This window comes from Carcharodon carcharias, chromosome 16 (genome assembly GCF_017639515.1).
Source record: "Carcharodon carcharias isolate sCarCar2 chromosome 16, sCarCar2.pri, whole genome shotgun sequence".
NCBI classification, from domain to species: Eukaryota; Metazoa; Chordata; class Chondrichthyes; order Lamniformes; family Lamnidae; genus Carcharodon; species Carcharodon carcharias.
The window spans coordinates 44640873-44785051 of record NC_054482.1 but is presented as its reverse complement, the minus strand read 5'-3'; the positions used below and the strand labels follow the sequence as shown (position 1 = coordinate 44785051).

General features: G+C 44.1%; 1 protein-coding gene and 1 long non-coding RNA gene across 6 annotated transcripts; one reads left to right on the top strand and one right to left on the bottom strand.

Annotated features, from left to right (window-relative positions):
- Window positions 1-29813: 29813 nt before the first annotated feature.
- On the bottom strand, window positions 29814-118690 carry LOC121288796. Of its 2 annotated transcripts, XR_005945453.1 has the most exons (5): window positions 118420-118690; window positions 116619-116841; window positions 105406-105552; window positions 42439-42576; window positions 29814-29896 (listed from the first exon to the last, which is right to left on the bottom strand). It is a non-coding gene; the product is annotated as an uncharacterized LOC121288796 (long non-coding RNA). The 2 variants fall into 2 exon arrangements; XR_005945454.1 differs by lacking the exon at window positions 116619-116841.
- Window positions 118691-118800: 110 nt separating this feature from the next.
- On the top strand, window positions 118801-143940 carry ivns1abpa (influenza virus NS1A binding protein a). 4 transcript variants are annotated; one of them, XM_041208276.1, is made up of 16 exons: window positions 118821-118997; window positions 124966-125019; window positions 127227-127489; window positions 129883-130018; window positions 130712-130881; window positions 131786-131861; window positions 132714-132887; window positions 133153-133278; window positions 134827-134934; window positions 135765-135885; window positions 136177-136401; window positions 140409-140530; window positions 140853-140979; window positions 141063-141194; window positions 141451-141624; window positions 142738-143940. In XM_041208276.1, the coding sequence occupies exons 4-16, from the start codon at window positions 129908-129910 to the stop codon at window positions 142995-142997; spliced, it is 1926 nt and encodes a 641-aa protein (XP_041064210.1). In that variant the 5' UTR covers window positions 118821-118997; window positions 124966-125019; window positions 127227-127489; window positions 129883-129907; the 3' UTR covers window positions 142998-143940. The 4 variants fall into 4 exon arrangements, with proteins under 4 accessions (XP_041064208.1, XP_041064211.1, XP_041064210.1 ...); XM_041208274.1 differs by lacking the exon at window positions 124966-125019 and having other exon boundaries at window positions 118801-118997; XM_041208275.1 differs by lacking the exons at window positions 118821-118997; window positions 124966-125019 and adding an exon at window positions 119251-119430.
- The last annotated feature ends 239 nt before the right edge of the window (window positions 143941-144179 follow it).

The following is a 144179-nucleotide window of genomic DNA, read 5'->3' as shown; positions in this document are numbered from 1 at the left end:
TGGTCTTATTACTATTGAATTCAAGGCATGCATCTCGAATTAAACACAAATTGTAAAATAGTTGTGACAGTTATTTCAAGTTTCCCTCTGGGATTTGAACAGCTCAGCATTTACTATCCACTGTGCCATAACAATGCTCTTCACAGTCAAATAGGTTCAATGCAAAGAAGACTAAAATTATATAGTGCCTTTGACAATCTCAGGACATTCCAATCTGTTTCATAGTAAAAGGAGTAATTTTCAATGGCACTCACTACTTAATATAGAGACGTATAGACCAGAATTTTCCCGTTGACGATTTGGGGGCAGGGCTTGCTCGCCAAGGAACCCCCGACGTCATCCCAGTCCCTTTAAATTTTTAGGAAGGCAGGTGGACAGCCAAATCAACTGTCCACCTGCAGACCTGTCAATTGAGGCCATTGACAGGGGCATTAAGATAATTAAAGACCCTGCCCGTCCAACCTTAAGGCTGGCGGGCAGGCCAGGAGCCCCAGCGGGCTTCTGAAAATACATGAAAACTCATCCACTGGCGGGATGAGGTTTCATCTCCGTTTTTAAAAACTTTAATAAAGTTTATGTCCTTTTTATTAACGTTTCCCATCTTGTGTGACATTGTCACATGAGGGGGACATGTTAATAATTTTTATATTTTCAATATTTTGACAATGCCAGTAATCTCCCTGAGACAGCACTTAGTCTCAGGGAGATGTGCGCTCTTTCGCGCGCGTGCATGAAAGAGCACACTTTGACAGATGAGGAATCCCCTCCACCGCCCGCACAGGAAGTGCATAGCGCTTCCTGAAGGGCAGACCGCTGGGCGGGCCTTAATTGGCCTGCTCACTCAAAATGGCGGCGGGCCCCGTTTCGGCGGCGGAGTTCAGCGGAGTTCGGCTGCCCGCCCGCCGCCAAGCTGGTGGGGCCCGCCCGCCAACCGAGGGAAAAATTCTGCCCAAAGAATATGCAGCATTCACTTAGAACAAAAGTGTCAGCTTAGATTACACGTCAAGAATTCAGGCTTAAACATGACAAATAATTGTTTGAGTGAAGGCTACTGCAGTCAGTTGAACCATGACCCAGCAGGAGATCATTTTATCTCAGTCCATCCATTTGGAACATGACAGCTAGGGCCTAAACAAAGTATGAAAATCAACTTTTTTTAAAGATATTCATTCACGGGATCTGAGTTTCGCTGGCTAGGTTAGCATTTATCACCCATCCCTAATTACCCTTGAGAAGATGGTGGTGAGCTACCTGCTGCAGGCTATATGGCATAGGTACAACCACAGTGCTGTTAGGCAGGGAGTTCCAGAATTTTGACCCTGTGACAGTGAAGGAACGGCGATGTAGTTCTAAGTCAGGATAATGGGCGGACTTATATGGCAGCGAGATTTTGCTTTCCTGCCGAAGTCAGTGGAGTTTAGAATGGCTTGCCACATTTTACAATCTCGTCCCCGCCATAACAGGGTCGTAAAATTCCAGCTGGTGTGTGGCTTGGAGGGGAACTTACAAGTGGTGGTGTTCCCATGCATCTGCTGACCTAGTCCTTCTAGGTGGTCGATGCCACATGCTTGGAAGCTGTCAAAGGAACCCTGGTGATTTGCTGTAGTGCATCTTTTGGATGGAATTCACTACTGCCAAGGTGGGTCTGTGGTGGAGGGAGAGGATGTCTAAGATGGTGGATCGAGTGCCAATTAAGTGGACTGCTTTGTCCTGGATGGTGTCAGGCTTCTTGAGTGTTGTTGGAGCTACACTCATTCAGGCTTCTTGAGTGTTGTTGGAGCTGCACTCATTTCAGTCAGTGAGCATGTGCGGGAGTCAGCAGCAAACCCGCTGACAATTAACAGGGCCATTAAAGTTATAATTGAATTAAATTTTTCGCTGCCTGCCAAACATTACAATTGGCAGGCAGGCGAAAAGGCCAAGCAGCCTTCGGATTTTTTAGGAAACCTTATCCACGGGCGGGATGAGGTTTCCAACAGCAATTAAAAGTTAAATTAAAATTTTAATAATTTATTCATAACATTTTCCTGCTTATGTGACAGAGTCACATAGGGGGCATATTTTTAACATTGCTAACTTTTTTATTTTTTAGTTCATAAATCTTCAGCTCCCTGAGGCAGCTCTGTGCATGCACAAACTTCCACGCTCCCCGCCCCCACCCAGCAGCACTAGCGCTGCAGTGCGCATTTCATGTTGGCTGGCCTCTCACAGGCTATTAGGGATGGGCAATAAAGTCAGAGTCAACTTGTCAACTGATCAGCACCCTTTTCTCCTGCAGTATAAATTGTGATCATTCAAAATTTGGCATTCTTCCATTTGTCTTGGTGAGTGCAAGATAAAAACCTTCTGCAACATGTCTCTCTTTTGAGCAATGCATCTAACTTTTGACTTGTCAGGCCTGGAGAAACAGGACTGTCATTTCTCAGCACGCAAAAATAATTCTGGCACTGCTAACCCACCCACAGGCCCTCCCGCCATGCACAAACTATAATTGTCAGTTCGATCAATGTGGGAGCTGTTCATTGTTAACCTTCCCAGAACCAGTTAGCTGCAAAGCTCGCAGTTTGCTCGTCCTCCCCTAGTAGTTAAAATCAACACATTATTATGTTTTCGGGAAATAATAAAATAATGTTGAGTGGCAGAAAGAAATTGTCACACACTTTGTTCATCAAAATGATTTAAATTACAGAAGATGCATTCTGATCTACCTGAAGAAGTTTGAAAGGATTATCAAACTATTGCCATCTCATGGAGTTAAGCTCTAAATCATGTTTTAAACATAAGAAAATGGACTCAGAATTATTCATCCAGTCCGTGCCAGTGTCAGGAAAACAAGTCACTGATTATTGTGTACAGTACACCAAATCAATTTGGGGAGGGGTGCTAACAAACTACAGATCTAACCATTAAAATGTAACTCAATTCAATCATTGTGACTTGAAAGGGGATATGACAGTTGTGATCAGGGTCTGAGGGAGGGGCATTTTTTTAAAACTAAAAGTAGACTATGGAATCAATTTTAATATAGAGTAGTTTCTAGATGGGGCTATATTTCTGGGCCAGACTGTTATAACTTCTGGAGCTCATTTCATTGGCAGGTTTCCCACCAGATCACATTGGGAGTAAATGAAGGCCTCCAGAAGCCTGCTTAATGTGGTAATTTACCTCGTAAAGGCAGGTTGCACTCCTTTCTGGTACAATGCTCTGTGAGAAGAGTTTCTGCACAAAAGAGATGTAAGAGAGTACACAGTGTTCTGAAACTTGCATTGAGGTGCTGGTCACAGGAAGATGCAGGTGATGTCCCCTGTAACAGCCTAGATGAAGCCTGAGGGAACAAACCGTTAAGGGCATTGGTGATTAACAGTCATGGGCAAGCATGTTTCACCTGGGTTAGCAGGCACCAGGTCCTTTTGCTGAAAACTGCAGTAGTCCGAAAGCTTATCTGGTCAAACTCAGCCCTTAGCCATAATTTTTCAGTCTTCCCTAGGCTCAGGGGAGGTGCCAGAGGACTGGAGAATTTCACACATTATGCCCTTGTTCAAAAAGGTTGCAAGGTTAAGCCCCGCAATAACTTCAGTGGTGGGCAAGATTCTAGAAACAATTATTTGGGATAGAATTAGTAGTCACATGGAAAAATATGGGTTGATAAGGAAGATTCAGCATAGGTTTCTGAAAGGGAAATCTTGTTTAACTAACTTGCTGGAGTTTTTTGAATAGGTTACAGAAATGGGGGTAATGCTGTTCATGTGGCGTACATGGACTTTCAAAAGGCATTTGATACAGTGCCACACAACAGACTTGTGAGAAAAGTTATTGCTCATGGAATAAAAGGGACATTAGCAATGTGGCTACAAAATTGGCTGAAAAATAGGAAGCAGTAATGGTCAATGGATATTTTTCGGGCTGAAGGAAGGTTTGTAGTGGAGTTCCCCAGGGGTCAGTACTGGGATCCTTGCTTTTCCTGATATATATTAATGATCTAGATCTCAGTGTGCAGGGGACAATTTCAAAGTTTGCAGATGATATGAAACCTGGAAGTATTGTAAACTGTGAGAAAGACAATGTAGAACTTCAAAAGGACATATACAAGTTGGTGGGGTGGGCAGATAAGCGGCAGATGAAGTTCAATGTGGATAAATGTGAGGTAATGCATTTTGGTAGTAAAAACATGGACAGACAATATAAAATAAGGGGTGAAATTTTGAAGGGGGTGCAGGAGCAGAAAGAGCTAAGCATATATGTGCATAGATCACTGAAGGTGATCACTGAAGGACAGGTGGAGAGAGCCATTAATAAAGCACATAGTATCCTGAACATTATTAAGAGGGGCATAGAGTACAAGAGCAAGGAGGTTATGCTGAATTTATATAAGGCACTCGTTAGACCTCAGCTGGATATCGTGTACAGTTCTTGGCACCACATTATAGGAAGGATGTGAACACATTTGGAAAGAGTGCAGGAGTGGCTTTCAAAATAGTTCCAGGGATGAGAAACTTCAGTTATGATGATAGATTGCAGAGGTTGGGACTGTTCTCCTTGGTGTCAAGAAGATACAATAATGTCTATAATGTCTTTGAAAATTATTTTAAAATAGAGTTTACTGGTGTCTGTGTCTATGTGTGTATGTGTGTGTGTTTTAATTGAATTAAAGCCAGCTGCTCTGGAGGCTTTGATGTACAGAGGAGAAGTAGGTTTGGACTGGCAATTAGATAAACATAGGGAAATAGAAGGTGAGGTGTAAAAAGGGCAACTTGCATTTTTAAATAGGCCATTCAAAAGAGCGGGTGAAATATTACACCTAACCAGGTGAAGCTCAGAAACAATAGGTGGAATTTTCCAAGCCCAATGGCAGCGGGTATGATAGATGGCATGCGTGGAAAATATGGTGCAACCTGCTTCACAATGGCATGAAGGCAGGTCGCGATCTTTCGCTCAGCCCACCAATGGCAGGCCACATTACCCACCATTGGTCAGTGGGGACCCAATTGTAATACATCAGTATATAATTAAAAGGCCATCCCACCAGGCTCTTGGAACCCCGCTGTATCATCCGTCCGCTTTGGCGGGAAAGCATGCTGATGTGTTTCACAACAGCACGCAGGCGACATGCACTTGGCAGTCTTAGCTTTGGGGGGAACTGAGGTGAGTGAACAGCAGCATTCTCCACAGCCCGCCTATTGTTTACAGGCCTCAGGTTCGCCAAGGGGTGGGGGAAAGTGACGCCTGGCCTGGGAGGTGACTTTTGAGGGGGGGGGGTGGGTCCAGGGGCAAGTGCTGGCCAGCCTCACAGGCAACTGCTGAGGGTAGGGTGTCCAGGGCCAAGTGCTGGCCAGCCTCGGCAACTGCTGGGGGGTGGGTGGTGTCCGGGGCAAGTGCTTGCCAACCTCAGAGACGATTGCTGTGGAGGTAGGGTTGTCCGGGGGCAAGTGCTCACCAGTCTCGGAGGCAACCACAATGGGGGCGGGGGTGGCCAAGTGCTGCCCTGGCGCCGTATCCCGTGCAGAGGCAATTGAGGCAGGGGGCATGATAAGCAAGGGAAGTGGCCACACTGTATAAACTGACCATGCCTCTGCAAATTAGACAGATCAGGCACAGGTACAGTGATATGATTGGGGTCGGGCTCCTAGCCTGCCCGCTCATACAAGCAACGCAGAGGCACCAAAGGGCCGCCAAGCGGTCCATACCTTTCCCCCACCCACGGTACAGGCTTCGAGTCCGCCACCACTTAATTGACCAAGGACTGCACGTGTTTTACAATCTCCTCGCCAACACTGGCCATGTAGCAGTCACTGCTGGAGGTGCTCACAGCCCCTTGCAATCTCAGTATCCTGGTTTGAACCAGTGTCCCCCATGTCGCTGGTGGACAGGGCAGCCAAGCAGTGCACTCATCTCTGGCCGTCCAAGGGGTGACCAGCACTCTCCGGGAAGCATTAAGGGATGGTCACACAGGGCCAGGAAAGGTGCTAAGTGCAGCCATGATAACCACATCTCTCTTTCTCTTTCATGCTGCAGGAGGACCACATCAGAATCATGGATCCTGGTGACCTAGCTGTATGCCTGATGGCCTATAGAGACCAAAGGAGATGGAGGAGAGAGTGACTGGAGCTCCTGGCTGCGCAAAAGTAGGAACAGCAACCTCATGAAGAAGGGGCAGCAGCAGCTCCCGCACACGCTGCCCAGGAACGACAGTGCGCCATGGCTGGTCGGCACCTAGCGACACCCAGGGTCGATAGACACCACCTGCCATTCCTGCAGATGCCTGAGACCAGTGTCGCTAATGACTGCACATGTCTAGAGGCCTGGTGGTTCACATCTGCTACTTACTTCAGGACTTGGCACCAAAGGGCATCCACTGCCAGTGGCTGTCAAAGTGACTGTGCTGTTCAATTTCTATGCCAGTGGCTCCTCTCAGAGCTTCACAGGTGGCCTCTGTGGGATTTCCCTATAAGCTACCCACAAATGCATCCATGAGGTCATGGATGCCATCTTCTCCATGGCACACAACTTTGTGCATTTCTCTCGGGACCAGGACAACCAGGATACAAGGTCCAATGGTTCGATTGCAGGAGAATGATGGAGACATGCAGTAAGGACACTCCATTGATCTTCAGATAGCCTCTGAGAATGTCTGACTCCTGTCTGGCCAAAGGCAGCTTGCCTGCACTCCATGATCAGGGCCATCTCAGAGACGCAGTGAAACTTTAAACACATCAGATGCTGTGTCCGCCTTCAGCACCTCAGCTCTTCAGGAGTTGGTGCACAGCATTACTGGTCGCAGACGCTGGTGTGATGGAGGCCAGCCCCACTTTAAAGATGCTAAGACACACGGAGAGAATGAGAACACTCTGTGGCACCTGTCCACCACATTCTGGCAGCAATGACCAGCACCGCTGAGGTGCGGGCATCAGTAAAGTTTCCAGTGAGTGTGAGGATGGACCATTACTGTGGTCTGAAGGCTGCACAAGGACAGGGTAGAGGCCCTGGACTGAGACACCTGCCTTTTATCTTGTGCAGAAAGGTTTCACATCTGATGACAAGAACACTGCTCATCAGAACAAGGAGCCACAGGCAGGGAGACATTCGTCAGAGCTTACTGACATTAGTGAACAGTATGTAAAAGGTGATCAACACCCATGCCCAGACTGTGCAACTACTAGTACTTAACTTTCCTAACCCTGCCGCTACCCGGACATCCACAAGAGCGGTGTTGGCAGCCTGCTGGCTGTGATGACTTTGGCGGGCTCTAGAGAGCTAAGACTTGGTGGGCCCCAGCCTGCTTTCGGGGTCCTGCTGTGTGGCAGTGGCACCCTCCTCAGCCTGTGAAACTGGAGCTGCGAAGGTCCCAGGAAGAGGGGATTTAGATGGGCCGGTCACCCCCAAAGTCACCTGGCTGGATGGCCCCGGAGTGTGCACCTGTTGATGCTCCTCCCTATTCCTATGGGTGCGCGAGGGCCCCTGGCTGACTCCATGAGCGGAAGGGGTAGCTGGAGTGAGATCAAGCTGCCCAGCACCCCTCTTGATTACACACTGTTGGAGGCCAGCTACGTATGGCACTAGCGATGAAGTTAAGCCCGCACAGCAATGCAGGAGTGACATCCTGGACCAAGATCTCCATGGTAGCCGCCATCCTGCTAGTGTCGACCTCGGTGCGTTGCAATGTTGGCGCTATCACCTCAGCCTGAAGACAGACAGACTCCTCCATCGTGCCTTGCAATCTGAGGGGTGCAGCAGACATCCCTTCCTGATGTTCCCAAGCTTGTCTTTGCAGCTCCAGCAACTGTGTCATGAGTGAATCCAGATGCTCATCATCTAACTCGGACACAGCAACCTCTGGCCTCCAGCAGTCGTCCGAGGGCTGAGGACCTGGGAAGTCCCTGCCTCTGCCTGCTGTGGATAAGAAAGTGTGATGTGCTCACCAGATTGTGATCCCAAGGCTACTCTAAAGCTATTTCCCACCAAGGTAAGTGTCTCTGCGCTGGTGGAGGGTATGGGTGAGTGCTATGATGGGAGGATGCCTTCAGATTCCTCTTCAAAGGGTTCTTCGGGGCTTGATTGGAGGCCCCTGGTCATGGACTCTGTCGGCTGTTTGGCAGATGTGCCCGCGAAAGCAAGGGGAAATAATCTATATGGCAGTGGCCTGTGAAAGAGGACACATTACTCACGGCAAGGTTGTCTGATGGATGTTGCGCTGATTGATCCTTACTTGATAGAGCAGCGTCAACCTCACCGTCAGCACAGGACCAGTCCCAGTCATCGCCGGCCATCTGGATGGCTCTGTTTTTGAATTCTGTCAGAACTTTGATCTCCGGCATCCCTCCACCAGTCTGCGGCCTTTCCCTCCTGTTGTGTGCCAGTTTGTCCTGCACGCATAGGGACGGGGAGAGAGTATCAGGATGCCTGCCGGGCCAGATGATAAGTATGCCTGGCCTGTGTGGGTGGTGAGTGGTTCCATGTACAGGATGAGGACAATGACGGTGTGTGTGAAAGAGTGAATGGTAATGTCCCTTGCACTGGCAGTGAGTGAGGGCCCTGTTGGATGTGTGCTGGGTTTGTGAGTATGTGAGTTGGGAGTGATGAAAACCCTGGTGGAACATAGGAGATCATTCATGCTTTTGCGGCACTGGGTGGCTGTCCTCCTCTGCAGGGCATTTGCCCTGACCACTGCTGCCACCGCCTCCCAAGCCAGGTTGGTGACTTTGCTGCCCAGCCTGCGGTCAGAGCGGGAGCATCCTGCATCCCAGAGGGCCTCCACGGCATCCAGCAGTCGCTTGAGGGACCCGTTGAAGTGGGGTGCTGCAATCTTATTTCCTTTGCTAGTCATGTCTCCCAGGCAGCGATGTTGAGCTGGTGGTGATGAGTGCTTTGCTGGCGGCTGCCTTTTAAAGATGGTGGCTGGCGTGATGCAACAATGAGGTGATAGTAGGTAGGTGAATGAGAGCCCACTCACCATGGAAATGGCATGTTTCATGGGAATGGATAAATAATGAGGCGGGCTTGAGACGATACGGTGTGAAATCCCACTATTTTTATCGGCAGGTAGGACTCCATTTTACCCACCCGCTACCGCACTGAGTGCAGTTCTATGAAAACACTGCCCAATGCGTTTTTTTGTTTGAAGCTTACTAGTAAAGTGGGTATTATGGAAGGGTTTTACTGTTAGAAGGTTTAAAGTTAAAAAAAACCTAGTGACAATGAGAATTTGCATTCAAAGAGCAAACTGTGTATAAAGGAAGAGAAAACTTTTGGTAAAAGGAGGAGGGATTCTAAGATCTAAAGCCTCCAGCCTGTAAGCCTCAAATCTGTCTGCAAGGACCCAGAGCTGAAAGAGACTCATTTTGAATGCGACTGTCCAGGGTGTGCTTTGCCAGGGGTCCACTTAAATCTATGGGCAGAATTTTGCCATCGGCGAGCAGGGGGCAGGGCCTGCTTGCTGATGTGTAAAATGACGTGGGATGACGTCGGGCAGAACCCCCGACAACATCCCGCCCCATTTAAATTTTCAGGAAGGCGGGGATGCAGCAAAATCAGCTGCAGGCCCACCGACCTGTCAATAGCCAATTGAGGCTATTGACAGGATCATTTAACCAATTAAAGGACCTGCCAGTCCAACCTTAAGGTTGGCAGATCAGCCTGGAGCCCCGGCGGCAAATAGAGAAAACATGAAACCTCATCCACCGGCAGGATGAGGTTTCGTGCAGGGATTTAAAAATTTTAATAAAGTTATTCTGTAAATTCTGAACATGTCCCAACTCATGTGACAGTGTCACATGAGGGGAACATATAAGGGATTTTTTTTCTATTTTTAATATTTCTCAAAGTCCAGGCGATCTCCCTGAGGCTGCACTTAGCCTCAGGGAGATGTGCGCTCTTTCATGCACGTGCACTTTTAGGGATTCACCCCCTCCCCCACCTGCACAGGGAGCGCATAGCACTTCCCAGCGGACGTCACTGGCAGGGATCGGCTCCGCGCCCGCTGGAGATTGGGTCGGGCCCAAAAATTCTGCCCTATGTGTTTTACTGTTGCCTTATCAGGGATCTAGCTGACAGTCAGATTAATGAGGGGATTTTTGTAGTTATTATAGCAGTAATTTTGTAGACTTATGTATGTGCTTACAATCTTTCTTGTATTAATAAATGTTTAATTTAGTTTTATAAAAACCCTCTTGCGAATCAGTCATCTTATTACTACTGAATTCAAAGCCTGCATCTCGAAACATACAAACTGCAAAAATGGGTTATGACAGTTGTTTCAAGTTTCCCTCTGGGATTTGAATGACTCAGCCTTTACCATTGGCTGTGACATAACATTGGAGAGAAGAAGGCTAAGAGGAGATTTGATAGAGATGTTCAAAATCACGAGGGGGCTGGACAGGGTAGATAGGGAGAAGCTGTTCCTGCTCATAAAATGATCAAGAACGAGAGGGCACAGGTTTAAAGTGATTTGCAAAAGAAACAAATGTGAAATGAGAAAAAACTTTTTCACACAACGAGTGGTTCGGGTCTGGAATGCACTGCCTGGAAGTATGGTGGAGGCAGGTTTATTCGAGGCATTCAAGAGGGAATTAAGTGATTATTTGAATAGAAACAATAGGCAGAATTTTACAACAATAGGATTTTACGTTCCTGCTGTCGTCAGTGGGATTTATAACGACTCACCGCATTTTACGGCCCCGTCCCCGCCGAAACAGGGCTGTAAAAGTCTGCCCATGGTGCAGGGGTACAGGGAAAAGGCAGGGCAATGGCACTGGGTCATAATGATCATTTGGAGAGCCAGTGCAGACATGATGGGCCAAATGGCCTCCTTCTGTGCTGTTAAAATTCTGTGATGCACTGCTCCTGAGTCATATCCAGTAAAGTGACTCTTTGCCTATAGACCCTGTGGGCTGAGTACAGCCTTTTACAAGCAGCCCCCATCCACCCCACTCCGCCACCCCCCCACTGCCCACAGTTCTCATCTGCTGTCTTCTGATACAGTGTGATGCCACCAGGAATGGATCTCTCAGGTGTTCAGCATATGGGCGATAGTCTGACTTGGATAGCCACAGTCACAATTTGAGCTGTTCTTCATGTTCCACTTATAGAGCAAATAGCCACATCTTCACTGGCCTATCTCCAAGCAGTTGAGGATTGTCCAGATTTTCAGTGGAAGTTTGAAACCTGAAACTTCACCATTTGATTAGTTACCAAGTAGCAGTTGGTGATGCTTGTAGTCAACCAGAAGGTGCATCATCAAGGGGTGAGACTGTCATCAGTTTGTGCGGTGCAGAGTGTGTTCCAGTAGTGGGGGGAGATAAGAAACTTCACATGGTGCTCCTGTTAAAGCAAAGCTTTTAACTTGAAGGCCTGTGAACTAATGCTGTCAAAAAGGCAACCGAACCCCAGCCATGGGCTCCTGTCCCAAGCAGTAAAAAACCCACTCAAAAATTGCATCCATGATCAGGTGTGAATGAAATCAGGGTGAATAAGGCAAAAAAAAAATTAACAGAAGCAAGTAGTTCCCAAACTCAATGATCAATGGGAATTCATTCCACATGATAACACCTAGATCTTTATCATCTGAATATCTGCAGCTGAGGACCCTTAAATAGTGCTTCTAGTCAGTCAGTCCCTGAAGACAATCCTGTAAGATTTTACTCAGAAGGGCAGGACAGGGTGGGACAGGAATGGTCTTCAGTCTAGCTCAGTTAAAATAGCATTGAAGTTCTAATTACATCATAAGACCCTGAGTTGCATGTATTCATGAAGCTTCCACCTGCTTGCTCCAGGCACCTCAATCACAAATGAAACCAACAATAGAAATGGTGATCAGCAGAAGTACAGCCCTGATAGACCGAATGGTCTCCTTCTATGCTGTACTACACAATAGGTAGGATTTTACGTTACACAGGATTCCTGCCATCACCTCCAGCAAAACGACCATGGTTTGGCTGGTTGCCCCACAGTCATTTAATCCTCGCCCGTGCACTAATTGGCTCAGGGTGAAGCTTCTGCCCCAATCTGGGGAGGAAGTCTCATCTCCAAGCACTGTCGGCCAATCAAATGGCCGATGGTCTCTAGTCACAGCAGCACTGGCCAGGCTAGGAGGCCCCAGCAAGGGGACTGAGGTGGGTGAGGGCTGGGTTGCACAGGCCAGGGGGCCTTTGATGGGTTCACGGCCTGCCATTAGACCATGGTGTGAGACCTAGCCGGCTTCAGACTTGGCACCAGCCTCTGTCCACCATGGGAAAAATTGCAGAATTGAGAAAAGGTCCTTATGTAGCCATTAGTTGACCATTTAAGGGCCTCAACTGGTTCAAGGTTGGTAGGCCACCCGATGCCTTGTCACTGTGCATAAAATTGCAGTGGAGTTAGGGACAGGCAGGTAGGTGCCCATCGCAACAAACCAAATTTTATACCCCTGCTTGCCAGTCAATTTGATTGGGGGAATGCCAATCCATCCTAGCGGAGTGTAGAATTCTACCTTATGGTTTTATTACATTTGGAACAGGATAGTAAGTTGAATCAATCAATTCCAAAGTCCCTGTACCCTGCCTCCAAAAGTAAGAGTTGGCTAAAATGGACTCCTATGTTTTTGTGAAGGAAACTATAAGATTATAATTGCATTATGTACAATTATCCTAAAGTTTCCTTTTTGTATCTGTAGAACACATCCTAAAATGGAAGCAGTTCTTCCCCATGCACCTTAATGATTCTGCCAAATGTGCCAATAAGGACATAACATTAGCATTGCCATACAAATATAAAATATGTTTAGTTGGACCTTACATTTCTATCTTTAGCACAAAGCTCCCCACCCCACAATTTTCCATCCATTAAAATTAATTGCTTTATATGCAGAACCAAGAGGTCTTGAGGCATTAGTGGTATCCCTGCTTCTGAGCCATGAGCTCTGGGTTTGAGTTCCACCCCAGGACTTGATAGCCAAGGAAGATGTGTTCACAACATGACCTAACAGGTTGAGTATCAACCTGCAAATCCTTCCAACAAACCCCAATGGGCGGCGGTAAGAGCAGCAGAGATTCCTGATCCACCATGCAATGGAAAAAATGTTGGAGCCTCTACCATCACTATTCATTGTCCCAGACTACAACATGCATATAAAAGTCTATGTTGTCACAGCAACTCGGACTCCCTGAGGGAACTGTACCACACCACTACCACATGCACCCAGCTCATGCAGTTCCACCAGATGAACACTGTGCTGAATGTGCCAAAGTGAAAATATATCTACATAAGTTGACAAACAATTCTGTGCTTCTATGGAGCAATTTAAAAATCTTACTTGATAAGCACCCCAATTATTTAAATGTGCTGCCCTGTATAGAACATAGCCTTACAAATCAAGAAGGTTCATGGTACCTTCAGGAGATGTTGCAAAGGCACAACATTAGATGGCCCTTTAGAAGCAAAGGGCAGGATTATACATCCCACAAACGGGCGCATGCCTTACACGATCGGACATAAAACCACGCGCGATGGTGTCAGGCGAGCAGCCCGATGTCATTGTACACTCTCTCAATCTTTCGGTCGACAGGCAGCACAAGAATCGCAGCGCACCCTCCAACAATTAAGAGACTTACTAGCGTAAGCCCATTAAAGTTTCAATTAACTGCCATTTTCTGCTGCCCACTCAACCATTCGGTTGGTGGGTGGGTGAATAGTCCAAGTGGCCTTCGTATTTTTTACAAAACCTCATCCAAATAAAAAAGCAGAAAAAAATTTTCAACTTTGTTTCAAACATGTCCCTTTTCATGTGGCTGAGTCATCTTTTAAATCTTTATTTTTGTTCCTCCAATTCTTCAGCTCCCTGAGGCAGCTCTGGGCCCTCAGCGAGCTTTCAGCGTGCGCTCCTGTGTGTATGCATAGACTTCTGCGCTCGCCCTCCTCCCGCCCCCCACCCCAGCAGTGCTGAACGTTGCAGCGCGCGCTTCACGCTGGTTGGTTGTTCATTGGCTGGGCAGCATGAATTCGCAGTCAGGGGTCGATCACAGGTGGCAGAGTTTTTCCTAGCCGCACCCGTCTGACAAAGGGAAAATCCTGCCCAAAGGAATCAGAGTGACAAAAACCAAACTCACTTCATATATAATAGGATTAAGAAAAAAACAGAATATTTGGCATAGTCATAGAATCACATTTAATAAGAAATCCATTCAAAAGTGCCACTGAAAAATGGCAGAAAACCACAAATTAATGTATTGTAATAACATTTTCAAAAATATTGAACAGAATAAATAATGTTTGGTTTAGAATAAATAATGGCCCATTCCATAAAAATCTAAGGGAATGACATTTTACATTAATAAAATTTATTCTTCCAATTTTAATACTGAGCAAATAATAAAAAAAAATCCCCAACAGTGGCTTGCTTCCTCAGATTTGGTACATTAATCTTGTTTATATTGGTACTCTAAATCAGTGGCTATAATTTAGTGAATCCATGTTACAAATCAATGATTAAACCTGCAGGCAAGACAGTCATTTTTTAAAAACCAAAGAATTCCAAACAGAAAACAAAATTATGTTGTATACTTTATTGCAAGTTTTCATACGCATAGAACAAAATTTCTGACATTAAAAACGTAATTTATCGTGAAAGCTGGTTTAACATCTCCCATTTATCCTGTGTAGAAAATTAATAACAAAATTTTCGCTTTTAGTTTATTTAAAGAACTGAAGATTTAGTAATATTCGACTTATAAACATATACATCCTTCCTGAAAGATAGAGATAGTGCTCTCAGTTTAAGCATAGAAAAGTGATGTATTCCGAAGCCTAAATGGTTACCAGGCAAAGCAGTTCTCAAGAGTTAATAAACAGGGTTGTTAGGAACTGGATCTTGGGTCTGAATGCAGGTGCAGGAGTCCCATTGCTTCTGGGACGGTTTAGCATGAGGGCCTGAAATGTAGATTAGTTGCCTGAATTTCTGCATTTTGTATATGGTGCAAGGCAATTTAACAAATGGTAAAACAGAAGATGGATTTGTTAAAGCTTAGTACTCAATTAAGAGCTTGAACCCAGTCAAATTGCATTGAACCAATGAATTCCAATGACCCTCATTGGATCACGGTTAGTTGTAAATCTGCTGTACTTCCAAGCTGACCTACTTTGTAATCTATCTAAAACAGTTTACGTGTGAAATTCCTAAACCTGTTTCAAGCTTGTGATAAACTATTGGAAAAACGCAAAGGTCACCACCCAACGCACATGTGACAAGTAGTCCTTGAAGTGGCCTCTCTGTAACAGCTTGCACATCAAATCAAGAGGAATTAATTGCTGTGGAAAAATATTGTGACTGCTATTAAAATCTATCACTTTCACAGTTACAACTGACTCTCTAATATAATCAAACATTTTTCTGTTGCCATGATACTTCATACCAGCAATGACCTTGACAACCACTAATACTTATGTATAGTACTTCAGTCCATCATGGCAATACCATAGAGGTGTTTTGTTTCTTATTTTTATTCTTGATGCAAATTACAAAAATTAATACATCTTTACAACTGACCTGAAAGGGCGGTTTAAATTAATTTGCAGTTACAGCCTGTGCAAGTATTGTCTTCCATTGCTAATCCATTTCAGCAAATTCTTCAAAAGGAGGAGATTTAAAGGGAAAATGCAAGAACCTACCGAACTGCTCCAAAAATTCTAAATATTATGTGGTACAATCGGTACATTGGTGCCTCTTTATAGAAAAAGGGCATTAAAGCCATAGATAGCGTAGGGCTGATTCACAAGGATAATGCCAGGGATAAGAACAATGGTAAACAAAAACAGAATTACCTGGAAAAACTCAGCAGGTCTGGCAGCATCGGCGGAGAAGAAAAGAGTTGATGTTTCGAGTCCTCATGACCCTTCAACAGAACTAGATTCTAGTTCTGTTGAAGAGTCATGAGGACTTGAAACGTCAACTCTTCTCTTCTCCGCCGATGGTGCCAGACCTGCTGAGTTTTTCCAGGTAATTCTGTTTTTGTTTTGGATTTCTAGCATCTGCAGTTTTTTGTTTTTATAAGAACTATGGTTATGAGTTACTGTAACTACATACCTCCACTGGAACAGAGAAGGCAAAGAGGGGATTCAATAAAGGTTTTTAAAATTATAGAAATTACTACAATTAAGAGTTTGGATAGGATGAATAAGAACAAAATTCTCTACTTGGGGAGTTCATGAATATAAAACTGTCATTAAGAGAGTAAGGAGAAATTTATTTATGCAGAATTCTGTTCCCCAGGGGACGACTGCCCCGGGGGTAGTTGAAGCAGGGACCATTGCATAGTTAAGGAATAAATAGAAAAACATTTAAAGCAGAAGATACAGGGCTATTGGAAGAGAGATAGGAAGTGGGATTAGTTTTGGATTGCTCCAGCAAAGACCTGGACAGAAAAAATGCGCAAAGTGGCCTCCTTTTGTGCTGCAAACTTGAATGGTTTCCCATCCTAATGTTTAACCACTAATTGGGCAGAGTTGAGTGGAGTTTTCACAATCAAGTGAGCAAGCAAGCCAGCCAGCCCGGAGCTTCATTGTGCCCAAGCAGAGAACAAAATGGGAACTCGCAGCATTGGCAGCTTTTGGTAAAAGCAAAAACTGTGGATGCTGGAAATCCAAAACAAAAATAAAAATACTTGGAAAAAATCAGCAGGTCTGGCAGCATCTGCGGTGAGGAGCACAGTTAACGTTTCGAATCCGAATGACCTTTCAACAGAACCAAGTAAAAATAGAAGAGAGGTGAAATATAAGCTGGTTTAAGTGGGGGTGGGACAAGTAGAGCTGGATAGAGGGCCAGTGAGAGGTGGAGATAACCAAAAGATGTCGCAGACAAAAGGACAAAGAGGTGTTGAAGTTGGTGATATTATCTAAGGAATGTTCCCACCTACTTCCATTATTTTTAAATGTATTTCCATCCATTGTTTTATCTTTACCTTTTAGCCTTTTCTGATTCCTTCACCCCACCCCACCCCCACTAGGGCTATCTGTACCTTGCTTGTCCTGCTTTCTACCCTTAATTAGCACATTCCTTAGATAATATCACCAACTTCAACACCTCTTTGTCCTTTTGTCTGCGACATCTTTTGGTTATCTCCACCTATCACTGGCCCTCTATCCAGCTCTACTTGTCCCACCCCCCTTAAACCAGCTTATATTTCACCTCTCTTCTATTTTTACTTAGTTCTGTTAAAGGTCATTCGGACTCGAAACGTTAACTGTGCTCCTCTCCGCAGATGCTGCCAGACTTGCTGAGTTTTTCCAGGTATTTTTGTTTTTGTTATGTAGTATAAGTTCAGTACAGCAAGGGTTAATGTGGGACTGGAGAACAGTATTGCCCACAGTATGATGTAGAAAAACACAAGACAGTAGACAGGAGACACAGCTGAATGGAGTGACTTGAGTAGAAGTCAGCATGAAGTTAGCTCCTAGTCTGGGCTATATGCTTTGTACATTTGTATATAATTATCTGTTACCAATAAACACTACTGTTCAACCTTTCAAACCTCTGAACCTCTACGTGAGACCTATTTGAACAAGCCCTTACAACATGGTGGCAGCTAATGAACGAACCCGGAACTGAAGAAGCTGGTGAAGGACACCAGAATCTGAAAAACTAAAGGAACGGCATCCTGACCTGACTGAAATGCACCTGAACAGAATACACAGCAGGAGATTGCCTAAAAAGAAGTTACACTGCAGATGTGGAGACTGAAGTGTGGAACAAAAATCCACTGAACAGCTAAAGGACTCCACCAGAGCATTTGGAGGTCCATTGTGAATTCCCATTGATTACAGAGTCAAAGGACCTAGCAAGGGTGAGCAAAAATTCAGTTCTAAGGATGAACTAGCCTTTAAAAGTCTTCAGATCGCGAATCAGTCAGAGCAGTCCATTTGTTAGTCCAGCCTGTGTCGAGATTGAGATACCACACCAGGAAATGGCCCAACCGTGTTTCTTGGCTGAGATCAAGAATCCTGGATTCTCCTTTCGGAATGCTGACATCTTCGTAAATGGTCACCTCACCAATTTCAAATTAGACATGGAAGCCTGTGTGACGGTCTTCTCAGACAAGGAACTGTGGCTGAAAGACCTTTAGCTATGAACAACAGACACACCATTCTATAGCCCTGGAGGATCCGATTTCCAGTCATAGTTATGATCCTAGGACCACTCTGGTATGGCGACAAGCAAGTATTCAACATTTTGTACATCATCAAAAACCAAGCCTTTTCTCTCTTAAGCAGGGATGCATGTGCTGCCCTTAACCTCCTCAAAATGGCAGAAGATGTCAAAACAACCTCTGTCATTAACTACATGGAGCTGCAAGTTCCCAAGAGGTCCACCAGTGAAGAGAGTAAAGAGAGGTGCAAACTCGATGGGCCGGAGGGCCTCTTCTGCACTGCGATTCTGTGATTCTGTGAGTCTAAACTGGGACTTCAGCTCTGAATTGTCTACACTTTTGCAGAGCCGGTTTGTCTATGTCCCTTGCTGATGGCAGAAGTTCCTCTTTGGTCAGACCAGCCAAACCTTCAGATAAATACCACCATAGTTTCAGTGTAAGATACACATTGAAACAGCATGAGACCAGCGGAGCAGATAAAACAGCGCAAGACCGGCAGAGCAGATAAAACAGTGCAAGACTGGCAGAGCAGATAAAACAGTGCGGGACTGGCAGAGCAGATAAAACAGTGCGAGAGTTGGGAGCAGATAAAACAGCGCGAGAGGAGGGAACAGATAAAACAGCGTGAGAGGAGGGAGCAGATAAAACAGCCCGACAGCGGTGGAGCAGATAAAACAACACAGGGGCAATGGAGCAGATAAATCAGCTGGTGTAAAAAAATTAATTACAATAAAGTGTAAAGAGCAGGGGGTTCTTCAAGTGTAACAAGCAAGGAAACTAGAGTAATTAATTAATAAATTAAATTAAATATGATAGTGATGGCAGGACAGATGTTGTGTTTCTGCTGCAGCATGTGGGTCAAAGGCAGAAAAAATGATTTAAAAAAAGCAAAATTAATGGTTCTTTTTTTAAATGCACGTAGAGTTTGGAACAAAATAAATGAATTAACGGCACAAATAGAAGTTAATGGATATGACCATACAGCCATTACGGAGACATGGGAGAGAATTTTCTCCCCGTCGGGTGGGCCATTTGGGAGCCGGCGCAGGCAAGTGCGAAGCTGATCACCACCCACAATTGGTTGTGCGCCACCATTTTATGTGGGTGGGCCAATTAAGGCCCACTCAGAGTGATCCGCGCTCAGTAGCGCTCAAATGCTACCTGTGTGGGTGGGGACAAGAGGGAAAGTCAGAGCCTGTGCTCTTCTGTGGGTGTGCGCAAAAGAGCGCAGAAATCTCCCTGAGGCATGGAGCTGCCTCAGGAAGATAAACTTCAGCTTTAAAGTTTTAAATAAAGAAAGTTGAAAATCACTTACACATGTCCCCTCATGTGACAGCGTTTATGAAATGTTTAAAAAAATTTTATTAATGTAATAAACCCTTCATGAAACCTCATCCTTCCAAGGTTGGACGGGCAGCCCTATCAGATTGGTTAATTACTTTACTAACCTTCGACAGTTCGGCGGACGCGCAGCCAACTCCAGTGCGTGCCCGCTGAACGAAAGATCAGAATGACATGGGATGACGTCGGGACGCATGCCCGACAGCACCGCATGTCATTTTACATGTCTATGTGTGGGGCCTGCTCCCCCATGCTGAACAGAAGATTCTGCCCATCATTACAAAGAGATTAAAGCTGGGAACTAAATATTTAGGGGCATGTGACTTTTCCAGCGGACAGGCAGGAAGGAAAGGGTGATTAGTACGAGGTGAAATAAGTACGATAGCTAGAAATGATCTTGGTTCAGAAGATGTAGAATCCATATGGGTGGAGGTAAGAAATAACAAGGGGAAGAAGACATTGGTGGGAGTAGTTCATAGGCCCCCTAACAGTAGCTATACTGAAGGTCAGAGAATAAATCAGGAGATAATGGGGGCATGTAAAAATGGCAGTACCTTAATCATGGGTGACTTTAATCTTCATGTCGATTGGGAAAATCAAACTAGCAGAGGTAGCCATGAGCAAGAATTCATAGTGTGTATTCAGGACAGTTTCCTAGAACAATATATTGTGGATCCAACCAGGGATCAGGCTAATTTGGATTAGTAATGTATAATGAGGTAGATTTAATAAATGATCTCGGAGTAAAAGATCACCCAGGAAACAGTGATCATAACAATGTAGAATTTAGCATTCAATGTGAGAGTGAGAAACTTGGGTCAGAAACAACTGTGCTATAGTTAAATAAGGGTAGTTACAAAGGAATGAGGGCAGAGTTGGCTGGAGTGGACTGGGAGAGGAGTTTAGTAGTCAAGAAGGTTGATGAACAATGGAAGAAAATAGTTCATGACTCACAGCAAAGATATATCCCAGTAAGGAAGAAGGATTCTAGGAAGGGGATAAACCAACCATGGTTAACCAAGGAAGTTAAGGATAGTATCAAATTAAAAGAAAAAACATACAATGAATAGTATTAAATTGAAAGAAAAAACATACAATGTGGCAAAGATTAGTGGCAAGCCAGAGGATTGGGAAAGTTTTAAGAACCAACAAAAGGTGACTAAAAAAAAGAGGGAGAAAATAGAATTTGAGGGTAAACTAGCAAATAATATAAAAATGGACAGCATGACCTTCTTTAAATATATAAGGAAGAGAGAGGCCAAAGTGAACATAGGCCCCTTAGAGAATGTGGTTGGGAAAATAGTAACGGGGAGCCAGGAAATGGCAGAAGAGTTGAATGAATACTTTGTATCAGTCTTCACAGTAGAAGACACTAACAGATTCCAAAAATACTAAATAATCACAGGGCAAAAGTAGGGGGAGGAAATAAATAAAATAACTATCACTAGAGAAAATGTACTAGGGAAACTAATGGGGCTAAAGGCCAATAAGTCCCCTGGACCTGATGGGTTGCACCCTAGGGTATTAAAGGAAGTAGCTACAGAGATAGCGTATGTACTGGTAGTAATCTTCCAAGAATCCTTAGATTCTGGAGAAGTCCCAGAGGATTGGAGAATTGCCAATGTAACACCCTTATTCAAAAAGGGAAGGAAACAAAAAAACGGGTAACTATGGGCCAGTTAGCTTAACATCTGATATTGGGAAAATGTTAGAGTGTATTATAAAGGATGTAATAGCAGAGCATTTAGAAATACATAATCTAATCAATCAGAGTCAGCATGGCTTCATGAAGGGGAAATCATGCCAATAAATTTATTAGAATTCTTCGAGGAGGTACCAAGCAGGATAGAAAATATAATTTCAGTAGATGTAATATATTTGGATTTCCAAAAGGTGTTTGATAAGGTACCCCACATGAGGTTACTTAATAAGATGAGAGCCCTTGGTGTTGGGGATAGTATATTAGCATGGATAGAGGATTGGCTAACTAATAGAAGGCCGAGAGTTGGGATAAGGGGGCATTTTCAGGATAGCAACTTGTAACCTGTGGAGTGCCACAGGTATCAGTGCTGGGGCTCACAATTATTTAGAATATATAATAATGACTTGGATGAGGGAAATGAATGTACTATCGTCAAGTTTGCGGATGAGGCAAAAATCGGTGGGAAGGCGAGTGGTGAGGATAACACGAACGGTCTACAGAGGAATATAGACAGGTTAAGTGAGTGGGCATAAACTTGGCAGATGGAATATAACGTGCGAAAATTTGAAGTTATGCATTTTGCCAGGAAGAATAGAGGAGCTGAGTATTATTTAAATGGAGAAAGATTGCAGAAAGCTGCAGCACAGAAGGATTTGGGGATCTTCATGCATGAATCCCAAAAAGCTAACATACAAGTTCAGCAGGTAATAGAGAAGGCAAATGGAATGTTGGCCTTTATTTCAAAGGAAATGGAGTATAAAAATAGGGAAGTCTTGCTAAAACTATACAAGGCACTAGTTAGACCACACTGAGAATACTGTGAACAGTTTTGGTCCCCTTATCTAAGGAAAGATATGCTGGCATCGGAGGCAGTCCAGAGAAGGTTCACTAGGTTGATCCTGGGTATGGAGGGGTTTTCTTATGAGGATGGGTTGTGTAGGCTGGGCCTGTACTCACTGAGTTTAGAAGAATGAGAAGCGACCTTATTGAACCATATAAGATTCTTAGGGGGCTTGACAGGGTAGATGCTGAGAGGTTGTTACTCCTTGTGGGAGTCTAGGACCAGAGGGCATAATCTCAGAGTAAGTGGTCACCCATTTAATACAGAGATGAGGAGGAATTTCTTCTCTCAGAGGGTAGTGATTTTGTGAAATTCTTTACCACAGAGGACTGTAGAGGCTGGGTCGTTAAGTATATTCAAGGCTGAGATAGACAGAATTTTAATCAGTAAGGGAATCAAGGGTTATGGGGAAAAGACAGGAAAGTGGAATTGAGGATATCAGATCAGCCATGATCTCATTGAATAGCAGAGCAGACTCAGTGGGCCGAAAGCCGACTTCTGCTCCTATGTCTTATGGTTTTAAAATGACCAGCAACAGAATGATGAGCCCCAACCTCAGGCTCCAACAGTTGTTGTTACACAACCTGGGAACACCATGGCAACAAAACTCCAATTCCCAGCAGAAGGTCACAGCAGCAAGGTGATCCTGGAGCAGGACAGTAGAGGCCATCACAAGAGTAGAGCACACTTAAGTGAGGCACAAGGGCACAGGACAGAACATGATGTGGCGGTGAAAGCCAAACTGCAGGTTGAGCTCATGGATGAAGAACATTCAAACTGAATGGGGTAACATTGTCATCTCCCAGAAAGATCATGGCAGACTCCGTGGAAAGAAAACTTGTGTTCATACCATGAAGGAATAGAGTGAACGCACCCTCCAGAAGCAACAGGACAAGCCTATGGTGCCTGAACAAAGCAGATGGGTTGTTGATGAGAGATGTTCAACTCCAAGTAGCACAAAACGCAAATGAGCTAGAGACAACCAAGTGCCAGAAACACAAAATACTACGATTTCAACTCCAAGCCAACAAAGCTTGCCCAAAGCAACAGAGCCTACCACTCCTCTAAATGTGACCAGAACAAGATCTGGAAGAACGGTCAAGCCTCCAGACCATTTGAATTTATAAAGTCAGAGGCTTGGGGGTGGTGGGGGGGGGGGGGGGGAGAGAGAGAGAGAGAGAGAGAGAGAGAGAGAGAGAGAGAGTAGCTCGTAAAGAAAGGTTGTACTGTAAATGTGTTGGGTAAAGACTTTGGGGGAGATGTAGTTTAAGTATAAGCATAGCAAGGGTTAATGTGGGACTGGAGAACAGTGCCGCCCACAGTATGATCCAGAGAGCCACTTGACAGTAGATAGGAGACAGAGTTGTATGGAAAGACTAGAGTAGAAGTTGAATGAAGTTAGTTTCTAGTCTGGGCTATATTCTGTACATATGTATATAGTTGTGTTACCAATAAACACTATTGTTCAACCTTACAAGCCTCTGAACCTCTTTGCGAGACCTACTGAACAAACCCTTACAACAATACATTTTCTGGAGGAGTACAAAATTTAGAATAGTATGCATACTCAGTCAGTCCAACAGACAACAAATGTGGAAAGTCGCTATTTGAGACAGAATCTAAGGTACCCTGCCATACATACACAATCAATTTAAATAAGAAGCTGTAGACTGTGCAAGTCTAATTACCATGCCAAAGTTATGATGGGTTGAGGGGTCTAAAAAGATATTTCCAAAGCCATCTGAAAAATTGGAACACATGGATTGGGGGTGGGGGGGTAGCTGTTGGAGTATCAGAGAGCAGGAACCAAATCCTGTTGTTGCTATAAGAGGCAGCAGTGACAATGGAGTCAGACCTCTTGTAAGACATCATTAATGGAATGGTGTGATTTGTAGGCTTTGAAGAAAAGTTACCTCCTAGTTGCTCTTCCCCTTTAATGCAGTCTAATCCACGATGTCTCTCTCATTTCCTCATCCTCCTAATGCTGCCTTCATCATAATGACATAGGTGGGGATGCCCACAGTGAACCCCATGTTAAGGGATCTGTGAATTTGTCATCTGAAATTGCTGAAAGCCAAGTGCACAGAAACCTTTCATAGCAGCTGGTGAAATTTTTTTCTGATCACTTTAAACAGAGCTGATGTCACAAAGAAATTTAATGGAAATATAAAGGCTATGAACTTGGTTTGGGAAATCATATGAGTAACTTACATTCTTCTGCAACCTTTAGTTAAATAGTTGCAATTCAGGCTTAAATAGCAGTATTTGGATAATCAGATTTTTTCCTCATTGCCCTATTGCTTGCATCCTTTTCACTGCAGTTCCGTATTTTAGATGTGTAACTAAAGTATCTGATTTGCACTGCAAATTCTGACCCCCTACAATGAAAATTCACCTTTACTACCCAAAAAGTCCAGGCCACCTTTAGCCTAGCCTGGTTACTTTAATTTAGTTACCCTTGTCATTAAAATAGTAGGTGGAAGAATATACATGAATACATTAGAGTACTCATTTACAAACATTACCACGCTTATTTCAGAAGAAATTTCAAATTTTAAACAAGCTTTACTGCAGATTATCCTTACTAACTTTTCAAAAAATTGATAAGTTTACTTTCTGCAAAACTGAAGTCCATTTTTAGAAAAAATATTTAATATCAACATGAGGCATATTTTGTAATCATTTGATTTTCTATGTTTTGCTTGCACAGGAAGTGAATTTGAAATCATTAGTTCCTGGGGCCTCAAGAGTTGTTTCCTGCTTCAAACATTTAATAATAACACAGGTTGGTCACAATCATTCACAGCTCCATCAAGTGCACATGCTTAGGCGAGGATCACATCAGAAAGCAATAAAAATGTTCTGGGACACAGTGTTCTGAGCATTCTAAAAAGCTGTGTTTAATATATGATATTAACTGAAATTTGCTGGAATCTCAAAAATGCACATATTCTCCAAACTCACTCAGGTAGTTGGGAATTCAAGGAAAGGTAAATAGGGTGAAATTAGAATTTGATGGATAATTATAAGTTGTCTTCAAACGAAATAACTAATTGAAATCCATACTCTTCCTCTTCCTTACAACATAAAAGTAAAATCAATTCAGAGAAAACTAAAAGAAAATTCCATCTACTCCAATGTCTTATGGTCTTATATGGTTCCTAATAAGAACAAATCCAATTTTGAGGACTATGTTTTTGTGAAAAACTGTTCTCATTTATAATTTTTGATAAGGTCCCACGTAAGAGGCTGGTGGGCAAAACGAAAGCACATGGGATTGGGGGTGATATACTGGCATGGATTGAGAATTGGTTGACAGACCGGAAACAGAGAGTGGGAATAAATGGGTCTTTTCTGGGTGGCAGGCGGTGACTAGTGGTGTACCGCAGGGATCAGTGCTTGGGCCCCAGCTATTCACAATATATATAAATGACTTGGATGAGGGAACCAAATGCAATATTTCCAAGTTTGCTGATGACACAAAACTGGGCAGGGTTGTGAGTTGTGTGGAGGATGCAAGGAGGCCTCAGGGTGATTTAGACAAGTTGTGTGTGTGGGCAAACACATAGCAGATGCAGTGTAACATGCATAAATATGAAGTTATATGCTTCGGTGTGAAAAATAGAAAGGCAGAGTGTTATTTAAATGTTGATATATTGGGAAATGTGGATGTATAAAGGGATCTGGATGTCCTTGTACACCAGTCAATGAAAGTAAACAGGCAGGTGCAGCAAGCAATTAGGAAGGCAAATGGTATGTTGGCCTTGATTGCAAGAGGATTTGAGTTCAGAAGTACAGATGCCTTACTGCAGTGAAACAGAGCCTTGGTGAGACCACAACTGGAGTATTGCATGCAGTTTTGGCCCCCCTACCTAAGAAAGGGTATATTTGCCAGAGGGAGTGCAGCGAAGGTTCACTAGGCTGATACAGGGACGGCAGGACTATCGTATGAGGAAAGCTTGGTTCGACTGGGCCTGTACTCATTAGGGTTTAGAAGAATGGGAGGAGATCTGTTTGAAATGTATAACATTCTAACAGGGCTAGACAGGCTAGATGCAGGGAGGATGTTTCCCATGGTTGGGGAGTCTAGAACCAGGGGCCACTGTCTCAAGATACAAGGCAGGCCATATAGGACTGAGATGAAGAAAGATTTCTCCACTCAGAGGGTGGTCAACCTGTGGAATTCTCTACCACAGAAGGCTGTGGAGGCCGGGTCACTGACTATTTTCAAGAAATAAATTGGTAAATTTTTGGATATTAGGGGCATCAAGGAGTATGGAGAGAAAGCTAGAATATGGCATTGAGATAGAGGATCAGCCAAGATCATATTGAACGGTGAAGCAGGCTCAAAGGGCCAAATGGCCTACTCTTGCTCCTAGTTTCTATGTTTCAATTAACTTTTCGTTGTCACATTTTAATTTCAGAGATAATTGAAATATGATGCTTCTAACTCACATGCTTTTCAATGGAAAAACCTAGAAAGTCCAATAATCATCAATTTATTGGGAGATCCTTCCTTTCAGGTCTTTGCCAATGTGCTTTGAATAAACAAATTGCTTTTTATCTATACCAGGGATTTTGTCCAATTTAAATAAATGCTGAGAAATCAACACATGGAGTGGATTTGTTACTAGGATTGTTCTTAAATCTGGGCCTAACTACTATTTTATTCCAGCCAAAGTTATGTTTATCCACTGGAGCAGCATGATCCAACTTTCAGTTAACAACTTCAGAATTTAAAACATATTGGTTATTGAAATGCAGAAAGGCTAACCCCATTGTCTCATAAATCAGGAGACAAATGCTTAAAACTCAAGATATTTGGTATAAAAATCCTGTGTAGCTATATTTTTCAAACAGAAACCAATATAGGTTGACAGCTGGTTTATAAACCTCATTTGCGGTTTAATTAATCTCTATCCATCTTCCTTTGTGCTAGGAAGGACTCCAAACAGCAGAAAGTTTTCCCCCTGATTCCCATTGACTTCAGTTTTGCTAGGGCTCCTTGATGCCATGCTGCCTTCGTGTCAAGGACAGTCAATCTCATCTCACCTCTGTTCACCTCACACCTGGAGTTCAGTTCTTTTGTCCATGTTTGGGCCAAGTCTTTAATGAAGCCAGGAGATGGGTGGCCCTGGTGAAATCCAAACTGAGTGTCAGTGAACAGGTTACTGCTGAGTAAGTGCTGCTTGATAGCACTGTCAAAGACACTGCCCATCGCTTTGCTAATGATAGAGAGTAGTCTGAAAGGACAGTAATGGCTGGATTGGATTTGTCCTGCTTTTGTTGACAGGACATACCTAGGCAATTTTCTCCATTACCGGGCAGATGCCAGCATTGTTGCTGTACTGAAACAGCAGGAGCGCAGTTAGTTCTGGAGCATAAGTCTTCAGCGCTATTACTGGAATGTTGTCAGGACCCATAGTCTTTGCAGTATCTAGTGCCTTCAGCCATTCTTGATATCATATGGAGTGAATCAAATTGGCTGAAGACTGGCACCTGGAATGCTGGGGACCTCAGGAGGGAGCAGAGATGGATCATCCACTCGGCATTTCTGGCTGATGATGGCTGCAGATGCTTCAGCCATGTCTTTTGCACTGATGTGCTGGGCTCCCCCATCATTGAGGATATGGATACTTGTGCAGCTTCCTCCTCCAGTTAGTCGTTTAATGTGTGCTGTGCCTTTAATGATACTAGCATACTTACATATTTAAAAGTGATGAGTACTGTTTTATGGGATGTGGTCAGGGGCTGAACTCAATTTGAAAAAAGCAACAGTGAAGCTGTTTTCTTTAGCCAATTCTTGATCAGTAGTCAGAGAGTCAGCAACTCGATCCTCACCCGGCTCCCTGAGTTGCAATTGAAAGAAATGCTGGAAGGTGCAGAGTAGTAACTGGTTTCATTTTAATTCTAACTCGATGTAAGGATGCAGGAATTGGGTTGGTATCAGCCAACCAAACAAAGGATTTAACAACTGGTAACAAATTTTCCTGAATTTTTAATTTAAAGTGGTGCCTCCATAAGTTAAATAAGTCTCTACACCGAAAGTAATTATTTATATTTGTGCGGGTAAAAAGTGGTTTCTCCGAGGACGTAGCCATCTGCGAAAAATCCTTAAAAATCAGAGCCCTCTCACAGGATCATGAGAAGGGCTTAATTTTACTAAGGAACCGTTTAATGCCTGGTAACATGGCAGGAAATGCACAACAGAGTTGCTACTTTTTTGATAGCAGGGGTCCATTTGGTACTGTAGCTAACAGAACTGACCACAGCATGCTGTAATCAGGCTGTGATACCCACAAGGAACATACTCACCCTCGCAATTCTGGAGAACCCATTTCAATATTTACTGGCCATACTCACTGAAGACCAAGGTCCTCACCCTGCAACCCCCCCTTCGCCAATATTTAGCTGACATAGCTCTCTCTGCATTAATGTAGATTTTAATCCTCCCCATTCTGGTAAAGTGCAGTTCTCCATATAGCAGATGTCACTAGAGCACACTGAGTCAGCTTAATCCATGTGATATTCAGCACCTATCTGGAGCTGGAGAAATCTCAAAGATCAGAGGCCTATTTATGGAGACTTACTCTTCCTAAAAAAAACCTTCCCTGCTCTTCCCCCTATCCTAAACACCTAAACCACCTCCCAAAAGAAGAAATCAACCAATCAATAGGGACCAACCAGTAGGCAGGCAAGTATAACAACCCCAACTAAGAAGACTGCAAACAAACTAGTTCTCCTTATCCAACCACTGTTACATACCTAAAACAAATTGCTTCAGCCTTTAAACTTGCATGGTTTATATGCATACTCAAGACATCTTAATGAATTGGCTCTTCCACAAGCACTGTGTAATCAAAATGCATAGAACATACATGTAAATATAAACTCCTGATAATGCAACAAAAGTACTTACCAGTAAAATCTTGATCATGTCTTTGGGATTTATAACACCATGATGCATCTGCATTTTCCGGCTTCCTTCACAGCTATGAACAAATTGAAATGCTCATTTGGTCATAAGGCCCATCTAAGATAAGGCTTGTCCCTGATCTTACTAATGCTCAGACTCACTCATTCCAGTATAAGCATGCTGCTGATCACTTTTTTGACAGCTGCAAGAGGAACCGGTGCCACTGCATCATATTTGTGACGGTAGGGTAGCCTAATGTGCATTGCCAGGCTAAAGCTAGGGTGAGGCCAAAAGCTATTAACACCATTCATTGGTATAGATACATTTTACTTTGATTGTTCTTGCTCTGCACGTTGTCCTCGAGGTGGCTGTGGCGGGGAAGAGACCGTTGTTCACCTCCTTGTAGATTGTGCCTTTGCAAAAAAGGTCTGGAGAGAGATGCAGTGGTTTCTGTCGAGGTTCATCCTGAGTAGTTCTGTGACACAGGACTCTGTGCTCTACGGGCTGTTCCCCGAGACAAACATCAACTGCAGCTGGAGGATCATCAACTCGGTGAAAGACGCTCTTTGGTCTGCCCGAAACTTGTTGGTCTTCCAGCGCAAAGAGTTGTCCCCGACCGAGTGTTGTAGACTGGCACATTCCAAGGTCCAGGGCTACGTGCTGTGGGACATAGTTAAGCTTGGGGCAGCCGCCGCAAAGGCGCAATGGGGAAGGGTCGCTGTCTAAGACCTTTCTGCTACAGTGCACTGAGGGACTGGGAACTGTTTAGAGCCCCTCGGATGTACAGCTCAAAATGAATGTCTGCCAATGATTGTAATATTCATTGTTTGTACCGATACATGTTGTAAAAGTTGAACCTGATTGTACTGTTGTGATGGAGATTTTGAAATGGTTCGAAATGTTTTTGAAGATTTATGAATAAAGTATATTTTTGCAAAAAAAAAAGTTCTTGCTCTGTTCTTCAGGTACATAGTAAAATTCTGTGCTGCCTGTAATAGGATACAGGAATTTTGGAATAGTGACAACATTCTTCAAGCACCACATAAACCACATTATTGTGAAAATGCTAGAATTCTGCCCATGAGTCTCTTTGCTTAGCTCTAACATAAGGACATTTAGCAAGACACAAGACTGTAAATGTCCTTGAAGGCACATCTTTATCATAGATTCCTAAATTTAAAGTATCCAACATTGCTTCTGATCTTTCTGAAGTCACGTAGTGCAACATTTAATCACATGGTGAAGGAAGGAATAAATCTTAGTGAGATGAGCTTCTGCTCCAGCCAATAATGCAATTCACTAAATGCAAGTTATCACTGTAAAATATTTTATCATTGCATAGAAGAAAGAATTTGCATTTATGTAGCATATTTCATAACCTCAGGATTTCCCAAAGCACTTCACAGTACTTCCAAAATGTAGTCACTGTTTAATGTAAATACTAATAGCAATAATTAGTACAAGTCACAGAGTCATAGAGGTCTGCAGCACAGAAAAAGTCCCATCGCTTCTGCACCAGTCAAACAAGTACCTAACTCTTCTAATCCCATTTTCCAGTACTAGGCTCATAGCCTTGTATGCCATGGCATCAAAAGTGCACATCCAAATACTTCTTCAATGTTATGAGGGTTTCTGCCTCTACCACCCTTTCAGGCAGTGAGTTCCAGATTCCCACCACCCTCTGGGTGAAAAAATTCTTCTGCACATCCCCTCTAAACCCTCTGTCCCTTACCTTAAATCTATGCCCCCTGGTTATTGATCCCTCCACCAAGGGGAAAAGTTCCTTCCTGTCTACCCTATTTGTGCCCCTCATAATTTTATATGCCTCAATCATGTCTCCCCTCAATCTCCTCTGCTGCAGGGAATTTAACCCGAGTCTATCCAATCTCTCCTCATAACTAAAACTCTCCAGCCCAGCAACATCTTGGTAAATCTCCACTGCACTCTAGTGAAATCACATCCTTCCTAGAATGCGGATTCCAGAACTGCACGCAATACTCCAGCTATGGCCTAACTAGTGTTTTATATAGTTCCGCCATAACCTCCCTGCTCTTATATCCTATGCCTCGGCTAATAAAGGCAAGTATCCCATATGCCTTCTTAACCACTTTATCTACCTGTCCCTCTACCTTAAGGGATCGGTGGACATGCATACCAAGGTCCCTCTGATCCTCGGTACTTCCCAGGGTCCTACCATTCACCGTGCATTCCCGTGCCTTGTTTGTCCTGCCCAAATGCATCATTTCACACTTAACTGGATTAAATTCCATTTGCCACTGGTCAGCCCATCTGACCAGCCCGTTTATATCCCCCTGTAATCTAAGGCTATCCTCCTCACTATTTATCACCCCACCAATTTTCATGTCATCTGTGAATTTACTGATCAACCCTCCTACATTCAAGCCTAAATCATTTATGGAAATGGAACAAGCTGAAAAAGTACTGAAACAATAATCTTGATTTTAACTTTCCCCACCCCTGCACCGCCCTCCATCCTGGTCTAGGTGAAGGGGCAATTAAAATATTGCAGGGACTTGACGACTCCTTTCTCACCCTGGTCTGGCTGATTGCAGTGTTGAGGTCCTCCTTAAATATGCAAATCAAGCTCCAATAATATATCAGGTCCCAAACTGCTACTTTAACCTGAGGCCAGAGCAAGGAAGCAGGAATGGATTCCCTGTGGGAACAGCAGCCAGGGCTAGAAAAGATGCAGCAAGGTAAGTTTTTTTAAAAATTGTATTTGTGGCCCCACAAGGAAATTTTTAGCATTTCTCTCCCAGGTTTCAACACCCCCAAATTCTGTCTCTTGTCAAACCTCGGTCCATTTATCTTGTGCGAAGGACTGCTCCTCTGAATCCCAGTGGCAGTCTCTTGCCACCTGATTTTAGCGACCAGGCTGATCTTCCTGCCGACATCCTGGTTGCAAATGGTATGTTAATAAGGCCCAGCCCTTAACACTGGTTGAGCCTGCCTAATGCTGCTCATTTGCTGCATTTCTGGACAGAAATTAAAATCAATCCAAATGTTGCTGCCTTTTTGTCATTGACCTGCTATATTTGTTTCGGTCATTCATGCATATATGCTGCAGGAAGAATTGATTCATTCAGAAAGTTGTTCAGGTGCTGATGCCAGATCACACTAACATCCTTACAGACTGTATTGATTATGGTCTTATGAATCCCATAGCCAGAGAACTGAATTTTCATATTAATATAACAATAGGGTTGGGGGTTTAATTCTCTAAGATTTCTGCAGGTTGGACAAGCCTTAATCAGATTTATTCCACTATGAATTTAGCAATATAACCAGGTTAGTTGGGACTCCTGCAGTATAATGGCAGCATTTAATGCTCTTTTAGCTATTTTTGCATCTTATGTTTCTCCTCTGCAAATGCCTCAATGAAATGCTCTGTCAAGTAGCCCAGCTAGGGATTGATTAAATCTTCTGGTAATCAGGGCGGGTAGAGTCAAGAGACATGTAACCTTGTGACAAAGGTTTGTTTAGAGGAAGGCAAGAGTGTGCCATGAGGTTTCCTTATTGTGATATTATTATGCACAGACTTCTCAGAGTTGAAAATATGGAATTTGAGATGACCAGGCAGTAATGGAAGTCTGTTTCAATCGGAAAAGACCTCATCTTCTTTCACTCAACTTGATTCTCTCTCAGTTTTCCAGAGTAAAGGACAGAAAGGCCATCCATATTGCAATTAGCTGCAAACATTTACGATTACATGGATAAATTAGTAGAACCCTGAAGAGCACTACAGGCGAACAGTTTTCTTGTGTTGCATCAACAACGTACAGAGAACGAGAAAAGCCAAAAATGTTGGAAATCTCAAATAAAAGTGAAAAATGCTGGAAGTACAGAACTGGTCAATTAGTGTTTGAAAGGATAAGTTGGTTAACGTTTTGGATATGACCCTTCATTAGAGTTCTCATAATTTCTTAAGAATGTACACCTTGTTTATATTTTCTACACCTATTAACTACCCTAAACATTGGAATGCGTCTCTGTTGTTCATATGTCTGAAAGGCTGAACTTGCTGCCAGGCCAGGGTTGCTAACAGAGGTAAACACTGTAGTGATCTTGATACCTTATTCTGGATTGGGGAGTTCACTAACTATGTAAGGCGGGCACCCAATGGATCCCAGACAATACAGAGGGAGCCCATCACCATGTTGAGGGAAATCAGGTAGCAGTACAGCACCCTTAAGAGGAACAGGAAGATGTAAAGAGAAGAAAAGAGACTTGCAGAATTATGGGAAGAGACCAAGTGAGCTATTGGCCTATCAGGCAAGATAGGGAGGCTGAAGAGTGTGAGAGGTAGCTATTGCCAGGTCCTCTCCCTCCAAAACTTCAAAGAATTGGATGATCACAGTGTCTACTGCCATCCCTCTCATGGAGATCCCTGGAGTTGGGGTAGTAAAAATGTGAAGCAGGGATTTGGGCCTGAACCAGGACCCCACAACCCTGTCATTATTTAAGTAAGCAGGTAGTCAAGGGGGAGTTGGCAAACGTTCCTGCTGGGGGCAGGGGAGAGGAGTAGCAAGACTCCTGGCAGTAACAACAGAGGCAAGGACATAGTGGTAGGCCTCACTACCCCATTTCTTATCAATTTTTGCCAATATGGTGGGAACATCCAGCCCATAGTGTCCTGACTTACCAAGTAACATATCTAATAACTGAGGCCACACAGAATAGCAGATACTGAAGCATCCATGTTCAAATGCAGCAAGGCCAGGACAATATTCAAGCTCGGGCTGACCATTTGCAAGTAACATTCACGCCACACAATTGCCAGGCAATGACCATCTCCAACAAGAGAGAATCTAACCAGAGCCCTTTGACATTCAATGGCATTACCATCACTGAATCCCCCATTATCAACATCCTGGGGGTTACCATTGACCAGAAACTGAACTGGACTAGCCATATAAATACTGTGGCTACAAGAGCAGGTCAGAAGCTAGGAACCCTGCGGCGAGTAACTCACCTCCTGACTCCCCAAAGATTGTCCACCATCTACAAGGCACAAGTCAGGAGTGTGATGGAATACTCTCCATTGGCCTAGATTAGTGCAGCTCCAACAACACTCAAGAAGCTTGACACCATCCAGGACAAAGCAGCCCACTTGATTGGCACCCCATCCACAAACATACACTCCATCCACCACCGGTGCACAGTGGCAGCAGTGGGCGGAATCGTCCCAGTTTTAACTGCCGGCCGCAATGGCTGCTTTTCTAGCTGCCTCATTAATCATACATTCCCAGGAAACACGCCGTTTCAATGGCGGACAGGCTCTCATTTGCCTACCATGCCATCACCTCGCCACTTCGTCACGCCGGGCACCATACTTGAAGTGCAGCCGTGCACACACCTCTCAGTGCATCCGGCCAGGATTGCTGCAAAGGAGACATGGCCCCAAAAGGTAAGGAGACTGCAGCTTCTGGTTTAAGATTCAACCCTCGAGTGCCTTTTGGACGCCGTGGAGACTCGCCAAGATATCTTCTACCCCCACTCTGGGGGAAGACCAGCAAGGAAGGTCACCAATCTGGCTTGGGAGGCGATGGCAACGGTGGTCAGCACCAATGCCCTGCAAAAGAAGACAGCCATCCAGTGCCGCAAGAGGATGAATGATCTCATCCGTTCCGCCAGGTTAAGTCACTCTTCTCATCACTCTCAACTCACACACTCACAAACCCATCACACATCCACAAGCATCTCACATCTCAAGCGGCAGCATCACTCTCAAACACCCTCCATCTCCATCAGGCTCATATCCTCTGGAGCTCGCATCCTCATCCCATCCATGGCTCTGCTCACCACATAAACATTCCATACAGTCCCACGTGTCACACTCTCTCCATACTTTTTTTGCAGGAGAATCTGGCTCAAAGCAGCAGGGAGAGGTCCCAGACCGGGGGTGGAATGGCCCGCATTAGGCCCCTCACTCGCTTTGAGAAGCAGACCATCGCGCTGACTGGTGAGGATGTAGACCATGCCTGCAGCAATGGTGAGGTCAGCAGCACACATCCATGTGAGGTTCCTGCACCACATCATCCCTCTCTCAATGCAAATGAGTGCTCACTCTGCTGCCATGCACTAATTGTCTCTTTGGTTCACAGGGAGCTCTGCCAAGTGACTGACACCCTTAGCCAGCCAGTTCCCTCAGCTCCATCCACGTCCTTATCTCCAGCCAAGAGGCCGCCTCCCCCATTGAAGAGCTGGAAATAAGCAGCCTGGAAGAGTCATAGAGTTATAGTCATAGAGTTATACAGCACAGAAACAGGCCCTTCGGTCATCATGTCTGTGCCAGCCATCAAGCACCTATCTATTCTAATCCCATTTTCCAGTACTAGGTCCATAGCCCTGAATGCTATGGCGTTTCAAGTGCTCATCTAAATAATTCTTAATGTTGTGAGGAGAAGCGCTGTCACAGTGCTTATGCAGACCCTTCACCAGCGCAGAAACACACATCTCGATGGAACCTAAATCTAGAGCAGGCTCGGGTTCGTAATTGTGTGGTCACCACATGGACCTATGTTCACAGCAGGAGGAGACAAGTTCAGCTGAGCTCCCTGGCACTTTGAGGACTGCTGGGAAAGAGGCACTTGCGAGATCCGAATCAGGTGACGGGTCTCTGGATTCAATCTTGAACTCATCGTGAGGAGTCAGCAGAAGGCGGGGGAACATCACACAGAGCTGCTAGAAGCCCACAACAGAGTGGCACACAAGTCAGAGGAGTGCATCCGCCTGCTCTCTGATGAAGTGGTGCCCACATGTGCGCATATGAAGGTCTCCATTAGAAGGATGGTGGACGCCATGGAGACCCTGGTCCAGCAGAAGGTGCTCCTTCCTCTCAAAGAGTCAGGCTGGAGCCCTCAGGCACCCGATGGGAAGAGGAGTGACAGCTGGACACCACTCAGGAATCTCAGAGGCTGTCCTCACCCTCAGAGTCTCCTTTGCCTGTAACCTCATCCTCTGTCACTACAGAGGGAGCAATTGGCTCACAGGAGGACAACCAAAGCAAGCCGGGACCCCTAAGGCTTTGGCTGTCCAGAGGACCCATGCCAAAGTCATCAGAGGCCACAGGGCCAACCTTGCACAGGCTGTCTCCACCCCTGCTGCGGATGTCAGGGCATAACTGAAAAGTCTAAGACATTGAAAAGTTAAGAAATTCTGATCACAATTCGTTGCATGGCTGAACACATTTTGCCACTTTACAATCTGAAAATATGTTCACTTTTATTGAATAATGTGTAATGGTGCTTCAGCTTCATTTACAGCCATCGTGAGTCAGCCGCCTGTATCCCATCCCACACAGTCGGACCATGAGTGATTCTGGAGGGAGAAGTATGTATGTAGCAGAGCTTCGTGCAAGCATTCTCTCATGCATGCGGATCCGTCCCACATCACACGCATCCCACTGTCCTGAACATTTTCAATGCTGCCTGCTGGGGTTCACTTTCAGTTGTCCATCTGAGCTGACCTGTATCTCCGCCCACACACTGATCACACTCCCATGCAGCACCTGTTCTCGCCCACCACGAGTCTCATTTCACTTTTGACTTAACAAGCATGGTAGTGGTATAGTTTTACTTCAGGACCCCGCCCTTTCCCCTCCCCCAGTGACCCATTTCCTTTCCCCCATCACAGTTGACACTCTGGCCACCTGCCCACCATCACCTACCAGTCACAACCCTTTTTCTCAGGGATGTCCAGATGAACATGCACTTCCTACCTTCCCGAAAATCCCACCCCCATCCATAATAACCTCCCCAACCTCCTCCTTCTCACACACAGGGTCCGTGTCTACCTCTGAGTCACCAGCATCAATCGCCATCCCCTCTATTGATACTGTTGCACCCTCACCCTCCCATCCTACTGCCTCACTCTGCCCTTGGTCATTCTCACCATTCCCTCAGACCATGCCCACCTTCAGCTCGCTCCTCAGGAGGCATTCATCGACTCCACAGACCCCTCCCTTCCCTCCTTGGAACTTCTTCCCCTCTCAGGACTCCTTCTTCCCTCTGAACTCCTTCCCCTCCCAGGACTCCTTCCCCCTCCAACTCCTTCCCTTACACCATCCCTGCCCCCTTACACCTACATCCCCAGTTGCCGTATTCTCCCCCGTTACACCTTCCTCCCTCTATACACCCTCCCTCCCAACCTCATCTCCCGATACCTTTGTTTTCCCACCTCACAAACCCCTCCCCGACACATCTTCCTCTTCCAGTCGAACCTAGACCTTCCTCTCCCACCCCTTGGTACATCATCCTCTCCCAAACACAGCTGGACCTTCTTCTCCACCCCCTCATGGTTGCAGACAATGGCCAAGACACTGAGCAGAACCTCAACGGTGACTTCTGTGAGCTGCTTCGCGGCGGAGCCATGTCCATTAGAATCCACCCAGTATGTGATGGACATTCCTCCAGGGTTCTGTTGTTGTCAGGCTCCAACATCTTCTGCTCCTCAGATGCCCATGATGTGAGCAAGGCCCTGACGTAAGTCCCAACTTCTGCAGGTCACGCTTGTCAAGACGTGTTGTGCGTCAGAGTGTCTTCCCGCTGCCTTGGGTGGTAAATTTGACGTGGTGGGGTGATTTTGGCGAGCTGGGTTTATAATGTCATGCAGACGTATTATAATTAAGTTTCCGACGTCCAACGGCGTAAAACGCGGCCCGCCATTGATGGGCAGAGCAGACAATTACAAACTGGTTTCACAATATTGTGAAACCGATTTTTGGCTGGCTTCTTGCCATGTTGTCCGCACACACCGCCAAACATGCCCGCCGCCAATGGGCACAGAAAACATCCACCCATGGATAGGATGCACTGCAGGAACTCAACAAGGCTCCTTAGACAGCACCTTCCAAACCCACAACCACTACCATCTAGAAGAACAAGGACAGCAGACATATGGGAACACCACCACCTGGAAGTTTCACTCCAAGCCACTCACCATCCTGACTTGGAAATATATCACCATTCCTTCACTGCCGCTGGGTCGAAATCCTGGAACTCCCTCCCTAATAGCACTGTATGTGTACCTACACCACATGGACTGTAGCAGTTCAAGAAGGCAGCTTACCTCCACCTTCTCAAAGGCAATTAGGGATAATAAATATTGGCCTAGCCAGTGACACCCACATCCCATAAACAAATAAAAAAAATCCTGCTGACGGTGCATTTTACCAAGGCAGGACTGGATGCAGAGAGGCTGCTTGCCCTAAGGAATCGGGCAGCCGATTTATTTTTATAAAGGGCCAACTTATGTTGCCATTGGCATTTTGCCGATAGTGGCGAGAAACCCCAGTCTGTGGGAATGCCACCATCTAAATGGAGACAGCCTCTCAGCAGCAGCCAGGAGGGAAGGTCTCCTGGGCTAAAGAAGGGTCCGCGGGAAGGGAAGGCAGAACCCAAAGGCCCAATAGCCTCCACGGAGGAGCTTGCCCTCTGTTACTCCACATGGTGATTTTAAAATTTTCCTTTTTTCTTACCTGGCCCACCTCCCAAGGTCTCCTGCATTCCTCAGCAGTGACCACTTGGCATTGCTGAGGCTTCAGAGCTGTCAGCCCTCTGATTTGGCCAGCGCTATCAAAAGCATGCCTGCCTTCCTAAATTGGACAGCGAACCCATAGGCAACCAATGAGGAGACTGCTTGTGGTAAAGTTGCTGAGCATGTCTCACTGCCAGTAATTCTGGGTTTGGGACCTGCATTTTATCCCTTGTAAAAGTCAGGATCCCTGGAAGAAAAATTGAACCAGGTCTTTGGGTGCTATGAGTGCAACAAGAGCTCCAAAATGCCTCCAGTGACACACGCACACATTTGGGATGAATCGCAATAGCAGCCATATTGATCACTCAGACAGTTACTCCTTAGCAGACATACTTTCAATTTGGGGGCAGAATTTTCTGGTTCTAGGATTAAATTCAAGGCAAAAAGTAGAGCACAAAAGTTCAAGGAAGTCACCTAGATTCCCATGTGTCTTGCTTTATGGAATTATTTTTATTAGTCATTTTTAGAGGTTGAGCTCTTAGAAACAAGCACATCATGACATCAATCAGTGTGCAACTGTGGCTTGGTGCCAGCTATGCCATTTTGGAGCTCAATGCTCCAGCGAATACCCTTTCTTAATCTTGCACAACTGAACAGCAGCAGGTTTGTTACTGGCTGATTTCTTTTGGCTGTTGCTTTGATTATGCTTGTGTTTTGTGCTGTCTATACTTGTTTCAGTTTGCAAAACTCTAAAAGGAGTGTTGTAAAGGGGTTTGGCTGATTTGAAGGCTTCTGAATAAATTGATTACTGAAGTGAAATTTTCAAAGCTCATCCGAGATTGGCTTGGAAATATTAACAAATAAATTTGAATTTGCTTGTTCTGAGTAAGACTTCCTTTTTCCAGTTTCCCGTAACAGCACACCCACTTGCTTCAGAATTCCCCCAGTGTGCTTGCTTGAATTTATTAGCACACTGTCTGCTGACAGTAGTTTTAACCCTAAGAAAAGGTGAGTTTAGGTCAGATGGGAAGTAAAACTTAGTTAAATTTCAAACCAAACCTCACCCCAATTCCAACCCACCCTCTTCCAGTTTTAACAGAGGGGTGTTGGGGCAGGCCAATCTCAGCAGTAGGGTCCATCACTGAAATATTTTAAGGAGGCATTCCTGCATTTTACTTTTAACTAATGTCAGCTGGGTTTCCCCAAGGTTCAGAAATGACTACAGGTAAAAGGAGGCAAGAAGAGTCCAATCTATAAGTTAATTGCATTTACACCATTACTTGTGGGCCAGGAGGAGCAAGTGTTTCATTCAGGCCTGACAGGCTTCCCTCTGATCTGTGACCTGTAATTGCCTCTCATGATCTCTTCAGCCCACCCCTGCCCCATTCTCCAAATTCCCTACAATCTCCAATCACCCCCCAACGACTTACCTGTCACCTGTGTTTCGGCTGCTTGTCCACACGACAAGCAGCCATTCTGCCATTCAGACTAGCTGTCAGGTGGGAAAGCTAATGAAAATATGCAAACAACATCCTGTAATTTAATCTTGCAGGATGTCCGGGAAACCCTTAATGCAGTATTCCCAGTCCGGAAATCCTCCCCATGAACCCTGCTCCCTTTGTGGCCCCAAGTAAATACCGCGCTCTCTGTGTAAATAAGCATTAATAGGATACCTGTTGCCTTGTTTGTTTTATTTTAAGTCATTGTATCCATTATCCAGACCAGGAAATGGATTTTGCCAGAACGGTTCAGTATTATGTCAGATGATGAGTTCTCTAAATAGAATAGATTGGATATGCAGAGGCAGCAATTTTCTTCACATTGTGTTTATTGGTGTGATGAATGATTCCCTAGCCATACTGCCTCCAGAGTGCTTGGGACTGCTTAAATTTGAATTCCCTTATCTGCCATTTGTGGAATTTATTTTCTTTTAAATCAGTTTTTCTCTGTAGCTTTCTTCTGTTATCTCCCTGCTCCCTATCTTGAAGCCATTGCCTCTCTCACTGCAGGTCCACGGTTCTAGCAGAACTATTTGACCTCTGATACCTCTTCCCTGGATGACCCTTAGCAGTGAATGCCAGCTGCCTTTCTGACTGTGCAGGATATTACAACGTCTCAGGCCTGTCTTCAGCTGTCCTCCACTTATAGCAATATGCTGTATCATGATTAGGAGCAGGGGCTCTGGCCTTTATTTTCATTTCCCTGACCCAGGGCATTATAACCAATAGTAGTATTGTTATCACAAGCCTGGTTTTGATCATCTACCTCCACACAGTTCAAACCTGGACAGAGTAGCTAAATCTAATTTAATTATAATTTAATTAACATTTTTAAAAAGTATTTTTTTATTTTGAATTTAACAGTAAAATGAGGTTTATCAAGTTGTATGCCTCACATTTTTGTATATCACTGTAAAATCATGAGACTTAACAGCCATGATCAGCAAAGTGAGTCATTATCTCAAGGGTCCTTCTGCACCAACCATATACTTTAGTTCGGTTTCCTACTTCTCAAGATATATTTACCTAAATATGGAGCAGGAGTATCCCTACCCCGATTATGACCTTGACTGGCCACCTGATTGCCGCTACCACTTTCCTGATCCCAGCCACTGCCCTCTCTCCCTATTGTCCCCTTTCATATTTTGGACAGAATACAGGGGTGAATTTTATGTCCTGCGCGCACCCCCCCCCCCACCCCCCCCGACGCCCTTGGCGGTGTTTCTGAACGCAGGGAGGCATGGAAAATAAAGTGGGTGGCCAGCCTACTGCTTTCCCGCCCACCCCCAACCCATCAGGGTTATTATCACATGGGGGGGTGGGTGAAGCATCAGGCAACCCTCTTGCCTCAGGGCTACTGAGGCCCTTGGTGGGCAATAAGCAGCTACTTAAGGGCCTCAATCTGCCTCCACCACTAAATTATGTTGGCTGGGGAACGCAGAAGGAAGGGGCCAGCCAAGCAGTTTTGACAGCTTGGGCTAAAGGCAGGCGCAAAGGGGATACCTCCTTTAGGGGCAACCCCTCAAGGTGGAAGCTCTACTTTGTGCCTCCTTCCTGGCCTCTCTAACACAACCAGCCCCACACCTCTTCCTCCTCTTGCTGGAATCATGAAAATATGCCCACCCAAAATTCCCGAACTTAGTTTAAGTCTGGAAGACATCTTCTCGGGACTCCACGTAGTCCCAACAGTGATCGCCACTGTGTTCTGGCACGGCTCAGACTAATGGCCAATCTGATTGGCCAGCAGTTCTCTAAGGTGGGGCTTCCTGTCCCTGGGGGTTGGAGGTCCTACTATTAAGTAATTAAGGCCACCCCTAGCATATTATGCTGTCATCAGCAGCTTTCTGATTGGCACGGTGCCAACGGTCTTTACAGTGGGTAATCCCATCCACGTAAAATTTACTCCATGGGAGAACTTCCTGCTCTTCTTCAAATAATGCAATGGGACCTTTTAAGTCCACCTGACTGGGAAGATCGAGACTCGGCTTAACATTTCATGCAAAGGACAGCACTTATAGCGATGCAGCATCTGCTCCCTCAGTCCTGGATCGACATATCAGCTGAGATCATGTGCTTCAGTCTGAATCCTGCTTGAACATGGCACATTTATGACTAAGAGGAAGAGATGCTATCAATGGGCCAAGATGACACTCAAGGTTGGAATTTTTCATTAAGGTATTATTCAGGGCACTGATTAACACACCAGCATCAACATCATGTTTGCATTATTTTATCAACAACTTTGTTAAGATAGGGTACTTGGGAATTTAATACAATTTTTGATAACCAGATTAATGGTTTAGTTAATTAAAACAGTTCATAAGGAATTTGACCTGGATATGTTAATCAAGTGCTAAAAATAGGGCACATTGGAACTTCAACGCTAGCTTAACTCGGCACAAATGAGGTTTCAATCAGTCAATTCCCAAGAGTTAGCATTTTACCAGCTATCCCTGAATTTACAGAACCATAAAGTTAAAGGTGAAAGGAAAAATTATTTATACAATGATGTAATTTATGAAAATAGCTCTCACCTAAGATAAGGCACCACCACTCTTTATTGATACACCATCAGTTCTTCATAGGAACAGGGGTTCTGCTGTTTTTCAAAATTATCTGTTCTGAAGGTGTTTATTATTTTCTTTTTGAGTATCTTGGGTTCTTGCTGACTACTGCAAAAATAATTGCATGGGATGACCATCTTTTAAGAATGCTCATACAGCAAATGAAATATTCATCAGCAAAGGATTAGACATGATCATATGTTTAGTCTTTAAACCATTGGAGACTCAGTAGAAATGAGATGTTAATACCTTTACATAATAAATCATCAGGGAAATCAGACAGAGGAGAAATTGGCATTTTTACCTGTACAGGGAGACACACAAAAAGGACAACTTCGGTTATGCACCTTGTTTTATGGTGTATGTTACTGTTTTAGGTCATTGATCCAGTGAAGTTTTGCACCTGTGGGCTGACAGTTTATTATATTCTGTAACATTTTGTTGGATGTTTGGGTACTGAGTGTACCAAGTATGCCTCTGTTCATGACCAGAACTTAAATTGTGTCTATTTGCATGCTCATCTGGCTGCTGCTCAGACCTGAGCTAATTATTTCTATCTTGTTTTTTTTCTCTTACCCCTCTCAGGCCCTTCTCTCTTGTCTCCTCCCCTCCTGTCACCCAACATGTCACCTTTAATTTTGCTTCTGTTGAGTACTTAGCCTTCCCAAATACCTGCCCCAAACCATCACTCTGCATATCCATTCTGTGGAATTCCCTTCCCCTGAGAGAAGCGAAGGCTGGGTCATTGGATATGTTCAAGTTCCAATCCTGATCTTCAGTGCTGTTGGATAGTTTGAGGGGCTCAGTTTTAGTGTCACCCTGGGAGGTCTGTTGATTGATGTTCCAGCTGTCTTGATGAGGTTGAGGTCCACACAAGCGTTTCAGCTTACAAGAGGGAATTCTTGATTGCGAAGAACATATGTTTCCAGTATGTTTTCACTTGTACTGGAGCGTTGCCTGCGATGTACCCTTGACCTGTAGTGTGATCCCTCCTGAGCCATATAACTGGGTTTAATTTGGCTTCAAGCGTTGTTACTAGCCACAGTTCTTTGTCTGATAAGACCGTTACGATTGCTCCTGTATCCAGTTTGAAATTAGTGATATGTCTATTGACACAAACATCTGCATTCCAGACTGTGTATTTGGGGTCTTTAACCTCACCCAGAAAACATATTTATTCTTCTTTTTGTTGAAATTCCCCAATTTCACTTATGGCTTTGTGTGTGAAGACTTTCTCATTATCTTCACACCCTGCACTTGTGGGAACCCGGGATCTGGGCGAATCCAATGGCCCTTGCATCCTTGGATTCGCCCAGATCTCGGGATTTCCACAGGTGCAGGGTGCAATCGACTGCACCCATGTGGCGTTCAGGTCTCAGTCACTATGCATGGGGTTCCACTCACTGAACGTGTAGCTGGTATGCGACCAACAGAAGCACATCCTGCAGGTGTGCATACGGTTTCCAGGGAGTGTGCATGACGCCTACAACCTCAGTCGCTTGCAGATCCCTGCAGTCTTCCAAGGTCCATGCAGGCTGCAGGGGTAGCTCCTCGGGGACAAGGGCTACACGCCAAGGCCGTAGCTAATGACACCCATTATGCGGCCTCAGACTGCAGCAGAGCAACGGTATAATGAAGCTCATGCTGCAGTTTGCAGTTTGGTGGAGCAGACCATCGGGATGCTGAAGATGTGGTTCCAGTTCCTGGACTGGTCTGGCGGTGCCCTGCAATTTAGTCCACAGAGGGTGTCACACATCATTGTCGTCTGTTCGCCCTTCACAACCTGGCGCACCAACGGGGAGACAAGCTGGTTGAGGAGGAGATAGAGGAGCTGGAGGTCTCCTCGGATGAGGAGGACGGCAGCGGGGATGAGGGTGAGGAGGTCCTCGGTGGTGACGATGATAGACGAGGCAAGCGTGCTTGGGAGGCCCTCATAGCTGCCAGGTTTGCGGAGGATGATGACGACATTCAGCGAGGTGTCCCCATAGATCCTCACATTGCAGTTGTGAACGTTTGACTCCTGTCTGGCTTACTGCAGTGCCAAAAACCTCTGTGAGAATGCTCCAGTCATGGAGACACAGTGGAGGCCCTAATAGTCACTTGATCGCAGGAGGATGATGATAACATGCAGTGAGGACACTCCATGAATCTTCACATAGCCTCTGAGAATGTCTTACTCCTATCTAGTCGAGGGCAACTCACTTACACACTCCATGAACAGGGCCATCTCATACAGACACAGCCATGAAACTTTAGACGCATCCGATGCTGTGTCCACCTTCACCATCTGAGTTCTTCAGGAGGTGGTGCACAGCAGCAATGGTCGCAGACGCTGGTGTCATGGGGGCCAGCCCCACCTTAAATGTCCTGAGAGCACACAGAGAATGCAAGAACTATGTGGCACCTGCCCACTATATTCTAGCAGCAATCACAAGCACTGCCGAGGCATCTGTAATGTTTCCAGGGAGTGTGAGGCCGGACCATCACTGTGGTCTGAAGGCTGCACAGAACACATGGAAGTAGCCCTGGACTGAGACACCTGCCTTTTATCTTGTGCTGAAAAGTTTCACATCCGACTGACAAGAACACTGCTCATCATAACGAGGAGTCACAGGCAGGGAGATATTCTTAGGAGTTTATTGACAATAGTGAACAGTATGTACAAGTGACCAAAACCTGTGCCAGGCTGTGCAACTTATTCTCCTTAACTGCCTTAACCCTGCCGCTACATCTTAGTGCTCCCTGGACATCCACAGTGGAGGTGGAGGTAGCCTGCTGACTGTGACGTCCTGTCTCTGATGACTTTGGCGAGCGTCCTTTGGAAGGCTGAGACGTGGTAGGCTGCTGTGTGGCAGTGGCATCCTCCTCAGCCTGTGAAGCTGGGGCTATGGAGGTCACAAAGAGGGGATTTGGATGGGCCAGTCACTCCCGGAGTCACCTCAGTGGATGACCCTGCAGTGTGCACATGTTGATCCGCCTCCCTATGGGTGCCCGAGGGCTGCTGGCTGACTCTGAGGTGAAGGGGTAGCTGGAGTGAGATCGAGCTGCCTGGCACTCCTCTCGCATACACACTGTTGGAGGCCAACAATGGCATCAGCAATGGAGTTAAGCCCGTGCAGCAGTGCAGAAGTGACGTCCTGGACCAAGGTTTCCATTGCGGCCGCCATCCTGCTAGTGTTGACTTCGATGCTTTGCAATGCCCGCGCTATCTCCTCAGCCTGAAGACGGTCGGAGTCTTCCATCATGCCTTGCAATCTGAGTGCAGCGGACATCTCTTCCTGATGCTCCCTAGCTTGCCTTTACAGCTTCAGCCCTTAAAATGCCAGGGACCTGGGAAATCCCTGCTGCCGCCTGCTGTGGATCAGAAAGTGTGGGGTGCACACCAGTATGTGATCCCGTGCCTATGCTAGAGCTCGGTCCCACCAAGGTATGTGTCTCTACGCAGGTGGAGGGTGTGAGTGAGTGCTGTGATGGGTCTTCAGAGAGAGTTCTTTCAGATTCCACTTCGGAGGTTTCTTCAGGGCTTGATTGGAGGCCCTGGGTCATGGACTCTGTCAGTTGTTTGGCAAGATGTGCTAGCGAAAGCAAGGGGAGATAATTAGTGCATGGCAGTGACCTGTGAAAGAGGACACATTACTCACAGCATGGTTGTCTGCTGGATGTTGCACTGCTGGATCCTCACTTGGTACAGCAGCGCGACCTCACCGTCAGCACAGGACCAGTCCAGATCGTGGCTGGCCAGCTGGATGGCTCTGTTTTCAAAGTCCGTGAGGACCCTGATTCCTCCATCAGTCTGTGACCTTTCACTCTTGTTGTATGCCAGCTTGTCCTACATGGATAGAGATGGAGAAAGTGTAAGCAGGACACCTGCCAGGCCAGGTGATAGATGTGCCTGGCCTGTGTGGGTGGAGAGTTTTTTTTTATTCATTCGTGGGAAGTGGGCTTTGCTGGCTGGACCAGCATTTATTGTCCATCTCTAGTTGCCTTGAGAAGGTGGTGGTGAGCTGCCTTCTTGAACTGCTGCAGTCCATGTAGTGTAGGTACACCCACAGTGCTGTTAGGGAGGGAGTTCCAGGATTTTGACCCATTCACAGTGAAGGAACGGCGATATATTTCCAAATCAGGGTGGTGAGTTGGGCACGACAAGTCCTGGAGCACAAGTCTTCATTACTATTGACGGAATATTGTCAGGGCCCATACCTTTGCAGTACCCAGTGCCTTCAGCCATTTCTTGATATCACATGGAGTGGTCCCATGGATAGGCTGAGGACAATGAAGGTGTGTGTGAGAGAGTGAATGGTGATGTCCCTTGAACTGGCAGTGACTGAGAGCCCTGTAGATGCGTGATGGGTTCGTGAGTGTGTGAGTTGAGAGTGATGAAAAGAGTGACTTACCCTGGCAGAACGGTGGAGATCATTCATCCTCTTGCTGTTCTCTTCTGAAAGGCGTTGGAGCTGACCTCCCAAGCCAGATTGGTCACATTGCTGCACAAATTGGTTGTGGTGTTTCCTACATTACAAAAGTCACTGCACTTCAAAAATGCTTCATTGGGTATAAAGTACTTTGGACCATCCTGAGGTTGTGAACGGTGAAAATGAAAATACAAGTCTTTCTTTTTCTTTCTTTCTAATCTTTCTTTATTTTTCATAATTTTCATAATTTTAGGGGTAATTTTCAGATTTTTTTTACTACTGGCAGGGAGGTCACCCATCAGGAGCACACACTGGACACTGAGATGGAATTTCTGCCATGGGTGCAAAGTCAGAAAATGGCCCCTTTTCTAACTTGATTACAGATTTTCAGCTTTTGGAATTTTTCATTTTATCCGCACATTTTATCTGCAGAATCTAGCTCGGCGGGTGGGCCCGCAATGATGTCAGGCGAGCGTCCTGACGTCATTGCACACTCATGCAATATTTTGGTCAGCAGACACGCCCCGGAGTCAGCAGTTAACAATTTAAAGGCCTATTCAGGCCATTAAAAAGTTAATTGAGAGAAATTTCTCGCTGCCTGTCCAACCTTACAGTTGGCTGGCAGGCAAAAAGGCCAAGCAGCCTTTGCACCTATTAGAAAACCTCATCCACGGGCAGGGTGAGGTTTCCAACAGCAAATAAAAATAAAATCAAAATTTTAAAATTTAATTAATAACATGTCCCTGCTCATGTGACAGAGTCACATGAGGGGGCACGTTTTATAACATTTTAAAAATCTTTACTTTTTATTTTGAAAAACGTCCATCTCCCTGAGGCAGCTCTGTGTCTCAGGGAGATTTTCAAGCACGCACCCATGCTCATGCACAAAGTTTGCGCTCTTCCCCCCCCCCCCCCACCCCCCAAAACACAGGCAGCACTGAACGCTACTGCTCGTGTTTCACGCTCAGTGGGCCTTAATTCCCGACCACCCCCACCCGCCCTGCCCTACAAGGGAAAAATTCTCCCCATAGTGACATAATCTCAGCAGTTCTAATTGCAGTCATTTTTAAAGGGATCAACATAGTAGTTCTTATCAAAGTTTTACAAAGCTGAGCTTTTCTGCTAGCTTCTGAGCAGGAACGTTATAGGTTCATGTTCTATTCCAGCACTGTGTCTATATAATCTAGGTTGCCACACCAGTGCAATACTGAGGGAATGGAATCCCACAACCAACAGATCAGATCTAAGCTCTGCAGTCCTGCCACCTCCAGTCGTGAATGGTGGTGGACAATTATACAAATCATTGGAGAAGGAGGCTCCACAAAAATCCCCTTCCTCAGTGATGTGGTCTGCACATCATTGCAAGAGGTAAGGCTGCAGCATTTGCTACAATCTTCAGCCAGAAGTGCCAAGTGGATCTCGGCCTCCTCTGGAGGGTATCACAGATGCCAGTCATCTGCCAATTCGATTCACTCCACATGATATCAAGAAATGAATGAAAATACTGGATACTGCAAAGGCTGACAATATTCCGGCAATAGTACTGAAGACTGGTGCTCCAGAACTTGCTGCGCCCCCGGCCAAGCTGTTCCAGTCCAGCTATAAAACTGGCATCTATCTGGCAATGTGGAAAATTGCTCAGGTATGTCCTGTACACAAAAAGCAGAGCAAATCCATCCCAACCAATTACCGTCTCATTAGTGGCACTACCATAGCTGAATCCCTATTATCAACACCCTGGAAGTTACCTTTGACCAGAAACTGGAGACTCCCCAAAACCTGTCCACCATCTGCAAGGCACAAGTCAGGAGTGTGATGGAATACTCTCTACTTGTCTGGATGAGTGCAACTCCAACAACACTCAAGAAGCTCAACACCATCCAGGACAAAGCAGCCCATTTGATTGGCACCTCATTCACAAACATTCGCTCCCTCCACCACCAACAAACAGTGGCAGTAGTGTGTACCATCTCCAAGATGCACAGCAGGAACTCACCAAGGCTCCTTAGACAGCACCTTCCAAACCTACAACCACTACCATCTAGAAAGACAAGGGCAGCAGAAGCATGGGAATACCACCACCTGGAAGTTCCTCTCCAAGCCACACACCATCCTGACTTGGAAACATATTGCCATTCCTTCACTGTCACTGGGTCAAAATCCTGCAACTCCCCCCCCCCCAACAGCACTGTGGGTGTACCTACACCACATGGATTGCAGCAGTTCAAGAAGGCAGCTCACCACCACCTTCTCAAGGGCAATTAGAGATGGGCAATAAATGCTGGCCTAGCCAGTGACACCCACATCCTCTCAGTAAATTAAAAAATTGTCAGAAGTGAGATGTTCAACTGAGGCCCCATATATCTGTTCTATTGGTTTGTGTGGATCTTAAAATCCCATGTCACTATTGAAAGAAGATCAAAATTCCCACATAACAATATCACTAAAACCAGATGAACTCATCATCATTTTATTGCTGTTTCAGCCATTTTGCTGTGTGCAAAATGGTTTTCACCTTTGCATAACAACAGCCACCAATTTCCATAAGTAATTCATCATGTGCATTGAGGTGTGAATCATTACTTATTTTTTCTTTAACATAAGAATATAAGAAATAGGAGCAAGAGTAGGCCATATGGCTCCTTGAACCTGTTCCAGCATTCAATAACATACTGGCTGAACTTCTAAGTCAACTCCACTTTTCCACTTATCTCAATGTCCCTTGAATTCCTTATTCTATAAGGAATTCAAAAATTCTATAGATTATAGCCTTAATATATTCAATGACTGAGTATCCACAGGCCTCTGGTATGAAGGATTCTAAAGGTTCACAACCCTCTGAGTGAAGAAATTCTTCTTCATCTCAGTGCTAAATAACTAACCCCTTATCTTTAGATTATGATCCCTGGTTTTAAATTCTCCAGCCAAGGGAAACAACAGGGAGTTTGGGGTGTGTGGGGTGGTAGGGGGGGGAGGGGTTCAGTTACAAGGTTAGATTGGAAAAGCTGGGGTTGTTCTCCTTGGAACAAAGAAGATTGAAGGGAGATATTTCTAGAGGTGTACAAAATTATGACAGGCTTAGATAAGGTAGGCAAGGGAAAACTCTTCCCATTAGCTGATGTTACAAGGATCTGGGGACAAAGAGTTAAGATTTTGGGCAAGAGATGCAGGGGAATTGGAGGTAGAACTTTTTTAACCAGCAAGTAATAATGGCTTGGAACTTGCTGCCCACGAGGGTGGTGAAATCAATAATTTCAAAAGGAAATTGGATGAGCACTTTATTGTAATATAGGTTCTTTAGGTGTCTCAATGATGAGAACCTGAGACTTATATTTAAACATGAACCATTTATTGTTAATATTTAACTATTTACAGTTCCGAGGTTACTGTCATGCATGGTGGTATTATCTCTATGCAGGCTGGTTCCAGTGTGTTCTTTCTAGACTGTTCTCTCAGAGTCTATTACCCTGTGACTCTATACATCATACCATGGGCAGGGCTGGTCTCCAGTTCCACATTAACCCTTGCTCTGCTGAGCACTTTTACATTACAATGGCATGCAGGCACATCGTACAGCACACTTGAAGGAAACATGGAAATAAACTTGCAGGGCTATGGGGGTCAAGCATGGGAGTGGGACTGACCAGATTGTTCTGTGGGAAGCCGGCATGGACTCACTGGGCTGAATGGCCTCCTTCTGTGCCACATATGACTGTATGATCTCTAAGCATCTACTCTGTCAAGTCCTCTAATAATTTTACACATTTCAACAGATCATCTCTCATTCTTCTAAACTCCAGAGCGTACAGGCCCATTCTCTTAATCTCTCATCATAGTTCAGTTCTCTCATCCCAGGAATCTAATTAAGTTCTGTTGCACCTCCTCCAAGGCAAGAATATCCTTCCTTATGTAAATAGACCAAACCTGTGTTCAATACTCCAGGGACAGAATTTTACGTCCCTCGGGTGGGCATGTGCCCGACATCATTGTGCACTCGCATGATATCTTGCTTGTAGTGTGCGCGCAAAAGTCGGAAGCGTACCCACTGACAATTAAGAGGGCAATTAAGCCCATTAAGCAATTGTCTCTGGTTTTTCGTGGTCCGTCCAACATTAGGGTTGGTGGACAGGCAAAACGGCCAGGCAGCCTTTACATTTTTCAACAAACCTCATCCAAGGGCGGGATGAATCTCCGTATAAAATAAAATAAAAATAAATATCTGTGGACAGCATTTTTATGAGGTGTATTTTCAGGTGTTTGATTGTAATGCATGGACATTTTTTTTGCAGCTTTTTAAATCTTTATTTAAACATTTGAATGTCTGCAGCTCCCTGAGGCAGCTGTCTATCTTCAGGGAGCTCTCGTGCAGCGCTCACCCGTGCCAGTAGTGACGTCATCGCCCGCCCTCTTCCCGCCCCACCCCTGCAGTGCTGAGGTTTTCACATTGACTGGCACACACCTGCCAAAGATAAAATTCAGGCCCAGGTGTAGTCTCACACCTGGTCCTATTTAATTGCAGCAGGAGTTCCTTCCTATTATATGCCTAATCCCTTGTAATAAAGGCTAACCATTTGGCTCCCTAATTGTTTGCTACACCTATATGTTAACTTACTGTTATTTGTGTACAAGGACACCCAAAACCTGCTGAATACAAACATTTACTAGCCTCTCACCTTCTAAAAAATATACTGCTTTTCCATTCTTCCTACTAGAGTGCATAATTTCATGCTTCCCCACATTATACTGCGTTTTGTCACCTTCTTGCCCAATGTCTTGAAGCTACTAATGTATATAATATTTTGGAAAATATTTTTCTTTTAAAATAGAGATTTAGTCTGCGGGTGTGTCTTAATTAGATTAAAATCAGCTAGTCTGGGTGCTTTGATATGTACTAGTTTGAGATGTAAACAGAAAAGTAGAGTGTATTTGTATTTTTTGAATAGATCATTCTAGAAGTGGGGTGAAAACTTGACGCTTTTCTAACAGCTACCAAGCAATATGTTTATATTACTAATAAAATTTGGTACAACGAATGGGGTTTCATTGTTAAAAGGTAAAGTTCAAAGAGGCTGGTGAAACAATGAGAATTTGAATTCAATCAGTGGTGGTAGGTATAACTTCTTCAGTAGTTTTCAGGTGTGCAGGGTAGAGACAATGTAAGATCAAAAGGCAGCTGTAAGCCTCCAACTGGCTCCACAGTGAAAAGAACTTCATTTTGAATTTGTAAGATGAAAATGCTTTGCCTGGTGTCTGGTTAAGTCTATGGATTGCTGTTGCGTTAATGGAGATTAGTTTGGGAATTTGTTAAAAGTTATGACAGTAGTAATTTGTAGCCATGTGTATATATATTTTTAACCTGTGTAAATTAATAAAATGTTTCAATTAGTTTAATGTAAAACCTCAAGAACTGATGGTCTGATTCCTGAATTTAGAGTCGCATCTCAAACATAATACTGAAAATTATAGGTTATGACAGTTGTTTAAAGTTTCCCTCTGGGATTTTTAAATAACTCCACTTTACCAACTGCATTGGTCATAACACCCAATAACTTAACCATTGTACATCCCTTTGCAGCTTCATTGCATCTGCCTCAGAGCTTGTTTTCCTATCAGCTTTGTGTCGGTTTCCTCATCTAAGTCATTGATAACTGTAAATGAAAATGGCCATTTTACACTACACTGTAATTATGTTTTTATTTCTGTCATATAAGAAACCTGATGATTTTAAAAAGCAGTGCACACTATAACTCCAGAAGCCTGCCCAAGTGGTTCTTATGCATTACTTACTGTGTGAAACAAGAAGTTGTGCTGATATCAATTATTATGTTGCACTTAAAAATAATTATCTACCCAATCAATTCCAGGGACATGCCTATGGCCCCTCCTCAATGAGAAATATTTGTGGCTGCAATCATAGAATTGAATAAGAATATCTGAGAGCTATGAGTCTTTTGTGTAAAAATTATGTTTGGCATTTGTCCTCATGGTTACATAATTTGAGGTAAAATAGTGAATTCCTCCCACTTAGATCCTGAAAAACCAATAATGTACCACTTATCTAGCTAATACCGACAGACTATGATTGAAGTGAGTCTAGAATCAACATTGTGGAGAGAAAAATGTAAACATATCTGTGAGTGACAGGGAGTGCATTTATGGCCAGGATTTTTCAGGACACAGCAGAAAAGGGAAGGTGGAACTGGAAGTAGGTGATGAAGGCCCTCCCGCTCTGACTCCCATTCGCAATGTGATCTCAGTGGCTAGAGGCGAGCTTTGAGGCAGTGGTCATGTCATCACCTGACATGGAAAGAAGTGCTGGCGCCATGTTTAAAGAGCCCCCAGCACCTGAGTCCTGACGCAAACCATCTTTGTCTTAGTGATCTGACCTGCAACCAGCCTGTGAAGACCAAGGCCTGCAAGATTCCAGAAGCCATCGACTGCTCCCCCCATAAGCTTTCAGCAACCATCAACCAGCCCATGCATGCAGCCTCATAGCATCCAGCAACCATTAACCCTAACAGCACCATGAACCACTGACCACCCTGTCCCCCAGCATCCAGAAACTATGCAACCATCAGCCTCACACCCCTCAGCATCCAGGAACCGTCAGCAGCCCCCAGCACCTATCTACCACCCACAAGCATCCAGCAATCATCAACCCCCATTTCCCCACACACTCACCAGCATGTAGCCACCATCAAATTCCCACAAGATCCAGGAACCCAGGATCCAGTGACAATCAAGCCCCCAGCATCCAACAATCATTAACCCTGACAAACTGCAAACCCCGCCCCCCCCCAATCCCAGTGTTCAGGAACCATCAAGCCCCACCACCCCCCTTCCCCACAGCATTCAGGAACCATCGTACCTCCACAAAATCCAGGAACCATTGACCACCCCCAGCATCCAGCAACAACTGGCCTCCCACCAGCATCCCCTCAAGCCCACCAGCATCCAGGAACCATGGACAGTCCCAGCATCCAGCAACCATCCAACTCGGAAAAGATCCGGAAACCAACAACCACCTCATCCCCAGCATCCAGCAACTGCTGGCCACCACCACCACCACCCCACCCCGCCCCCTTCTCTCATAGCACCCAGCAAACACTGAATCCCTCAAAAGATTCCAGGACCACCCTACCCCAGCATCCAGGAACTATTTTCCCCTCCCGCATCCTTGCAAGGACACCGGAGTGGAAAAGCATTTGTTGAATGGCAGAGGGAAGATCGCAGGTGACCCCACAGCTCAGTGATGACCCCCTGCATGTTCTCCGCCAGGCTGCTTGGGAAAGCTAGGAGGTCCTCTTTGAGGAGGGCAGAAGGAGAAGACCGCCCCCTGTAATCAATCAAGCCTGGACGGAGGTGGCAGGGGTGGTCAACAGCCACGGGGTCGTCTGGAGAACTGGCTGCAGTGTCACAGCCGCGTCAACGGCCTTCACTAATCCACCAGGGTGAATACCACACCTCGGTTCCTTTTGGGGAGATGCAAATGGATGTGTGACAGTGGGGATGTTGGAGAGAAATGGTCCATTATATCTGTGGAAATGGATGGAGCCTGCAGCATCTCATGGAAAGGAATGGTTGAAGTTCTATCAGGGGACAGGAGCTTCACTGCCAACCCTCATAAGGTCACTCCAGAATGGCCCAATGCCACATGCATGCTGTTGACCACAGACACAGCAGCAAGCGTGAAAGGTGATTAGACATGGTGTTTGCTGTAGTGCAGTCACTAACATTGTTTCCTGTTCCTGCAGGAGAAAAGGGCCCAGACTGCCAGAGTGGGGTCCCAATCATTGACATCCTGACACTCATGGAGGAGGAGGCTCTAGAGTTAGCAGGGTATCATGGCTCTATTGCAGCTGGTGTGGCTAGACTGCAGTCGCAGGAGGGTGAGTAGCCTTCTCACCGGATACGAAGGAGGCCTCAGGCAAGAAAGAGTGTTGGTGTTGATATGGCCTCCAACGTGTAGACATCAATGTGAGATACAGGTGACTCTGTGGGCTCCTGCCTGGTGGGATGAGAAGTGCTGTACATTCTGTTCTCTCTTGCAGGTCAATCACAGGTGCAAAGAACTGCCAGTGTCTCTGGGGGACACTGATCCACCTCTGAAGAGGAGGAGAGATACATTATCATCCCCACTGCAACAGTGTATATTCTTTCACCTCGGTTGTGTGCACTCGCAATTAGAACTGGATTCGCAGCCTGGTATGAGCACCACATGTGCGCTTGACCAGCTTTTGGAGGCTGTGACAGATGAGGAGCATTGGCACTCAGAGGACAGTGGAGAAGTCCAAACAGGTCATGAGTGGTATGATCTCTCTCTCATCTACATCTATGTACAGTCCTATTGCAGATTGGCTAGGATTAATACAGACCAATTTCTCTTAAATAGTTTTTCAATTCCAGATCATTCTACTGGTTCAGTGACATTATCGGGAATGCAAGAATGCACTCCACTATGTTCTATTCTGCCTAGCTAAAAAGTGCTACTAGTAAATGGTTCAACTGAGGTTCTATTCTAACAACAGGTAGAGATGGTCAATAAATGTGACCTTGCCTGTGTCACTAGCATCGAGAGAACAAGTATAAAAATAAGCAAATTTATTCAGATTCAGACCTCGGCCTTTAAAAAGGCAAAATCATTCTAAACAATACAAAACTTCCACCTCTGTTCAGATTTGATCACTTTTGTTAATTGCTGTATAATCTTTGCAAATTTCAGATAGCATAAATCATTTTAAAATGTACCAATGCCATGTCATTAATGTCTCATTATTTAATACAGGGTGAGTCATGGCTCTGGCTGTAGCGTTTATTGTCCCACATAGAGCTAAATGAAATACAATTCAAGGATAAGTTACGCACAAAAGCAGGCCTGGTGTAGACAAGGACCGTACATTTAGTCTGAATTACTCATGCGTTTTCTTTGCAATTAATGCTAACACATTGCCAAAATCACTGGTGCACTAGCAAAATGCATTATAAAGCAGCAGGAGCTTTATTTTCAATTGTCTGAGGGTGCATTTGACTTGTGTGTACATCCAGAGGTTTCTTATTTGTTATGTTCCATCACCTTATGAAACTATTTGAAAAGGAAATGACTAACCTATGGACAAATGCAGTCTAAATCAAAATTTAATTTTGATCTATCTTCATGCAGTTTTTTACTTTGTATAATTGTAGGAATACATGATATAGAATTTGTATACAATGTCGATTACCAGTACTAAATCTTCTAAATGAGCAATTTCCCTGTGTTATAAATATTTTATGATGATATCTTAATGATGTTCAGGTTTAATCTAGAGGAGGCAGTCTCAAATGGCTCCAGCATTATTGCAGAGATTAAAGGCATATTTCATATATTTGCAAAAGGGGAATGATCAGAATACTTTGGAGTCAAGGGGAGCAATCCTGCCCTCTACATTTTTTTTCTAAATTGTTAATAAAATTTAACTTGTTGCAACTACTGAAGAATAAAAAATAATTTTCCAGCCCAATCTTTAAATGGGCCTCTCATTAACATATGCAAGAAGCCTAATGCCTGTTTTAGGTTGTCAATGGACATGGCTTACAAATGGACCAAGCGAATTTAGCAGTGGCCTGAAAACCCATATAGATCAGGTGTGAGCCATCCCACTGCTAATCATTGTGTGCCTATTTTACCTCTTTAAAATGAGTGCAATGCATACCAAGCCTTTATACTTTAGGGCATCCTGAGATCATAATAGGCAGTATTTAAATACAACTTCTTTAGACAATAGTTTGTCAGTCCTTTATATAGCCAGTAGCCATTTTGAATGATTAATTCAATAAGGCTAAAAATAACTTATCAAAGCTTTTCTCATTTATTTTAACTGATCACTTGTGTATTCATTTGATTAATGACTACGACCCTACTTTTCAAGGCACTTTGCTTAAACTGCTTGCTTCTAATGGTTTCCAAGCTGCAATAAGGCCATTGGTGAGACTGGATTTTCATGGACAAGGCAGGAAGTTTCAGCTGGGAAACTTCCCAAACCAGCAGAGCCATGTTCTTCAAAAGAGCCCCCACTCACAATATTTTCTTTCTGGCGAGGCAGGGCGAGATCGAGTTGGGCCTGCCACCACCAGGGGCAGGTCTGAAGTGGCAAAGTTAGTGGGAAGATTGTCATGCCGGGAGGCTAGAACACCCACCTCTGTTTACTGGGACATCAGCCTAGTTTTATTGTCAAGCCCCCAAACCCTCATCGCCCAACCACTCCCCAGGCCCTCTTCGTGTCTCCTCATAACCCATGTCCCCACTATCATGCCACCTCATACTCCCATATTCCTCATGTCTTCCCCATGCCCCCTCGTTACCGCACACCCTCTCCATGCCTGCTCTTACCCCACATAGCCCCTTGCCCCCTCACAGCTGCCAGATGGGACTTGCGTTAGGTGGTGAAAGAGCCAACAAGAGGGAAAATCCTACTTGACCTTAACTTCACCAATCTCCTTGTGACAGATGCATCTGTCCATGAGAGTACTGGCAGGAGTGACCACCACACAATCCTTGTAGATACCCTCCATTGTATTATATGGTACAACACCATGCTAAAAGGGATAGATTCAGGTCAGATTTAGCATGGCATCAATGAGGCGGCTTGATGCATCAGCAGCAGCAGAATTGTATTCCACCACAATTGGTTACCCCATCATCTGACATATCCCTCACTCTCCCATTATCATCAAGCCAGGCAACTAATCCTGGTTCAATGAAGAGAAAAAAGAGCATGCTGAGTGCAGTTCCAGGTATACTTGAAAATGCAGTGGCATTTTGGTGAAGCTACTGACACAGTGGGCAGAATTTTTCTGGCCCTGGGGCCGCTGGTTTGGCGGCAGGCACTGAGACGGCTCCACGATACAGGCCTGAATTTTCAGCTCGGTGGGCAGGCACGATCGGCGAGCTCGGGGTCAGCCGGAAAATGAACCGCTGACTGCGATCAGCCCCCGACTGCAATTTCACGCTGGCTGGCCAATTAACAGTCAGCCAGCAGTAAACGCGTGCTGAAAAGCTCAGCACTGCCGGAGTGGGGGCGGAAAGAGCATGGGCGATGACGTCAATGCGGGCAAGGGCCAGTGCTGACAGAAAGCTCCCTGAAGGCAGAGAGCTGCCTCAGGGAGCTGAAGACCTGAAACAGCAAAAATAAAGGTTTCAAATGGTGAAAAAAGTGTCCATGCATCATATTCAGTCACCTGAAAATTTAGTTAATGAAAATGCTGTCCACAGAAATTTATTTATATTTCATTTCATCACGGAAATCTCATCCCACCTGTGGGTGAGGTTTGTTGAAAAATGCAAAGACTGGCCAATTCACCAGTCTGCCAACTGTAAGGTTGGACAGGCAACGTAAAATGATAGACAGTTGCGCCAATTGGGCTTAATTACTCTCTTAATTGTTGGCGGGAGTGCTTCCAACTTTTGCATGTGCCCGCCGACCGAAATATCACACGAGCGCAGGATGACGTAGGGATGCTCGCCTAACGCCATCCCACGCAATTTCACGCCCGATTGGTTTGGGCGCACATCCACCGACCAGCATAAAATTCAGCCCACAATTTCGCCATTGGGGATGTCTCCCAGTGGTCAGCCAGGGTGTAGATTAGCTGCCCGCTTAACAGAGGCATGCAGCCAATTTAAATAATTAATGTCCTAATTAGGAGCTCATACTGTGTGGAAGGCCATCGGGGGACCATCAGAACCATAGGCTCCATCCCTCAAAGAGGAGGCCACTGGCAGCAAAGGCCAGCCAAAATACTGCTTCTTGGGTCCTCTAAATTTATAATTTAATTCTATGCTTTTGAGGGCACCTCCATTCTGAGACATCCTCGAGGTTCCTACTTGCCTCAGCAGCATTCACCTCTCCCACTGAGCTTGCCGAGGCTCTGGAGCTCCTAGCCTTTTGATTGGGCTAGCAGTATTAGGAGCTCCGCCTGCCATCCTTAACAGAAAGCCGAGTGCAAAGGTGGCCAATTAGGACAGCATCTCCAGGAAAATAGATGTCCACGGTCTGGTTCCCAGCAAGTGTGGGCTCAGGACTCCAATTTGGTCCCACAAAGCCCATGGGAAATCCTGCCCTATGGGTCAGTTGGTAGCATTCTTTCCTCTGAGTCACAAGGTTCCAGGTTCAAGACCCACTCCAGGGCTTCAGTACAAAAATCAAGGCTGACATTCCAGTGCTGTACTGAGGGAATGCTCCACCATCTTTCAAATGAGACATCAAAACAAGGCTCCATCTGCTCTCTCAGTTATAGGTAAAAAAAAATCCCATGACACTATTCTGAAGAAGAGCAGGGAAGTTATCTCTGGTAACCTGGCCAATAATTATCCCTCAATCAACATCACAAAACAGATTATCTGGCCGTTATCATATTGCTGTTTGTTGGAGCTTTTTTTGCATGAAATGGCAGCCGCATTTTCTACATTATAACAGTGACTAAACAGCAGAAGGTCTTCATCAGCTGCAAAGCACTTTGAAATGTCAAGCAGTTGTGAAAGGTATGATATAAATGCAAGTCTTTCTTTCTTATATTACAGGATTGCATGCACATTCAACAGTGAAAACAGCACACTATACACAAAGTTAAGTTCTGCAGTTCTGCAAGGTATAAGTCAGGAATCAGATGAAAAACTCTCCATTTTTCTGGGTGAATACAGCTCCAACAACACTCAGGAAGCTTGACACCGTCCACTAACTTAAACATTCACTCCCTCCACCACTGACACACAGTAGCAGCAATGAATACCATGTACAAGATGCACTGCAGCAACTCGCCAAGATTTCTTCAACAGCAGCTCCCCCACAAACCTGTGACCTCTACCACCTAGAAGGACAAGGGTAGCAGGTGCCTGGGAACATCACCACCTCCAATTCCCCTCCACGTTGCACATCATACTGACTTGGAAAGTCACTGTCACTGAGTCAAAATCCTGAAACTCCCAATCTAAAAGCACTGTGAGAGTATCTTCACCAGATGAACTGCAGCAATTCATGAAGGCGGCTCACTACTACCCCCTCAGGATAGGAAATAAACACTGGCCTTGTCAGTAATGCCCACATCCCATGAATGAATAAATAGAGAAGAAAAATTTATCGAGGACTTTTTAGAAATCTACCTTTTTGTTGGCAGTCTGCAGCTATCCCTGCTATTGGCAAACCAATTTATTGTAGAAAGCATCAAATGGGTATTAGCCCTTTATTTGCATATTGCCTAAAGCATGTGTCAGACATGGGTCCTGGGTACGTTTGAAAATTATACTTTTGTGGCAGACAGCGCACTTGCGGCTCAGGATGTGGACACCACACAATATCTGCCATATTGGATGTTTTGTCACCAGTTTTGCTTCTGTTCTCTAGGGCAACATCTTTTAAAGGCTAGAACAGTAAAGTGTTGGCCTACATGCTAACAGTTGGAATAGTACAAATTCTGATCTTCATTCATTTTGAAAAAATAAGTCTTCAGTTCATAAAGTGATTAACGCAATCAATCTTCTGTCTCACGGAAGCTCAGGGAAGGGTGATAGAGGATATTACATTTTTCATGATGCACGACATGAATATGCAGTCTGCACGTTTTTGCTTAGTGATAGGAATTTAATGCACTGTTCTAATAATAATGTGTATTACTTGCTTCACTGTGATGTCATTATAAAGAAAATATAGAAGAGAGAAGGGAAGTGATTATATTTTCATACTTATATGGAAAGCTTCCTGTGAATTATTTATTTAGCTCGGTTTTGTGGTTCACGGGTTGAATCCTCAAATGATGTCTGTGCTATGAAAGCAGAGGCATGTCACTGCTGCTGGGAATAGACTAGATTAGGCTAACTTGCTAGATTGCTCCAATGACGTGTGGTTCTTTTTGATATTAATACCACTAAGAACAGAGACTAATGCTCAATAACAGGTCCTTCTGAGGAAAATCAGTCTTTTCATCCAATATATTTCTTTATTTGGTCAAAAACAGCAACTTATCGAAATATTTGCATCGTTCCCTTCCTTTCTGTGTTTATGTCAATAATAGAGACAGTGGGTAAAATTGACTTTAAAAATGAAAAATGCTGATATTTTATTGACCTTGGTGGTTTTTTCTAATTATTTCAATTACAATTTACCCCTTCAAAAAAGACAAAAGCACTGACAGCCAGATAAACCAGCGTGTCCCTCTGTTTACTGATGTGGGCAGTACAGCCTTTATCATGAGTTAAAATGACATGAGTTTAAATGCCATCACGGCAGCTGGGAAGTTAAATTCAGTTATTAAATTAATCTGGAATTAAAAACCTGCTAACATTAATGGCCACCATAGAACTACTGGATTGTCGTACAAATCCATCTGATTCACTAATGTCCCATATGGTAGGAAATTTGCTGTCCTTACCTGGTCCGGTCTATATATGACCCCAGATCCACAGAAGCGTGGCTGATTCTTAACTGCTCTCTGAAATGGCCTGACAAGCCACTCGGCTGTCAAGAAGGTAGTTCACCACCACCTTATCTAACGTACTTAAGGACTGGCAATACATGTTGTCTTGCCAGTGATGCCCACATCTTGTGAATTAATTTTTTTAAATGTTGGTATTAATATTTGCCAGTGCCACATTTAGGTACTACTTAAGAAAGCAAATGAGTCTTAAAATTGTATTTCTGAAGAGTCAGTGCTGTGCCATCCTGCGGCATTGCTATGCCCTCAGTAGCATTAGGGAAGGCTGATCCTTGGAAATTGCAAACTTGGTCCAATGCCATGGTTGTAATAGGCCTTTGGGCTGAACAGCAGGCACAGCAATGAGGATTGGTGGTGTCAGAGTCCTATCAAGGGAACTGTAAAGGGATAACAGAGGGCCTTTAAGATAGCAGCTGAAGGCTCTCTGGACTAGCCAAGAGCTGTCGCAAAAGTGGATATGTTGCAGTATGACACTAAGAGGGTCATCAGTGAAATGAATAAGAGTCAGGGAGTTGCGTTTATCCACAAGTTTGCACAATTGCAAAAAAAAAATCCTAAATCATTCTTCTCGTGTAAGATCTGAATGCAAACATGATCAAAAGATTTTTGTGGTCTAGTGCTAATGCCTAAGGAGGATATGTACAAGGTGTGCAGAAAAGATTATACTGAGCAAGTGTCTGACCCAAGGTCATGGTAAGTACCTATCTGCTTTGAGGTTGGTAAGCCATGAAGTTTAGATTAAAGGTTTTAAAGAATTAGTTTAATTTGGGAAGACAGGAATAAACTCTGAACCATGCCACCTAGATAATGGTGGTGCACTCAGTGTAGATAGTACTCACATCAGTTTCCTAAAACCCATTTCAAACACGGGAAAGAAGAATAGAAATGATCTTGGTGAACAGTATCAGGAACCATTGACAAACTTTGGATTTGCCCTTCTGAGGCTAGTAAGTAGATTTCTCTTTGAGGTACACACATGTTCAATGATCCAGAGTACAGTCGTGACTCTCATCATCAGAGGTGGGATCCCAGTGAGTCATCAACAGTACTGTAGAGCCTTGCAGACTCATTTGCGTTTAAAGCCATGGTCCAAGTGCTATCTCACTCTGTGTAAGTCTGTTACCAATTGCAATGTAGTGAAGCTCAAGAGACGGGTGCACTTCCCTTTGTCCCACTGAAAAGGGCATGCAGGACATTTCACAAAACTGCTTGTGTCATTCATTTGTGGGGAGGAAAAAAATGAGATTATGGAGTCTCTGTGGACTGAGGAATTAATGGCCCAGATTTTGTGGTGGTAATGATGGCAAAACTCTTGAATATTCACTGTCATTGCCACTGAAACTGATAGCAACTTTGGGTGTCCACACATGCACAGAGTAATATGGAGATCCAGAAGTTGCTGTCAGTGATTATACTCTTCTTTGAGGCCCCCCACCCCCCGGCCCCCCCAAGAGTGCAATCCCTAAGCAATCAGTAAATTGATCAGAACTTGCACTCTTATGCTGCTAGCACCACTGTAGGAACCCTTTCAAAAGTTAAAAGCTGTTGAATGAGGTGTAACTGGGTTTTTAGCAGAGTACTAACTTCACAATTACTCCTAACTGCTTTCTTTGGCCCTAAAAGCTAATTTTATATTTGTTGAATCTCAAATACACTGTAACCTCCAGAACAAAATGCTTGGAAAATTTTCTGGATTATAGAGAACATTAGAATGCCTAACAACATGCGTGTGAACCAGAAAACACTGTAGATATTTACCTGAAACATAAAACAGTGACAAAACATTATAAAGCTTAATAAAAAATTGGCTTACTTATCCAAATACTGTATCTCCCCTGTTTTCGCTCCCAAAATACTAGACTAAAATGATGCTTGAGTCTCCTCAAAACATTTCTGGACAGCTGGTATTTCCGAACTGGAGAGGTTACAGTGTATCTCCATTAAAGTAAGAAATTCCATATAGCTTTAAAATAATATATTTTAAAACATTTGTTTATATATTTTAACTTCTATCTTAATCCAACCAGAAATCATTTTGCTATCTGAAAATTTAAAGTGCCTTTAACTTCCTGGTTTAATATCTGTGAGAATACTTCAATGTGATTGGCTGTTTACCCTGCTTGCTGGCATCACCACTGCTGCATGCAGAAAATCCCCTTGACTTGACACCAGATTTAAACTGCCATTGGGAAAGGGAAGGGCCACAGAGATTGCTTGATCTTGGTGGACCGCTTTCTTCAAGGTCAGCAATGAGCACCTTTGCCTTGCCACTGACCACAAAATCTGGACTATTAAATTTAAGGAAAATTTAAAGAGAGAAATTCATCTGCCACTTACCTTACACTCCCCAGCCTCTATTTAAAGAATGCTCATCATTTTATTGAGCTCCATTCAAGTTTTCTTGGGCTCTCGCTGGTTAAGTTTCAATTATTCTGTTTATTTACACTGATTTTTACATTCCATGTGGTCAAATTAAGAGCTCAGGTAATTCAGGTATAAATTGCTGATGGCAAAATGGACACAACTTCAGGTGTAAATTCCAGCATAACTTGCCAATTATGCTCCACAAGAAATTCCGGGTTTAGATTTCCAAGTTCGGAAATCTACGAGGTTTAACCAATGATGGCAGTGGCATTAGTACAAACTACATTCACCTAGACAATTCATGTCAATGCTGGAGGAATTGTGCAACATTTTCACAGAGTACTCCAATTCCCTCTCTAACAGCACTGTGGGTGTATCTGTACTACATGGACTGCAGCGGTTCAAGAAGATGACTCACCACCACCTTCTCAAGGGCAATTAAGGATGGACTATAAATGCTGGGCTGGCCAGCGATGCCACATCCCGTGAAAGAATAAAAACAAAGACAACCCGGTTAATTTTAACTTTGGGGTGATGGAGTAAAACCAATGAGATAGAAATAGTTATTTGTCATGCACCATTGTTGATTTTCCTTTTCATTTAAGTCAATGAGAGCAAAAAGTGGGCAGTGTGTAAAGGGCAACTAATTTGGTATTGCTTGTTTTACACCAGTGTCAAAGTTAAAATTACCCCAATTGCTCTTTACATTTGGTATACATTGCATTAAAAAAAATTAAAGTTATTTGATTCCTAACTTTCAAGTAGACCGTCATCCTATATAATAACCAGATTCATTTTTGTAATCTAATTTCTCAGGATGATGAATTGTAGAAAAATAATTGGAATTATCTTATTTTGGCAACTACAAAGGAAACTGAATAATCTGGTGTTTCAATAAAATCTGGTTACTCTGGTGACTGCATAATGCTAGATTGAGTGGTAACTAAAACTGCTGTCCAATTGTGAAATGGAATATTCAGTTGTTTAATTGGTAACGATTGTATAAAGGGCTTGCGTTATTTCAACAAATGTTATTATTTGTTACGTGCTTGGTTCAGGGTATAATTTAATGCCCTAGCCTTGGGGATGGGAGTTTGATTTTAACTATTGGGTGACCGACTGGCAGAGTGTGTTGACCAGTCACTGAACCCTGCTGATGAGAGGCCTGGTCTGTTTTGAGGGCTGGGCTTCATTATCGGTGATCAGGCAATTACTTCCATCCATCAACTACTTCTGTTCTGATGAATGGCCACAACCCCGAAACGGGAATCCCACTGTAACTTGCCAACTCAATTCAGTGGAATAACTGGCAGAAAGGTCAGTTTGGAGATGGTTTCGGTGGGATTGATCCTAGAATGGTAGGAACCTGAGGCAGCAATGACCCACAGTATTCTCATGGACCCACATTCTTCTGCGATGCCAACTGGTAGAGCTGGCCAGAGCTGCATAACGCATGCTCTGCCCAGTTCTCCATCAACACTGTAAAGGGGCCCCTACGTACAGCATACATTCTCAATCTTCATGTTGAAAGGGCATACCACCTGAAACAGGCAGATCCAACAGAGGTTCGTTTTCAAGAGGGTGACGACCAAAGTGCCTGCATAAACGGACCGATTAAGCCATTTGCAGGTCACCACTGCCCTGCTTATGCCAAGCAGTCTAAGTTCAAATTTACCCTAGCACCTGTTACCAATTTTAACCATGTAACATGAATTCCTGGCATACTCTAAAATCTCACTATTTGATATGGATACAATGTTTGAAGATGTTTAGGAATTAAGATATGCGTAAAGGTATATGGGGAAATTCTCAAGTCAGACCTAAAACAGACACATCGATGGTGCGCCCAAGGCAATTATATAAGGCTACGGTCAGGAGGTTGGAACCAATTTCAGGTTTAGGCCCTGTTTAAGTTTTACTGACAAGCTGCAGACCCCAAACAGGCACTCTGCTGAAACTCACCTGTCTGGTGCAATGGAAATCCGAGCAGGTTCTGCATTGAGCAGGCTGGCAGGTAAAGCTTGTTAGGGGGTGGGGGTGGGGGTCGGGGGGGGAGCTGTGGGGTGGTTTGATGAGGGAGTAGGGTGTGGGGACAGGCCGCAGATCCTTGGGTAGGGGAGGCAAAGTTAGACCAACAGCAGGCTGAAAGTATTTGTGGGGCCGGACAAAACCTAATTGAGTCTTCTGGCCCCACAAAAATCTTAAAGATAAAGGCAAAAGCATACCTTTACAGAGTGGTCCCAGAAGTCTCTGTAAGGACCCCAGGTTAGACAGCTTGAAACTTGGGAAAACTGGGATAAGCAAGCACTTCATAGACTCTGCCAATTTTCCATGCAAGTTGCAATTAGGATCCTACAAATAGTGTACAACACTGATCTGGATGTTTAAACCGCCTCCCATCTGTTTTGTGTGGGATGTCTGAAGCAAATAAAAACAGAAAATGCTGGAAATGCTCAACAGGTCAGACAGCATCTGTGGAGAAACAGAGTTAACATTTCAGGTCATGATGACCCTTCATCAAATGACCCTTCATCCACAAGACCTGCCCAAAAATTGAATCAGGCCCACAAATGGATGTTCAGGTTTTCCTCTGCTCTTAATCCTTTTTTCAGGTGAGAAATAGGCTGCAGCAGTTAAAATTCCCTCCCCTTCCATTCTTTCTCATTTTCTCTTTTTGTGTAAGAGATCTGTGAGAATGAGAATAGGCCACTCAGCCCATCAATTTCCTCATCATATCTAGATCAATTTTCTGGTTCTGAGTAGACTGCTGATTACCTCTTTTCTGCTTCAATACAAAGTTTCAGCATTTATTAGTTGAATTAGAAATTTGCCTTTGAATGCTCTGACTCCAGATTCACTGCACTCAATTTATTCCCAAAGTTCACAACTCGAGAACTGAATCATGAACTATTCCTTAAAGGGGCATCTTCTTTGTACAGAAACATTTGGTGAATCTTGTTTTGTTTGCTAACACACAATCATCTATGATTCTGTAGATGCAGTGAAAACAGGTATCCTTGATATGAAAATAGTGTATGGCACTTCAAACTTTCTTCTCCCCCATTCCCCCCATCCATCCCACCACACCATAAATAAAAAAGAGTTGTCAAACACTTTTTGTAAATATGTATAATTAGATTGCAAATGTTTGACAAGTTGAAAATCAAACAGGGAGAACAGGAATAAAAGCAGAAAATGCTGGAAAAACTCAGCAGGTCTGACAGCATCTGAGGAGAGAGAAACAGTTAACATTTTGAGACTGAATGACCCTTCTTCAGAGCTAAAGAAAACAGGAAACGGGTTCATGGTTTGCATAATGATATTCTCTTTGGTATTGCTGCAAATGAATTTTAAAAATTAATTAATAAATTTAATAATGGGTTGAATTTTGCCCTTGACGGGCGGGTGGACCCAACCGACTCGGCGGCGGGCGGGCAGCCAATCACCGCCGCCGAAACAAGCCGCGCTGCCATTTTGCGTGGGTAGGCCAATTAAGGCCTGCCCAGCGGGGTTCCGACTCCCGTGTTCATCGGGAAAATTGAATCGGCGGCAGGCGTGTTCAGACTGCCAGTTCCAATGGGAAACCAGCAGTCTGTATAAAGAGCAGCCAGGCAGCCTCCTTTAGGCTGTTCACCATGGCCAGTCATCGGGCAGCACAAGAAGTGAGGGCAGAGGAGGAGAGGGGCAGGTTGCAGGGTAGGCCAGCAGGGGGCCACTGTGCCTGCCTTGCTGTCCTCCTCGAAGAGGTGTCCAACCATCAGGATGTCGTTTCTGGAGAATAGGAGGAGGAGGGCCCCCCACATCACCAGGCAGGCGTGGCAGGAGGTGGCGGAGGCTGTAAGCTTTCAAGATGCTGTGCGGCACACCGGAATGCAGTGCCACAAGCAATTCAATGATTTGTAGCACTCTGGAAGGGTGAGTACCATGTCAGAGCCTTGGCCATTTTACCCAGCAGGTAGCCTTAACCTTTGAGGCTCCCCCACCCTGCATCTTAGTGTCATTACTGCATTGGGCATTTGGCACACGCTGGGCGGACAAACAGATAGTGACCATGCTTACATCAGCCTTAGTGGTTGAGGAGAAGATGGGTTCTCCCCATAGCATATGTTGGTGTTTGTCACATTTGAGTAGTCTGGAGGCAACCTGCAGGGGAGGCAGCTAGACACATACTCAGAACTCCAACACGTCATATTGATGGTGATGAGATGATGGAAGGGGAGCCTCAAGGTGTTGTGGCCAAGAGCCATCTGCTGGCCTTGGCGCCGCACCTAGTTGCGCCTCCTTGCCATGGGCGCTAAGACCCGTGTGTTATTCAAAGTGATAGACGCCAAATGTGTCCAAGGTGTCCATTGGGGGAGGGGGTTGGGAGCAGCCATAATATCTTCTGGGGACTGATCACCAGTAGTGTGGACAGGAGCCACTGGAGGCCTCAGATGGGCCACTGTGATTGGGGTGCGGTGTGCGCGTGCAGAGTACATGAGCGATCAGCCCCAATAAATGCTCTTCTCTGTTCTGCAGGCAAAAACTGAGAATAATATGCGGGAGTGGCAGTGGACTGGTGGTGGGCATGCCGTGCTGCAGCACCTCACCGCGTATGAGGAGCAGGCCATGGAGCTGGGGAGGAGGCAGGCGGCCAGGTTGGCAGGTGTCGGCAAGGCTGGGTGCAGCAGCCAGGTATTTGAGGGCCACAGTCCCATCTACTCTGTCTCCCCACCAGCTAAAGCACTGATGATTGTTGCAATCGTTAATGCAGCAACACCGCTCATTCACAGACTAATACAGTCAGACGTGTGGGTCATACACAAAGGTCTCTCGGCCCCTTGAAGATGCGCGTCTCTAGCACCTTCCAAGGTCGCCTGATCCCATTTGTGACAACTATCCCCATGGTCTAACAATGTGGGAGATGTTCTGGGCACCAAGTTTCGCCATCTACAGTGAGCAAGGAGGTTCAATGTGACCTCATGTCGGTGCAGCAGCTGCCTGTCGTCGCTGCGAGCGCCTCTCAGGGTGCACCGGATGAGGGCAGCAGTTCCTCCGCCCCTCTGCCAGTGACCGTTGCATCCGTTGAAGCTGCAAGAACTGGGGAGGTGCCAGTTCTGGAACTGGCCACTCCCTCCCTGCTGGGGCTATCACAGGCTCCACGGGCCAGAAGATGCCCGCCAAGGTCATAGATGCCAACAGGACAGCAGAGTCAGCAGGCTATCTCACAAGCTACTTCATGCAATGGGGTGGCACTTAGATGTAGCACCCGCAAACATAAGCATAAGGCACGTTAGGCACTCCACGGGTTTGTCACAGGTGATTTTGTGTTGGCCCTAGATTAGGGAAGATATCATTTCTGAGTGACGTTTGTGTTTTATTTTGGTGGGAATAAAGTCCACCATGGCTGAGGGTGTTTCCTTTGTGCTGCATTTGTATGTTTCACAGACATCTCATGAGTGTTTGAGTGGACATTGATTATTTTGTACTAAGCCCTTAGTTGCAGCTGATCAGGTGGAAGATGTAGCACCTAAGTGCCATGTGTGGAAGCGCCAGGCAATGCTGGTCCTGCTGATCCACGTGTATGGAGCTAGCTGAAGGTTCGTTGGATTAAAGTGTCCCGGGTGTCCCTGCCTCCTTGGTGTAGTAGCGGGTCAGCGTGCTGTCCCTCATCATTGCCCTGTGCTTCCTCATCTTCTGAGCCATTGCTGGATTCAACATGTGCAGCCTCATCAATTGCGCTAAGTTCTTCATCATCAACTGCATCCCCCCTTTCCAGCGCAAGACTGTGCAGAGCGCAGCATGCTACCACTATCACAGAGACGCAATCTGGGGGGTACTGGAGTGCGCCCCGAGTGGTCCAGTCAATGGAAGCGCATCTTGGCTCTCTCCACCACAGCCCTTGTGGTGCCGTGGCTCCTATTGTAGCACTCCTCAGCTTCTGTTCTTGGATGGCGGAGAGGCGTCATGAACCACCTTCTGAGGGAATAACTCTTGTCATCCACCAGCCAACCATCCAGCCAAGCCAGAGCATTGAAGAGCGCTGGCACCTGGGAGTGTCTGAGGATGTAGGCGTCATGGGCGCTGCCTGGGTACCTTGCACAGACTTGTAGAATCAGCATCCTGTGATCACACACTATCTGCACGTTCATAGAGTGGAAGCCCTTCCTGTTGACAAAGGCACCGGGCTCACCTGCTGGCGCCTTGATGGCCACATGTGTGCAGTCTATTGCATCCTGGATGCGGGAGAAGGCAGCAATGGCCACGAAGCCTCTGGCTCGCTGTATCTGACTTGCCTGGTCGCAGCGGAAGTGGATGAAAGTCAATGCACACCTGGACAGAGCGTTTGTAATCTGTTTGACACAAGTGTGGACAGCTGATTGGGAGACAGCACAAAGATCACCCACTGAGCCCTGGAAGGAGCCAGATGCACAGAAGTGGAGGGCAACTGTGACCTTCAGAGCCACTGGCACGGGGTGTCCACCCACACAGATAGGGGAGATCTCAGGGCCAATCATCTGACAGCTATAGTTGACTATCTCCCTTGACAGACGGAGCCTCCTTCGGCACTGCACCTCAGTCATATTGAGGTAGCTGCTTCGCCGCCTATATACCCTGGCAACAGGATAGTGGCATCTTCTGCGGCCCCTTCCACTTTGGACAACCTCTTGGCCCTGCACACCTTGTGCCTGCGCCTGGTCTCCCAAAAGTGGCTCCCCTGGAGGCTGATTGTCCACTCCCGGTCTCCTCCTTATTCTATCCCTCCCTTCCTCCTCAGAGAAGCTGCCTCCAGTGGAGATGTCAGAACCCATACCCAGGCTAAATGGAGGCCTCCGGAAAGCTGCAGGCCTGATAAGGATTACTGTCTGCAGACTGCTGAGCTGAAGCTTCAAAGTAGAGAGAAAGCTATTGGAAATTGATCTGAAAATGCTAACAATCACACAAACAAGCTTAAAACACTTTCTGCATTAAGTACTTCAGAAAAAACATGAACAACCCCTCTGAGCCCACATATCCCGCCCGTGGATGAGATTTGTTAAAAAATCAGTTACCCACCTGTCTGTTGGGCCCGTGCGCTGAGGTGAAGATAGCACGGGCTCCTCAAAATCGGCTTCAATTGCCGAGTTAAGGGCCTTAATAAGGCCTTTAATTAATGGCAGGCGTGTGGCACACTTCATAGCACACCCACCCACCTAAATATCGCGATGCCGCACGCTGACGTTGGGACGCTCGCACGACGTCACGGCGTGACATTTTAAGCGCTGACATGTGGGCTCCGCCACCTGCGCGTCAGCCATAAAATTCTGCCCCATGAGTTTGATTTTAAGGTGAGGTAATCTGCTGGGCTGGACTCAGAAAATTTAAGTTAGAATGTCCCCACCTTATGAAGGTACCTCACAAGTGAACACAACACAAAATTTCATTTCAAATTGTGAAATATTTTAGTGTATAATTCTGAAATCTCTGGGCAGCTTGCTCAAATTTTACAACCCAAAAGCCAGACAGGAAGCAATCATTTAAGCCAGTGACCTTTTAACATGCATTTAGTGCAAACTTCTTTCCTTTCAGTCAATGTCTGCCCTTAGGATCCTGGCACTCTTAAACCAGAACAAATAATTTATTTTCATCCATCTGTTGAAGTTGAGCCCTTCATGTGCCTCTCTTCCCTTCCTCCCAAATCTTTATTACGATTTCTCTTTGTTGCTTATTGATCTGTGTGCAGCTTATTTTCTTTTGAATGAAATGATAGAATTACTTTCACTATCCCTTGGTCTCCTTTAATATTATTTCAGAGAGATGCAAATAAAACTAAATTAAGTTGAAAGTATAGAAAAAATTACAATCTGTTAAACGTGCATTTAATGTACTTCTGCATTCCAAAGCTGTAAGTTTTACTGCAGTTTATTGTTTTAATATATGAATTATAATTCTATATTAATATACAATCTACATCCTGAAGCACTTTCTAGGCAATGGAGTATTTTTTGAGGTATCGTCATTTCTGTACAGTAGGAAAGACAAGAGCTGACTTCTGCACAGCAAGGCCCCACAAAAACATCAATTAAATAAATGAGTAGACATCGGTTTTAGGGGTAGGTTGCAGAGAAAATGATGGCCAGGGCACAAAAAGAACTCCACTGCTCTTCTTCAAATAGTGCTGTAAGATCTTACATGCCCAATGCAGAAGGCAAACGGGGCCTTGAATTAAAGTTTCATACAAAAAATGGTGTTTCCACACAATGTAGTACTCCCTTAACACTTCATTGCAGTCCTTTGAAAATATAACGGGCAAGAAATTGGGCTTAATAGCACCTGTTTTCTTGACACTCCAATGCACTTTAGAGGTTTAAAATGACATCTATGCTGTGTGCAGTGAACGCCTGCCAAAAGTTAAGTAGAGGAGGTAGATCAAGACATCCATCAGCCTTTCAATGGAGGAGATTGCAGATGGCCCTGAAGGTTGACCTTGAGCAACTCTGGGCCCAAAAGCCAGCTGCGTACCAGATTATTTGGGCATGGGCAGCACCAGTCTGAACTGGCTGTCTGACAAGCAACAGCAAGGGTATTGGTGGACTGGCAGGGATGGGAGGACCCATATTCTTGTAAGAGGATGGCAGCTATGTGCTCCATGGAACCATTGCCACTCTCTTGGGGCATACCTCAACAATCCTAGTAATCTGTTGAGGACTAATTGTTGTACTGCTATGACATCCTGCAAATCTGTTTGCGCACTAAAATTCATAGCTATGATGGTGGTAGTGTGAGCTTGCATGATGGCAAGTTGACCTTGTGTGACAGCAGTCTAAGCTTCCATTGCAGTGTAAATAGCAGCCATCCAACATGAGTGCAGCAGCTGTGTAAAATTGGAGTTGCACTTCTCCATGTTCCTTGATACTGACAACAGATTTCCTGGTAAGATTCCCAATGCACCAAGCATTTTGTTACACATATTCAGCAGTGTTCTTCTGTCGGTTTTCCTACTGAAGTGCTCTTCTAAGTCCTCTCCAGCAGAACCCATGTGCAAATTTGCCCTCTAGTAAGCTGGCACATGCATTATCCCCTGCCCCGACTGCAGCTCACTCATGCTTGACCTCTCATCACTGTCAAATCCCACCTCTAATCTATCCTCTAAGATACACACATTGTCAGTATCTGAGCTGGTAGCTATGTGTGTGAAATCAAGTGACAGTGGAGTCATATAGTCAGTGACATAGTCTTCTGGGTGTTCCCCCACTTCCTGGGCACATTGTACTTCTTGGATGTCTTAAAGGAGAAAGGCAAAGGTTAAGGTTGTGTTGTCATGATGGGGTGGGGCAAGCAAGAGATGCATAGTTACACCATTTGCAGCTTGTAAATCAGAGGAGAGTGTGGGATGAGATGAAAGTGGGATGTGAGAAGGAGGGTTACGTCTGAGGATACTGTCAACTTTGATGGTTTCAGCTCCGCTGCTGGCCACGGAGTCAGTCATGGCTACTCCAACAATGATCAGCACCATTTCCTCCATGGGGGCTAGGCCATGCAATCAGCCCTGATTCCCTCCAGTTAGCTCCTGTTTCCTCAAATTGTGAGCCACCATATTTTGCAAGAGTCAGGGGAGTGTATCAGTGGGTGTCATACAATCTGTATGGTTGATGTGGCTGTCATTGTTGAATAGCTGACAGGGTGTGTGAACTGTGAGATGTGTGTGAAACTAAGGGCAGGATTTAATGGCCGCCCCCAAGGAGTTAGGGACAGGGGCATTGAATTGGGCAGCAGGGTGACAAGTAGGGACTCTGCCTGTTTCCCACCTTTGCCCTGATTATGTGTGAGGCACGAAGACTTGTAGACAGCCTTCCCCCATCACCAAATGAAGCCTTAAAGTGGGCAATTAATGGCATCAACTCGCCACTGCTGGTATTCCCCCAGCAAGGGCTGGACTTGCCATACGGAAGCCCAAAAAGCAAGTTTCTGGAGGAATACTGTGTTCATGGGCACTCAGTGCCTGACCAAGGGATCCGGCATCGGGACGGGGGGCCAACTGAGAGCCAACCCCCCACCTCCTCCATGACCCCCATCCAGCCATCGCCTAACCTGTGACCTGGGTGCCTCAGCAATCCTAGGCCTTGGATGGATGCATTGCCAGTAGCAGCCACCGCTCCCACTGGCACTACCAAGCAATGCATAGCTGCCCTGATTTGCCGGCAGCTACTGGGGAGTCCTTGATCCTGGGGAAGGCCCATTGCTGCCCAGTTAAGTGCTGGATTGACATTTTATTTGGCAGGCCTTCTTGAAAGGAGCCAACCCGGGTTCTTGCCAGCTGTCCAGTGGCAGGCGTGACTCCTGTCACCTCTACAAAATACCGTCCTTAATTGTGTGAGGGTGAGGTGAAGCATATGACTGTTAAATTCATGTCCGGATTGATAGAGATTGTTGGTAGGTGAGTGGTGGAGATTTGAACAATGTCTGAGGCTAGTAATGCAGATGGCGATATGGTATTTGAAGTTGCAATCACTGACCTTGACCATTCATGTGAGGACAATGAACTTCTTGTGGTAATGTATCCAGGTCCTTGGAGCTTGACACCTGGCATTGAACTCCAAGGCTATCTGCTCACACTCCTGGATTAATGAGGGTTTATGATACCTCTCCTATTTTCCACCTCCTTCACCGAGGCTCCAGGGCCTGAAAATCTTGAAATCTGCTCTTGCCTTTGTTGTGTCATTCTTTTCAGTTTTCCAGATCTGATTCACTTCCTCTATGACCACCAGAACCTACTCCTGCCACAATGTACCTCCCCTTTAAGAGGTGTATGCCAGGTCGAAGCACTGGCTTTAAGTGGTGCTAGGAAATTATGATTCTCAGCCAGTTTGTATAAGCAATGAACATTGTATGCAGAAATCATGGAAATAAGGCAAGTTGGCATGCTGCCAGGAATTCACTGAATTTGTGTTGGTTTATCACGCATTGTGATCCCCATACCAGTTTTCAGGGCTATCCAATTTAGCCCCTTATGTACCTTGTCATGATTACTTGTGCCAACAAGTTCAAGTAAGATGAATCACAGATTCTCAGAGAACAGGCGTTTCACATGGAGGGAAGGGCAAGTAGGCGGGTGACTCACTTAGGCTATTTTGTCAAGTATCTTGTTTGCTTATCCATCAGGACTGGCAAAGGTCTGCCAACAGCTGTTATCCCATATTCTCAGTCAGAGGGTCCTGTAAACTTTATTTCACATTAAAAATTCATCCTTAGTATTCTTCTTCCAGGCTTCTCCCCTCTCCTGAAGGAATGGGTCACACTCAGGTACAGTTCCACACCACAGGCTCTCAATATCCTCTCAAGGGACCATTTTGAAATCTAATCCCAGGCAGTATCAATAGCTACTGCATCAATAGAGGCATCACAAAGTTGATCTACACACACACACACACACACACACACACACACACACACACACACACACACACTTCTCAACAGGAATCGCCTGACCGTGATTAAGAATGGTTAATATTATTTCCATTCTAGCTCCAAGATGCTAAGGTTTCTACCACCACATCAGCTGAAATCAGCTAACTCACAAGACCAGGGAAAAACCTGAGACTCCTGGTCTGTAGACTCAGTAACACACCAAACAGTGCATTTACCTATTGTATCTTTTACATCCAAGGGGGCTTGATCTTCAAATTTTAACACACTGATTAATGGATACCTATCAGAGTAAATTGGCAGCTGACTATGCTGAAATTATGCAAACAGAAAGATGTTAAGAATTATATTTTTAAAAAAGCACGGAGGATATTAAACCTAAAAAGTATTTCACAGATGAACTTCTAAAATTCTTTCATGTGATTTTTGTACATAATTGTGCATCAGCAAAAGGAACTTCAAGCACAACCTCTCCTCATAAAATTTTTTCAAAGAAGTTGTTTCAATCTTTAAAATTATGGGCAACAATGAAAATAAAACCATAATGGATAAGTAACTTTCCATATGACAGATGGTTCCTCAGTCATTGACTCACTTCCAGCAGTGCTGTCTTCAACTTCAGCAGCAAGGTAACTGAAGTGCCACGAGTGTCTCCTGCGGCATTGACTACCACTTCAGGCAGTCTTCTTTCCCACTGAATGACTGGTACTGTAATACCACTATTAGCAAATGTAAATACCTGTTGCCAGCCCTACTACCCAGTTCTTTGCTGTTGTGGCCTAGCTGACCACTTGATTTGCTGATACTTGCAGCTGCTTTTGCATCATTAGTCTGAACCGATCTTCAGCGAAAGGGGGCTACAACCAGAAAACAAAAGTTGCCATCACAATTCTTTTTACTTGCCATTTTTTGATCTTTCTTTTCTAGGAAGAATTCATACCAGGGTGTTATGCCATGGGTGCCTCCAGAATCTGGCCATGTGTCCATTCTCCATGCTCAGCATTGAAAGTGGCTATTAGCAGGCTATTTCACTACAAGTGGTCGGATAGTTGCTCCTGTCTTCAACCAATGTTCACACATATACATTTTTCATCAAAGCTCAATGAACAGGAACCCTGTCTGGCTTTTCTCTCCATAACCTATACAAACATATGAAATAGGAGCGGAAGTAGGCCATTCAGCCCTTCAAACCTGCTCCACCATTCAATAAGATCATGGCTGATCTGTTTGTGTTTCAAATTCCACATTCCTATCTCCCGCTGATAACCTTACCTAACAAGAATCTATCTACCGCCGCCTTAAAAATATTCAGTGACCCCCGCCTCCACTGCCTTCTGAGGCACAGGGTTCCAAAGTTGCACAACCCTCAGAGAAAAAATTTTATTTCACTTCCGTCCTAAAAGGGTGACCCCTAATTTTATAACAGTGTCCCCTAGCTCTAGACTCACCCACAAGAGGAAACATCCTCTTCCATGCCCACTTTGTCGAGACCGTTCAGGATCTTATATACTGCAATCAAGTCACCCCTCACTCTTCTAAACTCCAGTGGAAATAAGCCCAGTCTATCTAACCTTTCCTCATAAGACAGCCCGTTCATTCCAGGCTTCAATCTGGTAAACCTCCCCTGAACCACCTCCAAAGCATTTACATCCTTCCTTAAATAAGGAGACCAAAACGGCACACAGTATTTCAGATGTGATCCCACCAATGCCCTGTACAACTGAAGCGTAACATCCTTACTTTTATGTTCAATTCCTCTCGTAATAAAGGATAGCATTCCATTAGCCTCCATAATTACTTGCTATACCTACATACTAACTTGTTGTGACTCATGCACCAGAACACCTAGATCCCTCAGCAACTCAGAATTCTGCGGCCATTTTTCATTTAAGTAATACTCTGCTTTTTAATCTTCCTGCTAAAGTGAACAACTTCACATTTTCCACTATTATATTCCATCTGCCAGATTTTTGCCCACTCACTCAATCTGTCTATATCTGTCTGCAACCTCCTTATGTCTTCACAATATACTTTCCTACCTATCTTTGTGTCATCTGCAACTTTAGCTACCATGATTTCACTCCCCTCATCCAAGTCATTGATTTAAATTGTAAAAAGCTGAGGCCCCAGCACATACTCCTGCAAGACTCCACTTGTCACATCCTGCCAATCAAAAAAGACCCATTCATGCATACTCTGTTTTCTGCCAGCCAGCCAATCTGCTATCCATTCTAATATGTTACCCACTGCACTGTGACTTTTAATTTTCCGCAATAACTTTTGATGTGGCACCTTATCAAATGCACCCTGGAAATCCAAGTACAGTACGTCTACAGGCTCCTCTTTATCCACAACTCCTTCAAACAACTCAAATAAATTGGTTAAACATGATTCCCCTTTCACAAAACCATGCTGACATTTCCCAATTACCCTGAGTTTCTCTAAGTGCCCAGCTATAAACTCCTTAACAATCGACTTTAACACCTTCCCAAGGACAGATGTCAAGCTAACTGGCATATAGTTTCCTTTTTTCTGCCTCCCTCCCTTCTTTAATGTACATAAATGGCCGAGTTTCAAAAATAGAAACATTGGCCTGAATTTTCCCGTCGACGATTTGGGGGTGGGGCCCGCTCGCCGACGGGAAAATGATGCGGGATGACGTCAGGAGGAACCCCCGACGTCATCCTGGTCCCTTTAAATTTTTAGGAAGGCGGGCGGACAGCGAAATCAGCTGTCCGCCCGCCGACCTGTCAATGGCCAATTGTGGCCATTGACAGAGGAATTAAGATAATTAAAGACCTGCCTGTCCAACCTTAAGGCTGGCGGGCAGGCCAGGAGCCTCAGCGGGCTTCTGATAATACATGAAACCTCATCCACTGGCGGGATGAGGTTTCATGTCCATTTTTAAAAACTTTAATACATTTTATGTGATATTTATTAACATGTCCCATCCCGTGTGACATTGTCACATGAGGGGGACATGTTAATCCTTTTTTAATTTTTCTATTTTTAAAGTTTTTTTGGACTGTCAGTAATCTCCCTGAGACAGCACTTTGTCTCAGGGAGCAGTGTGCTCTATCGAGCGCATGTGCGAAAGAGCGCACTTTGACAGCTGGGGATTCCCTCCCCCCTGCACAGGAAGCGCTATCGGGCAGGCTGCTGGGTGGGCCTTAATTGGCCCACCCACTCAAAATGGCGGAGGATCACGTTTCGATGGCGAGGGTCAGCTGTCCACCTGCCACCGAGCCAGTGGGGCCCGCACGCCCACCAAGGGCAAAATTCTGCCCATTAGGTGGGGTTCACAAAAAGCAGAACATCCAGCCAATTATTGCCCGATTAGTCTACTGTCACTCAAGGTGAGTGATGGCGTTGATGACAAGTGTTAAAAAGTGGCAGTCGCTCAACATTTCGGAGGCAATGATGTAATGGTATTGTTGCTGAACTAGTAATCCAGAGACCCAGGACCATGCTCTGGGGACCTGGGTTTGAATCCCACCTTGGCAGATGGTGAAATTTGAATCAGCTTGTAATGAATATTGGTGGACAGCCTATCACCACAAATGGAGACAGAGAGATCAAGGAAAGGAAGGAAAGTGTAGGAGATGGACCATGTAAAGGTGATAGAGGGGCGGAAATTGGAAGTAGAATTGATAAATTTTTCCAGGTCCAGACGAGGAATTATTTTTATTCCTTTATCTATGGTCTTATCCCCCTTTTTATCCTGCCTTCTATCCCATTTTCTATCCTTTTTTCCCCCACCACCGCCCCCTCCCCCATCCCATTCCCTACAGTGCCATCCGTTACTTGTTCCATATTGTTCTTTAACACAAGGCTATCCTTGTTCTACTATTATCACATTCTGCTTCCTTACCTTTATGCCACTATCAGCACCTTTTTTTAGGACTAACCACTACCATTAACGCTCCCTTTGTCCTTTAGTTCATGACATCTTTGTCAATCCCTCCTTTGTCCCCACCTATCGCTGACCTTCTATCCACCACCCTTAAACAGTATAAATTTCATCACATTTCCAGTTCTCTTCAGCTCTGAAGAAGGGTCATATGGACTCAAACTGTTAACTCTGTTTCTCTCTCCACAGATGCTACCAGACTTGCTGAATTTTTCCAGCATTTTCTGTTATTACCTTTGAGGTTCTGCTTCTTAATTTGGTGCCTAGGTCTTCATACTGACTATGCAGTACCTCTTTCCTTGTCCTGCCTATGTCGTTGGTATAACATTGGTACCACATGTACCACAACAACTGAATTCTCCCAATCCCACTGTAAGTTCCTCTCCAGCCCTGAGCAAACGCCCCGAACCCTGGCACCAGGCAGGCAATACAGTCCTCTGGATTCTCACCCTTTGTTGCAGAGAACAGTGTCAATCCCCCTCACTATAAGTGTCCCCTACTACCACTACATTCCTTTTTGCTCCCCCTGCTTGAGCAGCTTCCTGTACCATGGTGCCATGGCCAGTCTGCTCATCCGCCTTGCAGACCTCACTTTTGTCCACACAGGCTGCGAGCACCTCAACCCTGTTTGACAATTGCAAAGCCTGAGCTCCTCCACTAATGTCTCCTCGATCCCTTTACCTGCCTCACTCATGATCACATCCTCCTGTCCCTCACTGCTGAGGGAGTTGTTGGCGTAATAGTATTGTCACTGGGCTAATAATCCAGAGGCCCAGGGTAATGCTCTGGGAACCTGGGTTCAATAAAAAAAAATCAAGAACTAAAAGTCTGATGTTGGCCATGAAACCATTGTCGATTGTTGTAAAAACCCAACTGGTTCAATTTTCCTTTAGGGAAGGAAATCTGCCATCCTTACCTGGTCTGGCCAACATGTGACTCCAAACCCACAACAACGTGGTTGACTCTTAAATGCCGTCTGAAATGGCCTAGGAAGCCACTCCATTGAATCAAACTAATATGACGTCTGAAAGGAATGAAACCAGATGGATCCCATCCGGCATTTAATTAGGTACCAGAAACGACAATGGCAAAATCAGCCCTGTTGATCCTACACAACTACAAGGCAATGACCATCTTCAACAAGAGAAAATCTAACCATCACCTCTTGACATTCAATGGCATTACCATGACTGAAACCCCCAATATCAACATCCTGGGGGTTACCATTGACCAGAAACATAACTGCCGTGAGTAACTCAGCTCCTGACTCCCCAAAGCCTGTCCATCATCTACAAGGCACAAGTCAGGAGTGTGATGGAATACTCCCCACTTGCCTGGATGAGTGCAGCTCCAAGAACACTTAAGAAGCTTGACACCATTCAGGACAAAGCAGCCCACTTGACTGGCACCCCATCCGTCAACACTCACTGCTTCCACCACCAACGCACAATGGCAATAGTGTGTTCCATTTATAAAATGCACTCTAGGAACTCACCAAGCCTCCTGAGACAGCACCTTCCAAACCCACAACCACTTAAATCTAAAAAGACAAGGGCAGCAGACAGGTGGGAGCACCTGGAAGTTCCCCTCCAAGCCACACACCATCCCGACTTGGAAATATATTGCTGTTCCTTCATTGTCGCTGGGGCAAAATCCTGGAACTCCCTTTCAAACATCGCTGTGGCTGTACCTACACCACACGAACTGCAGCAGTTCACGAAGGCAGCTCACCACCACCTTCTCAAGGGCAATTAGGGATGGGCAATAAATGCTGGCCTAGCCAGCGATGCTCCTATGAATGAATTAAAAAACACATACCGTAATTAAGAAAAGTATATCTTTTAGTTATAGGTGGTGCTACCATTTAATAAGCACAATGAATTCTAGAATAGATAGGAATTATTCTAAGTGAATTAAGTAGTAATTAAATTGAATCAACTAAATTACATAGGCAACAATGGAAGAACAGATGTTATGATACAGCTGTGGAATATGGGGGCTTTTAGACATGACAGCGACCCAGGGCAAACACATTTGCAGAAAGTGTAAGCAGCTAGAGGAATTCCGGATCAGGATTATTGACCTGGAAGCAGAACTGCAGACACTGTGCGATATAAGGGAGGGGGAGAAATACGTGGACACTTTGTTCAAGAAGATGGTCACACCTCTTAGAATTGGGTCAACTGTTTTGGTCAGCTTATTGGCTTGATAGGGAAAATAATGATGCAAAAGGCTAGTCATTGTGCTGTTCTGTTTTGTCCTCTGAAGCAAGGTCAATTTCTATTGAAATCAATGCACTGAGTCACTCAAGGCAGCGTGGGTGCTGTGTGAAACAAACAGATGCTGTCATACATATGTCATTTGTCTGCACAGCTAATATACAGGTAGCATTTATGGAAGGATAATGAGAACACACTAAAGAGGATTAAGGGAATTTAAAAACACTGCTAGGGCAAGCCTGCGGAGAGTCATTAAATGCATACAAAGAATCCTCTGGAGATTTAATAAATCAAGGACAACAGTAGTCAAGGTTACAGTGGTTGAGAAAATACTGGAATGAACACAACAACAATGATCAACAAATGAATAAAGATATTGTGGTGCTCCTTTAGTTCTCAAGGTAGCGACAAGTAAATATGGCAACGTCATAGAATATTATAGAAGCTAACGGAATAGAAACAAATGAAAATAGATACTTCAACAGGTTTACTTCCTCTATTTTCCCTTATTGAACCTTTTTAGATTCCATGTATAGCTGACTAACAATTTTGTTCAGCATTTAGAGATTTTGCATTATTGTATTAATATCTATGATTCAAAAGGCCAGAATGGAGAGATAAAAAATATCTCACTTGTTCTACACTGGCGAATCGTGCACATTAAAGCAAAAGTCGGAATATCACTGCATATCGACAACTTGAGACGATCGTGGCTAGTAGTGTCTGGCTGGCTATCTTGCCGTACTGTTTTTCCCCCTTCATTTCCTATGCAGCTCCATATATTTCCCTGACAGCAGAGCTGAGACTGAAAACTAGTTTTTGGCTTAAACCTATATCCTACCATTTGGGGCAGCTGGTGCCACTAATATCTATTTTGCTTTAATCAATATAGTTGGATGCTTTAATCAATGCACCTTATGGGTGGAATTGTTGCAGACTTGCACTAAGTGCGGTGGTGTGCATGAAAAAATAATTTTACCCGCCGGCCGCAATGGCGGGTTTTCGTGCCATATTGTCCCATTCCCAGTGCATCCCGAGTCATTATTAATGCATGCATGGGAAACACTCCGGATTGCTAGCAAGGCACCTCTAACTCGCCATCACCTCAGGCCTTCTATAATCCATACGCCATATTTAAAGGGTGTCCCTGCACAGAGCTAACATTCTCTAAGGGATCGAAAGCTGCTGTAAAGTCATGGCTGGCAAAAGGAGAAAACTTGCTGTCCCAAAATTTAGCAACGCTTTCCTCGGGCATCTACTGGGTGCAGTGGAGGAATGCCATGAAGTACTCCACCCCCACTCTGGCGAAGACCAGCAAGCAAGGTCACCAATCCAACATGGGACTGGTGGCAGCAGTGGTCAGCCAATGCCCTGCAAAAAGAGGACAGCACCCAGTGCCAAAAGAGGATGATGATCTCCTCCGTTGCGCCAGGGGAACTCACTCTTCTCACCACTCTCAACTCACACATTCACAAACTCATTACACATCCACATGGATCTCATGCACTGCCAGTTCAAGGGACAACACCATTCACTCTCTCACACACACACCTTCATCTGCCCTGCAGATCGTGTCCACATCCTATCCATGGCACCACTCACAACCCACACATGCCAGGCATCCTTCTCTTCTGGCCTGGCCGGCTTCCTGGTTATACTCTCTTAATCTGTCTTCATGTAGGGCAAGCTGGCACACAATAAAAGGGAGAGATCGCTGACTGGTGAAGGAATGCCCAACATCAGGTCCTCACAGACTCTGAAAGTAGGGTCATCCAGCTGGCCAGCGACGATCTGGACCGCCCCTGGTAAGGTTGGCGGTGCTCAACCAAGTGAGGATCCAGCAGTGCAACATCCATCAGACATCCATGCTATGAGTGAGTTCCTCTGTTCTGCAGTCCCCTTCCTGCGGGCAAAACTGGGAAGCAGCCGAGGGGGCCCACGAGCCAGGACCTTGACTCAAGCCCCAAAAACACCTCGGAAGAAGAATCTGATGACACCTTATTTGAAGATGCATCACAGCACTCACCCACACCTTCCGCCAGCACAGAGACACACACTTTTTTTTATTTATTCAGGGGATGTGGGCTTCGCTGGCTAGGCCAGCATTTATTGCCCATCCTGAATTGCCCTTGAGAAGGTGGTGGTGAACTGCCTTCTTGAACTGTTGGAGTCCATGTGGTGTAGGTACACCCACTGTGCTATTAGGGAGGGAGTTACAGGATTTGATCCAGCAACACGGAAGGGTTGGAGGGGAACTTCCAGGTGGTGGTGTTCCCATGTACCTGCTGCCCTTGTCCTTCTAGATGGTAGTGGCCATGGGTTTAGAAGATATTATCTAAGGAGCCTTGGTGAGTTTCTGCAGTGCGCCTAGTTCTAGAGTTGCCTCAGAGTCACGAGCTGGTGAGCACATCGCACTGGTCTGATCCACAGCAGGTGGAGGCAAGGACTTCCCAGGTTTCTGGCACTCTGCAGACCACTGGAGGCCAGAAATCTGCTGAGTCTGAATCAGAGGAGGAGTCTGTGGCCTCGGTCATACCTCAGTTGCTGGAGCTGCAAAGGTAAGCTCAGGAACATCAGGAAGGGATGTCCGCTACACTCCACAGATTGCAAGGCACAATGCAGGAGTCCGTCCACCTTCAGTCTGAGCTTATAGCGCCGGAATACCAACGCACCGAGGTCAATACTGGTAGGATGGAGGCCGCCATGGAGACCTTGGTCCAGGACATTGGTCCTGCACTGCTGCACGGGCTGAACTCCATCGCTGACACCATAGTTAGCCTCCAACAGTGTCAACACGAGAAGGTGCGGGGCAGCTCAATCTCACTCCAGCCACCCATTCTCCTCAAGGAGTCAGCCAGGGGCTGTTGGGCACCCATATCGAGGAGGACCAGCAGATTGACACCCCGGGGCCATCTACCCAGGTGGCTCCGGGAATGTCCAGCCAATCCAAATTCCCTCTTCCTTCCTGTGAACCTCACAGCTCCAGCTCAACAGGCCAAGGAGAATGCAGCTGGCCCACCGCAGGACACCCAAAGCAGGCCAGTGCCCTCCAGCTCTCGGCCCTCCAAAAGACATCCAGCGAGGTCATCACATACAGACAGGAGCAGTCAGCAGGCTGTCTCCAGCTCTGCTGTGGATGTTGGGGGAGCACCAAAATGTAGCAGCAGGGTTAGGAAAGTTAAGAAGATGTAACTCTTTGGAGTACAAACCCGTTCCATCTGTTTCAGATGAAGTTACATTGTTTTCATAGTTTGCCATTGTGAGATTTGAACTCTTGATAATCTTTTAAATGAAAACCAAATCAACAAAATTGGGATAAATCAGGCACAGCCCCTAATTCAGGTCAGCTGTAAAACCAAGAACAAAGTTTAAAGGAAACTTACAAACTTTAAATCAAAATGTGATTAAAGGGGTCAACAAAACACCCCAGTCCCCACGGTGCCCACCAAGCACGGAAGGCCTCGAGAGTGCCAGCAGACACCGCGTGCTCCTTCTCCAGGGACATCCGGCAGCGAACGTAGCCACGGAAGAGGGACAAACAATCGGGCGGGACTCCCCCGTCGATCGCCCGCTGCCTGGACCTGTTAATGGCCAAATTGGCCAGGCCCAGGAGCAGGTTCACGAGGAGGTCCTCCTCCTTCCCAACCCCCTTCCGCACCGGGTGCCCATAGATCAGGAGCGTGGGGCTGAAGTGCAAACAAAACATCAATAAAAGGTTTTTCAAATAACTAAAAAGGGAGTGCAGCCTACAACACCCTATGTATACATGGTCCACGGACTCCACAAGACCGCAAAAAAGGGCACGTGTCCTGAGAGTCCGTGAACCTATGCATCCTCTTATTATAAGGGACTGCTGCATGCAACACCCTCCAACCCAGGTCCCCGATAAAAAGGGGGAGGACACCTCCGTAGAGGGCCTCCCATTGGGGGCCTCCGCCGCCGGATGGCAACAAGGCACGCCAGGGCGTGTCCGGGCGACGGACAAGGGCGAGAAAATGGAAGGTGTGCAGCAGCAGTCCGTACAAAAAGCCCCTCTTTGCCGTGCCAAAAGGCACAGAGGGCATGTCCCCAAGGCGGCTCATATTGCGGGGCACCAGCACCCGAGGGAGGGTTCAGGGCTTGGGGCCAATGTGGAATTCCGTCCGAACAGGGGAACGCTCAGACGGAAGACCACCACGCACCTGGGCCACCTCAAGACCCAAAATAACGTCGGGTCCAAGAACGACCGTTCTCAGGTCTTGGATGGCATCGGCTGCGACCTGGACACTCACAGACGCGCGTCGCGCCAACTCCTGCGGGAGCATCCAGCCCAGTCCTCCGCCACCCAGCACGTCCCCGATCCTGGTCACCCCTGCGGCCACAGCCCTCCTCTCCGCCAACCGCTGAAAAGGACGGATGGGTGGATTCCTGAGCAGCGGCTCTCTGACGATAGCCGCTACTCCTGATGGGGGAGAGCTGCGTCGCGAGGCGACCATATTCCAGACTTTGATCAGGTCCTGGTAAAAGACGGGCAACGCCTGCAAGGAGCCACCGAGGCCCAGCTGTTCTATAAACAGGAGCTGCACGTCATAATTCAGGCCGTGCACCTGACGGAAGAAATACGTCATCAGGGCACACCATCTAGGAGGAGGCTCAACGTAGAGGTATCGCTGCAGGGTCTGAAGGCGGAAAGTCGCCACCTGTGTGCGTAGGCACACTAGCGCCTGACCACCCTCCCTAAGCGGGAGACTCAGAACCTCGGCAGCGACCCAGTGCAATCTTTTGTCCCAGAAGAAGTCGACTAACAATCTCTGGATTCTTGTGACAAAGTCCGGGGGAGGGGTCAAAGTGACCAGCCGATACCACAGCATGGTGGCAATCAGCTGGTTTATGACCAGAACTCGACCTCGGTAAGATAGCACTCGGAGCAGTCCTGTCCAGCGCCGCAGGCGAGCGGTGACTTTCGTCTCCAGTTCCTGCCAGTTTGCCGGCCAGGATTCCTCAGCGGGGCAGAGATGGACCCCCAGGTAGAGGAAGCTGGTCCTGCTCCAGGTGAAAGGCCTGAGCTCCTCGGGTAGGGGATCCATCTGCCACTGACCGACCAGGAGTCCAGAACATTTACCCCAGTTGATCCTGGCAGAAGAAGCGGCAGAGTAGACCTCCTGGCACTCGCGCATCCTCCACAGGTCAGCCGGGTCACTAAACATAAGGAGCACGTCATCGGCGTAAGCCGAAAGGACCACCCCGATGCCCGGCCCACGCAGAACCAATCCCGACAACCTTCGCCTCAAGAGGCGCAGGAAAGGCTCCACGCAAATAGAATACAACTGGCCAGACAGGGGGCAGCCCTGACGTACCCCTCTCCCAAAGCGAAGGGGCGCCGTCAGGGACCTGTTAACCTTCACTAGACACTCCGCAGCGGTGTACAGAAGTCGGATCCGGGCGACAAAATGCTTCCCGAACCCAAAAGCTCGCAGAGTTCCGAGTAAGTATTCGTGATCCACCCTGTCGAACGCCTTCTCCTGATCGAGAGACAGGAAGGCGCTCGACAGACCAGCCCTCTGGGAATGGTGGATGATGTCCCGGACCATATGGATGTTATCATAAATGGTTCGGTCCGGGACGGTGTAAGACTGGTCAGGGTGGATCATGTGGTCCAGCACGGTGCCGAGCCGAGAAGAAACGGCTCGGGCGAAGATTTTGTAGTCCGTGCTGAGGAGGGAGACCGGGCGCCAGTTTTTAAGAAGGCGGAGATCCCCCTTCTTCGGCAGCAGGGCAATCACGGCCCTGCGCCACGAAAGGGGCATCTCCCCGGTAGCAATGCTCTCCCCCAGGACCCCCGCGAAGTCGCTCCCCAAGACGTCCCAGAACGCCCTGAAGAACTCCACGGTCAGCCCGTCTAGTCCCAGGGTTTTGCCCCTAGAAAGACCGTCGAGTGCGCCAGTCAGCTCCCCCAGACTTATAGGGGAGTCGAGCTTTCCGGCGCACTCCGGGCCGACCTGCGGCAGGTCCTCCCACAAAACTCTGCAAGCTTCCTCACTGGACGGATCCGGAGAGAACAGGGCAGTGTAGTAATCTCGGGCGATGGCCCTGATGCCCTCCGGATCCGAGACAAGGGATCCGTCGTCGGCCAGCAGCGTAAAGAGCTGCTTACGGACCCCGTGCCTTTTTTCCAGCAAGTAGAAGAAGGGGGAGCCGCGGTCCATCTCCTTGAGGAACCGGATCCGCGACCTCACGAACGCGCCCTGAGACCCGACCAGTTGGAGGTCCCGCAGCGCGCCCTTCTTCTCATCGTATACCGACCGCAGGGCCGGGTCCGCGTCGGGCTGACGGAGACGTGCCTCCAGGTCGAGCACCTCCTTCTCCAACTCCTCGACCCTGGATTTGCGTCTCTTTGTCGACCCCTTCGCGTACTCTTGACAGGAAACTCGGACATGAGTCTTGCCCACGTCCCACCATAGACTCAAGGAGGGGAAGCCTCCCCGCTTCCTTCTCCAGCCGGCCCAGAAGCAATGGAACGAGTCCAGCAACCGCTGGTCTTCCAACAACAGGTTATTAAAATGCCAGTACGCGGACCCCGTCCGAGCGCAGAACGAAGTGAGCTCCGCCCACACCAGACGGTGGTCCGTGCACGGAACCTGCTGTATAGAAGCAGCCGGAACGCAGGACATGTACGCCTTCAAAACGTAAAGGCGGTCGAGTCTGGACGCTCCGACTCCAGGTGACACAAAGGTGAACACGCTGGAGTCAGGATGGAGATTTCGCCAGACGTCCACTAAGTCGAAGGACCTGACCAGGTCCCGCAACTTACTCACACCTCGCATGCAGTGCGGGGTACCGTGACGGTCCCGGACCCCGAGGGTGCAATTGAAATCCCCCCCCGAGGACGATGCACTCGCCAGCGTCGATGGAGCCGAGATGAGTGGACACTTTTTCAAAGAAGCTCGCTTGCTGCTGCGTGCCCAGGGGACCGTACACATTCACAAAGTGAAGCACCGCCCCCCCCCAGACGCACAGTCAGGTGCAGCAGCCGGCCTGGCACTGGCTCCTTGACCCCCAAGATCTCCGGCTGAAAATGCGGGGCCAACAAGATAGCCACCCCACCCGAATTGGAGGCTAGGTGACTCATGTAGACCCCCCCTCGCCACTCCAGGAGCCACGTGGCTTCGTCTCCCGGAACGGTATGGGTTTCTTGCAGGAAGCATAACGCATACTTCCCGTCCCTGAGGACCGAGAAGTTCTGGAACCTGCGCTGTGCGCCCCTGCTGCCGCGGATGTTGAGGCTGGCTATAGTCGTCTTCATTGTCAAAGGTACATCAAACCTTCACCTTAAGTCATTAAAAAGAAGAGGACTTTTTAGTCCTTCCTCTCCTTCAGGAGCCCAGCGAGAAACGTTTGGACCCTCCACCGCGCGTTCCTGTCCAACTCGGGAGACTTGAGACACAACATGGCGGCGATCAGCTGGTTTATGACCAGAACTCGACTTCGGTAAGATAGTAAGAAGATGTAACTCTTTCGAGTACAAACATGTTTCCATCTGTTTTTTTCAGATGAAGTTACATCGTTTCATAGTTTGCCAGTGTGAGATTTGAACTCTTGATAATCTTTTAAATGAAAACCAAATCAACAAAATTGGGATAAATCAGGCACAGCCCCTAATTCAGGTCAGCTGTAAAACCAAGAACAAAGTTTAAAGGAAACTTACAAACTTTAAATCAAAATGTGATTAAAGGGGTCAACAAAACACCCCAGTCCCCGCAGTGCCCAACGGGCACGGAAAGCCTCGAGAGTGCCATCAGACACCACGTGCTCCCTCTCCAGGGACATCCAGCCGCGAATGTAGCCGCGGAAGAGGGACAAACAATCGGGCGGGACTCCCCCGTCGATCGCCCGCTGCCTGGACCTGTTAATGGCCAACTTGGCCAGGCCCAGGAGCAGGTTCACGAGGAGGTCCTCCTCCTTCCCGACCCACTTCTGCACCGGGTGCCCATAGATCAGGAGCGTGGGGCTGAAGTGCAAACAAAACATCAATAAAAGGTTTTTCAAATAACTAAAAAGGGAGTGCAGCCTACAACACCCTATATATGCATGGTCCACGGACTCCACAAGACCGCAAAAAGGGCATGTGTCCTGAGAGTCCGTGAACCTATGCATTCTCCTATTATAGGGGACTGCTGCATGCAACACCCTCCAACCCAGGTCCCCGATAGAAAGGGAGAGGATACCTCCGTAGAGGGCCTCCCATCGGGGGCCTCCGCCACCGAACGGCAACAAGGCACGCCAGGGCGTGTCCGGGCGGCGGACAAGGGCGAGAAAATGGAAGGTGTGCAGCAGCAGTCCGTACAAAAATCTCCTCTTTGCCGTGCCAAAAGGCACAGAGGGCATGTCCCCGAGGCGGCTCATATTGCGGGGCACCAGCACCCGAGGGAGGGTTCGGGGCTCGGGGCCAATGTGGAATTCCGTCCGAACAGGGGAACGCTCAGACAGAAGAGCACCGCGCACCTGGGCCACCTCAAGACCTAAAATTACATCGGGTCCGAGCACGACCGTTCTCAGGTCCTGGATGGCATCGGCTGCGACCTGGACACTCACAGACGCGCGACGCGCCAACTCCTGTGGGAGCATCCAGCCCAGTCCTCCGCCACCCAGCACGTCCCCGATCCTAGTCACCCCTGCGGCCACAGCCCTCCTCTCCGCCAACCACTGAAAGGGATGGAGGGGCGGATTCCTGAGCAGCGGCTCTCTGACGATAGCCGCTGCTCCTGACGGGGGAGAGCTGCGTCGCGAGGCGACCATATTCCAGACTTTGATCAGGTCCTGGTAAAAGACGGGCAACGCCTGCAAGGAGCCACTGAGGCCCCTCTGTTCAATAAGCAGGAGCTGCACGTCATAATTCAGGCCGTGCACCTGACGGAAGAAATACGTCGTCAGGGCACACCATCTAGGAGGAGGCTCGACGTAGAGGTATCGCTGCAGGGTCTGAAGGCGGAAAGTCGCCACCTGTGTGCGTAGGCACACTAGCGCCTGACCACCCTCCCTAAGCGGGAGACTCAGAACCTCAGCAGCGACCCAGTGCAATCTTTTGTCCCAGAAGAAGTCGACTAACAATTTCTGGATTCTTGTGACAAAGTCCAGGGGAGGGGTCAAAGTGACCAGCCGATAACACAACATGGCTGCGATCAGCTGGTTTATGACCAGAACTCGACCTCGGTAAGATAGCACTCGGAGCAATCCTGTCCAGCGCCGCAGGCGAGCGGTGACTTTCGTCTAAGATGTAATTCTTTCGAGTACAAACCCATTTCCATCTGTTTCAAATGAAATTACATTGTTTCATAGTTTTCCATTGTGAGATTTGAACTCTTGATTTTGGGTTATTTAGGCCAAGCGTTAAGAAGATGTAGTTGCACAGCTTGGGCATGGGTGTTAATCATGTATATTTAATGTTCACTATTGCAAATAAACTGCCATTAATGTTTCCTTGCCTACGGCTCCTTGTTATGATAAGCAGTGTTCCTGTCACTCAGATGTAAAACTTTGGTTCCTGCACAAGGTAAAGGCAGGTGTTTCAGTCCAGGGCCTCTTCCTGTGCAGTGCATAACTTTCTGACCAAAATGATGGTCCAGCTTCACACTCACTAGACACATTAGTGATGCCTGCACCTTGATGGTGTTTGTCACTGCTGCCAGAATGTCATGGGCAGGCATCCGAGTTCTGTCATTCTCCCGGTGTGCTCCTGCATCTAGCGGCTATCAGGGCCTCCACTGCATCTCCATGACATGAACCTGAGCACTGAGGGTATGTCATCAACCACACAGGAATCAAATGTTCTCAGATGCAAGACGAGGAGGTCAGGATTGTCCTCAATGCATCTTGTCATCATCCTACATGAATCTTGCAGCTGTGAGGGCCTCCCAAGCGCGCCTGCCTCGCCTGGCCAGTGCAATGGCCAATTCACCGGTAACCTCGCCTTCAAGGACCTCATCATCATCCCCTTCAGCATTCTCCTCATTAGAGGAGGTGTGTAGCTCTTCTAACTCCTCCTCAGCTAGGTCCTCTCCCTATTGCAGCACCAGGTTGTGGAGCACACAGAAAGCGGCGATGATGAGCAACACCCTCAGTGGGTTGTACTGCAGTGCTCTACTGTTCAGGCAGCAGAACCTCAGTTTCAAAATGCCTATAGTTTGCTCCACCAAAAGTCCGGGTCTCAGCATGGGCCTCATTATACCATTGCTCTGCTGCAGTCTGAGGTTGCCGCATGGGTGTCACCAGCCACGTCCTCTGTGGGTGTCACCAGCCCTTGTCTCTGACGAGCGAACCTTGCAGCCTCTCTGGACCCTGGAAGATGTCAAGGATCTGAGACCTGCTAAGGATGTAGGAGTCATGGATGCTCCCTAGGAATCATGCGGAGATCTGTAGAATGTGTTTGGTCACACATCAGTTGAACATTCAGCAAGTGGAAGCCATTGCATTTGACATAGTTGACTGCGTGTTGCCACAGAGATTTAAGCGTCACATGAGTGCAGTCAATAGCAACCTGCACCTGTGAAAATCCAGAGATCTGCATAATTCCCAGCACTCTTGCTTCTGGCTTTCCTGATCCCCGGGCACAATGCACAAATTTCTGTGTCTTCATGAAGATGGCGTCCATAACCTGAATACATTTGTGCGTGGAGGCTTGCAAGATCCCACACAAGTCACCTGTGGAGCCCTGGAAGGAGCCACTTGTGTAAAAATTGAGCGCCACAGTCATTTTCACAGCCACTGGCAATGGATGCCCCTCATATCCTGAGGCAATAGATCCTGCAGCAGATGGCATAGTTCTCTAGACATGCGCAGTCTTCGGCAACACTGCTTCTCAGTCATCTACAAGGATGACAACTGCCGTCTATAGACCCTGGGTCTAGCGAAGCATCAAAGAGCAACAGCTCACTGTGGATCTTCAGCTACATGTGCAGCAGGCCCTGCCGCCCCTTCATCTTGAGGGAGGTGCTCCTCCCTTTGCCGAGCCAGGCGCCTCAGCCATTCTCTTCTTCTTCTTCTCTGCTCCCTGTAAGCCATGAGACATACCACTAAATCACCAGGCTCCGTGATGCTGATGTTCTCCTCCTGCAGGATCAAAGAGAGAGACATGGGGCTTAGCATAGGTAGCCTAAGAATCTCTCTTGGTTAAGTCTGAAGGCCTTCATGCATGCAGGAGAGTGCTAGCCACCTCCTGGATGGCCAGTGTGTAGTTCGCTCATTGGCTGTCCGAAATCCCACCCCCTCCGCCTCACTCCACTTGACTAATTAGCAGTAGCTTCGGTCACTGGACTGCATGCTTGCTCTCAGCTCAGGTGCAGGCATTCACCTAACCTGTACTACAAGGCTGCACTGTTAGCTTGAACCATGATGGATATTGGTCCAAACCTTAATAAAGACATTGCAAGGGGCTGTGAGCCATTGACTACACCATGGCTACCTTTAGTAAGGAGATTCTACAACTTGCCCAGTCAGCCAATTGCTCTGCTGCTCCCTAAAACGCCCATTAATTTGCAATCTGTGCCATAGGAGTGGAAAGTTCTGGAGCATTTGTTGGCACTTTCATGCTTTTGCATTGCTAGAGTGGGCAGAAAAGCTTCAGAGACCCGACTCCAAGCATGTTAATGGAGCTGCAGCTGAACGTCTCAGTTGCGGAAGAATGCTCACTTTTGACAAGCTTATCCAAGTGCGTGGCCGCTTCCCTCACCACTCCCTGCCACACCCCCGGCATGTGCTTGAGTACTTCCTTCAGTCTGTGCTGGATTGCCCCCAACCAGCCTGAACTGTTCTGGAGCCCTTACCCCAGCACTGCACTGAAAGCCAGCCTGGAAAAAGGTGACTTGCCTGTGTCCCCCACGAATGAGCAACGCCTCTTCCTTGATATACTATGGGCGATGTCTGTGAGCACTACACAAGGCTGTGTGCACTAACCTCCGAGTTCCCCATAAAGTTCAGGTCGCCAGGTGGATGCCTTTTGAGGGTAGTCGTGAAGCACACCATTCTAAAGTCACGCCAACAAGGGTGGTAAATCTGACATGGAGGGATCATTCTGGCGAACGAGGCTTATAATGAAATGCTAAAGCATTGAAATTAACGACGTGCGACGGTCACAGATGTGGCCCACCATTGACACGTAGAGCGGATGATTGAAAACTGGTTTCACAACATCATGAAACCGATTTTTGGCCTTCTTGCATATTGTTTCCCTTGGCCTGCCATGATACCCAACACCAATAGAACCGGACGATTCTGCCCTATGTCAGCTGTCATTATAAATCCATAGAAATAATGTAGTCTTTTGTTTAAACATTTTTGTGTGAAGGTTTTTGCTTAACAATCAGGGATTGGCTCATCCACTTTCTGCATCAATGGCTTCAGGATCAGGTATGGTGAAAACAGATGCAGAGAAAAGCCTCCCATCCTCTTTCCCCAAACTCAAGCTGTCATTGTATTTGTTGGGTTTAGTGGGATGCTAATCTTCCTGGCTCCACACAGATGGTTCTTATGTTGCTGACCTTAGTGAATCCAGTAGGTTTATTTTGTTGTTGCCACTAGCTAACTAGTGAGACCTACACTTAGGAGTTTGTGGCTCTAACACCCTGCTTAATTCTATATTTATACCTAATCTCCTGCACAAATGCGTCATTTTTCTATTTTCTATACAAACCAATAGGTGAGATTGCCAATATTTAGTGACAATTAGCATTGAATTATAGGCAAGTTTGTATTGTAGGCACACTGGGCAATGTATTGAGACCATCCCAACCCCGCCACATGGGATCCTTATTAATAACAAAGGGAACTTTCATTTAATCAGCTGGCCTGATTGAAACCTACATCCATAGCTGGAAGATCAAAGTCCAACCAACTGTATCACCCAGTTAATTACATATATTTTATTTACCTGATAGCTTAGACACTATTGTGATTAATCTGTCTGCTGTTAAAGGCTATCCACAAGTAAATCTCCCATAGACATAAACTGCCAGAGTGACAAATGAATTATGATCAGAATAAATTATTTTTTAAAGCTACCAAACTTTTAAAGTTTGGGAGATTCATTCCACAGAACTTTCTGAAAGTTGTTGGCAAAGTACCATTTCTCAGGGAGTGTTTGCTGTTCCCATCAATGTCACTAATAATCCCACAGATTCCGAAACCTTGCCTTTCACGTCCAAACAATCTTTCAGATTAATGTCAGTTGCTCAAGGAGAAAATAGTCACAGGGGAAAATGTATTTTATCCTTATTGTCCGATTTAGGATTTAAAATACACTAACAATTAGACATTACTAGCTCTTTCAAGATTTCATTAGCATTTTCTTTCTCTTTAAGGGAAAGTATTCATTAGGTGAATGGGAGAGAAATTTTCTAGTTACGTGGCTACTGAATATGAAAGACTTGCTGGACCTTTTGTGCACATACCAAAATCTGATCTAGTGTTGCTCTGTCTGAAACTGAGGCACTTTTGAAATTTTGTCTCAGATACATCATTTTGGGGTTGCATACTTATTAGATAAAAAATTTCCTCCCTTCCTAAAAATTTCAACGTTGATGTGATTCTATTGTGGTTTCCTATTTGAGTGCGTTGTTGAGACTCAAAATGTAAAATGTAAACACAAGCTTAGAAATGTGAAATAAAAGCAAAAAATGCTGGAAAAGCTCAGCAGGTCTGGCAGCATCTGTGAAGAGAGAGACAGAGTTAACGTTTTGAGTCTGTGGTCATACGGACTCGGAACATTAACTCTGTTTCTCTTTCCACAGATGCTCCCAGATCTGCTCAGCTTTTCCAACACTGTTTTTATTTCACATTTCCAGCATCCGCAAATTTTGCTTTTAGCTTAGAAATGTGGTTGTGGCCTGGAGGACTCCTTATTTCATGTGCACTTGGAGAGGTTGCAGTCTTCCTTTCACTATTTGCAGAGAATGTTCCTCAATTTCTGGTTGCATTTCAGTCCCATGCTCCTGATCTTTGGCTACCAAAATAAATTTAGCAATAAATTGGCAAAATAAATTCAGTATCATCACAATGTTGGCATACTGAGATTATGGACATGCTGTCCATGCATTACCAGTGTACCCCCAATTTCATAATGAGCTTACAACAGGCCTACACAGCGATTGGCATAAAATGATTGTAAATATTGGAAGTGTCACACATGTATCAGTTAGGCACAGTTCTCCCATAGATGAGCTAACATGAATGCAGGAAGGTAATGTCCTCCATGATTAGATTACCTGCTGGAACTTGGCCGTCAAAATTCGATCATTTGTAGAAATGCTGCCTATTGATTATGAGTCAGCATTACCTTAACCACTATTCATTGGCTGCACATCTGCTTGGGGGCCATATATTGGGCCTTTCTGACACCACTAAAAAGGCAGTCAGCACCTCTTAAAGGGAAGGAGCACTTGGTTACAAACAACAAGGAAATCTTCTACAGAGACAAATGGTTGAAACATCTACAGTTTGTGTTTGGAAGACATTGGCTGAAGCAGTGGACAGGTTGATTCCAGGAGCTTCCCTCCAAAAACATGGCTGTAATACTGTGAAAAGTTCAGTGGCTCTCCAAGAATGGTAAAATAAAAATACTCCAATTCATCCTGTTCTCTCTCCTATGAGCTCACTGCCCTCTTAGCCTCCTTTAATTTCACACTCCATATGAATTCATAACCCTTTATCACAGCCACACTCTTAACTTTGCTATCTCCTATAACCTCATTATTCTCAACATGTCAATCACAGTTAAGGCTATCTCTGCCCACATTCCCTTCCCCTTTCCAACTCTACTGACTGGGTCCACCCCTGAAAAAGCTGTCTCCCAACTGACTTACAACCACATTTTCAAATTCTCAACAGTTAACTTTTGGCCCTCCATTCACAGAATCACAAAATTGTTACGGTGCAGAAGGACATTCAGCCCATCATGTCTGCACCAGCTCTCAAAATGAGCTTTATGGCTTAGTGCCACTCTCCTGCCTTTCCCCCATACCCTTGCACATTGTTTCTATCCAAATAATCATCTAATGCCCTCTTGAATGCCTTGATTGAACCTGCCTCCACCACACTTCCAGTTGTTGCATTCCAGACTCAAACCACCCGGTGTGAAAAAGGTTTTCCTCACATCACATTTGTTTCTTTTGCAAATCAGTTTAAAGCTATGCCCTCTCGTTCTCGATCTTTTTACAAGTGGGAACAGTTTCTCCCTATCTATTCTATCCAGCCCCCCCTATCAAATCTCTTCTTAGCCTTCTCCTCTCCAAGGAGAACAGTCCCAACTTCTCCAATCTATCTTCATAACTCAAGTTTCTCATCCATGGGGCCATTCTTGTAAACCTCTTCTGCACTCTCTCCAATGCGTTCACATCCTTCCTATAGTGTGATGCCCAGTACTGTACACAATACTCTAGCTGAGGTCTAACTAGTGTCGTATATAAGATCAGCATAACCTCCTTGCTCTTGTACTCTATGCCCCTATTAATAAAGCCCAGGATACTATATGCTTTATTAACTACTCTCTCCACCTGGCCTGCCACCTTCAGTAATCAATGCACATATATACCCAGGTCCCTCTGCTCCTGCACACCCTTAAAAAATGTACCCCTTATTTATATTGTCTCTCCACATTCTTCCTACCAGAATGCATCACCTCACACTTCTCCGCATTGAACTTCATCTGCCACGTATCTGCTCACTCCACCAACTTGCCTATGTCCTTTTGAAGTTGTGCACTGTCTTTCTCACAGTTTACAGTGCTTCCAAGTTTTGTATCATCCACAAACTTTGAAATTGTACCGATCACATCAAAATCTAGATCACTAATATATATCAGGAAAAACAAGGGTCTCAATGGGAGATAAGAGACAACAATGTGAGTTTGGGGATAGGGTGGAGAGGGAGCAACCCCTGGGGAACTCCACTACAAACCTTCCTCCAGCCAGAAAAATATCCATTGACCATTACTCTGTTTCCTATTACTCAGCCAATTCTGCATCCACGTTGCTACTGTCCCTATTATTCCATGAGCTATAACTTTTCTCACAAGTCTGTTGTGTGGCACTGTATCGAGTGCCTTTTGAAATTCCAGGTACATCACATCAACATTATTAGCCTCTCTGTTACCTCTTCAAAAAGCTCCAGCAAGTTAGTTAAATGCAATTTCCTCTTTAGAAATCCATGTTGGCTCTTCCTAATCAACCCATATTCTATTACTGCAGCTACTGATCCACTCAATCACACCCTTACTTCCACCTTTGACACTCTTGTCCCATTAAAACCATTGCTCTCTCTCATCTGGCCATCCTCCCAGTAAAAGCATCATCATCACTCCCTTAAATCCAAGGTCTTCTTCTCTTGGAGTTACACTTGCTCTCCAGTAGGATATTGGGTTGGTAGGGAACTTGACATTAAAACTGGATGACAGCTTTTGCTCCTAAAGCCATACAAAAGAAGCAGTTGTCCAAAGTTTTAGATATTCACCAGCAGGCCAATCCAGCTCTTTTTTGCCAAAACTGCTCACTCCTCCGGGATCATTCTAGAATGCAAGTATAGTTCATGGCTTCTTTTTCCTTCTGTAAACTATTTTCGTAAACCATTACACTCCCCTGACCCCTGTCTCTTCCACCCTCACTTCCAACAGCAAGTTGCAAGAAGCTCATGAATTTCTTTAACATTTAGATTGAGGCCATCCGATCAGCTGTCTCTGCTGCTTCTCTCCTTTCCCCTAGCCCACTGACCAAATGTCCTCTAAAGCTCTCTCTTCACCCTAACCTCTGCGAGTGAGACCACTGTTCCAGTCTCCTGACAGACTCCAGAGATTCTCCCCTGGCAGCCTTCAGGGAGCTGCCTCTGCTGGTTTTAAAGCACCCTACGGGTCACCATTGGACCCGGCACCCAACAGGCTCCCGCCCCAGCCCGACTCCTCCCGACCACTGAGAGGGCACGTTTCACACTGGGCGGACCTTAATTGGCCATCCAGCTTGAAATCGTGTTTGCAACGCAACCACGACCAGGAATGGATTCCACATCCGTTTCCGCTCCCACTGAATTAGCACACACGCCAAGAGTGAAATTCAGGCCATGGCATTAGTTTTCGTATCTATGCTGATGACACCCAGCTCTACCTCACCACCAACTCTCGTGACCCCTCCATTGTCTCTAAATTGTCAGACTGGTGTTCAACATCCAGTACGGGATCAGCAGAAATTTCCTCCAATTAAAAACTGGGAAGACCAAGGCCATTGTCTTCGCTTCCACTACAAATTCAGTTGCCATGGCACCTGTCCCTAGGAACTGCTGAGGCTGACTAGATGGTTCACAATCTTAGTGTAATATTTGAGGTGACCTTCTGATCACATATTCGCTCCATCACTAAGACTGCCATCTTCCACCTCTGTAACTGTGCCTGACTCTGCCCTGCCTCAGTTCATCTGCTGCTGAAACCCTTAACCATGCGTTTGTTATCTTTAGACTTAACTATTGCAATGCACACCTGACCAGCCTCCCATATTCCACCCTCCTTAAGCTACTCCTGCAAAGGTCAGCCCTCATCTTAACTTGCAGCAAGTTCCATACAGCCTCACCCTTGCTGACCTAAATTGGGTTTTGATTAAGCAATACACAATTTTAAAATCCTTATCCTTGTTTTCAAACCCCTCTGGGCCCTCACTCCTCTCTTTCTTTGCAATCGCCCCCAGCCCCACAACCTTCCGAAATATATGCATTCCTAATAATTCCTCTAATTATGTCCCTTTTGAACATCCCCTATTTTAATCACTTCACCATTTGTGGCCATGCCTTCAACTGCCAAGGTCCTAAGCTCTGGAAAACCATTCTCCTCTCGTCCTTTAAGATGCTCCTTTACCTCTTTAATCAAGCTTTAAGTCATCAGTCCAAATAGCTCCTTATGTGTCTCAGTGGAAAATTTTGCTTGTTAATGCTCCTGTGAAATGTCTTGTTTCATTACATTAAAGGGTTATAAAAATATAAGTTGTTGTTGTTTTGCTTACTCCATTCATACCTCCATTACCTAGTCTCACTACTCTCAATACTGCCACCCAGCCTTCACGATCCTACAATCACTCTACTATCCTTCCTTCTCCTCACACTTTCACACACTACTATTTCAAATCTCACTTTCCCATAACCCACATTTTACAGACAGCACAGCAGCCATCTACAATGACAGACAAATTCTCAAGGCTCACTAACACACTCTCTCCTTTCTTGCAGGAATTAGTCACTTGCAACTTGAGAGAGGAGGCTGCCTTCAGAGAAGGTCCAGCCCATCTATACACCTTCTCCCCACAAATAAAACATGATGGCCATCATAGTCAGGGGTAGGGCCATGGCAAATGGGAACCCTGGAGGAGACATCATGCAGGGCTTTGTCTTACTTTAAGATAACCCAGGCTCCCTCTTTCATTTCAGGTGTTACAGATGTGGAGATGAGGGCAGCCTTCCCAATGATGCAGCATCACTAAGTCTCACTCTCACAAGCATCAGCTCAGATATTGTCACCAGGTATAACTTAAGAGGCTAGGCTAGAAGAGGAGTTTTCATGTGGTGAATCATCAGGCGTAAGTGTGCAAGTGCTAGAGCAATGGAATACCACAGGTACCAGCTTGTTGGAGGGTAAGATTACATTGTAGCTCTGCTGCAGAAAACTCAGATGCACACTTCACAGGACCTAGCCTACTAAAGAAAGTTGATGATCATATGCCAGGAAATACTAACTGCACTGGGAAGGCTGGCAGCAAGCTTGCACGCAATTGTTCAGAACATTGAAAAGTTCAGCTCCGACTTGTGAGGGTTTGGTGCTGGGCATGGAGACCATTCTGACGAAAATGAGCCAAGCTTTCAGCTTGAAAACACGACAGTGCTGCCCGTCACGATGGAGCCTCTGCTGACAGCTCTGATAGCTTCAACAGCTGCAGTTCAGTCGACCTCTACTTTGGCTCTGCGAGGCCAATTTTGACCTGGGCTTTCATGTGTCACAGCAGCCCTGTTCTTGTGCAGAGCCATAGGGTGAGCAAGTGTCATCCCAGGAGAGCAGCCTTGGCTCCATGGGAGACACTTCTATCCTCTCAATGACAGCAGCCTGCTCCCCCATCAGCTGCTCTGTCAGTCCCCTTGTCAGTACCACAGAGCCTGCTGGTCCAGACTGCCTTGGCCCATGCCCAAATGATGCAGTCTGCAGCTAGGCTCTCTTGGTCCAGAGCTGCCAGAGGTCTCCTCCATGGCTATCTGAAGTGTCCTCAATTGAAACTCAGCAGCCTTCCATTTCCCAAGCTGCAGCCATTGGAGAAAGCACTTTGCAGGAGCATAGGATAGGGAAAGGACAACACAGCAGACACTAAGAGCTGGCAAGAGTGATTCTTAATTATTTGTGTTAACTGTTAGCTAGAGATGTAATTAAGTTGCTTGATAGAATTTTTTTGTTCAGAATTTGATGATACTGTTTATATTTGTGGTGAAGTGAGGGCAAGACACATAAAGCTAAACTGAAGGAAAGCAATGAATAGCAGTAGTAAGATTGGTGTTCAGGATTGTGGGACAATTGATGTATTGAGAATTGGAGGGATGGCTTGAGTGAAGCACTCTTTGATGATCTAGTCCCTAGGAGTTCTGATAGCTGGGGCCCTAGCAGTCCGTGCTTCTCCTGCTCTTTTTGCTTCATCTACAGCTCCTACAGCAGCTCTTGTTCCCCCGGGTGGCCTTTCATGATGGAAATGTTGTGTAGCATACAGCAACCACAAATCTTGATACCTCTATAGAGGTGTAATGCTCAGCTCCTCCAGAACAAACCAGGCAGTAGAAGTGTTGTTTGAGCATAATGATTGTTTTCTTGATATTTTAGGTAGTGAGACGGCCTTGTTGTAAGCTTGTTCTGTAGCTCTGCCCTGATTCCTGACAGGGATGATAAGACATATTTGTTGCCAAGCAGGGGGTCTCCAAATTGACCCCCTCCAGTTTGGTTGGAATAAAGGCTGCATTGAGAACTGGTACAGGATGAAAACAATTATGAGTGCTACCAGGGTAGGATGCACAGACCTGCATGATGCACTACCTGTTGTACATTGAGGGAGTGGAATTCCTTGTAATTTATAGAATTGCCAGGCTGGTTATGGGGAGAATGCAATATGAACACAATGTAACCTTCCGAAGACTGTGAACAGGGACATGTCGCCGATGTCATCTTCTTCAGCTTGAAAGGACCACATGGCATAAAGGTTAAGGGCCCCAGTGATTTTGGCAGCCACATGTAATGCTGTCCATGCCCTGATGCAAAGTTCAAGTTGTGGTGGCAACAGGTGACCTAGCTCAGTGACAGACTCCTTGCTGAAGCAAAGGCAATTGAAACAATGGCCTGGATTTTTTGGTCAGCAGCACTGTGGTGGCACTCGCCACTGACATCGAATAAATCTCTGCACAAACCTACCACAATCCCCGTGGAGAGAATTTTGGCTGCCATGAGGGAGGATTCCCTCCTGGCGTAGACAGCAGCGAGGTTCAGCAGGATAGGCTAGTCTGGGCAAAAACGGTGTGGCTTACATCACTAATAAGCTTTGGAAAATCATAATTTTAGTAGAAATAATTAATTTTACAAAGTTAAAATTTTAAACATATCTTTACAAATTTAAAAATTTCAACATTTTTTCAAAATTAGTTTTTTAAAATGCAATATTATTGTATAAATCATTTTAAAAAGTGATCTTTAAAATCTCTGCTAAATCATGCTTAAAAAGTCATAGATTTTGCTTTTTAAACAAGATTAATCAGAAAATCAATCCATTTTAACTTTTAAAATGGTGTGAGCCTCTTCATTAAGTATTCATGAATTGAGAGGAGGCCCCTTATGCTTGAAAATACAAGTGTAAAATATAAAGGTGTAATTAATTCATAATTAGTGGACAATTAGCCCAAATTTGCACTGGTTCTCAACTGGCGCTTGAATTATCCCACTGCAATTTTCAGATTAGCACAAAAAAGTTACAGGGCCTCTCCAACATCACTACGTACTGCAAAATCCAGCCTATTACTTCTAAATTAAGCTAACAAATACACATTGTGGGCAAGGTCTCCTGTGCAATGCCCTTCTCCCCCTCTGTCTTGTCGCAACGGATTCTCTTCTCTGATGCATTACTTCCTGCTTCCCCTTTACCCATAGCCCGGACAGTCGCCTATCAGATTACCTATGACTGCAGTCAAACTATTTATGAGGCAACTGAAAACAGTGCAACGCCAGCAAAACCTTGTCATGTGCAGACAAATTGACTTTCCACAGTGATAAAACGCATAAAGAAACAACCAGAAGTTAACCAGCAGCCTGAGGTGACAAAGCACTAACAAATCTGTTAGTACTTCTTGATCTCTTTATATGGCGCAGGCTGTTGTTGTCCTTGTTGTTGGTTAGCACCACATGTCACTGAGTGAGTTCAGCAAGTGATGACTCAGGTGCAGTGCCATACAAAAACTTGGCAAAGGACCTGCACAGGCCCCTCAGTTAAATAACTTATTCACTTATTTAGATTCTTCTTGAATATGCTCTTGACACCATTGAAGAAGTCTGATCTACCTAGGTGCACAGGTGAATTATGGCTGCTTGGGAATGATGCCTGTGTCCTTTAAACGATAACAAGTGTCGCATGTTCAGTATAAGAGAAGAAGGAAATACGGGAAAAATTTATAAATGTAAAGAGCATAAAATTTGTATTTTTTATAATTTTAATTATTTTATAAATTCTGTTCTATGATGTTATGCATAATAGTGTTTTAGTGTATATATAATGCAAACAGTCCTCTCATTTTTATAAAATAATTATCTTTCTAACTGTTGTATAATTTAATTTCAAACAAAAACAGAAAATGCTGGAAAAACTCAGCAGGCAGAATTTTGCCCTTGGTGGGCGGGCAGGCAGCCGATCCCTGCCACCGAAGTGGGCCCTACCGCCGTTTTAAGTGGGCGGGCCAATTAAGGCCCGCCCAGCGGGAAGCGCTTCCTGTCAAAGTGCGCTCTTTCACGCATTCGTGCGAAAGAGTGCACATCTCCCTGAGACTAAGTGCTGTCTCAGGGAGATCACTGAAAGTTTTTAAACATCAAGAATAGACAAATAAAAAATTTATTAACATGTGCCCCTCATGTGACGATGTCACACAAGATGGGATATGTTAATTAAAAGGGCATCAAGTTTATTAAACATTTTAAAAACGGACATGAAACCTCATCCCGCCAGTGGATGAGGTTTCATGTATTATCAGGAGCCCGCTGGGGCTCCTGGCCTGCCCGCCAGCCTTAAGTTTGGACGAGCAGGGCATTTAATGAGCTTAATTAACCTGTCAATGGCCTCAATTGGCCATTGACAGGTCAGCAGGCAGACAGCTGATTTCACTATCCGCCCGCCTTCCTCAATATTTAAATGGACCGGGATGACATCGGGGGTTCCTCCCGACATCATCCCATGTCATTTTTGCGTCGGTGAGCGGGCCCCGCCCCCAACTCACCAACGGAAAAATTCTGGCCAGCAGATCTTACAGCATCTGTGGAGAGAAGAAAAACAGAGTTAATGTTTCGAGTCCTTATAACTCTTCTTTGGAGCTCAAAACGTTGGCCTGAATCTTCTGGTCGGCATGCAGAGGCGGGCCCCACTCACCGATACATAAAATGACGTGTGGTGACGTCGGCCATGCGTCCCAGTGTCACCAAGCGCCGTTCCAATCTTCAGTTCAGCGGGCGTGCACCAAAGTCGGCTGCGCACCTGCCGAACTGTCAAAGGCCTATTAAGGTCATTTAACAGCTCATTAAACTAATTGTCTAGACTGCCCGCCCAATCTTAAGGTTGTTGAGCAGGCGAAGAGCCCAGGCAGCCTTTGCATTTATGAAACCTCATCCATGATAAAAATAACATTTTTAATTAAAATTCTTTGACATGCCCCAGATCATGTGACACTGTCACATGAGGGGACGTCTGAAATTTTTTTTTCTTCATTTAAATTTTTCATAATCAAAGTAATCTTCCTGAGGCAGCTTCATGCCTCAGGGACGTTTCTGCGCTCTTTCGCGCGCATGTGCGAAAGAGCGCAGGCCCCAACTCTCCCTCCTCCCCCTGCCCGCACAGGGAGCGCTCAGCGCTTCCGGGTGCGCATCACGCTGGGTGGACTTTAATTGGCCTGCCCACGTAAAATGGTAGCACGTAGCTGATAGCAGGCAGCGATCAGCTGCCTGCCCACCCGCACTTGCTCCGCCCCCCTGACAGGGAAAAAATTCTCCCCGTTAACTGTTTTTTTTCTCTCCGCAGATGCTGTTAGATCTGCTGAGTTTTTCCAGCATTTTCTGTTCTTGTTTCAGATTTCCAGCATCCACAGTATTTTGCTTTTATCTTATAATTTAATTTCAATTGGATCACCACAGTATACATATCATACAGTTTTGGTATGATTTTAATACTGCTCCTGCGCTATTGATGCGCTTTTAATGTACTAAATGTTACTTTCAGATATCAAAAACATTTCATGATGTGTTAATAATATTGTTGCTTTCTTTACATAGTTAAGGTAAGTTATCTAACATGTTTGAGACATTATTTACAGCTGATATTAATTTAATATGCATGTATCAATTCATATATGTAAAATATGTATTTGGTAATTTTATTAATCCTGAATTTTCTCTTTATTCAAAATAAACCATCAACCTCTCTTTTTCTTGATCACAACCTTTGTAACCTTTGCCTATTGTATATGTATGGTAATATTATGCATTATCAGTCATTATTCTGAACTTTCTTTCTCGTATCTTCAAGCTGCAAAGAAACCACCCCACACAACGTTCCTGTTCCCTATATTACCACTATGTTGAAATTAAAATTCATTGCATATTTTTACTCTAACTCACCCTTTCCCAGGATTTCAGAACCCTAAGATTTGTTAAGGCCCTCTGTATTTCCTTATGCAACCTTCAGGCTTTCAAAACCCAAACTTGGTGTGCTCTAACCACAGATGCCAGATTTACATAATTTTCTCTCTAGGTCTTTTCATACTAGATGGTATCTTGCATTGTGGAGTTAAATCTTCAGCTTGGTTTCTTAATAATAAAAAAAGTATATTGATAGTACTTCATTGCAACATTCATTCTTTTTCCATATTAAGTAAATAAAATCTCAGTATTCATGAAATGTTGACTTACAGCCACCTATATTCCATGGTGTTTCTCATCTCTGCACTCATTCCTGTCTGTCCCCCTCATTATTTCTCCTACTGCTTCTTTGTCAATCTGCTATTCATCTGTGACTTGTGAGCATCCCGCTTCCAACTATTATGCAGTGCTGAGCAACTGTAAAGAAAATGAAAGAAAGGAGGACTGTAAGAAGTAGTCTATTTAACCTAACCAATGACGGACGGGACTGGGCAAAATCAGGGCAGTAAACATTGCTTCTCCATCCAGAAAATGCTATGGATAGTGAGAGGATTGAACAGCTGAAACTGATACGAATAAAAGCATTATAATAATATCCCGGAGCCAGATGTGACAATCATATATGTCTTGTGGTGTTCACAGTTCACAAAAATTTCCAGACATCTGGAGAGACCACATATTAATTAGTACTCCAAGGTCATCTGAGGACACCTGTCTTGAATAGAATATTGGTAATTATGGAAGAATGGCACCACAAAATTAAGAAAAGGGGTAATTTCTCTAAATTCAAAGCTTGAGATTGTAACAACAACTTGAATTACAAAAGTGAAATCTAGCTAAATAAGTGATCCATACACCTGTGTGGGCAACCTATTGAAACGTTACATTTTATTAGCAAATTTGAAAAGTTTAATTTTGCTTCTATGCCAAAGTTGCTTGTTTTTCCTGTACCGATTTTCATGTTTAAAGGCTTGGGAATTGTTCTCTGCATTACTATTGGTTGATAAACTGCAAATCCACCAATCACAAAGCCAAACAGGTCAAACTGTTGGACAAGAAGAAACCAATTTCATGGGATCTAGTTTATGAATTTTCAATTAATGAATGGGAAGGAGCCAGAAAAATCAGCCATAGAGACTGTGACCACAGATGGTAGAGAGTCGGCACATTGGGTGAATCCAGAGGAAGATCAATTACAGTGGATAAGGCCAATGGGTGAGTGGCGACAGTTAGTTTGTCCAGTGGGAGGGCACCTTTAGGGGCTAGAATGGGTTGGCTGTCCTGGTGGGTAAGTCCAGCCTAATTATAAGTTGTACTGAGATGATCTAGAGCAGTTCAAATAGTTATCTATCTACTACCACTTTAAGATTTCATAGAAAATACATTAACAGTGTGAATATTTTAGTAATGAGTTAACCTGTGATATCTCTTACTAACAATGTGAACTGCTGTTGCTTCCAAATTCTGTTAATTGATAAAGAATACCTGAGATGTAAATATTGCCATACAGATGTCAGTCAAGATTTCATAATTCCAATTGAAAAACATTCCCACAAAATTTGATGGAACCCTGAAAAAAATCCATCTTTTTCCAAATAAATATAAATGATTTAAATTATAACAAGGTGACTTTTCCTTTGTGACTTAAGAAAGCTGAAAGCTTCCTTGAAGTAAGTTACATGAAAATTGCTGTGTGACTTAATGAAGCAAGCTTCATTAAAGCCTGTACAGGAAGTCTGTTTAATCATTACACGGGGCAAATTATAATCTCGTATATGTGAGAATTCAATGAAACATCAAGAATGTCCAAATATCCTTAACATTATTTTTTAAATGCATTACCCGCCCTCGATCTTTTTGTAGATTTTTATGGCAGCTATTCCATAATCTAGTCCTAGGGATTGATGTAGGGCAGGTGAAGTGTGTTTCAGTAGAACATCTAGGTGTTCTAGTGATCATCATATAATTAGGTTAAAGTAGTTAGGGAAAGGGAGAAGTTAAAGATTAAATGTGAAAATGCCCAGTTGGAACAGAGCCACTTTCTATGATTACAGAAGGGATCTAACACAGGTGGACTAGAAACAAAGATTGGACAGGTAAACAGCAAATAAGCAATAACAGGTCCTCAAGGTGGGGATAGTCTAGTACAAACCAAGCATATTCCCATAAGGGGGAAAGACGGAGCATCAAAGCTTGAGCTCCCTGGAGATTAAAATAAAACAGAAAAAGGATATATTTGACAAATATCAGGTACAGAGTACAGTAGAAAACAGGCAGGATCAAGAAAGTAAAGGGAAAATGAAAAAAGTATGTAAGAAGGCAAAGAGAAAGTATGAGAAAAAATTTAAAGGCAATGTAAAATCCTTTATAAATATATACAAATAAAAGAATAGTTAAAGGAATGGAGGGGCATATTTAGGACAAAACAAGAAATTGTCTTGTGGAAATGAGGGCATACCTAAGTTTCAAACAGTACACTACAACTGTCTTTGCAAAAGAAGAGGATAAAGTTAATGCTGCAGTAGGAGAGAGGGAAAAGAGATATTGGATAGAATAAAGTTGCATAGAAAGGAGGTGCTAAATAGGTCGGCATCACTCAAAGTTAACAAGTCCTCTGGTTCAGTTGGGATGCATCCTAGTTTGCTGAGAGAAGCAAGGGTGGAGCTAGCAGAAGCTCTGAGTACAATTTTTTTAGAACTCTGTGGATATGGGAGTGGTGCCAGAGGACTGGAGGATTGTAAATGTTCAAAAGATAGGAGAGGAATAAACTTGGGGATCGAACTAGAGACCAAAGACCATTGTGAAAAACAAAATTAAGTTTCACTTTAAGAAGCCTGAGTTAGTAAAGACAACCAGCATGGATTTGTTAAAGACAAATTGTGTCTGACTAATCTTACTAAGTTCCTTGGTGAAGTAATAGAGAGGATTGATGAAAGTAGCATAGTAGATGTTATGCATGGACTTTGAAAAGGAATTTGATAAAGTACTATATAACAGACATATTCAGAAAATAGGGACAGTGGTAAACTTGGATACATAATAGCTAAGGGACAGAAGGCAGAGAGCAGTGGTGAATGGAAGTTTTTCTGAATGGAGAGATGTATGCAGTGGGGTCCCCAGGAGTGGTATTAAGACAAATGCTTTTCTTGTTCTATATAAATGATACATAGGGATAGGGAGTAGAATTTTGACGTTCCTGGGTAATAAAAAAAACTCGGCAATGTGCTAAATACTGATGGGGAAAAATCTGGGGTGTGGATCCAAATCAGATAGCTCTTTCAAAGAGTTGATACAGGCATTACAGACCGAATGGCTTCCTTTTGTATCTTAAGATTCTATTCCCTCCTCTCAATAACATGCAGCATTCCCCCACCAAAGAAGTCAGAGAAGTGACCTCTCCTGAGAACACAAGAAACAGAAGCAAGAGTAGACCATATGGCCCATCAAGCCTGCTCCTCCATTTAATAAAATCATGGCTGATCTAGGGCTTCAACTCCATTTTCCCACCACTCCCTATATCCCATAATTCCAAAGAGATCAAAGATCTGTCTATCCCAGCCTTAAATGTATTCAACAATAGAGCATCCACAATCCTCTGCAATAGAGAATTCCAAAGATTCGCAGCCCTTTGAGTGAAGTAATTTCTCCTCATCTCAGTCCTAAATGATTGGTCCATTATCCTGAGGCTGTGCCCCCGCCCCACGTGTTTTAGGCTCTCTGACCAGCAGAAACAATCTTTCAGTGTCTACCCAACAAAGTTTTGTAGGTTTCAATGACATCACCTCTCATTCTTCTAAATTCCTGAGTCCTGAGAATATAAGCCCAGTTTACTCAGCCTCTTGTCATAGGACAACCCCCTCATTCCAGAGACCAATTTAATGAACCTTCGTTGTACCACCTCCAATGCAAGGATATCCTTTCTTAAATGTGGAGACCAAAGCTGCACACATTATTCCAGATGTGGTCTCACTAAAACCTTGTACAATTGTAGCAAGACTTCTCTATTCCTGTACTCTAATCCTCTTGCAATAAAGGCCAACATGCTACTTGCCTTCCTAATTGCTTGCTGCACCTTCATGCTAACTTTCTGCATTCCTTGTACAAGCATACCCAAGTCCCTCTGAACATCCACAAATATGTTTCACACCTTTTAAAAAATTCTGCTTTTCTATTCTTACAACCAAAGTGCATAACTTCATACTTCCGTACACTTATTCCATCTGCCATCTTGTTGCCCATTCACTCAACCTGTCCATATCTCTTTGCAGCCTCTCTGTGTCATCCCCACAGCTTACCATCCCAACTAGCTTGGTATCGTCAGCAAACTTCGATAACCTTCCCTCTGTCTCTTCATCCAAGTCATTAACATAGATTGTAAATAGCTGAGGCCCCAGCACCAATCCTTACGGCACTCCACTACTCACTACCTGCCAACTTGAAAAAACCCTGTTTATGCCCTCCCTCTGCTTTCTATCCATTAACCAATCCTCTATCCCTCTAACATCTTTCTAGTTCACAGACGCAAAATATTTGTTCAATACCTCTGCTATTTCCTCATTCTCCATGATAATTTCTCCTGTCTTTTCTTTTAAGGGACCAACTTTAGCTACTGTCTTCCTTTTTATATACTTTTAAAAGCTCTTACAATCTGTTTTTAGATTTCTGGCTACTTTATTTTTTCACTTTTTATCAGCTTTTTGGTGGCCCTTAGCTGGTTTCTAAAACACTACTAATTTTCAGACTTGCGACTATTTTTTGCAACATTGTAATCCCCTTCTTTTAATCTAATACTATCTTTAACATCTTGAGGTTATCTATTGTTATGGTTTAGAATTGTTTTATTTGTGAGTGCGCTCAGCAGTGAAGATATCTACTAAAAGTTAGGCAAGCCCATTTGTGAAATGTTATGGCTCACAGTTTACTTCAAACTGAGGCAATGATAACTAAATCATACCAAACTCATTAAACCAGTAAAGTCTCTATACATTTTGAGACTGACAGGTGACAAGGTGACAAAGTGGCAGGGGGGTGGGGGTGGCAGGGGGGAGGGGGGCATTAGGATTAGTGGCAGCTGGCTTAACTGACAAGCTGAGCGGTGAATCAGTGAACTGGAAAGATGTCAGAGGGACAGTTTCCCACATGGGGAAGCACAGGGAGAAAAAGGATAAAGCAACACATGGATAATCAGATTTTAAACAAGAGACAGTGAGGTGCAGACTTGGGTTTGCAGCTGGGAGTGAAGATGTAGGAAGCAAATTATTACAGTTAGAAGCAATATAGAAAAGTAGGCAATAGCAAAAATAGGTTTCCAGGCTCACAAACTGTATATTTTGTTTTCCCATTCTTCAAAGAGAGAAGTTAAAATTGAGTGAAGTGAGCAAGGTTTGTTTACAGTTGTTACTCTGTATGTTCGTTTGCTGTCCAACAATTAAAGCTGCTTGATGATTCATTTCTGTCTTTGTCTCATTAGTGTTTCTCAGTGTACCTTACTGAAAGATCAAAGAAGTGCACATGCAAAAGAAAGAGTCCTGTACAGATTGTAAAGGGGAAGTGGGTGTGGGGGAAGGTGTCCTATAGTTAAACCTAGCGTTATGCCGTCATGTAATTATTTATTCAACAGTATGAGGACATTTCTGAGCGTAAGTCACAACACTTACAGAAATAAGCAGCACTGCTATACCTAGGGAATATCTAAGGCATACCTGAAACTGGCAACATAATAAAGTACAGTAAAAGAAAGGGCCATGTGTTGCATTAGCTGCATTAGCTTCTCAGGCCATGTACACTTCATTATGCTACAGATTCCACCAATCTTAGACAATTTTCTGAGGGAGGCAACCAACAATAGAAATCACTGAGCAAGTAAAGCTGGCTGAAACTTGTCCCCTGTTGTTAAAGCTAATCAATCAAAAGTGCAAGATATTTATTCAATCTCATTGCACACTGGTCAATTTTTATCAGTTACCTTCTAGATGACTCAGCAGCAGAGGAATCAGTGTGTTCAGTACACCACTTGAGAATGCTGTGCATAGTTCTGATTTCCATTTTACAAAAAGGTTATAGAGGCACAGAAGAAAGAGCAAAAAAGATTTAAAATAGTGATACCAGAGCTAAGGGGTTATGGATGAGAAGTTGGGAATCTTTGCCTCTGATTTTTTTTTTTAGCATTACAAGAGCCCTGGGGCTCCAAAATGATGTTCTCGGCTTGTGGGGTGTAGAGCACTGAATGACATATTGGGGAGGGTGTAGGGAGTGAACGTCTACAGGAAGTATGCAGAATAGTCAGATCATGACTTTAATCAGACAGCAATGCTGATTTCAAGCCAACGATGCCATTTTGGAACAAAACAAAAATAACTGGAAAAACTCAGCAGGTCTGACAGCATCTGTGGACAGGAAGACAGAGTTAACATTTCGAGTCTGTATGACTCTTCATCAGAACTAAAGAGAAATAGAAATAAGGTAAAATATAAGCTGTTTAAGGGGGGTGGGTCAGGTGGAGCTGGATAGAGGACCAATGATAGGTGGAGGCAAAGGAGAGATTGCCAAAGATGTCATAGACAAAAGGACAAAGGGGTGTTGATGGTTGTGATATTAGCTAAGAAATGTGCTAATGGTGACATTAAGGGTAGAAAGCAGGATGAGCAGGTGACGATGGCCCTAGTGGGGGTGGGGTGGGGGGAAGGGATCGAAATAGGCTAAAAGGTGGAGATAAAACAATGGATGGAAATACATTTTAAAATAATAATATAAATAGGTGGGAAAAGAAAAAATTATTTAAAAAAAATTATTAGAAAAAAGGGGATCGGAAAGTGGGTGGGGATGGAGGAGAGAGTTCATGATCTAAAGTTGTTAAACTCAATGTTAAGTCCGGAAGGCTGTAAAGTGCCTAATCGGAAGATGTGCTGTTCTTCCAGTTTGCGTTGAGCTTCACTGGAACATTGCAACAGGCCAAGGATGGACATGTGGGCATGAGAGCAGCGTGGTGTGTTGAAATGGCAAGCGACAGGGAGGTCTGGGTCTTGCTTGCGGACAGACCGAAGGTGTTCCGCAAAGCGGTCGCCCAGGCTGCGTTTGGTCTCTCCAATGTAGAAGAGACCATTTTGGAGCTCAACGTGGAGAACTCATCCAAGTAACCACAATAAGTCACTGAAGGCTAACATACAGGTGCAGCAGGCAATTAGGAAAGCTATGTTGGCTTTTATCGCAAGAGGATTTGAGTACAGGAGTAACAAAGTCTTGCTTCAATTGTATAGAACTTTGGTTAGACCACACCCAGAGTACTCTGTGCAGTTTGGTTCCCTTAGGAAGGATATTATTGCCATAGAGGGAGTGCAACAAAGGTTCACCAGGACAAAAACAGAATTACCTGGAAAAACTCAGCAGGTCTGGCAGCATCGGCGGAGAAGAAAAGAGTTGACGTTTCGAGTCCTCATGACCCTTCGACAGAACTTGAGTTCGAGTCCAAGAAAGAGTTGAAATATAAGCTGGTTTAAGGTGTGTGTGTGTGTGTGTGTGTGTGTGTGTGTGGGGGGGGGGGGGGGGGGGGGGGGGGGGGGCGCGGCGGAGAGATAGAGAGAGAGAGAGAGAGAGAGTTGGGGGGGTGGGGTGTGGTTGTAGGGACAAACAAGCAGTGATAGAAGCAAATCATCAAAAGATGTCAACGACAATAGTACAATAGAACACCTAGATGTTAAAGTTAAAGTTGGTGATATTATCTAAACAAATGTGCTAATTAAGAATGGATGGTAGGGCACTCAAGGTATAGCTCTAGTGGGGGTGTTCTTTTTTAAATTTATTTATTTATTTATTTTTATAATGGAAATAGGTGGGAAAAGGAAAATCTTTATAATTTATTGGAAAAAAAAGGAAGGGGGAAACAGAAAGGGGGTGGGGATGGGGGAGGGAGCTCACGACCTAAAGTTGTTGAATTCAATATTCAGTCCGGAAGGCTGTAAAGTGCCTAGTCGGAAGATGAGGTGTTGTTCCTCCAGTTTGCGTTGGGCTTCACTGGAACAATGCAGCAAGCCAAGGACAGACATGTGGGCAAGAGAGCAGGGTGGAGTGTTAAAATGGCAAGCGACAGGGAGGTTTGGGTCATTCTTACGGACAGACCGCAGGTGTTCTGCAAAGCGGTCGCCCAGTTTACGTTTGGTCTCTCCAATGTAGAGGAGACCACATTGGGAGCAACGAATGCAGTAGACTAAGTTGGGGGAAATGCAAGTGAAATGCTGCTTCACTTGAAAGGAGTGTTTGGGTCCTTGGACGGTGAGGAGAGAGGAAGTGAAGGGGCAGGTGTTGCATCTTTTGCGTGGGCATGGGGTGGTGCCATAGGAGGGGGTTGAGGAGTAGGGGGTGATGGAGGAGTGGACCAGGGTGTCCCGGAGGAAGCGATCCCTACGGAATGCCGATAAGGGGGGTGAAGGGAAGATGTGTTTGGTGGTGGCATCATGCTGGAGTTGGCGGAAATGGCGGAGGATGATCCTTTGAATGCGGAGGCTGGTGGGGTGATAAGTGAGGACAAGGGGGACCCTATCATGTTTCTGGGAGGGAGGAGAAGGCGTGAGGGCGGATGCGCGGGAGATGGGCCGGACACGGTTGAGGGCCCTGTCAACGACCGTGGGTGGAAAACCTCGGTTAAGGAAGAAGGAGGACGTGTCAGAGGAACTGTTTTTGAAGGTAGCATCATTGGAACAGATGCGACAGAGGCGAAGGAACTGAGAGAATGGGATGGAGTCCTTACAGGAAGTGGGGTGTGAGGAGCTGTAGTCGAGATAGCTGTGGGAGTCGGTGGGTTTGTAATGGATATTGGTGGACAGTCTATCACCAGAGATTGAGACAGAGAGGTCAAGGAAGGGAAGGGAAGTGTCAGAGATGGACCACGTGAAAATGATGGAGGGGTGGAGATTGGAAGCAAAATTAATAAATTTTTCCAAATCCCGACGAGAGCATGAAGCGGCACCGAAGTAATCATCGATGTACCGGAGAAAGAGTTGTGGAAGGGGGCCGGAGTAGGACTGCAACAAGGAATGTTCCACATACCCCATAAAGAGACAGGCATAGCTGGGGCCCATGCGGGTACCCATAGCCACACCTTTTATTTGGAGGAAGTGAGAGGAGTTGAAGGAGAAATTGTTCAGCGTGAGAACAAGTTCAGCCAGACGGAGGAGAGTAGTGGTGGATGGGGATTGTTCGGGCCTCTGTTCGAGGAAGAAGCTAAGGGCCCTCAGACCATCCTGGTGGGGGATGGAGGTGTAGAGGGATTGGACGTCCATGGTGAAGAGGAAGCGGTTGGGGCCAGGGAACTGGAAATTGTTGATGTGACGTAAGGTGTCAGAGGAATCACGGATGTAGATGGGAAGGGACTGGACAAGGGGAGAGAGAAGGGAGTCAAGATAACAAGAAATGAGTTCTGTGGGGCAGGAGCAAGCTGAGACGATCGGTCTACCGGGGCAGTTCTGTTTGTGGATTTTGGGTAGGAGATAGAAGCGGGCCGTCCGAGGTTGGGCGTCTATCAGGTTGGAAGCTGTGGGAGGGAGATCCCCATAGGAGATGAGGTCCGTGACAGTCCTGGAAACAATGGATTGATGTTCAGTGGTGGGGTCATGGTCCAGGGAGAGGTAGGAGGAAGTGTCTGCGAGTTGACGCTCAGCCTCCGCGAGGTAGAAGTCAGTGCGCCAGACAACAACAGCACAACCCTTGTCAGTGGGTTTGATGACAATGTCAGGGTTGGACCTGAGAGAATGGAGTGCAGTAAGTTCAGAGAGAGACAGGTTAGAATGGGTGAGAGAAGCAGAGAAATCAGGCTTGTTCCTGGGATGGCAGCACTGTCCTATGAAGGGAGATTGGGGAAACTGGGCCTCTATTCTCTAGAGTTTTGAAGAATGAGAATAATAGATACCTACAGAATACTTAAAGGGATAGACAGGGTAAATGCAGGCAAGGTGTTTCACCTAGTTGGGGAGTCTAGAACCAGGGGGCACAAATCCAAAATAAGGGGGAAGCCACTTATCACTGAGTTGAGGAGAATTATTTTTTACACAGAGGGTTGTGAATCTTTGGAATTATCTACGCCAGTGGGCTGCGGAAGCTCAGTCATTGAGTATGTCTAAAGTAGAAATTGACAGGTTTGTAAAAGCTAATGACGTAAAGGAATATGGGGATGGTGTGACAAAAAGGCATTGAAGTGGATGATCAGCCATGATTGTATTGAATGGCAGAGCAGGCTTGATGAGCTGAATGGCCTACTCCTGCTCCTATGTTCCTAATTCCTTATTCACCAACAGTTCCACAGTTTACCTTTCCTCTGTCACTGATCATCACAGTGCTGGCCACAATGCAAAAATAAAAGCTGCCTCAGAATAATCATTCTAAACCAAATTTATGAATGAAATTATGCCACATTGCATACAAAAATCAACTAATCACCCTTGTATATTTCCTTTGTACCTGTCTTCCTTGTGCCTTAGCCTGTCCTAATGTTCCCATGCAGTGCTACCACAGTGGCTGCAACACAGCTGGTTAAAAGCTGCTGACTTTTAATTGAGGAGACTGCAGATGACCTTGAAGGATGACCTTGAGTAGCTCTGGGCCGAGAAGGCCTGGCTGTCCACTGAACCATAGGTGGCAGCAGTCTGGGCTGGCTGACTGACAGGTACCAGCAAAGGCACTGGTGGAGTGGCCATGGTGGGAGCACGAACGCTGCCATCCTGAAAGAAGACAGAATGTTCGTGTTCCATGGAGTCACTACCACTCCTTCAAGGCAGAACCTCAACGATCCTAGTGATCTCTTTTGAGGACAGATGATACCCTGCAAGCTCCTTTGCACATGGTAATCCACAATCATGATGACAGTAATCTGAGTTTGCATGGCAAGAAGCTGATCTGGCACAACAGCACTCTAAGCTTCCACAGCATCACTCATTTAGTGGCTTCTACATGTGCTGCAATAGAAGCTGAGACACGGCCATCAGACATGGTTGGGTCCACAAATGTGGAATTGGAGTTGGCCACCATTTCCATGCTGGAAAGGACAGACTCCAAGCTCCATGCAAAGCCCTGTGCCAAACTGGTGCTGAACTCCTCCATGCTCCTTGATACTGACCACAGGCTTTCTGACAGGCTTCCCAACGTACCAAGCATTTTGTTTTCCGAAGCCTGTTCATCAAAGTGCTCATCTGAGTCCTCTGCAACAGAACTTGTGTGCGACCTCATCCTCCAGCAAGCTGGCATCTGTGCTATCCATGTCCCCTGCCCAGTCTCATCTCTTGCAGATCCCACCTTTATGCTATCCTCCAAGCTGTGCACAGTATATTTGTGCTGGGGTCTGCAAGTGTGAAATTGAGTGATGTGTCTCTTTATTGTCTCTGTCTTCTTGCTGTTCCTCCACTGCCTGGCCATGTTGAACTTCTTGGGTATGAGAAAGGGGAAAAAATACCAGGGTAAAGTAGATTGGCAGGGGAAAATAAGAGGTTCATGCTTACACCATCTGTAGCTTGTAACTCAGAAGAGAGTGTGGGATGAGGGTGAGATGTAGTTTGTGAAAGGGAGGATTAGGTATGTGGTTACTTTCATCTTTGCCCATGGCTTCAGCAATGGTCATCTCAATAACATCCAGCACTGTCTCCTCCATGGACTTAAGAAATGCAGGTGCACCAGTTCCACTCCAATTAATTCCTGCCGCTTCCAGTTGTGTGCCAGCTTGTCCTGCAAGAGAGAGGAAAGTGTGTCAATGAGTGTTGTGTAATCTGTTTGGCTGATATGACTGTCATGGTTGATCATGGCTGTTGGTGTGCAAACTGAGAGATGTAGATGTGAAGTTTGCGGTAGTGCTAACTGTGTGAGGTGGAGCATATGAATATCAAGTTTGAGTCCTAATTTTTGGTAGGTAGGAATGGAGCTGTGGTGAATTGAGCAGCATTTGAGGCTAGTGGTGGAGTTGGTAGGATGTGGCATCTGAAGATGCATCACTGATTTTGATCACTTGTGTGAGGTTATTGAACTTCTTGCAACACTGCATCCAAGTCCTGGCATTGACTTTCATGGCATTTGATCCCACTGACTTCTGAGAGCCTCCTGATGTGTGTGGATATAGAACACTCTCCTCCTTTCCACCTTCTCTACCATGGCCTCCAGTGCAGCATCTGAAGACATTAGAGCCCACTCACTCATGTGCCATTCTTCAAAGTTTTGCAGGACAGTCACTTATGATGCCAGGACTTGTTCCATCCACAATGCAACTCTCCTTTAAGAGTGATGCTCACCACTCATGATAATGACTGTGCTGATCTGTCCAGCCAATCAACAACACACTTAGCACCAACTGGATGCTGAAATCATTAAAATAAGCAAGCTTTACCAAGTTAGAATTCTGTCTACAATGCAACCATTTCAGGGACTATCAAAGTTAGTGCACCTATCCCTGTCAGACTAACAGGCTGGGGCTTTTTTCTCTAGAAAAGGCTCCTGGTGACCTGATGAGAGGTCTTTTAGATTATGAAAACATTTGATAGTCTAAACTTTGAGAAAATGTTTTCACTTGTGAGCAAACTACCGGCCATAAATGAGTCCAATAGAGAATTCAGGAGAAATGTATTTGATCAGAAGACACTTCCTTATCCAGAAAGTAATTAGAATGTGTAACTCACTGCAACATTCTGTCATTGAAGTGAATAGCATAGACACATATAAGGGAAAGCTGGGTAAACACTTGAGCTAGAAACGATTGGAAAGTTATGCTAATGCATTTAGATGAAGAGGGGTGGAAGGAGGCACATGTGGAGCATAAACATTGGTTGGTCCCAGTAGCCTGTTTCTGTGATGTGCATCCCATGTAATACTTAATCATTTATGTTTACAACCCAAGCAGGAGGGTAACTCTGACATGAAAGATCAGTGAGAACACATGTAGTAGGGAAAGGTGTTGAAGACATAATGGAAACGGAGTTGAGAGAGGAAAACAGAGTGATGCTACAAAGCAAGGTTATAACAAATGAAGAGAAACAATACTTTACTGGATTATTAGTATCAGTATCCTCAGGGGGCATGCATGAGAGTTTTTCTTCGAGCTGGTTATTAAAAATGTTTGAGAACTAGTGAATTAACTTGCTTTCAATTAACTGTCAGGCTTGGCATTGTGTGTAAACCTTGAGCAATATAGGTCTAAAATGTATGAAAAAAATCCACTCCAGAGCTGCAATATTTTACCACAAGATATATCCATCCATCTCCAGTTCTGAAGGAAGGTCATTTAACTCTTGGTTCTTTCGCCAGAGGCTGCCTAACCTGCTAACTGTTTCCAGCATTTTCTGCTTTCACCTCGCAACTGTAGTACCCACTGGCGAACAAAGCATCCAAGTGAAGCAGGTATTCTCATACTCGAAGGTCGTCACCGGGGCAGGTTGTGTTGTACTCGCGACGATTACCGGAAACAGGACTGTGTGCAGGAAGATCACTTCCTTGAGCCCCTGAAGATTTTGATAACCAGTGTGAGGAGTAGCCGCGTGTGGAGAGAGGTTGAGCATAGCGTTCCAATCACTGCACTGTTACCAGGGTTCCCACTGTTTACTGCGGTGCTGGAACCCGTTTCGCGGCCACCCCCGTCGTCCTAATGCGCAAGTCCGGTTCTCTGAAAGCCGACTCAGTTCAGGCACATGCGCAGTGTACGCAACAACCCAGTATCACGTCAGTATTTTATCTGGACGCGTGGAGTCAGCACTTGCAGAGGTGGCTTGGAAGCTGTGCGGTTAGATTGATGTTTGCAATCATTTCGGTTATTTACCGCGGCGAGGACGTTCAGTAGTGCAAACGGAACATTGACTTTATCAAATATGATTTATATCGTCCGTTTTCTTCCTAGAAAGGTAGTTAAAATACAAACCGGAGAATTTATCTCACTGCTTACGGTATTTAATTTTGGCTTTTCTTTGTTGAGGCGCGAAGACGCTGGGGCCAGTGACAACCTAACTTTGCAGTTGCGTTGCCGCGTGGCGACAGTGATTGACAAGGCGACTGATCAATGAGGGTTATTGTGAGCGAGCAGTTCAGCCAATCGGAAGGGGTGGGAGAAAAGAGAGGTGGTGGGGACGGGCTCGTGTTGCGAGCCAGTTAAAGTTTGGTTGAACCGCGGACCAATAACAGGACGAATTGATTCTCTTCTAATATTTTTAGACGTAAACGGTCGCGGTGCGGGTCCCCCGGGACGGTGTCGGCGGCAGACGGGTGTTAACGGAGGGCCGCCCGTCACTGAAGAACGGCTAGCAGAAGGAAATGAGCCCGAAACCTGGCCAGGTTGCGGTACGGCCACGTAGCGCGCTTTCTCTTTTTTTTAATTCTCTTTCTTTTCCCCCATCCCCGGGGAAATGATCCCGACGGCGGGTTCAACCAGGGAATCTGACCACTTTTCCCTCTTTGTTCATCCATCCATCCTCCTTTTCTCGTCCCTCGCTGACTTGATTCCGTTTTGGCTAGTACAGCCTTAATGGGAGCTGATGTCGCACATGGCATCGAATGTCTAATAGAATCGTGAGTGGGGGAGCCGGGCTGGGTCCGGCTGGTCTCACGGTCCGTTTCAATAACGAGGGCGGTTACAAACCTTGCGGTAAAGGAGGTTTTATTTTATTGAGGTTCGGAGGAGCTCTGGGGAGGTCGGTGGAGAAGTAAAAGCGAAGGGCAGGCTGCTGGGCCCTTGCAGGATAGAGGCGGCATGCGTGCTCACAGATTTAGCGGGAGGTGGGAAAAGTCGAGACTTATGTCCGATGATTTTGGTGGAAGTGAGAAGCGGAGGCTGCAAACCCTGAGTTAGCTTAGGGGCCGAGGAGCAGCGATGGTTTACCCGGTTTGGGTGGCAGAGCTGGGGTTGGTGGTAAGAAAGAGAATGAGCCAGATCAGAATCAGGATAAATGTGGATGCGGGAAATACTCGGCATGTCTGGCAGCATCTGCTGGAAGTTAACATTTCAGGTCGCTGCCCTTTCATCAGAATTGTGGTTAGTTTAAATTAGGTCCGGTACGGAGGAGGATGTGGACTCTCGAAATCCTGTGGTCAGAGTTGACGCAAAGGAAAACATTAGGACCTTGTCGTCAGCTTTTGGATAGGAACTTGCACACATTTTTTTGGTTTTGGTTGGGGGGGGGGGGGGGTGCGGGGGGGTGGCGGTGGTGTGGAGTGTGGCGCTCCTGCATAAGGTACTGTCCAGCCGGTCATGGAAGTTGGCATTCGGGCACCTTTGAGGAGGAATAAGAAAAATGTAGCTTGTTTTCATCGTGCCATATCCCGTTTGCTCGAAATATTTTGTTATGCAATATATTTTGTCTCGAACAATTTTAATCAGTTGATAACCTGTACATTCTTGAAATAATTTGCAGGCAGTGTTAAAATTAGTGGTAAGATTTTCTAATGAGTAACGGATGGAATATCCAGGTGTTCCATGTGATCTATCTTTTCAATTTCTGTTTAATCAGTTAGTGACTAATAAATTTTCAGTGAAACAAAATATTTAGTTAACAAATTTGTTCAGAAAGTCATCCTTGCTGAATTGCAGTTGAAGGATTGTTGGCAGACTTGTAAATTACTCTAGCAGCAGTTAAGTTTCTAGTGAATTCTAGAACCTGCTTGAGACTGAGTACATTTCTCAAAATAGTGAGCATCATTTAGTGGCTAGTGAACATGTGTAATGTGCTTTCCAAGGTATGTTTTTATGGTTTTGTTAATGCTGTCTGCATTCTTGTGTCTTCTGAAATTGAAAATGATTGTTAGATATTGTTATTTTAAATTTTACAGCTCCTAATTTGCGTAGAAGCTCCTTTTCATATCTAAATGGTTTTATGGTCTAAGTGGCACAAGGAAGTATGACAGCACAGTACATTTTAGCTAGTATTTGCAGGTGACAAACTTCTTTATGTTTTCATTTTCTCTTTCTTTGGCTCTCCCACTGCAAGCAATCACTTAAGTTATAGAAGTAGTATAAAATGATAGAATTGTAGAAATTTTAGCACGGATATTAGTCCCATCTTGTCCCATCATGCTTGTTTTGGAGCTACGTGAGAACTATCTAATTTCCCCAAATAATTTATTCTTGTTTAAGTCTCTCATTGTTGACCTGGCTCTTTGAACTCTGCCTTCTCCAGCTGTAACCTTGTTTTTTCCAGTGGATACGATCCTAGTTTTGATTATTCCTATTATGATATATTTTATTGCAGCGTCACTATAGTTGCAGCATCTTCTCCACATTAGAATAACCAGAGCTGTGCACGGTATTACAATAGTGGCCCAACCAACGCTTTGTACCGATTACCTGTGTCTGTCTTCTGTATAAATATTATTTCAGTTTATTTCAAATTTGAAGACCTGGGTTTAGTTCCAGTTTTTTTTTAACAATACATTGGGAAGAAATTGAATGCAAAAAGCTTGGATAAATTCAGAGAAAATCAATTTAAGATGTTTTTATTTTGAGAATTGATTAAAATTCAAGAACAAAAGACATGATTTTATATATATTTGAACATTCCAATGTTCTTTACAGCCAATAAAGTATTTTTGAAGTATCTCCACCTGTATGGGCAGACTGGGTCTCCAAAAGAGAGTGCAACATTCCCACAGCACTACATTGAATGTGTCAGCCTGGATTATGTGCTGAAGCCTTTGGAGCATAATTTATACCTACTTTCAGACTTAAGTAGCGGTGCTACCATGATCCATGACTAATGTGTAAAACATAAAAGGCATTAACAAGAGATAGCTGAGCTAAATCACAAACAACGATTTATACTGTTAACATAGCTATGGGACTTGTCATTGGACCCAACCCCATGTATTTAAAAAATTCACTGGAAGTCAGTTTCCTACCAAAATTGGAGATTATGGAGAAGGTAACAGTTTTTAACAAACCAGGCATTGGTATGTGACCAGAATCATTCTTTAACCTTGGACATCATAGATATTGTCCTGAAGACTCACTATCAACATGCTGCTATCCTTACTCCATACCTGATGGGAATGAAAGAATGTAGTCTGCTTCAATATAAAGGTCATAGCCTTTGCAGCATTAATCAAAGATGAGCTACACCTCATTTCCCCTCTTTGCCCATTGCCCCCATCCTGTTTTAGAAACTTTTTAAAATTGTCCAGTTGTCTTTTTTCCTAAAGTAAGGTCTGGAGATGCATGTGAATCGTGCCTGTGAAATCAGCATGGCTGTGTGCATGTAGATGTGCTGATGTGATGTGTGTGGAGTTCTGGGTCTAATTCATGTAGATATATAAATTATTTCAAATGTTTTTCCTGAAAGATGGAGAGGAATGGCATTCACCAATTCACTTACTGAGAAATTTTTAATAAAAATGTCTGCATTTGTACAATCTTATTGCCGTTTATGGTTCTTTTACACTTCCATCCCAGAATTCCCTTCTCTGCTTTGTTTTTGCTTTCTTCCCCCTCTTCATTTTATATATTTTTGAATTGTCGTCGCTGCATCTTACTCCCCTAACCTGTACTCTTCCTTGTAATTTTTCTTGTCTCCTATTTTACCCTGATCAAATTTTGATGTTTTTATTTATTCTTTCACGGATGTGGGTGTCGCAGTTTATGCCAGCATTTATTGCTCTTCCATAACTGCCCTTGAGAAGGTGGTGGTGAGCTGCTGCTTTCCATGTAGTGTAGGCACACCACATCATGAGTATGCAGGTTTCCTCTACGACCATATCCAAATCATTTACATGTAAAAGGAGATCAAGAAGTTTTGCTCACCTGGGCAAAGCTTAGTATCTTAGTATTTTACTATTAGCTTAGTATCAAAATTTGCCAACTACCTGTTCACTTGTACTCTGCCCTTGTTCTTTTAGCCAGCCTGGTTTCTGGGTGCTTTACCTTTTGTATGGGCATAGCTCTTCTGGATAATGTTTCTAAAAATTCAAATATGCCACATCCACTATATTGTTTATCTGTTTGTTCAATGAAACCCTTACAGTTCTGGCTCCTCCTTGATTAACCCATTCCTTTCTGTGTTCTGATTATGATGACTTCAAGATGGCACTTGATTTAAGTGCTGCTCTTGGAAGTATGACTAGCTTCTGTTCTGACTTTTCATTGCCTCCCTGTCCAATAACTTCATTTTTAGGCATATATTATGTGGAATGTGAACACTTATTCTGAAATGTTCTTTCTGCGTGGATCCCTTTTCATGATGCACTAAATTGCATCAGGTACTCAGTGTAAGTTTGATTCAATTTCTTCAAGAAATGATGACTAAAATTCTCAAGCTAGAGACACCATCCAAATTCTCATTTGTCAACTTTAGCCGTGCTTTTACCTCCTGAACTTAATATCTCTCGTAAGATATTAGGGGTGATTTTTTTTTATAAACATGATCGAAATTTGTATTGATTGATCTTAACCTTCACATTCCAATAAGAGGCATTTATAGCTCTTTCAATTAGTATTTTTAAATAGGATCTTGCCACTTCAACAGGGGAACTGCATTGCACAGCACCTTTAATAAAGTAATGGTCCCATGGCATTTTACAGGAGCATTGGCGAACACAAAAATTGACACCAAACTACATAATATATGGCAAATTACCAAAAGCTTGGACAGAAGTGGGTTTCAAGAAGCATGTTAAAGGAGGAAAGAAGTAAAGGGATGGTTTAGGGGGAATTTTGAGCTTTAAGTCCTTGATGGCTGGAGACAAAGCCACTATCTGTACAATGATTAAAATCAGGAAAGCTCGATAGGCCAGAATTAGAGGAACACAGAAATGAGAGTTGTAGGGCTAGAGGAGGGAGTATTCAGAGAGATCCAGTGGAATTACACGCCTTCTGTTTATTGTACCATTGTTTCAGCTATTTGCCTTAGTCAGCACATTAATCCTCCTCGTTGCTTTTATTTGTGCATCAAGATAAGCTTTGACTTCATAAAGTTACAGGATGTTATTTTCCCCAAATGAGAGGAAAAAAATTATTTTTGCATGTTACTTAATCTATCTGCTGCCTCTATAGCATTAGATTACAACTTTAGCCAGTGAGTTACTTTCATCCAGTTGCCGGAAATTAGTAGAGATTAAAACTTGGCCTTTTGAATATTACTGCTTAAGTGGGAGTAGCAACCTGTTGCAAAGTTAGGGTTATATGAAATAACATGCTGACATCATGTATTCTATTAATGAAATATTAGATTCCAAGATTATAGGACTGGCAGCTTATGTTTGCTTTTTCTAAGTTTACATTTTTAAATTTTCCAGTGGCAGCAAAGACCGTAATGTCAGTTTCACATTAGAGCTAAAATTTGCCCATGTTTAACTTGAGCACAGATAGCATTTATTGGTATAAAAGATATATATACTAAATGGTCTGAATTTTTAATTTAAATACTGCCCCTGACAGTCTCTCTGGTGCTAAATTATGTCAAGTGATTTGCATTAGCTATTTAGTTCATAATTATCTGGAGACACACTCTTACCAAAGCAGTCCCTGATTTTGGCAGGAGGAAAACCTGACCTGACCTAACTGAAATTACAAGCTAAGTATGAAACCATGTTGACTTTTCTGTTAACTTGAGTCCTTCTGATTTTAACAGTGACTCTACACCTTGGAACTTAAGAAACTGGGAATCTTCATATTGACATGAGGAAAGAAAGGGCTGCTGAATCTATTGAAAATGGGGATGTATAATCACTTTGAAAACAAAACAAGTTGACATTTATATGAATTATCTGTCGGTCAGGCCATGTTTTAGTGATGCCATAGGACATCTGTTTATTTTGTCATTTGTATTTGTGGCATCCTTGAAAATAAATGAACATCCATTGAGATATGCAGTAATTTTTTTTTTTTTGAAGATTTGTTTGACCAATGTTTCCTCTGGTGATGAACACAGCTTTCTGCCCTAAAGGGTAGGTTTTTCTAATGTGGTTTACTTAAACTGTTAGATGTATTTTCTTAATTCATTAGCTAGTTTGTAAAATTAGGTAAAAATTTTGGCTTGTGTTTATATCCATTGGTGTATAGAAGCCTTGATGCAATGTTTCTGTTCATTGAACTGTTGCTGATTTCTTATGGTCAGGCAATGCATTAAGTGGTTGAGACAGCCAGGATAAAGCACCAAACCACAAGGTGTCTAGAACGTGCAAACAAGATTTAAGGTTTCTTGTGAGAACTACAAATTAAATTTTAGAATCATCTGAATTTAATTCTGTATTTGTGCAGAATCCATTCCTTTTGTTATTGAAATTTTAAACTTGAAACTGTAACTGGGCCATTTTGCATATAAGAGCAAACAAAATACTGCAGATGCTTTTAATCAAATAAAACCAAAATACTGGAAACTCAGGACAGGCAGCATTTGTTGAGATTGAAAGAGATAATGCCATCAAGACTATGACCACTCATCAGAACATGTGAATGTCACAATTGCCTTGCTGATATACTTCTGATTTACTGTTTTGAGATTTGAGGGTCTCCAATATTGGTTTTTAAACCCCATTCCAGGAACCAATCAGACTTGTAGACAATATTATTTTATGCCACTAACCCGATAAGTTCATTTGGGAATTGTGTAAACTCTGGTATCACATTTTTACATAGAAATAGATTCACTTACCAGGCTGGTGTTTTAAATTGAAAAATGGCTAGTCTTGTGAGATTAGTGGATGTGGTGCAAACCTGTCGTATTTGCAGTAGGATGCAGCAAGACTGCTGTTGAAAGTAAACTGTCCTTTGGTGTTGAACTTCTGCTTGAAGTTACCAAGTTAAATGTCGCTGTTTCTTACTTAAATTGGTAAATATAGGTTCTTGTCGCCTTCCCCCCACAACCTCAAGTATAGGACCTACCTTAGGCCTCGGAGCTTAAAATTAGAGTGGAGCACCAATTTGGATATACTTTATTTATCTAGGTAGACTCTTGCACTTTGAGAGCTTATAGATGCAATTTCAGTTATGGTAAATTCCCTCAATCCTTAGCTTGCCTGATCTCAGCATTTTTGAGGTAGGTGCTAGAAAGCAGTAGCGTGGAGAAACCGTGGCTCTTTTTGTTCTACTTCTAAATCTTGAATTTGTATACAGTTGTATCTTTTAATGTTGCCAAAACAACTGAGTTAAGTCTGCAGACCAGAACTGTGGCTTTAATCTTCTGCTCTGCATGTTTTAGCAATGCACTTGCCCACTTCTAGCACCTCCCCTAAGTAGTTTATTCTCAAAGTTTTTGGAATTGAGCAGGTTGGGTCCATATTCATTAGCATTTAGAAGAATGAGAGGTGATCGTGCTAAACGCAAGATTCTGAGGTATTGGGCTTAACGGAGTAAACTTGAAAATGTTTTCCTTCATTGGGAAATCTAGAGCTGGGGGCAACGTTTCAAGTAAAGGGTCTTCCATTTCAGGCGGAGATGATGAGGAATTTCTTAGTCTTTGGAATTCTCTTCCGTGGAGCCTTGGTCATTGAATATATTCAAGGCTGAGTTAGACAGATTTTTGATCTACAATAGAGATGAGGGTTATGGGGGGCAGGCAGGAAAGTGGAGTTGAGGCCACAATCTGATCAGCCATGAGCTTACTGAATGGTAGAGCAGGCTGGCCCCTCCTATTTCTTACTTTATGTTTCTGTAATGTTATACCTGTCTATGTAATTGGACATCCTACTGTAAAACTGTGGTCAGGAAAATTTTGAAATTCAACTATATTGAAATGCTCTGTTTCTTATTGCACAGATGAGACTAATTTATTTTTGAACTTGTTTCTTAAGTAAGGTTGAGTGACTCAGGCAAAACCTTATACCAGAATGGAGCCATGGTATATTTTCCAGCAGCAGCCTTGCTTCTTAACTTCCTAATCTTAATGCTGTGTTTAACATCATTTATACAGTGCTCATTATTTGTGTGTTGGGTTGGGGGTGTAGGAGGGAAGATAGTATGATATTGGGAATCTATTCAGAGCCACTCAGTTAGCTAGGTACAAATACTTACAAGCATCAAATTTAGTGCAGAACTGGAGAGAAGAATTGGAGATGGGGGCTGAGTGGGGGGAGAGGAAAAGAACAGCATATATAGTGGATGTTACCTACTTGCTGGTGTTTTGTGTAACTGCTATTCTGTATTTTTCCTCTAGGATAATATGCAAGAACATCACAATCGAAATACATGTCTATAGCCTTGGTGTATTTTGGGACTCCTTTTCATTGGCTACGAGCCTGACTTTTTTGTCAGCACCATTTGAGGCTTATTGTTACTGGACTCGTCATTACCTGCCTACATCACCAGTTGTCTTTTTCTGAATTTGCTTAAAAACTGGATCCAGAGTGCCCAAAAACTCAAGTGCCTTCACCTTTTGAAATTTTATTTCAATATTTTTCTGAAGTTCGGCAGTATTAAGTAAGTTTTAAAACTATTGTATACAATATGTCATGTTCCTGTAAGCACAAAATGTGCTTGTGAAAGCAAAGTTGATAGTGAATGCAATTGAAATGCCTTTCATTCTTTTACATTTGTAATTGGCGTGATCATTGTACAGTTAATACCAATTGACTGAATTTATGTTAATTATATGTGTTTTTTGACTTTAGTCCTATAGTTTCCTAGAGCTTTTTCTAGAGTGAGAAAAGCACTTTAGTGCAAAATTGGTACTTTCTTTTCCAACAATTCTTTTTAATTCAGTAACTATAGTGAAGAAGGGAATTTCTGTGGGTGGTATTTATACGGACTTCCAGAAGGCATTTGATAAAGTCCATCATAAGACTGTTAGCTCAAGGTGAAGCTCGTGAAATGGGAGGCAAATTATTGACCTGGTTAGGAAATTGGCTGAGTGGCAGGAGAATGAGAGTAGAGATAATGGGCATAATAAGTGTCTTGCAAGGGTCTTATTTTGCAGCCTCAACTATTCATCATATTTATTAATGACTTAAGCAATGGGATAGAAAACCACAAATTTGCTGATGACACAAAGATGGGCAGCATTGCAAGCAGTGCTGATAGAAGCATAAAATTGCAAAGGGATATTGATACATTAAATGAATAGGTGAAACTGTGGCAAATGGATTACAGTGTAGGCAAATGTGAAGTCATCCACTTTGGACTTAAAATGAATAAAACCAGGTTGCTTTCTAAATGGTAAAATGTTGTAAGTAGCGGAGGTTGAAAGCTAGAAGCAAAATACTGCGAATGTTGGAAATCTGAAATAAAAACAAAATGCTGGGAGAAGCTCAGCAGGTCTGGTAGCATCTGTGGAGAGAGAAACAGTTCTGATTTTCCAAGCCTATTTGACTCTTCAGAACTAAAGAGAAGTAGAAATGTGATGGATTTTATACTGTTTAAGAGGCAAAATAGGTGGGAACTAAGGAGAAATTTGACAAAGATATCATGGACAAAGGGAGTGTTAATGGTAGTGTTAAAGACTGAAGAAAGCGCTGATAGTGGCATTATGGTAAGATAGCAGAATGTGTTAATTGCAAAACAAGGGTCAGTGCTCTGAAAGCAAAACATGAAGACCAGTGACAGAAGGTCCTGTTGTGTTTATTGTGGTGGGGGGGAGAAGTTTAAAAAAAAATTGCATTTTAAAAAGGCATAAATATGAAGGCGAGAGTTCATGGTCTGAAGTTGTCGAACTCAAATGTTAACTCTAGAAGGCTGTAACATGCCTAATCTGAAGATGAGGTGCTGTTCTTCCAGTTTGTGTGGGACTTCACTGGCCAAGGTCATGAGAGCAAGATGATGTGTTGAAATGGCAAGCATCAGGAAGGTCTGGGCCATGCTTGCGGGCTGAGCGAAGGTGTTCCACAAAGCAGTCACTGGAACAGCTGCAATGGAGGCAGAGGAACTGGGAGAATGGGATGGATTCTTCACAGGAAGTAGGGTGTGAGGAGCTGTGGTTGAGGTAGCTGTGGGAGTCAGTGGGCTTGTAATGAATATTGGTAGACCATCTATCACCAGAAATAGAGACAGAGGGGTCAAGGAAGGGAAGTGTCGGAGATGAAGATTGAAAGAGACTTTGCTGGGGGCTAGAGGAAGGGATTGGTGGTCGGGCTGGGATTTGATCTAAATTTAAATTGTTATTGGAAAAGATTAGACATGGGGAAATAATTTCTCTCTGGTTGGGAAGCTGAGGACTTGGCATAGCTCAAAAAAAAAATTAGTGCTGGACCCCTGGGTGAAATTAGAAACACTTCTACACATAGAATGGCAGAGGTTTGGAATGTTCATCTACAAATTGCAATTGATACTAGGTCTATTGTTAATTTTAATTCTGAAATTTTTGTTAACCAATGTGAGGCAAATGCAGCTACATGGAGATGGATTTCAGATCAACCATAATCTGGTTGAATGGTGGCGGAACAGGCTCAAGGGGCTAAATGGCCTCCCCCTGTCCCTTAGTTGTATAAATTAGCTTTTTCATCGATTTGACTATTCAGTATTCTGGTGAAGCAGGATTTATTTCTTGCAGTATCTATCCTCTTGGATTCTCAGTACTGAGTAAGAGGTACACATTTAGAAATGAACAGTCAATCTGTGGAGCCTATGGAACAATTTTTTGAAATTATGCAGATGTTCTGCAGATTATGCAGATAACATTGTACTCCATGATTTTCCCCACAACACTCAAATAATCAGCTCCTACATAACTTAAGGTTCCAGAACACCCCTATTTAACCATGAATGCTTAAGTATTTCTGTTTTGTGCTCTGTTCTCTTCATGCACTAGGTTCTGTTTTTTGTCTTAAACTGTAAAAATAAGATGTTAAAATAAATGCAAAATCAAATTGTTTTAACAGGTTCCTTTGCCCACAAAGGAAGAAAATGATTCCTAACGGGTATTTAGTTTTTGAAGATGAGAATTTCATTGAGTCATCTGTGGCCAAACTCAATGCTCTGCGAAAAAGTGGGCAGTTCTGTGATGTCAAACTCCAGGTATTCCTAAATTGTTGAATATTGAACTTTGAATAACTATAGTTGAGTCCATTTATAAAATATTTTGCAAATGAATGGTTCAAATATGATCTATTTACAAAATTAGAGTTCCCTTCTGGTAGTATAAATTTAGTACTGGCTTTTCTCTCCCATTATCATTTTTCGTTTAACTTTTCCAATCAAGGGATTGGCTCCTTGTTTTGGTACTTCAAGTGACTTCTTGTCTGGAATCTAGACAGTTGAATTTAGCAAGATGGCCTGATCCTGTCTTACCAATGCCCACACATGTCCCTATGTCCGTACATGCATTAGATAGTAAGTTAAAATTTTCTAAATTTGCCCCAACCCAACTTGAGAACAATTGTGTGCATACTATTATGATAGACTATGTTAGGGATTGAATCTGAATTCTTCCTGATCTATATGATTGGGGGTGGAGGGGTGGGAAGAAGACGGTTTTCATTTTTGGAGTCTAAATTGATCATTCTGTGCTGTTTGCTGATGGGATTACAGGTTAGGGAGTTGGTTTGTAATAGCTCATAAATTTGTAGTTCTAAATATCAAATGATCATTGCAACCATTCTAGTAACCAAGTTAGTCATTTACATTCTGAAAAAATGTGCACTATTGAATGGGATGACTTTGAAATCATTAACTCAAGTGCTTTGGAACTTTTTTCTCATTTAATTTAAGGTCTGTGGACATGAGATGCTAGCTCATAGAGCTGTTCTTGCTTGCTGCAGTCCTTACCTATTTGAAATTTTCAACAATGATAGTGATCCCCATGGGTTTTCTCATGTGAAATTTGATGACTTGAACCCAGCTGCAGTTGAAATCTTGATGAACTATGCCTACACTGCACAGTAAGTGGTGTCTATGTGAAATTACATTTTAGTTATTGTTCATAATAGGGCTGTTGTCATAAACACTTAAGATCATCTTCAAAAAAATGACACTTGGAAAACTCTTTATAATTCCAGTTTTTAGTGCAAACCTGGCTCCAAGAATAAAATGAAAAGGTATGCAAGTGGGTTATTTCTGCGATGTGAAAAAAGTGATTTGAATTATTTTTTGCACTCTTTGGAAACCCTGTTTGCAGCGTGGATTCTTGCAAGACTGCACTGTGTTCAGCAGTGTAACTAGCCACCATTTGAAATTAGAAATTGCTGCTGTTTGGGGCCCTTTATCTAGATCAGTCAACTGGTTAGAAATTCCCCAGTAAAGGATTTTTAGCTCTTCACGATAATGAAATTTCACAAATAGCCATTTTTGGTTGAGTCTTTTGTTTTGCTTGTTAATCCACAGTGCACTAGTGAAAGGTTAGTAGTATATAGTGATCCACTTAACTTGTATCATTTGATTTACAGGCCTCTTTGTATAGCTAGACTGAGTTCGTCTTTTTGCCTGCTTTGATTTGGCAAAATACTTTTCATGGTTTTGAAGTTTAAAATGCTGTTTCGGTATAAAATTTCTCTTCCATTTCCAATAAAGTAAAATATCTTTGTATGCAATCCTTTTCTTTTAAAACTTCATCTACTCCACTGCACCCCTGCCCCACCCCCACATGCTTATTTCACTATTAGTCATTGAATTGACACTTCTCCAATGTTTCTTCATTTTTACTCCTTTTTATTTCTTCCCTCTTTTCTTTGTCAATTTGGATGAGAGTATCTCTTTATTATATTCAGAATGAACTTTTGTTTAGGAACTTCAGTGGACTTATTAACAACTTGAGTTATTTTAAAAATTAATTTGTTTACTTTGCAGGCTTAAAGCAGATAAAGAACTGGTAAAAGATGTGTATTCAGCTGCCAAAAAACTGAAGATGGATCGAGTGCGACAGGTGTGTGTCTGTGCATAAATGGTAATTCACCAGATACTTTTTTTTTGCGTTGGGGAAGGATGGTTGTGGCTTTGTCAAAATGAAATTGTCGACTAGTTACAAACTTCTTTGCTTTAGTCAATTATTTTTCCCCTGAAAGTGGTTTAACAGAACTACATTATAATTTGACATTTTTGAAATTTGATTCAATCCATCTTCCTCCCTCATCTCTGGTTGGGTGCAAATATCTTGATTTTGTCACTAGATCAACCTATGTGTAACCGGTGTTTGGAGTCACATTGGTATCTGTAGTGAGACAGACTAACAGTCTATTAAAATTGTATTGTGTTTACACTAAACCAGAGAGTATTGCTTTGATGGAAACGTAAGAGCTCTGTAGAGCTCATACTTCGATATTGGTAGGTGGATGAAAAGTATTCATTTTCCCTCAACCTTTTTTGTATTAAATATTACCTCATTATACTCAAGTGAAATTTCACTGCAACTGCTGAGAAGTTAAACTAACGCAAGAATACCAGCTCAGTATTTTCATTGTTCCTGGCTTCAGTGTGCTTAGCAGTTAGATTAATTACATAGCTTTTCAACTATACTGACAATTTTGATATATACCAGAAACAACCTTACATTGAGAAAGTAGTTGTATATGTGCACATGGTGCTTTTGTGTAGCCCTAAATGGCAGTGTATTTGTACCTGTTCTGTGTTGTGTTTTTTTTATGCCTTTGGTTTTCTTTCATATGTGGCAGTATTTTATGTTTGGTGCCTCCTTGCTTTTACTGTGCCACTGCCCCCTCACTTCATTGAATTGTTACAATAGTTAAAGTGCTAACTTGGTCTAATGTAACCTTGTTAGGTTTGCGGTGATTATATACTATCCAGGATGGATGTCCAAAATTGTATTTCTTATCGAAATTTTGCCAGCCAGATGGGAGACACTCGGTTGTTGGGTCAGATTGACAGTTGCATTCAGGAAAACCTGCTAGAGATTTCAGAACAAGATGAATTTCTAAAACTTCCACGGCTAAAGGTAAACAAAGTAGAAATTGAGCACTTTTATTGATTGGTCTAATATGCTAACAGTCCTTTTAGATTTGGGTTAGGTTGAACTTGCTATTTTCCAAGCACAGTTTGATTGATGTTTGTTATGCTTCCTATTAAATCACCTTGATGGTAGGTAAGAATATTCTTTTTAGCAATAATATTTGGAATTTTGTTCAATTTTAACTTTGTGCTAACTGCATGTGTGTACTTAAAACTTAGACACCACTTTCATTGAATTTATTTCATTTCAGTTAGAGGTGATATTGGAGGAAAATATCTCCTTGCCAAGCAATGGTAAAGTTTACACAAAGGTAATCAACTGGGTGCAACGTAGTGTCTGGGAGAATGGAAAAAACCTGGAAGAACTGATGGAAGAGGTTAGTACAACAAAAAACAAGTGATGTTTGTGGTTATGCGGAGGTTTGCACCTATTACAGTGTGATTGATAAACTATGATCCTAAAGAATTTAAATTTTACTGTAGGTGCCCCTAAGCTGAGAAAGTGGGGGTGTGAAGGTGAGCAGTATAAATTGTCTAGTTTTTTTTCTGCTCTGTTGCCTTATTTGTGAAAATCTCCTTGTTTTGAAGCATTTGTTTTGCAGTGTAGGAAAAAAAAGCTTTAGAGAAAGGGAGAAAAGGTACTTTATGTTTAATTGCTTCCTTCCACAGCTAATCCATATGAGTAAGTACAATATTCTAATTTCTCTCCCTCCCAATTGATTTTTATTTCCTTAGGTTTAATCTAACAAAAGTAGGATACTTCAAGCCTGAAGAAAATGGAAGATGCTGCGAGGGTAGTGACTCATAAGGAAGCAGCGGCCTTTCCCTAAAGTCTGCAGAATTTTGCTTTGGGCAAGAGTTGATTTAATGGTGTTTGCTCCTTTGCAGGATTATTAAGGTTACTTATATTAATATGTTATGACATTGTGGCAGAATTGCTTATTGCTGTTGGGGTAGTTTGTAGTAAAACTTTTGATTTATTGTAGAAAATGTTGCCATTTTCTAAAGGGCAGAAAGCAGGCTTAAATAAAATAGCAGATAAGGTGACTGGGAATATTTCCTCGGGTAAGTCTCTGTTTTCTAAGTGCAATCCTTTATTGCAAAGGCTGTGAAGTGTATTCACTAGATTTCTTAAACAGTTATTTGGACAGGTCATGTTAAATTTCCATGTGACTTGGGCTAGTAGCACTATGATGTGGGAAATATTTATATCTGGTTGGCAGCCAGTTACATGGAATTTTGCAGCACAAAAACAGGTCCTTTGGCCCAACATGTCTGCTCCACTTGAGCCTCCTTCCACCTTGCTTCATCCCATCTTGTTTCATCTCACACTATCAATAGTATCCTTCTGTACTTTCTCCCTTGTATACTTATGCTGCCTCTTGCATAATATGCTGTAGCACACTGGCTCTTTACACTTGCCCCTTCTCTTTTTCTCCCCATTCCAAATCTAGTTTCCAAGACCTGGAAGGAGAAGAGAAACAAACCAAAAATTACCCAGTGAATATTTGTTCACCTTCAAAGGTCAAATATTTGTAATCACTTGTGTATATTATTACAAGGAAATAGTTGTCTTCAGATCATGATTTGTGTTATGCAATTCCTGTATTTCTTGCACAATTCTCTCTAGCAGCATCAGTGAAATCTCTGCAGTGTGAAAGAATGTTCCTGCCTCATTTGGTTGGTGGATTTCCTCTGCCTCAGGTATCCAAAGCAGCTGAGTGTGCAAAGATCCGATCACCCATTTACTTAGAATGACTTTCTACCATCGTGCAAATGACTTAATTTTCTGTCAGCCAACTGCAGTCCTCTTCAAGAAAGCAGAGACCTTCCAGCACTAAGGGACTAAAAATAACAAGAGCTTGTTGAACTAACTTGTTGCTATGGAAACAGTAGCCACATGGGTGTTTGTTACTGTTTTGCAGGTTCAAACCTTGTACTACTCTGCTGATCACAAACTGCTTGATGGGAACGTACTAGATGGACAGGCTGAAGTGTTTGGCATTGATGATGACCACATTCAGTTTGTACAGGTACTGAATATTAAAGGGTGCACATATAAAAATTAGTTGGGATGGTACATTCAATTCCCACTAATTAGACTAGCACAGAATTCTTATTTTGCTTGCATAGCCAGTGCAATGCACAGTTTTTGAGCTGTTTGTCTTGCATAGTGTATGTTAAGCCAAAAAACTTGGGATTTAGTGGTTGGGTTGAGACACTACAAAGATGTGCCGACAAATGTATTGTAGAATCCCTGTATTAGTTTTCTCACCCTGGCTGTGCATCCTTCCATAGCAAGGAAGATGGGAAAAATAACCTGTCGAGCTTTGGCTAGAGCTATTCTTAAAGTTGCTTCTAGAATTGTCTGAGATGTATGTTGGGAAATTTCCTTTTGCTTTTGGGGAGATGCTAAGCCTTCAGTTGGCACCATCCTGGACAGCATGATTTGTAGGGTCCAACTAGGACACTAATATTTTTGTGTGTAGTGATTCGGTGGTGATTTTGTGTATAAATTGCATTTAGTGCTATTTGCCTACATGCTTGCATCGACTGGCCAGTGTTTGTCTGCTTGTATTGAGATTTTGGGTGCTTAGTTGTGGTACTTGTTGATTTAGCACCATTCACATCTATCTGCTTAATTATATATTGGCAAAGGTGTTTATTAATTAGTGACCTATTCAATAAAAATAGGTTTGAGGAAAGTGAATAGGAGGCTGTTTTGGAAGCTGGGAGTTGATAGCAGTCCGATTTCTTGTAGATGATGTAGTAACTTGGGCATCAAGTAGGAATATGGTGAAGATAGAAGGTGAATGCAGCTGCAGCCTAGCTAGGTTTTCTAGCTGCCCATTTGATTTTGCAGAAGAAATCTCCGCGGGAGAACAGCCACCGGCAGATACATAGCAGCTCTTCTGGAAATCTGTGTACTCAAGTGCAAACAAACAAAGATGAGTGGAAAATCATTGCTTCAGAGAAAACGTCATGTAAGTTATATAACTACAGCAATCTTACATTGAAAACTGTCAACCAGTTTTAAGGGAGAAGAAATTAAATGAAGTTTTTGCTCTGAAAGTACACAGTTCAGCTCTTAATTTCTTAAAGTGTTGTACATCTAGCTGAGGGGGGAGCAAATAATGGGAACTTGTCCTCCCCATCCAAGCTTTCCTTTTTATCAGCAAAGTTTGAACCACCATATTGGAGGCAAGACTGGGGTAGCATATATTTATGTACAAATAGCTGCTCACTTGCTAATGAATCACTGCTTTGCTCTTCAGGCACTACATATCTGTGTTTGGCTGTTTTAAATGGTGTGCTGTGTGTCATCTTTCTTCATGGTCGCAATAGCCCCCACAGTTCACCCGTCGGCACTCCATGTCTGATCAAGAGTATAAGTTTTGAGGTTCAGGCTGAAGATGAAGATGACAAACTCTTGCCCCCAATGCAGTATGCACGCTCTGGTCTAGGAACAGCAGAGCTGAATGGCAAACTCATTGTTGCTGGTGAGTCCAAATTAAAGTATTCCAGAAAAGAATTGCTCCTTTTATAGTTAATTGACATTTTGTCTTGGGGTGGTTTCCCCATTTTTGTTTTGTACGTGTATTCATCTAAAAGTGGCAGTTATGCTAGATTGTCGGTGATCTTTTAGTGCCTCTTACCCAAGTGGTTGGTCATCATTCTTTGTATTTGAACTTAAATCGGTCATATCTAGCACAAAGGAAGATAGTTGTGGTTGTTGGAGGCAAGCATCTCAGTCCAGAACACTGCAGAAATTCCTCTGGGTAGTGAGCAAGGTCCAACTAGTTCAGTTGCTTTATCAATGATCTTTCCTCCATCCTAAGGTAGGAATTAGGGATGAGAGATGATATAGTTTACGTATCGTTCGCAACTATGCAGATACTGAAACGATCTGTACGCATATGCAGCAAGACCTGGATAACGTTGAGACTTTGCCTGGCCCTTGTGCGACGTAAATATTACCAGCCCTTATCAACCAATGACTATCTCTCCCAACAAAGGAAAATCTAAATCTCCCTGCCTAACCATCAATGCTATCACATCACTGAATCCCCACCATCAACATCCTGGGGATTACCATTGACCAGAAAATGAACTGGACAAACTGGACCATCCACATAAATACTGTGACTACAAGAGCGGGCCAGAGGCCGGGAATTCTACAGCAAGTAACTTGCTTCTTGACTTCCCAAAGCCTGTCCACCATCTATAAGACAGACACAAGTCAGGAGTAGGATTCGTCTGAAAGTGTTTAACCCTTGTAATTGCCTTTTTTTAAGTTAAGAATGGTATTAATTTTGGGGAGGGGGTGCGGGGGAAATTACAATGCTGTGAAGATTAATGGTAAGCCAGGGATTGGGAAATATTTAGAAACCAAAAAAGGATGACTTAAGAGGGAGAATAAAAGGAATAGGAGAGAAAACTAGCAAAAAATATAAAAACTTCAAGTATATAAAAAGGAAAAGAGTAGCTAAAGTAAACATTCGGTCCCTTGGAAAATGAGACAGGAATTAATGGGAAACCCGGAGATGGCAGAGACTTTAAACAAGTATTCTGCATATGTCTTCACAGTAAAAGATACAAATAAAAAAATCCCAAGAATAGTAGGAATTCAAGAGGCAATACAGATGGTGGGGGGGAAGCTTGATCACCATCACTAGAGGAAAAAGTACTGGGAAAGCTAATGGGATCAAAGGCTGACCTGTCCCCTGGACCTAATGGCCTGCATTCTAGGGTCTTAAAGGAAGTAGCTGCAGAGATAGTGGATGAATTGGTTGTAATTTTCCAAAACTCTGATAAGGTCCCAGGAGATTGGAAAATTGTAAATGTAACATCTCTATTCAAGAAAAGAGGGGGACAAAGCAGGAAACTATAGGGCAGTCAGCCTAACATTTACCATTGGGAAAATGCTAGAATCCATTAGAAGTGGCGGGATATTTAGAAAAAATCATAATATAATCGGGCAGAATCAACATGGATTTGTGAAAGGGAAATAGTGTTTAACAAATTGTAACAAACGGGTTGGATAAAGGGGAACTGGTAGATGTAGCATATTTGGATTTCGCAAGGTATTCTGTAAGGTACCACAAAAATTTGCTACGCAAGATAAGAGCTTATGATGATATTAGGAGTGATTTATTAGCCTGAATAGAGGATTGGCTAACTAACAGGAAACAGGATAAATGGGTTATTTTCAACTTGGCAAACGGTAACTAGTGGAATGCCACGAAGATCAGTGCTGGGGCCTCAGCCAATTACAAATATTAACAGACTTGGATGAAGGGACTGATTGTATTGTAGCCAAATTTGCTGTTGATATAAAGGTAGGACAGCAAGTTGTGAGGAGGATAAAATGAGCCTGTAAAGGGATTAAACCTGTAGAGGGTTAAGTGAGTAGTCAAAAAAATTGCCAAATGGAGTATAACGTGGGAAAATGTTAAGTCGTCCACTTTGGTGAGAAGAACAGAAAAGCAGGATATTTAAATGAAGAGAGACTGCAGAATGCTGCAGTACAAAGGGATTTGGATGTTCTTGTCCATGAATCACAAAGTTAGCATGCAAGTACAGCAAGTGATTAGTAAGGCAAATGAATTATTGGTTTTATTGCAAAGGGGATGGAATATAAAATCAGGAAGTCTTTCTACAACTGCAACCACACCTAGAATATTGTGTATAGTTTTGGTCTCCTTTCTTGAGGAGGGATATGTTTGCATTGGAAGCAGTTCAGAGAAGGTTCATCATTAGGCTGATTCCTGGGATGAAGGGATTACCTTAAGGAAAGGTTGAGCAGGTTGGGCCTATACTGATTAGAGTTTAGAAGAAATGAGAGGTGATTTTATTGAAACATGTAAGATGCTGAGGGAGCTTTACAGGGTAGATTCTTAGAGGATGTTTCTCTTGTGGGAATCTAGAATTGGGAGGAAATGTTTAAAAATTAGGGGACTTCCATGATTAGGAGTAATTTCTTCTGAAGGTCATTAGTCCTTGGAATTCTCTTCCATGGAGGGCAGTGGAGACTGGGTCATTGAATCTGTTCAAGGCTGAATTAGACAAATGTCTGATCTACAAAAAAGCTGAGGGCTTTGGGGGCCAGGCAGGAAATGGCCAGGCAGCCATGATCTTATTGAATAGCACAGCAGGTCAGTGGACCAAATAGCCACCTCCTTTTCTTGTGTTTAATTTCCACTTGCCTCTGAGTGCATCTGCAACAACAATCTCGACACCATCCAGGACAAAAACACCTGCTTAATTGGCTCTTCATCCACCACCTTAACCATTCACTCCCACCACCACTGATGCACAGTGGTGGCAGTGTGTACTGTTTAAAAGCTGCACAAGTTTGCCTCACGCTGCCAGGGGGACTGGCCAAACACGCTGTCTCCGAAGGCACCAAAGCAGTCCACCAAATACACCAGCTCTGTTTAGGCCAATCATTCTAAAGATTATAAAAGATGCACAGCAGCAACTTGCCAATGCTTCCTCCACAGCGCTGTCCAAACTTTTAGTCCCTACCACCTAGAAGGACAAGAGCAGCTGATGTGTGAACTCCACCTGCAAGTTCCCCTCCAAGCTGCACATCATCCTGACTTGGAATTATATTGCTGTTCCTTCATTGCTGTTGGGTTAACCTGAAACTCCCTTCCTAACAGCACCTTTAGGTGGGGCGCTTCAAAAAGGTGATTCATGCCACCTTCTCAAGGGCAGTTATGAATGGGCAACAAATGCTGGCATTGCCAGTGATACTCACACCCCAGGAACAAAAATTTATTTTAAAAAATGAGCTGTTTGACTTGCAGGGGCTGTTGCGTCCAATTTGAATCTAGTCTTCAGTACACTTGTTGGGTGAAATACAGTAGCAACAAGCATTCCTGTTTTAAGCTGTCTATCTACCTAGGTACATTAAGACCAACTGTAGTGCCTTTGCTACTGCTGCCCAATCTGAGTTTTACTTCCTCTGCATAAATTTAGATCTGTGTATACCTGTCCCATCTTGTTGTGATAACTGGTTCTCTTGTAATCCCACAATTGAGGGGAGGATGATGTGAAATAAATCATAACTGAGAATGGTTTGGTGCTACTTTTCTCTTTTTGTTAGGAGTTTGGCTTGCCAATACACATTTTGTAGTTATATCTCAGTGGTGCTCTAGCCATCTTTTGGGAAGCCATTTCTCTCCCGCTCCGACAAAAGGGCTGTTTTTAGATATTGGGTAGGATTAAACTAAAGTTGCATTGCCAACAGTGACCATCTTGATGTTACCAGAACATTTCCCATCATTTTGAAGAAAAGTTAATGAAATAGCTCTAATTTTTTCCATGTTCTATTTTTGTTTTTCATTCTCCCATGCTGCTCAACTGGTGGCTGACTTTTAATCATTCAACCATTATAATCTTGTTTGTACTTTGGCATTACTTCCTGTGACCTTTTCCTGCACCTGTAGGTTTTATATGCTTAATGTCTGAAATTTACCAAGATTCATTTTGGTTGATTTAGGTGGCTACAATCGAGAAGAATGCTTAAGAACTGTAGAATGTTATGATCCTGATACTGATGGATGGATTTTCATTGCTCCAATGAGAACACCACGTGCACGGTTTCAGATGGCTGTGTTGATGGTAAATGACCAGAACAAAATCATTCTTGGAAATTTCTTTAAAAACCCTCCTAAGAGATTACAACCTTTTTATGATAGTTGATAGAGTAGCTAGTTTTAAGCAATATTAAACTACATTAAAAAAATTTATTGTGGAAAGAGTTATCTTATGTTGTGCTTTCTAGCATTAGTTTTAATCTGTCTAGTTTAATAGCTGTACACATCTAAGCAATTCTCAGACATTACTCCTGATGATTTTTTTTAGATCCATCTTTTCAAATGCTTGAAATTTACCAGATTATTTTTTTTTGCTTAGATTAATGTGTTTTGTCATTATCTTGCAGGGTCAGCTATATGTAACTGGTGGGTCCAATGGCCACTCGGATGAACTTTGCTGTGGTGAGACTTATAATCCAAGTACCGATGATTGGACTTCTGTGCCAGAGCTCCGAACCAATCGTTGTAATGCAGGCAAGTGTTTAGTAACCTTAATTAATATAATGGCTGACTTACTGATAAAAGTGGCGAGTAACTGAATTCTGATTGGTTGGCAGGTGTCTGTTCCCTGAATGGAAAGCTGTATATTGTTGGTGGATCAGATCCATATGGACAAAAAGGGTTGAAAAACTGTGATGCCTTTGACCCAGTTTCAAAAACCTGGACAAATTGTGCTCCTCTAATTACACGTATGTCAATTCTATAACAAGTGCATGGCTGTGCCTTGAACATTATATAAGAGAGCATTTTGGTCTGGAATTTACCTGCAAAACATTGCGAGATCTTTTGAATTATGTATTTTATATACAAGAGTTTCAGTTAATGAACAATGTTAACATTAGAATATTTTAGCACTCAATCCCATTACAAAATATGGATATCTTTACCTTGCAAATCTTTGCTGTGCAAAAAAGATATTAATTACAAATGTTGTTTGAATATTAGGCAGACATCAAGCTGCTGTATGTGGACTGGATGGTTACCTGTATGTGGCTGGAGGTGCAGAGTCCTGGAACTGTCTGAACACTGTGGAGCGCTATCATCCTGAAAGCAACACCTGGACTCTGGTTTCATCCATGAATATGGCTCGCCGTGGAGCAGGGGTAGCTGTCTATGATGGTAAGAGCAGATACATTTTGGCATCTGGAAATTGATATTTATCAGCATGTCAACATAAAGATTGATATTTAATGGGAATGGAGAGGGAAGATAAGAGATGGGGGTAGTATTGAAGAAAATCAAATAACTTGACAATTAGGGTGCTTTATTGGTGGCATTACTGTATCAAAATTGAGTTTTGAACTGCAATAACGAAGTAAAGACTTAACATCTCACAGCATAAAAAAAATTGCCAATTTGGTTTATGTCAGCGCCAGCTTTCAAAGCTGTCTATTGACCTATTTCCTTTGGCCTTTTCCCTATAGAGACTCCAAAATAAAGTTTCGTCTTGATCAATTTTCCTTTTTAAACTTTTTAAAAGTGATTCAGCCACTATTATTTTTGGATAGGCCATTCAATATCCTAGCAACACCCTGCACAAAGTCTGCTAGCTTCTCTTTTTCCTTTGGTAGTAGGATCCTTTTGGTTTCACAGTTCACCAGTGTAAAAAGCTTTTCTCAATTTATTTTTAATGGAACATAAGAATAGGGATAGACCATTTAATTATTTGGCTCTTTCCACTATTCAGTGAGATGATGGCTGATCTGTGACCTAACTCCATATACCCATGTTCTTTAATACCTTTTGGTTAACAGAAACTTTTTAAACTCTATTTTTAAAATTAACCTACCAAAGCATCAAAACCCCTTGTAACTTAGAAGAGCTTGGATCTCATCTCATGGTTTTTTGCAGGTAAAAAGCCATCTTTCTAATTTCTCCTATCTAAACTACAATTTTAACCCCTCAATCTTGCTGTTATAATAAAGGGTGTCCAAAACTAGAATTAACATTCTAACTGTGGCCTAACCAATTCTACATGTTTTACCAACACCTCTGCTTTTGTACTATGCCCCTAAACATAAAGGAGACCAGTACAGAAATCAACCACCAACTGTTACTGTTCTCATTAGCCAACATTTGATCCACACTGACACATCCCTTTTAAAAGTTAGTTTAAAAATACAGATTGCTCTTATTACTGGTTTAATTTCTTGCTATTTGGCTACTGTTGATCACTGCTCCTTCCCTATTATCTACTTTGCTAGTATTGTATTAATGCAATTAATTTTGCAGGAAAAATTTTTGCTGTGGGAGGTTTTGATGGAACCCGTGCACTTGGCTGCGTTGAGATGTTTGATCCAGCCAAAAATGAGTGGAAGATGGTGGGAAGCATGACATCAGCAAGGAGTAATGCAGGGGTTGCTGCAGTGAATGGGCTACTTTATGCTGTGGGAGGCTTCGATGGCAATGAGTTTCTGAACAATGTGGAAGTGTACAACCCAGAAACCAATGAATGGAGCCCATACACCAAAACGAATATGTCCAGTTTATAAACTTTAGCTTTTTCTTTGCAGCTTAACAAGTTTAGTGCTGTAATTTGTGTTGTATCTGTTTGGGGGGAGCGGGTGGGTGGGGAGAGAATGATAGCTTTGGATGTTTATGGTTGGGCTGTAGCTATCGAGAACAATTTAACGCATGAAGTCTGGGTTTTAATGGTAACAAGAAACCTTTGGGTTTGCTTATGATAATTACCTTCAGCTGTAAATACTATTGTCCCAGAATGTAGGTGTTTGTGTATTCCTAGTGGGTTTTTTTGGTTACGTGCAAACCTGGTGTGCAGAAAGTTTTGATTTCAAAATTTGGATAATAGGAAATATGTATTTTCAGAGCTTCCCCAGAGTTTTGTTTTGCAGCCTTTGCACATTGTTTCATCATGAGTTATCTGGTTTGAAGAAGTGCAACATAGTTATGAAATAACATGGTAAATTTGAGATGGAGGAAAGGGTCCTGGGAAGCAAGAGGCAGGATTATCTTTCTTCCCTTTCCTGTTCTTTAAAGAAGTGGCAAGTGTTTAAACAAGTCATGGATATGCTGACCAGCCTGCCAATTAATGCATTTTTGTTTTGGATTAAATGTTTTATGATCACCTTTTTATAACAATTTTTATACTTGGATGAATATACTATATAAGGAAAACAAAATCAGATATTGTTTGGAAGCATTAAACTAAAAGCTTATAACTAGACTTGAGGCACCAGAGTGGGACATGCATAGAATTTTTCTTGAAAGAGCTTTTAATGTTTGCCTCTGCTATAACTTATTGTACTACTCTGTAAATGCTTGTTGAACTTGAGGGTTTTTTGAATGTAAAATTGTATTAGGATGAAAGTGAAGGACTGAAGAGCACCCGAGTGAGAATCAATTTTGTTACAAGCTATGTAGCTAACATTCCTAAAACAATAGATGACCTAGAAAAATAAATATTTGAACTCTTGACCTCATGGGCTTTGTGTCCTTTGTGTATTATTTAGATGTTAGACAAAGCCAGAAAAATAGGATTTTAATTAAAATTGTGAATGTTCTTATTAGACCTTAGCCAGATTGGCTCTAGGGTTATTGTGGATTACAAGTATTTTTAAGGAGTAACCTTTGGATCAAAAGAGGATAAAACTTACTAAGACTCCCTCCCTGTGCCTGCCCCTGACTAAAGGTTATTTGGAAAATAAGACCCCAGG

Bases quoted from the DNA above. Each gene is read 5' to 3' on its own strand.
- ivns1abpa (XM_041208274.1), top strand. From the start codon at position 129,908: ATGATTCCTAACGGGTATTTAGTTTTTGAAGATGAGAATTTCATTGAG. The intron at 130,019-130,711 runs GTATTCCTAAAT...ATTTAATTTAAG, and splicing joins TCTGTGATGTCAAACTCCAG to GTCTGTGGACATGAGATGCT. The intron at 141,195-141,450 runs GTATGTCAATTC...TTTGAATATTAG, and splicing joins TTGTGCTCCTCTAATTACAC to GCAGACATCAAGCTGCTGTA.